Source organism: Podarcis tiliguerta (genome assembly GCF_965153285.1).
Source record: "Podarcis tiliguerta genome assembly, chromosome: 3".
In the NCBI taxonomy this organism is placed as follows: Eukaryota; Metazoa; Chordata; class Lepidosauria; order Squamata; family Lacertidae; genus Podarcis; species Podarcis tiliguerta.
The window spans coordinates 54,380,291-54,488,942 of record NC_139536.1 but is presented as its reverse complement, the minus strand read 5'-3'; the positions used below and the strand labels follow the sequence as shown (position 1 = coordinate 54,488,942).

Here is a 108,652-nt window from a genome sequence, read left to right as displayed (position 1 = left end):
CTTCTTCAGATACATTGTATGTCTTAGTTGGTCTCTAAGGTGCCACTGGACTATTTTTTATTTTTTTATTGTTTAGGATAAGTTTAAGATACACATAACAATCTTGTAAGTCCCCCCCTCCCTTTCTCCTTCTTTTGTCCTATAATTCTTTTTATTTTAAATAGAGAATATATTTTTAAAAACTTGTGTGTCAGAGCTAAAAGCAAAGTGAAATATGAGAAGTACTAAGCACTGCTAGCAGATATTGAAAAAAGAAAAATCTGGCCTAATTCTTCAAAACTCAAAAAATGAAACAAAGTATTGTTCCACGTTGTTATGAGATTGGTGGTTGAACTAGATGACTCCAACATCCCTTCTAAGCCTGTGATCAGGAGCATTTGGTGATGAGAGGTGCTGTTATGCAGCTGGCCTTCCAGCAACAGAGCCACTACTGCTTCCCAGGAGGAAGAGGGGGGAAACAGCAGGGAAGTTGGCACTGCGTGGATGCATTGGTGGGGCCAATTTGGTGTCCCTACCAATGCAGCTGCACCACAAGGCTCTCCCTGCTGCCTTGTCCCTCCACTTCTTCACTCAATAACCAACAGCATCTCTGCTGCCAGGAGTGTGGAGTTCTGCCTCTCTCACCAACCACACCTGTCTATGATACTTGTGGAGTCTAACGGTAGGGTCTGTGAAACCAGTCAAACCAGATTGACTAGCAGGACTGTCAGAGATTGTCTTAGTGGTTTAGCAGACCCACCTAGCACCTTGCCATGCCCTCTAGCTGGAGTCTTCTGAAAGAAGAGACTTTTGGGAAGAGAACTGTCTGTACCCCCTTCCTCCTCCCAGCTGTAGAATGTGCTAAGAGAGAAGTTTGAATAATTGGAGTAGAGAGACAAACTGAGTTGAAACTAATACAAGGACACAGAAGGCCAAGTTGCGCACTGTAAGGATCTGTGCTGCAAGTGGTTCCCTTAAATATCTGACGGGGAGAGTGAATTTGGGACATCTATTTGAGTTAAGCGGCATCTTCACCTATGCTCCACCTGTATAGGTGTGTGTGTATGTGAGTAACAAAACACCAGTAAGCCTCCTGTGATCTGATTCCAAAGAAAATAGACCCTAGTTACACCCCGCCCCTGGAGTTTTCACTTCTTTGGGAAGTGGGCCATGCATAAAAGTATATTAAATTTAGATGTGAAATGCTTTAAGGGACAATCATGTATTCCTTAGCTGCCCAGATAAAAACTGCTCTTGGGGGATGAATGATCTCAATCTGTCTACTTTGCTATGATTCCTATAACTCAGGTTTGGCTTCATTGTTTCTCAAGGTGCAGGTGTGTGGTGGAAAAATTTATAACAGAAAAAAGAATGCTGATATAGTTGTTTATTTAGTACATTCTTCCCTAGCCTAGATATAGAACATCTGGAAGGAGTCATAATGATGGAAACTATTGGGTTGCCCCAAAATCCATCTAAGCCCTTATTTGCAAATATTTTCTATATCAGACAAAGTGCACATAAGATCCTGCCACCATTTCTACCTCTTCTCCATTGCCTTTCTGTTCTGTTGAGAATTCTCTATATGGCACTTGAGACAGTCACCCATTCTGTTTAGGAATTACGTGGAAAACAATGATTGTTCTGAAATGAATGTGAAAACTTTGGTCATGTGATATTGAGCCATGTGATTCTTGAGCTGGTGGCTGCTTCAGGCACAAAGTAGGCATGAGCTATATTCTTAAAGAACTGCAGTCTCAGCCTATAGCTTCCCATTACTAGGCTACTGTGAACATTAAATAGGATGACCTATGTCTATTTCCCCAAGATCTTTTAAGGAAGAACAACATGCAAATATGACACATAAAATGAACTAACATGTTTCATTTTTTTGAGATTGATAGGTTTTGCTTTGTGCAAAGGAGTGGACAAGATAATCTTAAGGAGCCTATCAACTATTTAATTCTAGGCCAACCTCTCTAGGGAGAGCTTTCTACAAATGGGAGCCACTGCAGAAAAGGCCCGTTCTCGTCTTCCCACTCTCTAGACCTTTTCTGAAGGAGACACATGAAGAAGGGCCTCAGATGATGCTCACAGGGTCTGGGTAGGTTCATCTGGAGAGAAGTGACCCCTGATGTATTGCAGTCATGAGCCATTTAAGGCTTTATAGGTAAAAACTAGAACTTTGAATTGTGCCCTGAAACTAATTGGCAGCCAGTGCAGTTGAGCCAGGATCAGAAGAATATGCTCAAACTGCCTTGCCCCAGTGAACAACCTGGCCGCTGAATTCTGCACCAGCTGAAGATGGGAAGAAACATTTTTGGTTGTCTTGGTAGATGACCTATACCATGAATGGAGCAGAGTACCAAATCTACAGACAGCATCTTTTTTGCTGTGGAGCCAGCAGGAGTTAATAGTACAGATAACTGAATTTACTTTGCAAATTTAAGCAGATATGATTATAACACTAGAATGGGCATGTTAAAACAACCATGTAGGTTGGGCAGATCTGTTTGATCCAGAGTCCTGCCAGGGATGGCAAAATTGCAGGTCATGATACATAATTAGTGGCTTGTGTCTGGGCTGATAGGGTACAAGTTGTGCAGACCTGACATAGCATTTTCAAGTCTACAGGGATATTTATAATTCCCTCATCACTTATGTCTGACATCTACTAGAGCTGAAACTCTTAATTCATAAAGGCCAGAAAGAGTCTGCACTGCAGATTGTCTGCTCATCCATAATGCAGGACCACAGCCTAAAAAAAGAACTGTACTCAAGCTCGGCAGAGGTGAAATATTTATTTAACTCCTGTTTGATCTTGCAGCAGAAACTAGATGCTGACAATACAAAGGAAACCCTCTTTATTTTAGAGCAAGGAAATGAACGAACAGGTTAGAAAACTGTGGGTGCACTAACATGTGCCAGTTTATTGCCTTCCCCACCCTCCCTTCTTCTCAAGCATCATCAGTTATATAAATGAGTCATCAGCAGTTTGAGAAATTTCCAAAATAATGATGAAAACTGAAAATGCACTCATGTAGTGCTTCAAGCAAAAGTTACTGATGGGATAAGAGGTCTATCCAAGTGGGGCACAATGGAGCCATAATTCCAGGGACGTAAAAAACTGATAAGTCCATATTGAGGGCCCACATAAAAATTCAGAAAGGCAACTCAGCTAACACAACTCAGGTTCTGATAAACACTGTTAGGTGCAGTAAAAGGTAACCTGATGACCAGCGAGGGGAAAGTTCAATAAATGTGGTGAGAAAAAAAGCAGAGGTCAGGTTTAAGATAATAAAAGCAGGGAAGTGGTTAGTACCACGGAGAGCTCCATGTGATAGTGGGGCTGGAAGCAAGACAAGCTGAATGCAGTATTGTTCCAATGACAAGCAAGCTCTAACTGAGCCTTCGATACAAATGCACATATATTAATTCCCTGATCTTAAGCCAATGTAGCCAACTGGCCAGTTTTGAACTAGCAGCTAGCTTTTCAAGCTTTGGGCCCATTGCTAGATGAGATATATATATTTATTATACCCTACATTAGCTTTGGGTAGTATTCTACTAATACGTTCTCTCAACACAAAAATTTTCAGCTTCTGCAATGGGACTTCTCTCCTCTCTTCCGCCCACATGGCCTGGCACCTTCCCAAATCTGTACCAGAGGGTTGGGGAAACTCCCAGAACAGATTTAGGGGGCATGTGGAGGGAGCAGAGAGGGAGAAGGTTCCACTGTGCAAATCCTTGTGCTGATGGAACTGCCTTAGCGCAATTGAACAGAGTATATTCCATGTGTTCCACCCTATAACCAGAGACACGAGATTCTCCCCCCGTCCCAATGACTGGAATCTGATTTAGTTTGTTTAGTTGAATTCAACTGCAATCCAAATCTGCTTTAAAGCAGGCTGGGAGGGGGGTTGGTGTTCTTCCACTTACTTCTGCCAGCTCAGCAAATCTCCCACAGGTATATCCTCACAAGTAGAACCTGGCACAGCCTGAAATGGGGTATTCTTGAAAGTGAGGTGAGTCTGAGCATTGGCATTGGGCCCAATCAGTTTGTTCTGCCTGCCTCACCATCATTTCCCACTGCTGCCACTGTGAATGGCCAGGCAGCAGATGTCGTGGTGGTGGTCAATGTGGTTTCAGATGGAATAAGATTTGGGGGTTTTTCCGCTATGGTTTTCATTTACTTTTTTACTTTAAATCATCTAACATTTATATTCTATTTTTTGCTTTAATAATAATAATAATTTATTATTTATACCCCACCCATCTGGCTGGGTTTCCCCAGCCACTCTGGGCGGCTTCCAACTTAATATTAAAAACAGTATAGCATCAGACATTAAAAACTTCCCTAAAGAGGGCTGCCTTCTGTTGTCTTTTAAAAGTAAAATAGTTGTATATTGCTTTGACATCTGCTGGGAGGGCGTTCACTACCGAGAAGGCCCTCTGCCTGGTTCCCTGTAACCTTACTTCTCGCAACGAGGGAACTGCCAGAAGGCCCTCGGCGCTGGATCTCAGTGTCCGGGCTGAACGATGGGGGTGGAGACGCTCCTTCAGGTATACAGGACCGAGGCCGTTTAGGGCTTTAAAGGTCAGCACCAACACTTTGAATTGTGCTCGGATATGTACTGGGAGCCAATGCAGATCTCTCAGAACCGTGTTATGTGGTCCTGGTGGCCACTCCCAGTCACCAGTCTAGCTGCCGCATTCTGGATTAATTGCAGTTTCCGGGTCACCTTCAAAGGTAGCCCCACATAGAGCACGTTGCAGTAGTCCAAGCGGGAGATAACTAGAGCATGCACCACTCTGGCAAGACAGTCCGTGGGCAGGTAGGGTCTTAGCCTGCGTACCAGGTGGAGCTGGTAGACAGCTGCCCTGGACACAGAATTAACCTGTGCCTCCATGGACAGCTGTGAGTCCAAAATGACTCCCAGGCTGCGCACCTGGTCCTTCAGGGGCACAGTTATCCCATTCAGGACCAGGCAATCCCCCACATGCGTCCGCCCCCTGTCCCCCAAAAACAGTACTTCTGTCTTGTCAGGATTCAACCTCAACCTATTAGCCACCATCCATCCTCCAACAGCCTCTAGGCACTCACACAGGACCTTCACCGCCTTCACTGGTTCTGATTTAAAGGAGAGGTAGAGCTGGGCGTCATCTGCATACTGATGAACACCCAGCCCAAACCCCCTGATGATCTCTCCCAGCGGCTTCATATAGATATTAAAAAGCATGGGGGAGAGGATGGAACCCTGAAGTACCCCACAAGTGAGAGCCCAGGGGTCTGAACACTCATCCCCCCCCCCCACTTTCTGGACACGGCCCAGGAGAAAGGAGCGGAACCACCGTATAACAGTGCCCCCAGCTCCCAGGCCTTCTAGATGGTCCAGAAGGATGTTATGGTCGATGGTGTCGAAGGCCGCTGAGAGATCCAGCAGAACTAGGAAACAGCTCTCACCTTTGTCCCTAGCCCGCCGGAGATCATCAACCAGCGCGACCAAGGCAGTTTCAGTTCCATGGTGAGGCCTGAATCCCGATTGGAAGGGATCCAAATGGTCTGCATCCTCCAGGCGTGCTTGGAGTTGTTTGGCAACCACCCGCTCAATCACCTTGCCCAAGAATGGTAAATTTGAGACTGGGCAATAGTTGGCCAAATTGGCTGGGTCTAAAAATGTTTTTTTAAGAAGTGGTTTAATGACCGCCTCTTTCAGCGGGTCTGGGAAGGTTCCCTCACAGAGGGAGCATTCACCACCCCGCAGAGCCCATCGCCCAGCCCTTCCCGGCTCGCTTTTATCAGACAGGATGGGCAAGGATCAAGGAGAAAGGTGGTTGGTTTCACTTGTCCAAGCAGCCTGTCCACATCCTCGGAGGTAACAGATTGGAATTGATCCCATATAACAGGACTAGACAGAACTCTAGCACTCTCCCACCCTGGCCCTGCTCCCACGGTGGAGTCTACCTCCTTCTGAATCTGAGTGACTTTATCTGCAAAAAACTTTGCAAAAGCATTGCAGGAGATCTTGGGGTCCCTACCAGGCCCCAGTGGTGCAGGTGGTTCTGATAGATTGCGAACCACATGAAAAAGTCTCCTGCTGCTGTTTTCTGCAGATGCAATGGAGGCGGTGAAGAAGGCCCTCTTCGCCGTCACCATTGCCACTTGGTAGGCTCGACGTTGAGCTCTAGCCCGTGTCCGGTCTGATTCAGAATGAGTTTTCCGTCACCGGCGCTCTAGCCATCTCAATGATTGTTTCATCACCCTCAGCTCCGGGGAAAACCACGGGGCTGTCCGGGCTCCATGCAATCGGAGAGGGCGCTTCGGAGCCAGACAGTCAATAGCCCTGGTTAACTCCGCATTCCAGCGGCCCACCAGGGAATCAGCTGAAAGGCCATCAACTTGAGATAAAACATCCCCTACCACTCTCTGGAAGCCAATTGGATCCATTAAGGGTGGGGGCGGACCATCTGAATCGGTCCCACCTCCTTGCAGAGGGGAAGGGTCGCGGAGAAGTCCAGTTGCACCAGGAAGTGATCTGACCATGGCACTTCTTTGTTTCGCTTTTAGTTAATGTCAGATCACCAACATCTGTAGAGGTAAACACCAAGTCTAAGGCATGTCCACGGCTATGAGTTGGGCCAAACTTATTCAGGGACGGCCCCATGGAGGCCATGCTTTCCACGAAGTCCCGAGCGGCCCCTTGTAAGGTCGTGTCGGCATGGTTGTTAAAATCCCCCAGGACAACCAAGCTAGGTGTCTCCAGGAGCATATCTGCCACGATCTGAAGCAGCTCAGGCAGGGAATCCTTGGTGCAGTGGGGAGGTCGGTACACCAATAGGAATCCTGTACTGCCCCTATTGCCCAACTTCCAGAACATGCACTCAGAGAACTGGGTCTTCCCAATAGGACGCCTGGTGCAGACTAATGACTTCCTAAAAATCACTGCAACCCCCCCTCCTCGCCCACATGGCCTGGGTTGCTGTGCGTAAGAGAAACCTGGTGGACAAGCAGTGGCAAGGACAGGCCCATCTGCTTCATCCAACCAGGTCTCTGTCACACATGCCAGGTCAAATCCTCCATCCACAATCAGGTCGTGGATGGCAGTGGTTTTATTCATCATTGACCTGGCATTGCACAGCAACACTTTCAGGTCATGTGGGTTTCCCTTGCTGGTTCCAGTATCCTTCTGGTCAGGACCAGACCTGGAGGCAGGGATAGTCCTCAAACAATGACTAAACCTGTCTCCTCGGTAATGACATGGGCTGGTCTTAGTGTAACTCCTCCTTCTGCCCGTGATCACTGAGATCGGGTGTCCCAATACATTCCCTCCTGTGGAACCTGCCCTAGCCATTCTATTGGCTGAGGCCCACTTCCCCTTAAAAGGCAAAATACAAACTATATAATAACTTAACAGAATAATAAAAATAGAAGCACAGCAAAAAACAATAGTGCTAAAATTAAACTACTCCCCACCCTTACTAAATACTTAACCAACCGCAAGCAGAAATAAAATTATAAAATTATAAAACATTATAAAAAACCTCCATTTAAGGTGCAGCAAATTAAAAGCAGTTAAAACATTTAAGACCATTTTGTCACTTGCTGCAGGTAGCTGCTCAGGCCTCTAAACTGTGTCCCAGAGGCCTTGATGGAGGCCCTCAAGCTGTGGCAATGAGTGCAGGCTCCGCCCCCTAGGCCAGATGGAGTTAGCAGGAAAGGGAGAGGTCCACCCAGCACTCACCAGAGCAGCAGCAGCAGTAAAAACAAAGCCGCTTACCAAACAGTAATACAGTGGTGCCCCGCAAGACGAATGCCTCGCAAGACGGAAAACCCGCTAGACGAAAGGGTTTTCCGTTTTTCAATGCGCTTCGCAGGACGAATTTCTCTATGGGCTTGCTTCGCAAGACGAAAATGTCTTGCGATTCTTGCGATTTTTTTTCCGCTCCCCACCCCCTTTTTCTAAGGCACTAAGCTGCTAATAGCCTTTTAGCAGCTAATCCGCTAATCCCTTAAGCCTCTAATAGCCGCTAATAGCCACTAAACCGCTAATAGCGCTAATCCGCTAATAGGGTTGCTTCGCAAGACGAAAAAACCGCTAGACAAAGAGACTCGCGGAATTGATTCTTTTCGTCTTGCGAGGCACCACTGTACAAAAGACAATAAAGCCAAACACTAAAATTACACAATTGCATAATTAAAATAACTACAGCTATGAGCAGCAATATAGTAAACAATAGAAGACATTTCAATTAAGCACATCATGCTGCTGTCAAAAATGATAGCTGTTTTCTTCATGAATAAAACAATCACCTTTCCTCTTCTATGAACTAATTAGCATACAGTATGTACAATCTATTTTATTTACCAAAAATATTTTAATGGGTTCTTTTTTAGAGAGTGATCCCAGGGTGGGGTAGATTAAATACTGTAAATTGAAATGAAACGAGTCCCAACTACAGTAGTCAAATAAGCAGATGAAAAGGAGCAGATAAAACCACAGTGAAACCAGTAGCAAAAACAATATCAAGCCCCCCCCCCCAAAGCCCTACTGGAATAAGTCATCTGAAGTTGGCACCAGAAACTCAGCCTTACTGCCAATTATACTTCAAGGGAAAGAGCATTCCATAATTTGGATTCCCCCACCGGGCCCTTTTCTTAGTTGCCACATGCCATATTTCCATTGAATGTGGATCAACTAGGAGAGCTTTAGCTGCTGCTTTTAACACAAAGGTAGATGGATACAGAGGGAGATGATGCTTCAAATATGTAAGTTCCCACATTTTTTTACAATTTTATAAGTTATTACTAGTACCTTGAATCTGGCTTGGTAGCAAATTGGCAGTCTGTACAATCCTCTCAGTATTGGTGTAAGATAATTCTGAGGAGCTGAAGTACTCAGCTATCTAGCTGCTGCATTTTTCACTAGCAACAGCTTCTGAACAATCCTCCACATACATTATGGTATTAAACATGGAAGGTTATCAGTGTATGGGTCACAGTGGCCAAGATGTCCCTATCCAGGAGCAGCCAGAGTTGGTGAACCAGCTGAAGCTTGTGAGAGGCACTACTTGCTGCTAAAGCTATTTGTGCTCCAGGAACAATACAATCCTAGATCAAGGAGTATCCCTAGACTACAAACCTGTTTTTTCAGAGCAAGTCATGTACCTAATTCCAGTATCTGGAAACCACCAACCCACATGATCAGCACCTTGCTGGTATTCAGCTTCATTCTATTGGTTCTCATCTATTCCATCATGTTCAGACATTGGTCCAGGGCCTGCACAGCTTCTCCAGATACAGATGACAAGGAGAAACAGACATTGGTGTTGTCTGCATATTGATAACACCATACACCAAATCCCCTGATGGCTCCTCCCAGCAACTTCATACAGACATAAAGCAACCAGAGAAGACAGGATGAAACCCTGTGGGACTCCACAGCAGAACCACCACAGGGCCAAGCCACAGTCCCCAAATGCCACATTCTGAAACCAGTCCTACAGAAAGCAGCAGAGCCACCACAATACAATGTGTCCAACCCCCAATCCACAGTCAGTCCAATAAGGTACCATGTCCGGTGTTATCAAAAGCCACCACGAGGTCAGCAAAAATAGCACACTCTCACTGGCTACTTCAGCCCAAACCCCAGCCTTTGCCCATACTGAAATGAGCCAAGTTATCTCAGTTCCCCCCCAGTGTTACTTTCCATCTGTATACAAAGATGGCTATTGCCACTTGTACATGAGCAAATTGATGGGTAAAGGGTAGTTTCACAAGAGGTGCATGGAGTGGCTGATTAGAGAGCAGTGTCTGGGTCAATAGACCACTGTATACATTTTCATATGCTTTTAAATACCTTTAGCTATACAGGACCAGAAACATTATTATCATAAGCATTTTGTTGTTAGGAAGTGGCAATAAAAGTAATTTGTTCTGGACATAAATGAATCCAACAGCACATACCCCATACATCTCAACAGGACTTGTCCAAAATTTCCCCGTGGTGTTGCCTTATGCTTTCAAGAGCCTAACACACAGGCACACTGTGTTCCACTAGACTTCAGTAACATCTGAAGAAGTTAATATAGCAAAGCTCAGCTGTTCTCTGTCAAGTTGCTTACCTTGGAGTCTCTGCATCACACCAGCAATATCACGAGGTGTTCTTGCTACTAGTCTTGAGGTGGCCATTGTTACTGTGTAGCAAAAAGTCTGCTGTTTTTCCACTTTAAGATGTAAGATTTTGATTACTTCTTTTTGCAAAACATCATGAGTTGTAGCACGGCATGCCTTACTAAGTCACTGCAGCTCTTCAGTCAATACAAGTGCAGCTCTCAGAAATGGCGGTGCTTTAGGAATGCTCTCTTTCAGGAGACCTGAAGTCTGAAAAGAGAGAAAAATGCAAGAGTGGGCTTCAGAGAACACAGTCTTGGTATAAAAATACTTCACTATACTGTCACTAGCTAATACATTCAAAAATCTGGGTGCCTTAGCTGTCCCAGGTGACTAATGACCTAATTCTATGAGCCACTGCATTGGAAAAGTAGCACAAGGGCTGCTGCACCAGAGGAACACTAAAAATTGTGGGCTGCTGCTGGTTTCCCTTCAACCTTCAGTACAGCAGCATTGCCACATAAAAGACAAGACTATGTGGCTGGGAAATGGCTTAGGTGGCAAAGAAGGAATGGGGAAAACATGAGTTCATGCAGACCATCTTATGGGCATTTCATCTACCATGGATTCAGCTTTGTAAAAATCTACATTCCTGACATGCTGAATTAGCCATTTATAACTGCATTGGAGATGGCAACACACAGTGATTATTCCACAATAATTATGCTGGCTGGCACAAGCCTTTTGTGTACAGTAACAATGTGCATCTTCAGGATTGTGGTATATATCTATACACATATCTTTCAACCTAGTTAATGGACAGTTTCCTTAGAAAGGAGTGAGTGCCATGCTTTGATGATTTCAGAACACAACACTACACACTCTGCAACCATTGTGGGTGCACAGTATTTACTGACAATGCTACCTCTTCTCACAGCCAAGACAGAAAGAAGGACTAGCTGGAGTGTATAAAAACAAATAACTACCTGCTGATGGGGGAAGAAAGTAGTATAGAAGCCTATCTCACAAAAGGCCTCAGTAAGTAAAAAGGATAGGCGGGAGTGAGAGGAGCAAGTATGGGAAGAGATAGCTAAGTTAGCTTATTATAGGCAGCAAAGCAGCATGTGAAACATTGTTCTAGATGCGTTTTGCCCCCAGATTGTCTAGCCAGAGTGGTGCATGCTCTAGCTCTAGTTAGTGGTACCTTGGTTTATGAACTTAATCCGTTCTGGAAGTCTGTTCTTAAACGAAAGCTGTTCTTAAACTGAGGCACGCTTTTCCTAATAATGCCTCCTGCCACTGGTACCCTTCCACCGTTCGGCTTCCATTTGTAGACCGAGGTAAAGTTCGCTAACCGGAACACTTCCAGTTTTGCGGAGTTTGTATACCAAATAGTTTGTAAACAAGGCTGTTGTTAAACTGAGGTACCACTGTATTTCCCACTTGGACTACTGCAGTGCGCTCTACGTGGGGCTACCTTTGAAGGTGACCCAGAATCTGCAACTAATCCAGAATGTGGCAGCTAGACTGGTGACTGGGAATGGCCACCGAGACCACATAACACTGGTCCTGAAAGACTACATTGGCTCCCAGTACGTTTCCGAGCACAATTCAAAGTGTTGGTGCTGACCTTTAAAGCCCTAAATGGCCTTGGCCCAGCGTACCTGAAGGAATGTCTCCACCCACATTGTTTAGCCTGGACACTGAGGTCCAGCGCCAAGGGACTTCGGTGGTTCCCTCACTGTCAGAACTGAGGTTACAGGGAACCAGGCAGAGGGCCTTCTCGGTGGTGGCACCCGCCCTGTGGAATGCCCTCCCATCAGATGTCAAGGAAATAAACAACTATCTGACATCTGAAGGCAGCCCTGTTTAGGGAAGTTTTTAATGTTTGAAGTTTTTTTCTGTTTAAAATTCTGTTGGGAGCTGCCCAGAGTGACTGGGGAAACCCAGCCAGATGGGCAGGGTATAAATAAATTATTAGTATTATAAGTATTAGTATTAATGTGAGCAGTTTCTGAGCTTTTGGAGCAGTACTGCACCTAAGATTTCAGATTAAAACTGCCACTGCTGGAGTGAAAGGAGGACCTTTTTCTACCTCCCCACTTCCAGCCACTCTCTTAGGACTGGAGAAGAGACCTTCATAAAAATATTAGGGGGGCGGGCAGGGGATGGATGGCTTTGGGTTTGTTTGTTTGTTTGTTTTTTTTTTTTGCAATCTTCAGATGAGCACTAGACCATGTGAAAAATGAGTAAGATCTTAGCTGCAGCTCATTCATTTTCAGCTTTGTATTCTTGTTATTTAAAAAGTGCACCTAGACATTCTGTTGCAGCGCTCATAACCTAGGTTTAAGGTGCCATATAGCTCCTAGCTTTCATATCTCAGTTTTGAACACCGCAGCAGAGGACAAGTGAGGCAGAAATACAGAATGTGGCCCTCAGAACACAATGGACCAGAATTGTCAGATCACACAGCTCCATCCCAGATTTCTCTTTCTCCAACACCTCCAAACATTTCCTGCCCTCATATGCCAGAGAACAGCATCCGTCTCTGCATTCTTCTCAAAAAAGGGGGCAAATTTGAAAAACCAAATGAGGCATAAAGTATCTATACACTCAACACATTCTAATGAAACATGTACTCAAACATTTAAAAATAGCAACATACTTGCACTGACAGTACAATTTTATATAGTCTTACTTAAAACTAAATCCACTGAGTTCAATGGATCATACTCACAGGAAACTGCATATACAATTTCAGCCTGAAAAAGGCTTGTCTTCAAATTACATGGCTTTATTAATTGTTTGTGCCACTGCCTAGACTTCTTTCCTCACCAGATTTTGGCACTGTACTTATATTCAGCAGTTTATTCTGTTTTACCTATGACTTGCACACAAAGCTGTTTTTTGCAGCAACAGTGCAGTTGTAACTGCACATGGGGGAAAATATTGTGGTGTGGTAGACAGTGTACTAGTAGTAGGATAATGCCAGAAGTATTTTCCTTGAGTCCCACAGGCAATCATTTATGCCTGAAGGCATAGGTTTTATTTACTCTCTTAATATCATCTTACTTTTCAGTGCGGCAAATTTTAAGTGTTCTTCTGTAGTATTATGCAATATAAAACATTTCTGTCCTCTAACAGCACAGCATTTATTTAAAAATCAGGAAGTACACACACACACCCACCAGCAGCATTGATTAAAGACTGTAAGTGAATCAAGCCAGTCATTTATAATAGCATAGATTATCAACCATGAACGCTAGGTATCATGGGATTCAAAATACATTTAACAAGGTTAGCATAGAGCTGTTTATACTGTTGCTATAACAGGAGCACCTCTTATTGTGGTATATTTATTTATCAATCCTTAAAAAAGGAGAAAATTTGTTCAGTGTTCCCTCTCACTTATAAGAGAGCTGTTATGAAATGAACCTTAACATTCAAAGGTTAAGGTCATGCCCTATGGCCAGATTTCAAACAGATTCCCTGGGGAAAAAATTGCCTTTTCATATTCAGATACACAGCACACACTATATGTAGTCAAGGTTTGATACAACAATCCAGTTTTCTGTTCCATTAAACTTCTTTCTTCATCTCCTCATCACACTGGGGTCCTTTCTGTCATTTGGTTTGTCTCGATAGGTGAAACATTTGCTGGCCAGAGCTTGCATGCCTATCTGTGGCAAACTGATGCACAACAAAATGGCTCTTGTACGGCATCTCTGGTGGAAGGTGAAATGAAATGAAAGATGCAATGGCCCAGTTCAGATGGCCCTGTTCAGATGATCATATCTCAGCTTATTAAATCATTGGTTCTATGGTTACCAGCTTTAGAAGAAGCCAGGATATATATCTTGGCTTGTTCTGAAGGTGGCAACCATAGTTTCCCAATTCAGACAAGACAGAAACTATGGTTAATTAGAGACTTCCCGGTTTAAACGTAAGTTTCACCAAGGGGCTGCATGCAGAGGCAATTGACTTGTGCATATCTGTTTATGATTTTCTAAATGTGGCCAAAGATGGATGAGATGAAGTGGTATTTTATTGAAGACTACTACTCTGTGTGCAGTGTGCACTTCCTTTTACGAAGTGTAGGTTAGCAGAAATTATAATGACTGTCGGGATGCTTATAGATATAAATACATTTAGTCTATTGAACCAGAATGTTCTGAAATAAGGTACATTTAACAGTCATCCATCCCCAAGGAATGGCAGCTTCGCTTCGCTGAAAGAGTCTGGAAGTGCTTTGTTGTAAGTGGAGGCCACTAGGCAGGCTATAGACAAAACAGACAAAGCCATTAGAAAAGGAATATGTGGAAGAGGAAGCCTGTGATAAAAGGGAAATTTCATGAAAATAGGAATGCTTCTCACTATCAGGGAGCTATGCATTCATTCACATCTACCCACTCTTTGCTCTTTTTCCAAACAAGCTCAGCATGCCTTATATATGGTTCATTAAAAAACATTGGAGCGTAAGAAGGGCCTGCTGGATCAGGCCAATGACCATCTAGCCCAGCATCCTTTTCTCACAGCATTCAGCCAGATGCTTGTGGGAAGCCAACAAGCAGGACCAGAGAACAAGAGTCCTCTCCGCTGCTGCACTTTCCATCAACTGGTATTCAGAAACTTTACTGCCCCTGATATCCGACTGGTAATCTTCCATTCAGGCAGTGTATAGAGCTCTGCAAGTATAAAACATGACTTTACACTATTTTCTAGACTGGAAGGATGGATACATCTGTAGAACACATACCCTGACTAGGATCATGTGTACAAGCAACATCTCAAAGGGACAGCTACCTGTATGTGACTCTGTCGCAACAACCATTACAATAATTATTGCAACACCTTAAAGACTAGAGCTTTTATCGGTTAGTGCATGCCTGATATGCATTTTATGTATCAATAAAATGGTCTAAACACCAGATCACTGGATGACAAGATGCAAAGATGACAATACTGATATCATTTGATAAATATGGGATATTAGAATGGTATGCTGCATTTATGCAAGCTATATCCTAATACATAAGAGCTAAGTAGTATATTAATTGTTGAAATACATAAATGTAACTTTCATTATCTGATTAAAATATGAATTAAATTGGTTTTATTTTAATGCATGCAAAATTATTATTTCTTTAAACTCTCAGTGTCAAAGGGATTACCATGTATTAGTTCATTCAAGTTATATGGAGACAATATATTAGAAGTATATATTAGGAAATATATTAGTAATAGTATTAGGAAACACTCTACAGATTTTGAATATAAATTAAAATTCACATCTACCACTTATTTTGTTTACATTAGAATAGCTTGTTTACACAAACTGTTGAATACTGTTTTTTAACAGCTTTATTACTCAAGTGTGGTAAGACTTTAAGCAACAGATAGCCAATTAATTATCTTTCTAAATGTAAAGTGAGACTCCAAGCTATACTGTATTTGTGGTAAATGTTACACTTCTTTGTGTAGGGTGGAAAACTAGACTTGTCCAAACAAAGGGAAATTAAGCTGCAACAGATGGGCAGAGAAAGAGCATTAACAGAAGAGGAGACAACATCAACAGTATGCCCACTTCAGCAATCTTAGACATTCAGCAGAACTACCACAGAATAATAAGACTGCATCCTTGTCTCTTTTTTAAACAACAACAACAACACACCTGTTGGTATGATTCAAAAGATAGTTGTTTTTACACTGAAAAATATACATGCAAGATGGACAGCTGTGAATGAAGTATGAGTATTCAAATGGCTGAGGTTCCCTGAAATAAATACATGACTGGGGTTCCCTTCTTTCAAATTTATTGCAATCTCATCAAACACTTACATGTCATTCATATTGCACCATGTGTGCCTTTTGCCTTTTAAAACTTGCTTTTTGTACCTTCATTAAGAAATAATTAATTGTGCCCCTAAGAATCCAGTTTCAGTTACTTTCCTCCCAAAAATCTGACATATGACTCGAGATCATATTGCCATAAAGTTATTGATACATCTTTCTTTTTTTAACATAAAAGGTCAATGGTATGGAAACCGAAGTGTTTTAGGGCCTGTTCACATCATGTATTCATCCAGGGCCAACCCTGTATTTATAGGGTGAGGGGAGGTGGAAGTATATAGAGGAAGCAATTGTGTGACTTGTGGTTGTCAATGTTGTCACTGATGTTTTATATGCAGTTCCATTTTAAAGTACTGTCATCATCCTGGAAGCTGTTGTTATTGCATGTAGAGTCTTCACACAAATGCCCCTAGATCACACAACCACTTTTACTGCTCATTTATGAGCCCTCCTTACAAAAGACCACAAGGAGATAGAGGAGAGGTCTGCAAGACATGATAACGACAAATGTGGGAAGGTCTTCAAAGATAATGATTCCCAACTAACATCGCATATTTTCCATACAAATGCATCTAATAAATGATATCAATGTGTGATGCTAGGCAACCCATTCCTCTTCATCTGATTTTAACTGCAGGACAAATAAGGACTTGCACCACCACACCTAAAGGCATAATACTATGCCTGACAAGTGGGGTTGAGATAATCTACTTTACTCTCTAAAATTTGAACTCTACTTGGATACCATGCAGTAAGCTCTTACTACAGGAAACCCTAGCTTAGGATTGTACAAGTCTTTTTTTAAATCCCAAAAAACCAAAAAAACACCATGAACGATCTACAATGTGATCTGCCACATTGTACAGTAGATCACTGATGCAATTGCTTCGTCTACAAATGCTGTTGAACTGCTCACACTGTGCAGATGTGTTTACCTGGAATCATGGCCAGAGCCAGTTCTAAGGTCAAATCAGCAACATAAGCATAAACATTGGCATTAGAACTTATCTTGCTTTCCCTTGGGCATACTTTACATTACATACCTTTAGTCATGATAACAGCTTCAACTTCCACATATAAATACAAACAAATACTATATAAGATTCACTCCCTACTGTCATGCAATACTGGAACTTGCCTGCATTCTCAACATGCCTCTAAAACATTAAGACAAATTTCTGAGAACCAGAAATATCTGGTTATAATGGCAATACAAAAAGTCTTGTGACAAACTGACTGAGTAATTAGTTTATTGGGGAATGAGCTTTCATAAGGAGGGGAGGGAGAAGGCTATGCACTAGCTGTATGGAAATGAAAACAAAGAAATTCAGCAGATCGTTAACAACAGGAATAGGGGACTGTGGCCCTCTAGAAGTTGTTGGCTATGTTGACTGGGGATTATAGGAGTCAGAGTCCAACAACTTCTGGAGTGCAGCAGGTTCTCCACATGGGCTTAAAGTTGCAGAAGGTTCAATAGTGCTTTTAATGTTTCGTGATGATTTTATATTGCTATACACAGCTCTGATATTGCATGAGGGGTGTGTGTGTGTATGATGTACTCCTATTCCCCAATCCTAACCATGATAATTCATCAGAAAATCAGATTGAGTTCAGCGTGATTTAACTCTGACTAAGAAAGTGAAGTGATCCTGTACATGTTTACTCAGAAGTAAGCTCAATAAAATTCAATGGCATGTACTCTCAATTAGCATGGGTCTGCAGAGATAAGGCACTCCTGCCATTGGCAGCCTACTTCTGGAAAGGAGTGTAGCATTTGAAAGATGATCAAGGCACAAATATATACTGTAGTCATTAAGTCTGGCAGGTCTTGCAGTGCTATTAAGATAATATAAAGTGACACTTCATTTATTTGTACTACTGAGGGTAGGGGTGTCCTGAGGTATAGATGTACTGCAGAATTATGGTGACATTTCCCTTCCTACCTCTCAAAACAGAAAGAAAATATTTTCTTTTCCTGGATACTTGTGTCCATATCATCAAGTGATGTAATTCACACTGGCTTCATGAAAGTTAGCAGAGCCCAGTCGAACAGGAAGTCTGTTTATGGAATGGGAGGGGGGAGCTTTGGGTCTTTCACATTTATAATTCAGCTTCAATAAGCCAAGCTACGCATTATAATTTTTAAACCTATTGTTTACAAGCCATTAAGTAAACTTTTTGTTTGAAATACAACATATGCTCCCTCTACAGCTTTCTAAATCACATGATACTTGGACAGTCCAAAGATTAAGGTCCATCCTGTTCATAATAAGTAACAAACAGTAGAATCGTTAGTCACTAAATTAAAAAAAAAGTTTATGGAAGTTGAGAATCAGAGTCAGCCTCACCACAAATAAAAAGGAAGGAAGAAAACAAATTCTGCATACTACTTTATACTATTCTACTTGAGGTTAGCTCAGTGAGTCTCAAACCTCATTGAAGGGGTGGATGGGACATTGGGAGAAAATATATGTTAAGCTGCAGGGAAGGTTCTAGAGGTAGATGGCACCAATCAAGCCCTGTGTAGAATAAATCCTCCCACCAATGAGGTGATTTCAGGTGGTCACTTCCCTTTCTGCTCCATTATTCCAAAGTGACTTGAGCATAAAACATTCCTAAAGAGCTGCATTGTTCATATTTTTTTTCCACATGACTTGAGATGGGAGTTAGAGTTAACCTGTCATACTGTTAGTGCAGGTTTACTTCTCCAATTCATTGACCCTTCAACTCAGTAACAGCCCCTGTGCTCACAAGTGTGTGCAGATACCATTGCATACTCAACCACAGACAGAGTTATTGATGGTGGATTGGGGAGCTACAGTAGGTAATGTAAGTTTTAAGAACTGGAGAAAACTAGGTTAGATGCTTCCACTTTTGATCCGAAACAGTGTTGCTAGGTCAAAAATGTATCATGCATCCCTGAAGATAATATGTATCTGCTTTCATAAAATGACTGCCCCAAGACTATTACAAAATTGAAGCTATTGTATATAACAAATAAAAGCTCATAAAGTAAGGAGGAGCAACATTTATAGTGAAATACGTTTCCTTTAAGTTTCTAGTATGCCATTTATGAATTAAGCTAAGCATCCTGATCCTGCATATGCTTTAAGTTCCATGACAGTTGCTTCCTTGTAAAGCCACAATCCTACATGGTAGCTGCACATCTACTGAGTAGTTTCAGTGAAACTATCACTAATTAAACATGTAAACAACCAGACTAGCTGCAAATACGCCCATGACTCCAGCCTTGCCCCTCAATGTCATGCATGTTTACTCATAAGTAAATCACTGTGTTCAAAGGGATTTTCCCACAAAGTAGATGAAGCATTGCGACCTTGATTAATGCTCTTGTTGATTCATGATCAAATCAAACTTCAGAACAGATTTGTTTCCTCTAAAATTGTTTTTTTTTACCCCCCCTCCAGGAAAAACTACAATTATCAACATTTTATTATGCAGTTATTTGTTGGGATCAAATGCTAGAATACACCTGTTCCTCTGTTGGAAATAAAACACATAATTCATTATTTACAAATTGGGCCAGGATTAGTATCACACACACAGCTTTTTAAAAGTGTTTGTGGGAGGGGAGGTTATTGTTTTGACTACTGTGCTTTTATCTTGTGTTTTTATTTTGTGAACTGCCCTGAGATCTTTTGATGAAGCGTGGTATACAAATCAAATGAATGAATAACATAATACAATGCTTTTAGTTCTGCTCAGACAGCAGTCTTGGGGTTTGACCCTTGGTGTCCCTGCCAACACTACATTTCTATGACTTGATGAGTCTATGAATCTCAGCACCCTGTAGGTGTCCGAGGCCATATGGACAAAAAATATAGTCACACAAGCACACACAGGAAGGCTGTTGATTCCTTGGCATTAGCATGAACTGCTTTGTGTGCAAAGCTGGTTACTAGTGTTACAATCAGTAAGTAGCACAACAACAAATTACAAGGTTAGAACAGCCCAGCGGATAAAAAGTACCAACCCACAAAATGTTTCATGAGGTGCCTTGACCAGAAAGAGCTGTAAATCACTGAGTGACTGACTACCTCCCAGGCTGAGCTAATCCACCAACAGAATCTCCAGTGCTGGCATGTTACCGACTAACGGAATGTTCAGTGTGAAATGAACTGGCTGCTAAATGTTTCTGCTTGAAGTTGTACATATAGCACATTAGTCCAGCTGTAGTCATGGGTTATTGGTTGCACTTCTTTTGCACATATGAAGGAAAACTATTCTTCAGCTCTCAAAATGAAAGACAAAATGCAAGAGTAAACAGGCACCAAAAAAAGTGAGTCATCTCTTCCAAGGCAAAAGTTATTTTGCTTTCAGTTACATGAGCTGAATATAAACTATCAGTGTGACAGGTATATCCAGCTTACCGCTTGCAAATATTGCCCACCCTGCCATCCCTCCCCAGTCAGCAGTCCACATTGTATTTTGTTGGAGAAATATTCACAATCAGTTTTGGGGCTGTTTTCCGCCCTAATAATAATAATAATAAATACTTGATTTTAGATCTGGCTCAGTCGCCCACAAAACTGAGAACCCCACAAATCAAGAAAACGATTTTTGCCCCCAATTTGCTTTGGCTGGCCCTAGGCTCCCGCTTCATTGCCTGAGAGTCGCATGATGCGGAGATCTAGATCTCAAGGCGCCCTTCCAGCTGCCCAATCCCCAAGGCGGCAGCAATGCTGTCCCTTGTACCTGCCCTGCCCCAGCCTGCCTCCTCGACGGACATGACAGCGCAGAAAGCAGAAGCATCCCCTCTGCGCCGGCGACGAGGGACGCGAGAGCCCGCCAACGCCGGCTGTGGGTTTTGTACCTCCTTCACGCTCCCCGTCCGGGACTCTTCGCAGCTGCTGCTGCTCCCCCTTGGCCAGCGCTCCCTGCTCGGCCCCTGCGAGCCACCCTCTGCGGACGACACCCGAACCGCTGCCTCTCTCCCGAATCCCAGGGCTCCGGAGCTGCCAGACGCCTCGGGCTGCTGGCTCCCTGGTTACCGCGGGCAACAATCCCACCCCAGCGACAGGCGTATACACACGCACTGCTGCACCTAGCAGCAGCCGCGGCCGAGAAAGCTCCGCCTCTTCTCTCCCCCCCACCCCTCGCTTCTGCAAAGCGCGCGGAGCTTCTCCTCAGTCACAGGCGCGGGGGTTTTCTCTGCGCGTGAGGGATGGGAAGGCAAGCAGGTGCGTGCGCGTCTACTGGGACGACGAGAGAGGGAGGGAGGGGGAGCTGACTCGGGGTGCTGCGTTTTGCTCCCCCCCTCCCACCCCGCAGAAGGATGCTGCGCGAGGCTAGCTGTGCGCGCGCGCGCGCGGCACTACTCCATCTGAGAGAGCCACGCAGCGCGCCCGGCTAGCCCGCCATCCCGAGAACGAGGGCGCGCGCCTGTCCTGCTGCGGCGCCGGAGCAGCAGCTGCGAGGGTGTTTGTTGTCAGTGGCGCGTGTGGCCGCGGGTGTCGCTCTCCCGCTTCCCACCCTGGGCAAAAGGACAGGAGGAAGGGCTCCTTCCAGCGCCCTCTTCGTCTCTTTACACACACACGCCCGCGGGGTTGAGGCACCCAACAGCAACCGGCCGAGCGCCTTCTGCCAAAGCCGAGCTGCCGCTCTCGGAGCGGGTGGCGCGCGCGTGCAGCGGGCAGGCTCTGGTCTTTCCGCCTGGGAGGCCCGCCATTTTTTTCAAGGGCAGATTCCCTCACGTGATGCCCCGACTAGATGCGAGAAAGCGAAGGGGGGAAGGAGCGGCGCCTCGAAGCAGCCCAGCGGCGGCGCTTTTCGCGGAGTTGACGCGCTCTGCCTGCGGCGGTGGGGTCTTTTCGCCTGCAACTGGTATTTCCAGGTCGATACTACGTGCAGAATTAAGGGTACCGTAAGGTCATGCGATGTTCATAAGCAACAACCCTCAGCTATGCGTTGTCCCTTGGTGTGTCCTCTTAACATGGAAGCCTTTGAGGGTCTGCTGCTTGACATTGAAGCCACTTAAGCCATTGCTCGTCAGCTGGAAGTGGACATGGGTCTGTCTCTGTAGAACCACGTGGCACTTGAAATAACGTTATTGGGCTATGGTCACACTCCAGTTTCCTGTGGTTTGCTGGGTTTCCAGTACGGAGTTGACACATGGACATAAGAAGAGCCTGCTGGATCAGGCCCATGGCCAGTCTGTTTCAGCCAGTGGCGTAGCGTGGGGGGTGCAGGGGGGGGCCGGCCGCACCGGGCACAACATCTGGGGGGGGGGGCGTGCTCGCACTCGCAGCTCTCTGCCCCTACCTGGGCTCACTCACTCTAGGGGGCGCAGATTTCTTGCCTTGCCACGGGTGCTGACAACCCACGCTACACCACTGGTTTCAGCACCCTGTTATCACAGTGGCCAACTAGATGCCTGGGAAACCTGCAAGCAGGATTTGAGCAAAAGGGCTCTCTCACTTCCTGTGGTTTCCAACTATTCAGAAGTGTTGCTGCTTCTAATTTTTAATCCGTGTTCACACAACATTATTCAGAATGCATATGTATCCTGCACTTTGTTATCAAATGCTACTGCTCAATGCGTTGCTTCTCAAACCAGCTTCACACCAGATGGAGTTCATTCCTAATTCATCTCTAGCTATAGAGTGAAGACATCGCTGCCCATCAGTGCCCCCTGTGTGTACACAAACAGAAACAAGTCTGACACAAATGAAGCCATGCTGGTATGTACAACTATGGTGGGAAGAGATGAGAAACACACCATACAGAAACAATTTCCCTGTGCTCCAAGGTGGTCATATGAACACACCCATAGGAAGCTTCCATATACCCAGACCACTGGTCCATCGATTACCGTATTTTTCTTCCTACTCTACTTCCTATTCCTTAACCAGCCACTGATTGCCCTGAACCCCTGACCTACCTGGCATTGTCAAGTCCAAAGTCAGGGGTCAGCCCACACAAATAAAGTTCCAAGATCAGGAAACACAGTCCAGGGTCAATCCAAGTAGCCAAGTCTGAAGTCCAGCAGTCAGGATACAGTCCAGAGTCAAACCTAAAGCACAGTGCCATAGAGATCCAGGAGCACACACGTCAAGGTCCCTCAATATGGGCAGCTGAGCAGACACAGCAACTCAGCTCTGCTTCCCTTTTGTACTTTGCATTCTGATTGCAGCATCTGGGCTTGATGAGGCATGTGACCTTCACTGGTTCCAAGTCTACTCCGGATGAGGAATCACAAGCTTCGTCCCACAGCTAGCAAGCTCCACCTGGCCAGTTAGTGAGCTGTCCTGTGGGCCCTTGCCTGCCTCAGCCTCCTAGAGTGCCACTCCTGCTGCTCCCTTTGCCTCGGAGCCTGCCATGTTCGTGGGGACAGGGCCCCTTTGGCCCGGCTGCTCCAGTTCTTGTGCATTGTCCTCTGTCCCCTCGCCATCCTCCGTCACCCTGTGAGTACTTCCTTCTCCAGCCCCTGCTTGCCGCAGTGTGTCCCAGTCCCAGCTACACCCTTTGCTGGGGTCCTCTTCCTCTTCCCTGTCACCCAGCCAGTTTGTGATGGAGGACTTTATTCAAGCATATCTGTTACATAAGAAAAAATACTTCAGATGTCCTAAAAATCAGTGAGTGGTAGTTTTGTTTATTGTTTCTAAGTTCTGTCTTAAAATATCCGTATGTGACAGGTTTTTGATGCTATTTTCACAAATTTATTTAAATTTAATTGATTCAAAGTCAAATTATTAATCAAATAAAATGATCTGAATAAATATGTTTGTTTTATGTCTTTATGTCGTTATTTATTTTTATAATATTTTAAATTACATTTTCTGTTTTATAATTTCAAATAAACATTTTACAAACTTTAAATATCCAATGACTCCCCTTCTTCTCTTTCTGTGGTTTATTTTACATATCATACATCCCTGCATATTTTACTATAACCATTCAAATCAATTTTCCACTTTTATATCCATCAAAAATTATTTGGGGGCAAAAATTATTTACTCTGTTGAATTTATCTTAATGCTGCCGGCGTTTTCAGCTGTACAGTAATTTTCCATATACTCAAAATATGTCTTATATTTATTAGCCAATACTAAAAAAGCAGCTGCTCAAAGTGAACTAATTTACAATATGTTGCAGTAAGATATTGTTACATATATATAGGGCAAAAGTGCAAATCCTTCTAATAACAGAATGTGGAGCAAAAAAATGTACAATTATGCAGTTATTACAAAGCTTGGAAGTTATCTAAGTGTTAAAGAAGGCAGAATCTTAATATATTTAGACAGAATTTGGCAATGTGTATTGTTATAACAAAGTAAGTTCTTCACAAGATAATACAATGTGTATCAAATTATTACTTTTAATTTGTGAACGATAAGACTGATTTAACCAGTTAACAGTCCAGGTGGTGTCCAGTGGGTTTCATCTCAATTTTGTTTCCTTTGCCTGTTCACCATTCCCCTACTACTTAGGGGAGTCCTCAGATTGAACACCAGTCATGAAATGACCTGCTTATGTTAATAATACTGTTTTTTATTTCTTTCTCTCCATAATGTATTACTTGGCAAGTCAAATCTTCAGAACTCAGTAGACACAATATGCATATTTTTTGTATAGTATATGCATTATTTTGATCTGCCTTTTCACGTGTGCACTCTGCTAATTTAATATGATCATTTTCGGCTTCTGCTCACAGTCTAGCAATCAACTGAGCACTGCAGAAAGAAAGCTGCAGTATAAAGAGAGGTAAGTGACAGGAAGACATCTAAGTAAGAGCTAAAAATATAACATTAGCCTATTTTCTCTGACTCCTGTTTATAACTTGGAGCCAAGAAAAATGTTGTGGGTTTTGCATGAACACTAGTTATTGCTTATTGGTATTTGTCATATTTTGCTATTTCTGACATCGAACCCACTTAGTTCAGAGGGGTTTATGCTACAATTAGGGCGCATAGAATTTCAGCCAAAGACTATTTTCTGCATTATGTACAGGTGCATTTGAACTATGGCTCAAGTGAGATGGTGTGCATGCTCACGTCCATGTTTTTAGAGTTTCCCCAACATTTCCCCCACTTTTCACCCTTAAATGAGCAGCTTCTAAGCAGTTTTAGAGGAAAGACAACAGTGATATGGGGATGAAGCAAGATACATTTTTCATATTCCTGTGAACCAGCATGCATTGGAATAAAAAATAAAAATTAAGCTCCTAGATGTCTGCATCAGATTTTTTTGGATCCTGGGTGATTTTGCACTTGTAAATTTTCAGTCTCTCCAATAGAACCTAATGCACAGCTGCTCACCGAGTCTTTTTTAACTTGATGGCATAATATAAATACTAGAACTCCCTCCATCCAACTTATAGATAGCTGAGTTTTTTAGCACACAGAGTACAAGGAATACTGATTACTAAAAATAAAGCCAGAAAATAGGACATTAAAAAAGCAGTGTCTGAATTCTAGTTATGCTATAGAAATGTATTTATCATAAGAAGTGAAGATTAGTTGTGATAGAAGAAGGCAGGTAGAACACAGAGTAGATAGGATGGAGTCATATGGCTGTGTGCAATTTACATATCTGAATTATCCTGGGATTGGGAGGGAAGGGGTATGTTGCATTTCTGTGCTGGGGACAAGCTACATGTGTCTCAGAATGGAGAGATATGGAAGTTTCTCCATCAAATAACTTCCATCCAGCTAGAATGCTGCTTGCAGAATTGAACCACAATTAGGGACAAAGAAAGCTGCCTTATACTGAGTCCATATAGCTTAGTATTCCCTACAGTGATTGGCAGAGGATCTCCAGGATTTCAGTCTCTCCCAACCCTACCTAGAAATGCAAGGGATGGAAGTGGAGACCTTCTGGATGCAAAGAAGATGCTCTACCACTGAGCTACAGGCCTTCCAGAAATGCCATGGGAATTCTGTATTTGCCACAAGCAAGAGAGCGTTAGTTGCTCCTCTGCCTTGTTGAAATTGGTGGGGAAAGGTATTTTTGTCTTAATCAGTGCTGGATTTACATATAAGCTAAATAAACTATAGCTTTGGGTCCCACTCTCTTGCCCCCCCCCCAATATACTTCTTAATTGCGTTTCACTATTAATATATTTCTTCTTAATTGTATTTCAGTTCAACAATTACTTTGATAAAATACTTATTTTGTTATGTGCAAATGGCACATAACAAAATACCTATTAGATACCCATTAGGTCCATAAATCACCATATAGCATATATTCAACACAAAAAACAGTGACAATTTGTTGTTGACAAAGGACAGCTGGACATATAAAAGGCCCCATTACTTTCAGTAGCTTAGGGCCTCATCAAACCTAAATCTGGCCCTGCTTACCAACAAACTTTAGGTATGGAGAGAAATCAGTGAGATGAAAGTTGTAATAAATAGAAACAAATATATAAAATAAATATAGGTAAAGGTAAATAGGTCAATGACCCTGTGGTGGTTAAATCCAGTCAAAGGCGACTGTGGGGTGCAGCACTCATCTCTCTTCAGGCCGAGGGAACCGTCCGCAGACCACTTCCCGGCTAATGTGGCCAGCATGATTAAACCGCTTCTGGCACAACGGAACACCATGACAGAAACCAGAGCACATGGAAATGTTGTTTACCTTCCCGCCACAACGGTACCTATTTATCTACTTGCACTGGTATCCTTTCAAACTGCTAGGTTGGCAGAAGCTGGGAAAGAGCAATGGGAGCTCACCCAGTCACACGGAATCAAACTGCCTATCTTCCGATCAGCAAGCCCAAGAGGCTCAGTGGTTTAGACCACAGCGCCACCCACGTCCCTAGAATAAATATAAGTGGCTGTCATGAAGGTATTGAAAGCTCCCAAGGACAGTGTACATATTTATGCATTAAATCCATTTCAGCCTAGCACTAATCCAAACTAAAGTAGTAATACAGGAAATCTCATACTGTTATCATTATTTAACAAAAAAAAAAAAAAAATAGGACAAGACCCCTATGAAGCATTAGCCACTTAACAATGTTTTTTTAAAAATATATAAGAAAGACCGTATTACCAGTACCTGTTCTTGTGTGTCTTACGTTGTTTGATTGCACTGAGGAAGTTCGCAGAAAAGGAAGTGGTTGGTTTCATAGTTGCCTCTGTTTCCTTTTAAGGACACATTCTCAATCTTACTAGGTAAATATCTCATAACGTTTCTTCTTCAGAAAAAAGAGAGATTCAGAATGGTTATGCAGCAAATTGTTTTGCTTATTAGGGAAACGTTACACGCTAAGGAGGAGAGGTCTCATACCTCAAAAGTAAGGGTTCTTTCTTTATTTAAATTAAGAAATGTTGAGGCTTATGTGTATTTGTAGATTATTCCTTTAGCAATCTAATCTTAATCTTAGGCCTAGTTGTAGTCTAGGTGTGGTTATTCCCTATACCTACTCAAAGGCATTACTTTATTACCTCTTAGCTTTCAGAAGATAAGAGAGAGCATCACCATTACTCCCACAACTGGTTTTCAGTGCTTCATCTGCCTTCTGAGGCACTGAAAGAGAGCCAGTGTGGTGTAGTGGTTAAGAGCGGTAGTCTTTTAATCTGGGGAACCGGGTTCGCGTCTCCGCTCCTCCACATTCAGCTACTGGGTGACCTTGGGCCAGTCACACTTCTTTGAAGTCTCTCAGCCCCACTCACCACACAGAGAGTTTGTTGTGGGGGAGGAAGGGAAAGGAGAATGTTAGCCGCTTTGAGACTCCTTAAAGGGAGTGAAAGGCGGGATATCAAATCCAAACTCTTCTTCTTCTGCTGCTGAAAGTCACTTGTGAGACTGGTGGTGATGCTCTCCCTTACCTCCTATGTGGGAATAAGTATGATAAATAAAAAGAATGCCAAGGATGCTGTGAGATGTCTACAGGAAAAGGGGACCGAATAAAAGTGCACCAGAGGTATGACTCTCATAGAAGATGCTCCAAGAAGTGAGAAAAGTGTGAAATTGAATGCAAGCAGGAGGGCAGAAGCCTGCATTCTCACTGTGCTGTGTTTCTGAAAATACCCCAAGCACTGCATACAAGTACAAGCTGCTAAGTACAAAGGCTGCTTGCAAGATCTTAGATTTCAGTTATGCAGTACGGGTGTAAGTTTTTCTTCTCCGCAAAGTAACCCAGCCACTTCTGTTGCTGTTCATACTGCATCTTCATCTGAACAGTTGCTTCAAAGGAAGCCCTCACATGCTGAGGTATTCAGAAACCTGATCTCCCCCAGGGCCTCAGGCACAGATGTAGGAATGGAACTATACAGTGGTGATGCGGGCAATATATTCAGTACAGGGGCAACCTTAATAAGTCTGCAGATTATTGCAAGTCAAAATGGAATATCTTTTTAAAAATCACAGGGAGAAGCTTTCGTTTCCAGAGTGGGACAATGGCTGGCTCTGGAACGTTCATGAACACTCTAGCCACTCACCCATAGAATGCTGACAAACAGTGCAAATTATGTGAGTGAAGTGAAAGTTCAGTTTGGATGGGAAGAATGTTTGAAGTGGGGGGGGGGGACTTGAACTGGGGAGTCTGGCAGCAAAGCTTAGACACCTTACTCCATTTGCCACTGGGACTGTTCTTGGACTAAGGATCTACCAGCTCAATATCTGTTATGCTGCAGCACCCATCATATAATGGCAGGAGCCAGAACTGTAGCTGTTCAGTCCAGCCAGGATCACGTAACTTTAGATATCAATAGGGGTTTGGTTGGTTATAAACAGTTCCTGTTCCAAGCTGCATGTCTAAATGTGAGCAAATTTGCCTTGCCTTTGACCATTGTCTTCTGGCCAACCTGGTACTAATTCCCAGCCAATCTTCCAACAACATCTCTGGCCTTCCCTACATCTTGTTACCTGCTCTCATGCCTGACCTTCAGCACACCTATGGTTTTTTTTTGGCTCATTTTTGTTTCATTTGACTTGTGCCTACCTTGTCAGAATCATCTGCAGCAGAAGCTGCCAATGCAAACTCCTCCATTGGCACCCTTGGCCAGAGCATGCAGACTCTGAGCTTTCTTTAAAAAAAATAAAATAGTAGCCCTAGAAAGAAAGAAATGAAATAAAATGAGCAGATACCCTTCTAAGTTATTTCTGTGAAAACAGCCAACCTGGCTGTTCCTATCTGTCAGTCTTTTTAGCCAATGAGTGAAGTCAAACCTGTGATTGAGAAGTAAGTTATTTGGAACCAGGCAATTGGAATCTATGGGATTCTAAAGAGCTGCTGTTTTTCCTTACTTTTTCTGCTCCTGTCTAATTTACTGCTCCTTGAAATCTCCATTCTCTGCACTTCTTTTTCACATAGCAACTGGGAAACAGCTTTCCAGTGGCAGGTTTGTCTGAGATCAAGGTGAAAAGTAAGAATGCATTTTGCTTTTTTAAAAAAAAAAATATGTCAGGTGAAAATTCTCCTGTCATTTCAGATGAAGTCTTTAATCCTACACACATGCCCATGCACCAGGTAAATTGAACACCTTGTTGCTTACTTCTGACTAAGTATGTTTTGTGCTTTTATTAATAGACAAATAGCAGGGAAAGTCAGTAGCTAAAAATAAGTTATTGCATAATGGCTAATTTGTTACACTTATATAAAAGGTAGTCACATACCACCACCTTCTGGACAGCAGCATTTCCCCCCTTATATTTCTACAGGAATCATATATAGCAAAGCTGTGAACTGTGGAATCACGCCAATGAGCTTTCCATGACATTTGATTTCAAGAAAATGTACTTCTAAGAACTTCTAGAACCTCAGCAATATTGTTATAGTGCTAGCCAGCCGCTTGCTTTGTTCAATAAATTACTTGCCTGTGGGCTAAATGTTTAACTATGCTTTTGGGAGTTAATTGTTAGATTATCATCTGACAGTCGGAGATCTCTCCCTGTTGTTTTCAAGGAGATAGCTTGTTATTACCATACTGTTAAGTCAGCGATGGGGAATCCCTGGATGCCCTGATGTTTTCAGCTTCAGCCAGTTCGAAAATAAAACTGTTTTTTTAATGGCATTTGGGGGTCTAGTCCCAGTACTGGTTTTGAGTCCTTGATTTGCCCCTGGTATCTGTCATTATTACTATTTACTTATTTTATATACCCCCCTTTCATCTCAGAGAACCCCAGTAATTACTAAAGACAGCAATGCCAGCTCTATCACACCAGCAGGAGGCAGCCTCCTTGTTGCATTGATTAACAGAGTTTGGGGGCTAGACTTTTGAGGGTTGATGCTTAATGGCTGGGCTGACACTGACTCCAGTTGGAGGCTTGTTAATCTACCGTATTTTTTGCCCAACCTGGTTTGGATTCCCCAACCTGGTTTTGGGGGGGGGAAATAAAAGGAATTCCCCCCCTTTATCTCCCCCCCAAAAAAACTAGGTGCGTCCTATGGGCCAGTGCTCCCTATGGGACGAAAAATACGGTATACTGTTAATCTATAGCCCAGTGTCTTTGTGGGTGCCTGTGGCAGGATGAGTGAGGGAGAGCTTTCGGTCCCCCAGTTGCAATCAACAACTTTGGCTCATTCTCCCTCCAAAAAGCTCAACAACTCTGGTCAATCCAGTAGATCACTGGCAGTTTTTTTTTTATAGTGGGAGTAGATCGCAGAATTTGGACGTGCCTGGTCTAGGGGAACACTAAGCATTCTAAGAGATGTACATGCAACCTGCCATTTGCACACATTCAATATGTGCATGGCCGTGCATGTACACATTGGGCCGAACCTGGAAGTGACCAAAAATGCCACAAAAAGGAGCAGAATGGGGCAGGGTGGGGACAGGGTAAGGGGCAGAAGAAGATGTTTGTTTTTTTCCACTGAAAAATCAATGGAATACATGTGATTTCACTGGTGCACATGGTGCCTCGGAACATAACACCCATGTAATTAGGGATATTATTAATAGCCAGAATCTGGCTTGTAAATTTGTGAGAGGATTTGCCAGAGGTCTTATCTGGGATGGGGTAGGAAGTAGTAAGAATACTTTATAACAGAATAATTGTCACTAATCAATAGCTGAGAATAGTGTACTTTTGATGTGTCTGTCATTTTGACATGGGCTTGATGGAGCCTTACAAAGCTTCCTATCCAAACCCAGTCAGGGAAGTCTCCCAAACCAATCCACCTTTTGTTTGTTTTTGTTATTTGTTATTTTCCATAGTTTCCACTGGTAGAGACTCTGTGGAAGGGCATAATGGGTAGAGATACATTTTATGGAGCCTCTGTGATAACATACAATTATATGAGCTCTCCTTCTGCTCCACCAATTATAATGACAGGTTTTTTAAAAATAAATTATTCATTCCCATATCATATGTAAGACTTGGTTTTTCCAGAGAACTCTAAAAGCCAGAAATCTGCCATTGATTTGCTCATTAAAAGTTTGTTACACATTTTTTTTACCTCACCTTTTGATGTTGACAGGTCCTTCTGAGCATACATAAGTATCTCTGTGCTTTTTATCTCTTAGATATCTTAGTGCCTCAGTGGGGCAACATATTTGCCTTTGTTTTGTCAAATGTCAAGAGTATAAGAAGGCAGCATGAGCCCCTGAGAAAGAAATTTGCAAGCCAGATTCAAAATGGGCATGACGACATTTCAAAGACAAAATGCTTATTTACCACAGTACAGCAGTGGCTCATACAGTGGTTTGCTGGATAGCTTCAAGCTTCTGCTGTGAAGCACTGTTGTATGGTAAAAGGAGAACTTACACTCTTACCACCTGAGGTCACGTGATGGTGACAAAGGCTATGGGGCTCTGCACAGACATGTGGCTACTGTGTGTGAGCAGGGCCCAATGCAGGCCATGACACCTGCAGCCTGTGCTGGCTAGTTATGCTTGCATGTGCTGAGGTAGCAGCCCCTATGCCTTTGCTGCCTCTTTGTGATTCCCTGTGAGAGGATTTGCCAGAGGTCTTCATTGTGTGAAACGGTTTGGAATGGCCAGCATTCCTTCCTGGTAATGCTGCTGACAGGTCAAAAGCAGTTTGAGAAGTGCCACTTTTGTCCCAGCGGTACCCCTCCCTATGCGTTCCTGCAGATTATTTCACTGAATGCTGGGAGTAAGATGTCTGGTCTGAACAGCGCCACTCCCAGAACAGTTGCTCAAGAAATGGTGCTGAACAAAACCTTCTCTTACACCTCACGCTGGGAGTCTTGGGATGGGCCAGGCAGAGAATGGATGTGGCACACAGGCTGCAAGTTACCCCAACACGTCTAAAGCATCTGCCAAGAAGGAAGGAAATGATTCATTTGACACTGCCTTTTGGCTTGATTGCATGGTGGGAGAAGCCGAGGGCAGGATGGAAGCCACTAGGTTTTGCTTGGGAAGCAGTGCTACCTCCAGGTCAAAATCAGCACATATGAAGCCCAATAATATTGTGCCTGCGTAAACTGACAGTGTGTCCCAAAGGCTTCTACAATCATATATAGTGGTACCTTGGCTTCAGTTTACATACTCTTCAGGTTATAGACTCCGCTAACCCAGAAATAGTACCTCAGGTTAATAACTTTGCTTCAGGATGAGAACAGAAATCGGGCTCTGGTGGCACGGCAGCAGCGGGAAGCCCCATTAGCTAAAGTGGTGCTTCAGGTTAAGAGCAGTTTCAGGTTAAGAACGGACCTCCGGAACAAATTAAGTACTTAATCTGAGGTACCACTATACAAATATTTGCATCATTAAATTTTATCCTGGGGGAGTGCTCAGGGATTTCTGTTTAAAAAGGTAAAAGGACCCCTGACCATTAGGTCCAGTCATAACCGACTCTGGGGTCGCGGCGCTCATTTCGCTTTATTGGCCGAGGGAGCCGGCGTACAGCTTCCGGGTCACGTGGCCAGCATGACTAAGCCGCTTCTGGTGAACCAGAGCAGCACACGGAAACACAGTTTACCTTCCCATCGGAGCGGTATCTATTTATCTACTTGCACTTTGACGTGCTTTCGAACTGCTAGGTTGGCAGGAGCAGGGACCGAGCAACGGAAGCTCACCCCGTCACGGGGATTCGAACCGCCGACCTTCTGATTGGCAAGCCCTAGGCTCTGTGGTTTACCCCACAGTGCCACCCGCGTTACATAGGCCAAAAATAGTGAGTGGAAGCATTTCTGATTCTGTATGGTTTATTTGACTTCTACCATGCCAAAATGATGGACTCTGTGTTATTGCAGATTGGATTCCTCTTAGCCATGCTACTTCAGAGCTGCAGAAGTAGTTTTGGTGACTGCTGTCCACTACTGTTTTTCTAAACTGCTCTTCTACTAAGTTTCCATTATTATTATACATGTTCATATTTTAATAGCTGCAGAGGAGGCGGCAGTGGGTGGCATTTTTGGTTTTGCCTCTGAATGCAAAACACCCTGGGCTTCCCTTGCTGGCAGGGGATGCAGGGTTGAGGCCAGCAAATATGTGGTGTCTTTCTGCTCAGTTTGGCCTCTAACTAATGTGGAGATCTGCAGTTTTTTTTATTTAAAAAATGCATGGAATGGACAGTCCATATCAATGCTAGCAAAAGGTGGGCTTCACCTCTTTCAGTGAATATACCAGGCTCCCTATTCAGAGAAGTGGGGCAGTGATCAGGAAGAAGGTCTGGGCATCCAGCAGAAACAAAAGTCAACACCTATTCTCCCTTCTTCCCTTTTCCTTAAGAGCTGGGAGACAACAAGAGTCAAGGGTTAGCTTTGTTGCTTCTGGGGAATTGAGGAGGTATGCAGATCAGACCTGAATCTCCCATTCTGTTTTCTTGTTTACAGTAAGAAAGAAGCAAGAATGAGAATGGAAGTCTGGGTATTTCCTTTTCTTTAGGGAACAGTGTCAAAAATGCATCTAAAATAATATTGGAAGTTGTACTCTTCATTTTCAGCATTTGTTATACTGCCTATTAGCAATAAGTTCTGTGGAAGGCGTTTAAATGTTCTTTAAAGCCATTAATATTTATTTAAAGCAACAGCCGCAATAACATGAACATAAAAACCCCAAACATCAATTCAAACAACATTAGATTAAAGCAGAACAAAATTAGTAGTGCCCAAGGTCTAAAAAGGACTGGATGTGTTTTTCAAACAAACAAACAAACAAACAAACAAACAAACAAACAAACAGAACAGAACATACTTAGGCAAAGTGAGCTGCCAAAATGATCAGGGCATAGGCATCAGCTGAACCTCTCTGGGGAGAGCATCCCACAACTGGAACGGCACCACCAAAATGGCACCCACTCACATCACCTCATTTGGTGATGGTGCCCAGAGAAAGGGCCTCTGAAGATTATCTTTGGGTCCAGGATGGAATATATGGGAGGACCCTATCTTTGGAGCTTTAATGGTTAGTACCAGCAGTTTATCCTGGGCTGAGAAACAACAAAACACCTTTCTGAAAAGTGCAACACCACACCAAGTTTAGAGATGTCCAGTCATGAATTCCTAACGTACAAACGAGTCGCCCATGTGTGTGCTTTTGCATAGTTAGGAATGCAGGGTGAGGCTCTCTGTGCAGAGAAATGCTGGAAAAGGAAAAGTAACTCTCCTCTTTATTTTAGGGATGAGCTGGATCCAATAAAAAGCAGAACACAAAGGGATGAAGTATTGTTCTTGAATTATTCACTGCCTAGCCGAGGAAATGACGAGAAGGAAATCGTCCCCCTGTCTCAGGAACCATGTGGCAATCTAAGATAAGGAAAACAGTTGCTAATTTGAGTATAAAAGCAGGAAATGTGATACACTGATTTCCTTTCATGCAAACAGAACAATCTGAGGGAATATGTAAGGGCGTTCTTTTCCAAGTCAAATTTCTAATATACACCAAGTGTTCCACTGTGGATACAATATTTTCATTATTTTGACAATTTTGAATACCATGGATGCCAACAACACCAGTCCTGACAACTTATTGCCGAGTAATTTCTGGGGTAAGTACATATCAGTATGTGACTTATAATTATTTTCATTTTTATATTCTCTCTGAATTCTGTCTCTGTGATACAATTATGTTGTCCGTTAGATGATGTCTTTCTAACGTGTTCATTATACACTTTTGTTATAATATTTTACAGTATATTTTACAACAGGCATAACTGCAAAGATTGTAAACCCTAATATTTTGCTATCCCATTTTCCCAGCCAAGTTTCATTGAATGTGTTCAACATTTTAACAACCATGAGAAAAACTATACGCTATTTATTATTGTTTTGCTTTCTGAGGAAAGAATCAGCCAATTATTAAGAAAACTTCGTTGAGAGGTTTGACTAAGGATTTTTGATCGTTACAACGCTAAGTTCAGAATTACTACCAGCCCTGGTTACATTTTTCAATACTATAAAGAAGTTGTGTGTGTGTGTGTGTGTGTGTGTGTGTGTTTGCTTGGTTTTGTAGACTGGGGCAAGTTTTTCCACATTCCTGGGCTTACTGGCATCCTCATTACTATTATTCTACTAGATCAACATAGAACATCCATTTCTTTTTCAAACCCCAGGATATGGAAAAAGCACAGCCCCTCCCCTGTGGCAATAGCATCAGGCATTCCAGCTACTTTAGCATGAACTGTGAAACGGGAACAGCCTGCCCTGTTTTCTCTTGACATAAGTCTATTTAAGTGTCCAGTGAGATGATGTCAAGAAACATGGGCAGTGTGCTTCCACCATAAACTGTTAAATGATGCTCCCATCCCACAGAGACATTTGTTTGGGGCCCTTATCTTTGTGAATTTCTCACTTCTCTGGTGGCTGCCTCCTTGAGGATAGTGCTTCCCTCACGCAGATTCTCCTTCATTTTGGGAGAGGAGCCCCCCATCCCCAGCATCACATATCCTTCAGGGATCTGGACAGGCCAGATTTAGGTTTGATGAGGCCCTAAGTTACTGAAGTTAATGGGGTCCAGCTGCCCTTTGTCAACTAAGTTACTGAAGTTAATGGGGCCCTTTATATATCCAGCTGTCCTTTGTCAACAACAAATTGCAGCTGGTTTTTTGTGTTAAATATATGCTATATGGCAGTCATGTCCAACCAGTCGATCACGATTTACTGGTCGATCACGGGGTGTCTGTGGTCGATCGCAGTCGATCTGGTGATCCTGATCGATCCCCCCCAAAAAAAAACTCCTCAAAGAAAGCTCAACAACTTTGGTCAATCCAATGGTAGATCACTGCCAGAATTTTTATAGTGGGAGTAGATTGTAGTCTCTTGGGAGTTGGACATGCCTGTTTTATGGAAATTTATGGACCTAATAGGTATCTAAAGCCATTTGCACGCTGTCAGGTGCTGGTGGCGGTTGCTCGTGAGTAACCAGGCAGGACTCCATCCTATTTTTACAGGTTTTATTGGTGCAAACTATTTACAGTGCAGAACCACTGTCCGCCTTAGTCACTTGCAGATTCTGGGAGTGGCCCCTTCCGGCTTCTCCCCCAACATAAGAACTTAGACACCCTAAATCTCCACCTCCCCTCCTTACGTTTCACCCCTCTGCGCAGGCTGGGTGATGGAAACGGCATGTCTGCTTCCTGGATAGCTGGGCTTGGGCTCTCAGTAGCATCTTTGAGCCCTCCCCTTGCTTGGCTGCCCCCCCCCCTGCTCCACTGGAGGTGTGGCTTTCGCCACCATTGGAAGAGGCACTGATCCTCAGAAGTGTCGGAAGCTCTCTGTATCCCCCCTGGCTCCCTCCTCTGTTCTGATGGCAGTTCCCTGACACACATGCAGAATGTAGGCACCCTATACAGTGGTACCTTGGTTTACAACCATAATCTGTTCTGGAGGTCCATTTGTAAACCAAAACAGGTTGTAACCCAAGGCACGCTTTCACCAATGGGGCCTCCGCCCACCAAAAAAGGGTCGTAATCCAAAAAAAGGTTGCAAACTGGGACACACACTTCCGGATTTGACATGTTTGTAATCCAAAATGTATGCAAACTAAGACGTATGCCAACCAAGGTACCACTGTACATAGAAATGAGCAAACCAGTGATATTTTAGGGAGCAAGCTAGCAGGCAGGGATATTTACATAATAGGAGCCTACACAACGCAAAACACTGTTGCTGTATGTAGGTTTTATTTTATTTGTTTTTTATCTTATATTTTAGAAATGTACATCATTTTTTTTCTTTAATTTTTTTGGGGGCCCCCAAGAGAGTGGGGCCCTAAGCTAAAGCTTGCTTAGCTTATACGTAAACCCAGCACTGGATCTGGAGCCGTTTGAGAATTACTGTCCAAAAGGCATGGGGGTTTTGAGATCAGAGGTATCAACAGCAACTGTGATTATCCTAGGTTCGAGGAGGAACATAGATTCAGTCAGTATGATACCCAGAGAGGCATAGAACCCAAACTTTTAGAGAGTTGGACTAGGACCTGGGAGACAAGGGTTCAAATCCTCACCTGGTCATGAAATCCACTGGGTAACTTTGAGCCTGTCTCTGTCCGTCAGCCCAACCTACCTCACGGGGTTGCTGTGCATATAAAATGGAGAGTGGGAAAAATGTGTTTGCAGAGGTGGATTTAGGGGAGCGCAACTAGTTTGCCTGGACTGAGCACTGAGTCAAGAGGGGAATGCCGCACTAAGGAAAGGAAGGTGAGAGGCAGGGGTGGGGAACTAATTTTGGCATTGCACAGGGAATCACTGAAATTTGAAAGCCCCAAGTCCTTCACTGGTGTATGCACTTCTCACTTCTCTCTATTCTGCATTCAAGATATTCTGGACTAGGGTAGAGGCTTGTTGGAAGTAGAGCCACACACCCTTTCTGGAAACACTTTGGAAAATACCATGAGGGACTCTCTGCTGAGGATCTGTAGGGAAGGAGGCAATCTTGCAGATATTTGGGACCTAAATCAGTTTTTGGGCTTGAGCTAACCCTTAATTTCCCTGGGAACAAAACATGCCCCTGGGACCTTTAAAGAGGGATGAACTCAGTAACGGAGTGATAGAGTCCAGAGCAATTTACCCACCTGAACAATTAGGAGTTTTGTCAATTTCTAAAGGGTAAAGTATAGGGACGTGGGTGGCGCTGTGGGTTAAACCACAGAGCCTAGGACTTGCCGATCAGAAGGTTGGCGGTTCAAATCCCCGCGATGGGGTGAGCTCCTGTTGCTTGGTCCCTGCTCCTGCCAACCTAGCAGTTCGAAAGCACGTCAAAGTGCAAGTAGATAAATAGGTACCGCTGTGGCGGGAAGGTAAACGGCGTTTCCGTGCACTGCTCTGGTTCACCAGAAGCGGCTTAGTCATGCTGGCCACATGACCTGGAAGCTGTACGCTGGCTCCCTCGGCCAATAAAGCGAGATGAGCGCCGCAACCCCAGAGTCAGTTATGACTGGACCTAATGGTTAGGGGTCCCTTTACCTTTACCTTTAAAGGGTAAAGTAGTTACCCATTATTTTTATTTTTGGTGACAAAAGTAGCAGTCAAAATGTAGTGGGAGGAATACTGTGCCATATTCATTATACTAATAAAAGAAATCCACCCGTCATTCACATTGCTACTGAAACCAGCATATTGTAAATGTGCTGGAAATATTTGTTCACATATGGCAGGAAAAGGAAGTTGGAGTTCAGTGTATAATGTTAAAATAAACAAATGCACAGCCTTTCTTCTCAGCTACATCTTTCCCAGTCACAAAGCCAAAGTTTTGTTGACCAAATTTTTAATGCATTCTGCAAATGTTACAGGATATTTTGCTGATTGCAATGTCTGCTGAATTTCCGTTTTTTGTAAGGAACACCTGAAGCAACTTGGCTCCACATCAGGCATCAGGCTTGCCAACTTTGCAAAAGCCATGCTGATTGGTGGGTAACCAACAACTACAGGAAACTGAAATGTCCACCTCATATAATTTTGAATATGAACAAAAGTCATAAATCAAGCCCCACCTAGGTCTGTGTGATGTTATTGTCCCCTCTTACTGTCTAATTGCCTTCTGGAATCGTAATTATTATTATTATCTGCTATATTGCATATGGCCACTTATTCTTTATGTGGGGGATAAGAAAGGGTAACATTACAGAAATGGCTTATGACCACTTCAATACTATAGAAACATCGGTAATAAAGGTAGGTAACTACCTCATGACATAATTAGCTTATTTTAAAAATAATTCTGCTGTAATGATTCAGGTTTCAAATGGTTAAGTGCCTTATTTTGAGTATCTACTGAAACTCTAAGAAAGTAGCTTTTCATCTCTGACAATTTCAGTAACAGCTGTTTACTGACAACATTTATCTTAATCTTCTTCCATCATGGAGCTCAATGTGTTTTTTCTTGTACAGTTGTGGTAGAAGTGTTTTCAAGTGCTGTGGATATTCAGTTATGCTTGTGATTTCGCATGTAGCGGGGAAGGAGGGATGCCATGTTTATGGCTGATCCAGACCATATTCCCAGAATGCACTGGGCTAGCTGTAGTGTAGTCCAACCCAGGAATTATAGGAGGAAGACAAGGGGAAAAGCAAGTTCAGGGAACAAGATTACCATTCTGCATCTGCACGTAACTGTTAAGCAGGCAAGTGAGGAACTGTAAAATAAGCCTGCGCATTTAGTCAACAGCCTGAGGAGTTCAGGATCTCAGACATTTCCCTGAATTGTCAGACCTTGACCTGCTTAGCTTCAGCAGGGTGGCTGCACGAGCCCTTAGACCCAGCGGCGGAAGAAGCCGCTTGGGCTCCTATGGGCGGTGCACCCAGGGGCGGGGCAAGCCTCCCATAGGGGCAGTGTGGGCCCTCCAGAGTCTGCCTGCCTCCTCCCACTCAGTTGCCCTATAGCTGGAGGGGAGGCAGCGGGTGGACCGTTTGGGCAGCGTGGAGCCTGCGCGCGCCCAAGCCACCATGTCTCTCCCAGAAGAGACGTGTGGCTTGGGTGTGCTGGAGGCCCTGCAGTGAGTGCTGCCCGGCATTATGTCACCTCCCTCAGTGGTGACACCCAGGTCAGAGCGCATCCACCACACACCCCTTCCTCCGCCGCCCCTGCTTAGGCCATGTCCTGGGACCTAACATGTCTTTCTGTGCCTAACACCATAGCAGAGCAGCAAAATATATAATAGTCAGTTTCTTGTACCTCTAATACTTTTTTAGGACGGGGGAATGTAGCTTGCCATGTTACAGAGCCGCAGCAGCATAAGAAGAAGGAGAGAGTACCTTCTGAAACTTCCCCATGGGAGTTCAAATGATTGGAGCATTGCCATCAACTGTGGACCCAAAACAGGCAGTACTTATCTGGCCAGCCAGTTTTTGTGGCTCTGAGAGCAGCGTGGTGTGCGGGAATCACAGGGCAAGTTTTTAATGGCAACAATTAGCATCAGCTAATATCAAGCTGTTGCTGAAAGGCACAGGAAAGAAACTGGTCACAAAGACTTTTCCTCGTGCAAAGTTGACATTTGGTAGTAATGATTGTGGTGGATTACCATGGGGAAGTATATTTTGGAAATAATACATATCACCTTCCTACAACAGCTGTAAACCGAACTGGCCAAATATTTCTAAAGAAATATATCAACACATACACATCCAAGCCTAGATATGAAAAAGAAATGAGCAGAAATTCAAATATATCCAGAAGAACCAAAGAGAAATTTACAGTCAGAGTCATAAATGCCTTCTTTATTGAGATTGCCAATTTGGTTTCAACAGTTTTTGTAGCTACTTTCACAAGGAAACCTTGTGAAATGAATTGTTATGTAAGAGTGGTCATGTAAGGGTTCAAAATCCTACTAAACGTGTTAAATTTCTGGTGATATCCCCCCCCCCTTATTCTCTTTTTAATGGCTGTGTGGACTGGCAGGGGTGGGGGAGAGTTGGGCTGTGAAACTGATATATTCATTTATGTAGTTTTCCAGCAGAGGGCAATATACTTACACTATATGGATATATTGATCATTCTAAGGAAAAATTGCAGAGTCTGTTGTTGTTGTTATAAAAAGATACAACAATATTATTTTGGTTTTATTTTCTGCAACAGATGGCTAGCTTACTCTCTGACACACTCTCTGATCTAGAGATGTGTGAAATCGCACTCCTGATAAATTTTGCCACACTTATTCACATGATTGAGCTTTCCTGGAAATTATTCACATCAAAGGCAAAATTTATTTACCTCAACTGTTAACTGAAGGCATGTTTTAAATGGCAATATTGTTCTTCTAACTGAAGGGCTTGTTCAGCAGAACAGTCTACTTTCTTACGGAGTACAAACTTGATGTGTGTGGGGAATGCCACTGTGCAATTGGACACATTCTCAAAGGGAGGACCGATTTTTATTTATTTCATATTTTATGTATTTCATACAATTTATTTACCACTTGATTACAGAAAAAACCACAAAGCATTTTTTTAATTGCTTTAAAAAAAGATTAGCCTTTACAAAACAAATGAAGGAAAATTTTCTACTTAAACAAGGACAGAGATACATTCAAAATAATATAGTTTGTGAATACAGAAGTTTGTGAACACACTGACCTTATTTTCTTAATTGAAAAATAATGTGAAAACTGACCACTAAAGTTATGCAAAATTGATGTGATAAATCTTGTACTCTGTTTGGTCTATCTGAGTCAGCAGTCTTGAACACACTTCAAAAGTCCATTTGATTTTGGACTTACAGCTCAGTCAACATGCTTAGGATTGCATTGTATATGAGAAGTACAAGCTCCATCGATGCACAAAATAAAGCTTTTATCCTCCCACACATTTTAGTAGAGTTGTTGTATTTCTTTTCATTGGAATAGATGGCCCTCAGGGTCCGTTCCAACTCTACAATTATATGATTCCCTGAAATATTCACCCCATTTTACTTCTTTTGTTTTAGATCATATGATAATAGCATTTTCCGTTTCTATGGCCATTGGACTTGTGATCGGAGGCGTAATCTGGGCATTGCTGGCTTGCCTGTCTAGTCGCAGAGCCAGTGCCCATATTTCCCAGTGGAGCACCTCATCCTCTAGCCGGCGTCCCAGACCTTCTCGTGGATCTTCTGCCAGCAGGCCAGGATTTTATCGCAACAGCAGCTGCGAACGCCGCAGTAACCTCAGCTTGGCCAGCCTGACCTTCCAAAGGCAAGCTTCCTTGGAGCAGGCCAACTCCTTCCCAAGGAAATCAAGCTTCCGAGCCTCAACGTTTCATCCCTTCCTGCAGAGCCCCCCGCTTCCTGTAGAAACGGAGAGTCAGCTGATTACGCTGGTACCAGCCACCACCACCACACTTACTGGCACCACCACCAACAGCCTATCTCGTCCCGAGTTCCACTGGTCCAATAATAGTCTTCGTGTCTCCAACTCAACACAAACACCACCTCCTGCTTACGACTCTATCATAAAGGCTTTCCCAGATTCTTGACTCCAATTCTTGGGGATGTATGTATATAGAAAGAATCTCAGTTGTATGATTTTCTGTGGGCTCTATGAAGACACCTATGAAGTCTACCATTGCAAGGACCTGCAGTGCGGAGACCCAAGTGATAGTTCTGTGCCCCTCTATGATAGGCATTTGCTGGAGTGAAACCCTGATGTCTCTTTGGGCGACAAAGGCCTTTCTTGAGCTATTATTCACAATGGTATGCAACATCACTGTGTGTTTATATTTGCATTGTAACCACTGCCTTTAGTTTAGATGCAGACTTCATCTAGTCTAACAAATTGACTCATTTCTGAAGACACAGAATGTAAAAATAGTTATCTTTGTGAATATCCTCCAGTTAACCTTAAACACAGTGATGAAACTGCTGTTTTTATTTAGGTTTTCTTTTCTTTTCTTTTCTTTTCTTTTCTTTTCTTTTCTTTTCTTTTCTTTTCTTTTCTTTTCTTTTCTGTCAAAGCATTTTCCTCTGGCCATTTTGATATACAAAGTAAGTAAATAAATCCTACCACTTGTTCATCAGTTGGCCATAAAGGTAAAGGGACTCCTGACCATTAGGTCCAGTCGTGACCGACTCTGGGGTTGTGGCGCTCATCTTGCTTTATTGGCTGCGGGAGCCGGTGTACAGTTTCCGGGTCATGTGGCCAGCAGTTGGCCATAGTGCCATGTGATTACAAGATTTACATGATTTTTAAAAATAGATGTAAATAGCTTAGTATTCGTATTATATTTCTGTGAGCTAAGATCCTTGATTTATGTTTTAAGATCTTTCTAATTGGAACCATTGTCTGATTAAGGCTGCTAGCTTCACATGCTTTCTTAGGAGTAAGTCTCACTGAATTCAGAAAGCTAAACATCAGGGTAGATATAAGAAAAATCTCCTAGAGAAGGGGTTCCCAAACTGTGGTCTGCAAGCTTCATTCAGGTGCTCTGTGGAGTGTCTCTGCAGAACCCTTCCAATTTGAGTTCTATCGAATTCTATGGAATTCAAAATGCGATAGAGTAAAATGCAATATCAGAAATAAAAGAAACAATCAAAACACAATCAAAAATTGTACAGCACATTACATTTGCGACAACAGGCAGGGAAATATAATTCCCAACAACTTCCAAGTGGTCCAGTCACAACAATTTCCAAGTGGTCCATGGGGGTGGGGGTGGGGAATGGGAACCACTGCCCTAAAGCTAAAAAAAAAATGTGTGCAACAATATCAATGTTAACCCCAAGATAAGGGGATTCCTGAGTCAATCCCTCCAATAAGCCTCCTAAGCATGAAATAAAAGAGTTGTGCAAAGGAGAAGTATATGTCAGTCATGCTTCTGCTTTCCCTGTGATGAGTCTTGGTGCTTTTATTGGGATGTTGCCATCAAATCACATAATGTTAAATTTTGAGCTGGTTTCAATGCATTCCAATGCTTGCAGGCTGTCAAAGTTTTCAGTTTGGCAATAATCAAGCCTTGGATTAACCTCATTGTCTATGATACTGCCACTGATATTATTAGTGTACTTACTGTTATTATTAGTGTACCTAGAAATATATCACGGCAATGAAAAATCCCTGAGCCTTTAATTCTGCTTCCATTGCCTGCTGAGATCAATACAATTGCTGTTCAGAAGAGAATAAGATTTCCTCCAGAATACATAGCTAAGTTGTTCAGTCTGTGTTTTCGATGATAATGGAAAAGCTCTTTAAATAAATGGGTTTTTTGTTTTTTTAGTATTTACTTCTGGAAATGTTGCAAATGATCTGTATATAGCTTATATAAGGTATTATCCCATGTATAGCGTTAGTTTTCATAAGGAATTTATGAGACTGCATTATGTACTCTGTTTTCCTGCTATACACAGGATGCACAAAGGAATGTTTTGTGTGTTCAGGTCAGGGAAGCTGAAATATGAATCCTGTGGTTTGTGGTCAGTTGCTTGATGGTATATATTTAAAGACTAGACAAATCTCTTTTTTATCGGCATGTTGGAAATGTTGGGATTTAAATAAAGTCATAAATATTGCTCTATGTTATATTTTTGGTTATTTTAAGAAATATTCCAATTACTGAAATATTCCCTTACTGAATGCCATCAGATTTGTACCCTTGAAAATCTGGCTACAACAAAGCACTGATTCTTTATTTATGCTGTAGTTGAGAACTTGGAGAACGATAAAGAAAATTCCCCAGCAGGACCTCTTTCCTGCTCTTTAGCACCATTGATACTGACAAGCTATTTGTGCAAATTCCCTTGATTAATTCTTCTCCTCCTTGGCAGGAAGGCCCTATGGCAATTGAGCTCCCTATTCCCATCCCTACCTGTCTCTGTTTCTCTTGACTTGTTAGGAGGGAAGAGACTGCTCTTATTTTTTATTATTTAATACATGTTAAGCTGTAGAAAGAACAGACTTGATACCCACAGGGATTCACCAGGGGGCGGGGTGTGCGTGCTCTAAGTAAAGATCCCTCCCTGAGGTTTCTGCATAAAGTACCGTATTTTTCGCTCTATAAGACGCACCAGACCACAAGACACACCTAGTTTTTGGAGGAGGAAAACAAGAAAAAATCTCAGAATCTCAGAAGCCAGAACAGCAAGAGGGATCACTGCGCAGTGAAAGCAGGAATCCCTCTTGCTGTTCTGGCTTCTGGGATAGCTGTGCAGCCTGCATTCGCTCCATAAGACGCACACACACTCCCCCTTACTTTTTAGGAGGGAAAAAGTGAGTCTTATAGAGCAAAAAATACGGTAATTTCTCATTCCCCTCAATTTATGTCCCTAGAAGGTATGCTCTTTGGGCTCGGAAAAAGTTTTCTGTTGTTTTCTACTTTCTGCATGCTTCACTTTTAAAGTACAGTGGTACCTTGGTACTCAAATGACTTGGCTCCCGTGAAAACCGGCTCCTGAATTCCACAAATCCAGAATTGAGTGTTCCGGTTTGTGAACGTTTTTCGGAAGCTGAATGTCCAGCACGGCTTCCGCAGCTTCCGATTGAGTGTAGGAAGCTCCTGCAGCCAATCGGAAGCAGTGCCTTGGTTTTTGAACCATTTTGAAAGTCAAACAGACTCCTGGAACGGATTAAGTTCGAGAACCAAGGTACCACTGTGTCTCTTCCCTCCAAATCTGTACTGCTCCCCTGGCTACTTTATCCCTTCTACTTTCTCCTCCACTTTATAGTATGCCAAGGAGGAATAGGGCCCCCCTCCACAGATGTGAAGCTGCATGGAGATGTGGGTCAGCTGTGTCAAGCCTCTGGCAAGTTCCAATTGCAGCTAGCTGTGTATAATCTTCCCAACTACAAGGAGAGTCATTATAGCCTATTTAAATTACAGCAAGTATAACTAAATTTGCACAAGTATGTATAAATTGAGGGACGTGGGTGGCGCTGTGGGTTAAAACACAGAGCCTAGGACTTGCTGATCGAAAGGTTGGCAGTTCAAATCCCCGCGGCGGGGTGAGCTCCTGTCGTTCGGTCCCAGCTCCTGCCCACCTAGCAGTTTGAAAGCACCCCTAAGTGCAAGTAGATAAATAGGGACCGCTTTCTAGCGGGAAGGTAAATGGCGTTTCTGTGTGCAGCGCTGGTGCTGGCTTGCCAGATGCAGCTTCGTCACGCTGGCCACGTGACCTGGAAGTGTCTTCAGACAGCGCCGGCTCCCGGCCTCTTGAGCGAGATGAGCGCGCAATCCTAGAGTCGGTCACGACTGGCCCTGACGGGCAGGGGTACCTTTACCTTTATGTATAAATTAACATTTGCATATTTCTGGCAAATCCATGTCATATTTTATGGGGGTGTATTTTCCCTTTCTTAGTGAGGGTCTTTCCCACAAAATTATTAGGGCTTCAATAGAAGCAGGTACAGTGGTACCTCGGGTTACATACGCTTCAGGTTACATACGCTTCAGGTTACATATGCTGCAGGTTACAGACTCTGCTAACCCAGAAATAGTGCTTCAGGTTAAGAACTTTGCTTCAGGATGAGAATAGAAATCGTGCTCCGGTAGCGCGGCAGCATCAGGAGGCTCCCATTAGCTAAAGTGGTGCTTCAGGTTAAGAATAGTTTCAAGTACGGACCTCCGGAACAAATTAAGTACTTAACCCGAGGTACCACTGTATAGGGAACTCCCCGGAGGGCCTCTGGAAATGAACTAGATTCAGTCTCTGGGGTGGACCATCCTAATTGTTCCCCCAGGTCTGCAGTGAGGAAACACCTCTCCACATCTAATCCAACCCCTTTTCACACCCTTGGCACAAAGGACTTCTTAACCTATGTACTGAATTCTAACAGCTTATTTTAAAAGCTGGATGGTGTTTTGGGGAGCCCCTTTGGGGCCTGGAAGCAAAGGCAAAGATTTTCTTTTTTAAAAAAAGGAAGGAAAGAGTGATGCAATAATTTTCTTCTGAACTTTGCAATCTAGGGATTTTAAAATAATACAGCACTGATGAAATACAGTACTTAACTTCTAGACATACATACATAATCAGGCACAATGGCTGCTTATATTTCTATTGGTAGCACTTTATTTCGATTACTTTAAAGCCACAATAGCAAAGTGCTTTCTCCATGCATGCATATAGCTTTCTCCATGCATGCATAGACATTGTTCAGGGACATTGTCCTTTATCTCCTTATAGGAGCAGTCAGTGGTACAGCACTCTTCTCCAATGCTCCCAGAAACACCTCCTGCAGGAGAATGGAGATCTATATTTAAAATATAGTATTCTGTACGAAAGCTGAAGTCACTCTCTCGTACATGCATCTTTCAAGCCTTATGTACAATTGGCCAGAACTATGGGGTTTCCTTCAAGTAGAGAAGTAGTCCTTCTCAAGCCTACTAGTCACCGCTAACAGGACTTGATCCTATCATTCCTATTTTCCCTGCCTTACAAGTCAACATACGGGGGGTGCAGAGCAAGTGACCAATAAGCCAGGTTTCGGACATATGCAGGATGCCATCCTTAACCCATTCTGTCTCCCATGGAGGTAACTTTCATAACAGGTGTAAACATGAGTAGGTTCTCCCCTCCTATGAGACAAGATTGACTCAGGGAAGCCATGTTCCTGTGGATTTACGCAAAGCTCAGGCTATGTGAATCAGGGATCTTGGCAAGGTTAGTGAAAAGAGCTGATATTTTGGAAATGTGGTGACATTTAGGGCTGATCCTGCACTTGTTTACTCCAACTGAGTTCAGCGTTGGGCTTCCGTCAAAGTAAGTGTGCCTAGATTGTCAACTTTAGAATCAAGCAGTTTTGTTTGTAGCCATTTGTGAGTTTTATTTGAATTTTAGTGTTTTGCTTATTTTAAATGAGAACTGACCAGCTCTTGGGGGGTTTTATGCATTGATACCTGGCCACTGTTCTGAAATAACTGATGAATGAGTTTGAAGTATAGCTTATTAGCTCCCCAAACTTTCCTATGTAAAGTTTGATGTTGACTATTCTCCAGATATTCTCTGCCTACTGAAAGCTTGCTAGCTAAGTAAATTCTTCTTTACCATGAAGAGCTGAAAGTCACTCAGAGCATATTCAAAATGCAATAAGAAGCTAATCCATGAAATAAAAGCTAATCAGAAATAAAAGGTAATAAAACAAGAAACAAGGAACAAGGAACAAGGAACAAGAAATAAATTTGAGTTTGGTAAAGCAATCATAAGCAAATTATCTGTGGTAGGCAACAGAAAACATACCTTGGCATAGGTTCTTAACCAGCTCAGCATAGTGAGCTCCACATTCCTTGATACACTCATCATCAGGAAAGCCATCAGAAAGAGAAAGGATTAGTAGGAGAGGAAGAATAATGGTCCAGAGCGCCATGGCAAATTTGACCTGTAGGAAAGGAGAGAGAAGTCAGATGTGACTAAAATAAGATTGAGCCTTGATTTCAATTCTTCTGAATCTCATATGCCTTAAGGATAGTCTGTCTGTCATTTGGCTTTGACCATGGAAGGCAAATCTTCATATCTATAAACAAGGCATTTTTAACTCAAAGACAGTGACATGCTCAAGGTCATCTGGTGAGCTTGCCTGTGAGTGAGATTTGCAATATAGTTTCCCATGTTCAGATCCAGTCCTCAGTGCACTACATTATCAATGATCAGTTGACAGCTCATGTGTCTGATCTGGTCTGCCAAGTTTTCTTCTGCGAATCCCCAGCCAGGCCCTCAACCTAATTTGGCAGTAATGGCCTAAAAGGGTAGAGCACACCTGCACAACCAGAGTGATTTTCATCCCCACCATGCAGTTGGGTTGGGCAAGAAGGTCTTGGCCTTTTTGCCTAATCTCAGCACCACAATGGAGACAGAGATCACCCCTCCCCTTTCTCATCAGTTGATTGACCTGATGACTTGGGAGAGGTGTTGTTTATCAACTACACCACAGAATCTGATACACAAGATGAAATCAGACTTCTATCTAAGACATCATGAAGAGAAGGATTCCAAACTGCCCCAAGAAAAGTGATCTGGAAATGTAACCACACTGTCTCCCATCCATATTTAAAACCCAAGGTTGAGTGCAAATGGCACAGATTGGCTTAAAACCACGCGTCCTTGGCACCATCCTGGCCAGCATTTTTGCAGGTCTAGTTCACTAATGGCCTGGTCTGATGTTATCTGGGAGCCACAGGAGGAACTGCAAGACAGCTTCCTCCAGTTTTAATGGGGCAATAGCAGGAACATTCATTCCTGCTAGGGCACGTTGTTCTAAAGGCTTCTGGTCCATGGGGTGACGAAGAGTCGGACACGACTAAACGACTAAACAACAAAGTATACATAAACATACTTGCCTCACATGATTGTTCATTGTGCTAGGGTAAGAATCTCCCCCACCATTGCCTCTCTGTCGCCACTGTTCCTGTCATCAATGCATTGTGGTGGGATGGTCTGATGAGGGGAGTCTATCCTGCATGCATAGGCTCTCCTGTAAATTAGCACCTTGAGGAATCAGACTTAAGCTTGAATACAGTACTTCTGTCCAGAAATGCACCATTATTTTTTTTAAAGGTAAAGGTAAAGGTACCCCTGCCCGTACGGGCCAGTCTTGACAGACTCTAGGGTTGTGCGCTCATCTCACTCAAAGAGGCCGGGAGCCAGCGCTGTCCGCAGACACTTCCGGGTCACGTGGCCAGTGTGACGAAGCTGCTCCGGCGAGCCAGCGCAACACACGGAACGCTGTTTACCTTCCCGCTGGTAAGTGGTCCCTATTTATCTACTTGCACCTGGGGGTGCTTTCGAACTGCTAGGTGGCAGGCGCTGGGACTGAATGACGGGAGCGCACCCCGCCGCAGGGATTCGAACCGCTGACCATGCGATCGGCAAGTCCTAGGCGCTGAGGTTTTACCCACAGCGCCACCCGCGTCCCTCATTATTTTTTTTACAACTCCATAAAACATCCATTAGATCTGCCTTAATTCTATTTTAGCTCCAAGACAATGCATAGAATCATAGAACTGTAGAGCTGCATGTTTTGGACAAATTTTTTACTAATGCTGTGTAGAATTAAGTACCATTTTAATATTGTCTTTCAGGTTCACACCAATAAGCATTTTTGGAATGCTTTCTAATGCTCATGTCCATTCTACTTCGATGATTGTTAACCCAATATTTGCTAAATCCCATTCCCATTTCCTTTTATATGAAGGGTGAAGAGATTCTTTTGCATATATTGAGAGTGTTATTACTTTGCTTTTATCCTTTCACTTGAATGCTGATTCCTGGTGTTATAACAGCACCCTTGCAAGGTTTCTTCAGTAAGGGCCAAGCAGAATCCATATCCTCTGATGCCTGTTTGCACTTTTCACATTTCCCTGTTTCCTAAACAGAAGCCTAGTGACCTATCTCATAATGATCATTTGCATTCTGTGAAAGAAGATGAATGATTCCAGCCATATCTGTTGGAATGTTGACCTTTCATTGGTAAAGACTTTCAACCCTGCTGTTCAGACACAGACAACTGCTCCTACTTCATGAAATCAAATTTTTAAAGTTCACAAGCAAATCACCACATGTTTTGAGTCATCTCAGTATCTGTTTTTAAGTGTAAAACGAAAACTGTATTTACTGGAAATGTCTGCTCAGACTTGTAATGACACATGCCAGACCCCTGGCCTATAGATTACTTTATGAGATTAGAAGATGCTAGTGATGCAAATCAGTTTCTAGAGAAATGAAAGAAACAGGAATGGGAAACGTATCTCTGGCATAGCATGTCCAAAGGAAACAAAATTAATACAGCTGATGCATCTCATACAAAAGGCAGCCCCCCCCCCCAAACATTGACTTGATAACACCATTTTTAACCAATGGCTGATAACTGAACTGCTATCAAATTTTGAACTGCAAGCCCTGATATGACTAGAAATTTTGTAAGCTTGCAACTAAAGTGTCAACTGGTTGCTGATTAAGGATCTTGCCTTTTCGATGGTGGTAGGTTGATTCTTCCATTGTTATTTGCAAAAATCTGAAACCTATTTGAAAAGAGGGAGCCAACTCAACCATTTTTTTTCTTTCAAAAATGGATGACTTAGGGTCAATTTGTACATTGCTTTTTTGAAGTGTCTAGATGTGGGTGCAAACATGATTATACAAGGAATAATTCCAGCTAACATTTCATCCAGTCCTGCTTAGTAATGGCAGAAAGTGAGTTGAGGCAGTGTCTGACAAACAATATTTGTGATTATTCCAAAGTTTTGAAGGGAAACTCATACCACCATGTGCACGGCACATGCACACACAGAGTTTTTAAACAGGGCCATTGAACAGTTAGTAAATATAGTTAAAGTTCAATTGGTTGAAAGCAAAACAAAACCCCATTGTAAGACTAGCTGGGATTCCGAAGCAAAATGACTATGTAAAATGCCATTTGGTTCAAGAGCAAATGAACTGTCCTTAAATGCATGCAGGAATGTATTTATGTGACATTAAAAGGAACCCTGAACAGAGAATACTTTGACAACTATAGTCCTTTACATTGTTTCCACATGCCTTGAAAAAGTATCATTTCTAGCAAAAGAATTGATCTGAAAAATTTATTGGTTTGCTTTATTTGAATAGCTCTCAGACAATCGTTTGCTAATATAGAGACACTATTTTTCCTTTCCGTAATCCCATGCTGCATACCACCCAGAGACACAAGCAGCTATTTTACAAATCATTCAGGTTTCCATGCAAAATCTAGTTAATCCATGCTATATGAAACAGCAGCCAGAAAACATCAAGGCCCTTGTGTAACATCAGCCTGTCCTCCATTCTAATTCTGCTCATGGCTAAATGTTATTGTGCCTTTGAGTATATTGCTGCTGGCCACCCCAATCTCTGCCAAGAGATGTCCGAAATTCCAGGAGTCTTGGCACTTAACCAGGATTTGTATTGCTTTGGAACAGAATAGCTATATATAATGCAATGGATTAAGTCATAGCTGATATCTCTGTCTTGAAATGCTACTGCAAGAAGTGAAGCTACAGAGAACCAGGCAGAGGGCCTTCTCAATAGTGGCACCCACCCTATGGAATGCCCTTCCCTTCAGATGGCAAGGAAATAAACAACTGTCTGACTTCTAGAAGCCATCTGAAAGCAACGCTGTTTAGGGAAGTTTTTAATGTTTGATGTTGTTGCTTTTTTATTATTGTTATTGGTGTTCTGTTGGGGGCCGCCCAGATTATTATTATTATTATTATTATTATTATTATTATTATTATTACTTAGTATGCTGTTAAAAGTTCTAATGTCTTACTAGGGTGACTGCTTAAGAGTTGCCATGTGTCCCCTAAAAAAGATGTGCAAAACCTCTGCAAATTTAGAATTACTGTTACTTACATAGAAATACAGGACATCTGACCACAGTGAGGTAGGATGTGACTTACCAAACTGAAGTGGATTGGCTTGGTGGCCTGTGTGTCACTACTCAAGTGTGCTGTCCAGATATTACCTGTTGATGAACAAATTCAATGCCTCTGCTGTACCCTCATTTTTTTGTCTTTAAACTGGACTTTTAATGGAGAGTCCTTCAAATATAGGACTACCAAGTAGAAGAAATGACCCTCCCGCCTCTTACTTTCCATGATGCTGTAATAAATAAGGAATGTTCATAAGGCAAGTCACTTCTTGAATGACATGCAGTTACCATCCTCCCATTCCTTTGTTTATGCAGGTGTCAAGAACCTTTGGCCTGCCAGATGTTGCTGAGCTACAACTGCCACCATCCAAGGCCACTGGTTCATAGCTGTCAACTTTTCCCTTTTCTTGTGAGGAATCCTATTCAGAATAAGGGAATTTCCCTTAAAAAGGGGAAATGTTGACAGCTATGCGCTGGTCAGGCTTGCTGGGGCTGATGGGAGTTTTTGTTCAGCATCATCTGGCAGGCCAAAGGTTCCCTACACCAGTGTAATTGTTTCAGAGCTCAGGTGAAAGCCTTACTCCATTGGTTTTCTTACTTCTGCTTCATTGACTTCAATAAACCAGAACATTCTCATTTGACACGGTGATTATCATTCAGTAGCATGACACGTCATTTATTGCAAGATGGTTAAGGAAGAAAAAGGTCACTACAGGGAAATCTTGAACCGTACATTAACTCCAGGAAATAACTGAAGCCAGTGAGTAAAGCATAGTTCATGGATGTGCTGTATGGTGAATTGTGCTGCCCTCCACAGTGCTCTTATAGCTCCATCCCTGGATGGACTGGGACATAGTTCTGGGGAAAAGAGGCATGTATCAAAAAGTTCACAAGCAGAAGGAGTGCTTTGGGTAAATACAGCGGAGCAAGCAACATAAGCCTTCCTAGCTCACTTGCTATTATTTCTTTCTTTTATGCTGTTTTGTGTGTGACATCTCAGGTATTAGAGAAATTTTCCCTGACAGGGACTTGGGGGACTTAGAGCAAGAAAGTCTTCACCTGCTCCTGGAAGGATAAGAAAGAGGGAGTCAGTCTAACTTCTCCAGGGAAGGAGTTCCAAAGACTGGGAGCAGCCATCAAAAAGGCCCTTTTTTCCACATCCCTATCAAGCGTCCCTGAGGGTGGTGGGAACAAGAGAAGGGCCTCCTCCAAAGATCTTAAACCCTGGGCAGGTTCATATGAGGGAACATGTTCTTTCATATAGCTTGGACCTAGCAAAAGAACATAAGTAGAGTGGCCAAGCAGATTCCATTGGGAAGGCCACAAGCGGGATATGAGGGCCACAGCCAGAATACTGCTTCCAATTCTGGAGGTAGTATAGTTATCATTTACTAGCAGCAATGGATAACCCTTATCTTCCATAAATTGATTTAGCTTCCTTTTAAAACCATGTAGCTTAATGGCCATCACCATATATTGTAGAGGTTTTTTAATAATATTTTTTATTAATTTTTCATTAATAACAATTCAATATAGACCACATTAATACAATACCAAATCATAATTCAATTAAAAAAGCCAATTGTCAGATTACAAATTAAATATTTTGGTTGACTTCCCATGTTCTGATTTTAGGAGATTTTTAGGAGATGTTGATTCCTTGTTCCCACTCCAATCTGCTTATTTAATCCAAAAAATACAGTTCCGATGTTGATCCTTTATTTTAACAGCCACTGATGTGTTGACTTTTGTTCGTATTTAATTGTTCCATATCCTTTAATTTGCAAGTGGAGTTAATATCTGGTAACTTTCTGTGTGCATTTTTTTTTATTTTATGTTTGACCTTCCTTTCTTGTTGCAATCAATCATTTTTGGCATTTCCCCCCTACTCCAAATACTCAATTTTACTGCATAGTGACCTTTCACCATCATGCTTTTCTTAAAACCGAAAGTGGTCTGATGTCTGACCATTACTCCAGGCAGACTTCCAGCGTTTTCTTTGAATACTTTCCCATCCGATAAAGACTCTCCTCCCTGAAAGAGAGGGGAGTGGTTGTGGGCGGGAGCCCGAGCTCCGCCCCTAGCAGGGGGCAACCGCCCCCTGCTTACCTAGCTCACCTGGCTAGCGCCCCCGCCCACCAGCTGGCACCCAATCGGGTGCCACTGGGGGGCGTGTCCAGCGAGCTTTAAATCAGAGCGCCAGCCCTCCTCCCGGCCTCTTTCCTCCTCGTCTCGCCGAGAGTCATCAGCTAGGAGTCATCACAGTCATCACAGGGAAGAGCCACGAGGTTTGGAGTTGGGGGGTCTGTGTGTCTGCCTGGTTCCTGGCTTGCCTTTTAACTTTAGGAGGCTTGCGTGCGCTCATTGCTTTACTGCTTTTAAAAATCCAGGTTTGCCTTGCTGTGTCCTCTTTTTTCCATGTAAAAACCTACATTTAACCCTCCATTTCCCCCCTCTCCTGGTGCTTGATTTGTTTGTGCGGTCTAAGTGCGAATTACCTTTCTTAAGCTGCAGCTTGTTCCCTTGCCCAGCACATGCCCCCGGTGAGGTCTGAGTGTGAGTGTGGCTCCATCTTTCTTTCTCCCTTGTCTCCTTGCTTGTCTTCCCTGCCTCTGCTTGGTAGCTGTGCGTTTTATTTTAATTTTTGGCCAGGGTGCTTGTACATTTCCCCTCTATTGCCCTTGCCTGTCCAATTGCGTGGCTGGTCTGGGTGACTGCATGGTGCTGATAATGCCAAGGTTGCAAGTTTGATCCCTGTATGGGACAGCTGAATATTTCTGCATTGCCTGGGTTGGACTAGATGATCCTCAGGGTTCCTTTTCCTGTTCCTCTCTAATTTTAAGTTGTGTGTGTGTGAGTGTGCTTGCAGCGTGTGTTTGTGCCTGCCGTTTATTGATTTATTACTCTTCTAGCGTGGGGTTAATTTACCCTGCCATCCCTTCCATTGGTACCACTTAAATCGGGAGCCCCCTGTAAATTTTAAAGGCTGCCGGGGCTTGGGAAAGACTGTGCGCTTAAACCTCACCCCTCTTGGATTCTCTAAGACACCCCCCCCCTTCGCTTGATGTTTGGGGGATAGAAATAAGGCAGGGCTTGGGGTGGACAATTCAGGGTTAGGCATTGGATTATTGCGTGATGGTGTGTTGGAAGGCTAGGTGTGGCCATCGCCTAAGCCTTCAATTTTTGGGTATTCCGTTAAAGGAATTCGGGGGTCGTGTATTCTGTCCGATGCCTGCTTGGCGGGAGGCCATGGCACGACCCCCGGTGACGTCAGGGGAGAGCTTTAGTTGTATTATCATCAACAGGCTCCGCCCACTGGTGATTCAACCCCTGTGGTGGACATCCAATGCCTAAGCCAATACCTTTTTTCACTGCTGTAACCAATAAAGTTGTGGCCTTTTCCATGCCCATAAACCATACATCACGTGTCCTTGTCTATTCATTTCCACGGCGCGGGGGTCGGGTCCTCGAACCACAAAGACTCTCCTCCCTGAAAGAGAGGGGAGTGGTTGTGGGCGGGAGCCCGAGCTCCGCCCCTAGCAGGGGGCAACCGCCCCCTGCTTACCTAGCTCACCTGGCTGGCGCCCCCGCCCACCAGCTGGCACCCAATCGGGTGCCACTGGGGGGCGTGTCCAGCGAGCTTTAAATCAGAGCGCCAGCCCTCCTCCCGGCCTCTTTCCTCCTCGTCTCGCCGAGAGTCACCCACCCGCCACTCCCTTTAGCTTAGGGTCTCAGCCTTGCTATGGACCTTAGGTTGGTCGCCCTGGTTAGTCGGGGGGCCTGGTAGGAGTTTTTCCGCATGGCAGTAGGCCATGGGGTTTTTTCGCCTACCTCGTAGCAATCGTCACAACTTTTGTGGTATTGGTGGGTAGGTTAGGCATTGGATTATTGCGTGATGGTGTGTTGGAAGGCTAGGTGTGGCCATCGCCTAAGCCTTCAATTTTTGGGTATTCCGTTAAAGGAATTCGGGGGTCGTGTATTCTGTCCGATGCCTGCTTGGCGGGAGGCCATGGCACGACCCCCCGGGGAGAGCTTTAGTTGTATTATCATCAACAGGCTCCACCCACTGGTGATTCAACCCCTGTGGTGGACATCCAATGCCTAAGCCAATACCTTTTTTCACTGCTGTAACCAATAAAGTTGTGGCCTTTTCCATGCCCATAAACCATACATCACGTGTCCTTGTCTATTCATTTCCATGGCGCGGGGGTCGGGTCCTCGAACCACAACAAGCTGATATCTCACCAACACCATAATAAATCAAAGTTAGAGTCCTCCGTAGGAGGGTATTACCACAGAACATCCCAATATTTTCCACACAGTTCCATTCTTTCAATTAATCCATAAGCATTATAAAGTTCTTGTTGATTCCCTCCATTAATAATTGCTATCCATTAATAATTACAATCCATTAGTAGCTAACTTTTTTTTCTTCTGTGAAGAGCTGCCAAATCATAAAACAGCATAGTGAATATATAAAGACAAAACAAAGGCTTCTCTCCACCACATACCAATCCAATTACGACGAAAATCTTTTCCTTTTTTTTATATGATATTTTTTTTTATTTTAACAATCAATAAACAAACAATACAAACAGACAAATACACACACAAAAAAGTATAAAAACAACACAAACAAACATTATAAAATACAAAATACAAGAAAAAATAATAATAAAAGTTAAAAACATTCATTGTATCTTTACATTATTTAACATTACCCTGGGTCTGCGACTTCCCCAAGCCTTCCCACTCTATATTCTAGATCTTATGATCTGACAGTAAATTCTTTCCCTCTGACATATCTTCTGTTCAAACTGACTTAGTATCTTAACATAGTTACATTTCCATATGTCTTAAAACATTAATCTTTCTTAATCATTAAATTTTTATGCTAATATTCTTTTAAATTCAATCTGATGTCCTCACATGTTCTTTATCTTATGATGTTTCTGTAGATAGTCTTTAAACTTCCTCCAATCTTCCTCCACCGTCTCTTCTCCCTGGTCTCTGATTCTGCCAGTCATTTCTGCTTGTTCCATGTAGTCAATAACCTTCATCTGCCATTCTTCCAGCGTGGGTAATTCTTGCATCTTCCAATACTGTGCAATGAGCATTCTTGCTGCTGTTGTAGCATACATAAAAAATGTCCTATCCTTCACCTGAACCTGTTGGTTGACCATACCCAGGAGAAAGGCTTCTGGGTTCTTTCTAAATGTGTATTTAAACACCTTTTTCAATTCATTATATATCATCTCCCAGAAGGACTTAATCCTTGGGCATGTCCACCAAAGGTGGAAAAAGGTACCTTCAGATTCTTTACATTTCCAACATTTATTATCAGGCATATGGTAAATTTTTGCTAGTTTGACTGGTGTCATGTACCATCTGTAAATCATTTTCATTATGTTTTCTCTTAAGGCATTACATGCCGTAAACTTTATTCCAGTGGTCCATAACCGTTCCCAGTCAGCAAACATTATATTATGACCAACATCTTGTGCCCACTTAATCATTACTGATTTCACTTCCTCATCCTGTGTATTCCATTTCAGCAGCAAATTATACATTCTTGACAGTATCTTAGTTTTGGTGGGTTCTAGCAATTCTGTTTCCAATTTTGATTTTTCCACCTGGAAGCCAATTTTTCTATCCATTTTAAATGCCTCCATTATTTGATGATAATGAAGCCAATCTCGGACTTTGCTTTTTAATTTATCAAAACTCTGTAGTTTCAATTTATCTCCGTCTTGTTCTAAAATCTCCCAATACTTTGGCCAGTTGGCCTCCATATTGAGTTTCTTTAAAGCTTTTGCTTCCATTGGAGACAACCACCTTGGAGTTTTGTTTTCCAAAAGATCTTTATATCTAGTCCATACATTAAACAGTGCTTTCCTGACAATGTGAATTTTGAACATTCTGTGCACTTTAACCTTGTCATACCATGACGAAAATCTTTTCCAGATCAAGACCTTGGCACTCGGTGGCTGATTCATTTAGCAGGTTAACTTGTCTCCTTTTTCCAGAACATGCCAGTTTCTTAAGTCCAAATTCTGATATATCTTAAAAAACAGAAGAATCTCCACTCACGGTGACCATGTTGGAGAGTTTCCGATGTGTGCAGACGCTATGCACTCAGCGTCCCCTCCCCCCCGCATTCTGTAGGAGTGGGGGCAGGTACCAGACAATCTGTGAGTGAAAGCTCTCCCCCCCGACTGGGGGGGGGGCTTACAAGGATAATTACTCTCAAATTATCCTTAATTGGCTGTATGCCTGGGATCTGCTATCGTGGGAACCGTGGTTCACCATGGCGGCAAAAACTGGAAGCCCTATTGTGGAGGTTTTAACTATCTAGTATGTTAAGAAATATTTTCTGAATTTTCCAATATTCAACTTCATTGGGAGGTCCCAAGTTCTAGTATTTTGAAAGAAGAAGGGTAAAACCAATGCTTTCTGTGCACGTGCTCCACACTATCAATGATTTTATATACTTCTTTCATTGCCCTCTTACTAAAAGGTCCTATACATTATAACCTCCCCAGAATTACTCTGAATCTCATCCAGGTACAAACCTGTCACTTTTGGTCATTTCACAGGGAACACATCACACACACACACACAATATTTATATCCTTCAACTCCTAATCCTTCATGTCATAACGTGCATTTAAACATATTTACTAGGATCACAAGAAGAGATATAAATAGCTGCTGTCTTTCCTGCTAGAGTCTGGATATAACATTGATCTGCAGATTGATTTAAATGGCACTCTCAACGTAACAGGTGCAAAAAAGGGGAGATTTGGAAACAACAGCTCTACAGGATGGGTGGAAGCTTGACGCAAATTCAACAACTCATATATCACTGATGTAAGACCTTTCAAGGTTAACGACTTTGGCATGGATCACTCAAGTCTGGGCAGACAAATACATTTCAAGCCCAGGAAAGCAATAGCAAGAATCATAAAACTATAGTATCAGAGGATAACCCACTGATAACTTTTTCTCAAGCAGTGAGACGGCTTAATAGTGAACCCCATGATTTTATTTACATTTCATTGCTGATTGGTGTTTTACTGGGCGCTCAGCCAAGGGGGTCGCCAGGAGGCATGAGGCCCTGACAGGGTCCTCGAGTCCTCCTTCCCAAAGCCTAGTTAGCACTTTCCCAGCTTTGAGAATGAGATGGGAGGGCTCTAGGACCCTGCCAGAGCCTCACACCTCCTTCCCAAAGCACTGTGCCTTCCTTAACCACCTTTGGGAAGGCAGCACGAGGGCTGTGGGGAGGCATAATTTTTTGGCCTTGCGCAGGGCACTGTATTACCCAAGTCCACCACTGTTTAACTTAAACATGACATGAGATTCTCCACCTTGAACCTTGCTTGACTTTGGTAGGAGCCTGATACTGGCCTCATCTCAGGAAATACTTCATACCTTGGAAAAGACAACACATGCAATTCAAGTTGCTAGCAAAGTCTATTCAAACTCCTGAATGGATGCCTTCAAGCTAATGATGGTACAGGAGGCAGGCAAAGAGATGGCCACTTCAGTTAACTGCTCACTGTCCCAAGTCATTCACCCTTTTGTTAAGCAGAACACACACAGAGTGAGAAACTAATGAGATGACCAAGTTTTAGCCATTTCTCACTAGGATGGTCGAGGTGAGAAAGGGGTAGGCCACTGTTCATTTTAAATCCCCTCCCTTTCCTACTAGAAAGAATGTTATTTTTAAAACCCCAGATTCCCAGTAGGCAGTTGGCTCTGCTAATAGGCAGCTATCTCTGCCAGCCCCAACAGGACAAAACTTACACAGTGCTCCCCAAGACTCAGCACACTTCCACTTCACTTTAAGAACAGGTATACTTTCCTTCCTCCCCCTTTCCACTTCTAGCTAGGGTTTATGGCAAAATTGTCATGTCTACATTCCTGTAGGGAATCCATCACTCTTCAGATGCTGCAGGAGTTGTTGCCTGCTTAAACTGCAGTTTTTGCAATTTAAATAGTCACTTTTATTTCATGTAATCATAGAATCATAAAGCTGTAATGTTGGAAGGGATCCTGAGGATCATCTAGTCCAACTCCCTGCAATGCAGGAATATGCAGCTGTCCCATATGGGGATCAAACCTGCAACCTTGGTGTTATGAGCACCGTGCTCTAACCAACTGAGCTATCCAGGCTCAGCCAAGCTTTCTTTATTCCTCTGTGTGAGAGCTTCTTGGGGACATAGGGTTAACAGTAAAACACATACTCATAAACAAGTGTGCATTATAACTTCAGCAGAAGATCCTAAACCTCTCAGCAGTGTGTATATACACATACATGAGTGCTGGTTGTGCACATGTGAATCCAGGTACACTCTTGTAAGGAGACCATGGGCTACAAATCAAGGGTTAGTTTCAGGAATCAGTGTTTCCTCCCTTTTTATTTCTTCATATAAAGCTGTTACACTACACTTCTATTCACTCTCCCACTCCATTCTATCCTGTGAATAACCCTGTGAAGTTTTTTGGGTTGAGAATGAGGGACTGAGCCAAGGTCACATGCTGTAGTCAGCTGTATGACTGAGTGGGTTTTCCTGTTGCATGTACAGTGAGGCAGACTATTAGTGCTTCTAGATAGGGGTTTATTTAATATTGCAGGTGAGTATTTGGGTATCTCAAACAGGTTAAAAATAATAATCTTAAATACATTAGATTTTCCTGTAAAGGATAAATCCAGATTAAACGGGGAAGTGGGAATATAAAGTGCTGGCATTTTGATGCAGACAACACCATGTGGACAATAAAAAAACCCTGCATGAATGAGCAGCAAGCATCTCAGCACAGGGTTTGCAAGCACGCTATATTTAATTCAAAACATGTTTCCTTCATAAACTGTGGTCTGGTGGGCTTATGAAAGGATCTGTTTTGTGTTGGTGTTGATGTTAGTAGGGCAAGACAAAAAATTGTTTCAGATAAGGGGAGGAAGTAGTCAGCTGATAGATATCACCTTGTGATAAGTAAGATTTCACAAGGGAACAGGAACATAGCATATTGCCAGATTTGAGAAAATGGATCAAGAGTCTTTCGCATTTAAAATAGAAATGTTTTAATGGCCATCAACCCTAATAAAAAGTGTTATGGGAAGCCAAAATTAGATTAGGAAGTTATTTCTTTTCACCGCAAGGTGGTGCTCTCATGCCATGTTGAACCACCATGTTCTCAAGCCATAAAACTCTGAACTCCGTTTTATGGTTGCTATAGTAGGCCTGTGACTTTTCTCAGAATAGAGAATTGAATTGTATGGTGTCTACATAAAGCAGAACATGTGACTATCACTTTTAAATATATGTTCCCTGAGCCACCTCCAAATAGCCAGTGCTATTCAGATTGATGCTCTCTTACAACCTTTCCTTCTCTTTCCTGTTTCATGTCTTCTTTCCCAGTGAGCAGGAAGTGCAGATTTACTAAGAAGAATCTAGTTATTTTTTCTTTATATTTATTCTAAAACAACAAACAAACAAACAAATTCAAGCCCATTCCAGACACTTGGAAGTTTCTCACTAAAATGAATGGGAGGTACCTGGAGGGCTAAGCTGAACTTTCATACTGATGTACACCATGTTTAGATGTTTGCCACCACTCAATAGAAAGAGTGTTTTAATCTACCAGTGGATGTCATTAAACCATAACGCTAGATCAGTAGCCCTCTTCCCATTCAAAGCAGTGTGCACCAACCAGAGGATCAGATACCCCCCAAAACCAGCTGCTGGGCACACAGAATCATACAAGAGTTGATCCTTCCATGCCCTGTTTTCAGCCTTCTAGGCCACTGTGGGAAACAGCATGCCGGATTGGATGTTTTGAGCCAGCAGGCCTCATCTCATGTTCTCACAAGAACTGCAGAAGAGCACTGCTTTGCTCTTACACTGTTTCCATTCACTTCAGTAGGTGGCAGAACTTTGAAGCCGCAAAAGGTGCAGAATTCAGTGGCCAAATGGCTGACGGGGACAAGATGGGTCTGAACACCTAACAGGACACCTGACGTCACTGCATTGGCTACCAGTTAGTTTCCAGGCCCAGTTCGAAGTGCTGGTTTTGACCGGCAAAGCCTTTTGTGGCTCAAGACCTCAATACTTCAAGGCCTGATTCTTCCCACATACCCACCAAGTGTCCAGGAAAAAATGGGACAGCCCATTTTTTCTCACAAGATCATGATGGCCATTGTCAGTGCTGCAATCTCATGCACTCTTGCCCCACACACTTGCCCCCCCCAAGCGTTTTTTCCAGGGTCACAATATTGTGTGGTGCCTCAAAATGCACCCCCCAAAAAGAGCTCTTGGGAGGGTGAGATTGTGGCATGGGTCATGTGACTAGGGAGTGCATCCCAGAAGACACACACTTCGGTTTTTTATCTGAAAAAGTTGGATGAAATGACAAGAGCCAACCTGGACCCTGAATTCTTCATCCAAGGCCCTGTGATTCCCCCACTGAGGGAGGTGGAGAGGGAGGAGGCACAAGTATGGGCCTTCTCGGTGGTGGCTCCTCATTTATGGAATGCTCTCCCCAGGGAGGCTTACCTGGAACCATCACCATCTATTTTTAGACAACAGGCAAAAACATTCACCCAAACTTTATTTGTGTGCTTATTTTTAATGGGGTTGGGTTGGTTCTGCTCTTTTATATATATTAATGGTGCATTTTAGATTGTTTTTATGCTTGTTTTTAATATTCATTTTTGTAAGTTGCTTTGAGTTCAGCTTTCTAAAAAAAAAGAGAGACTAGTGTTTATAATAAATAACAGAACTTTGCTATGGACTAAGTACTTTGAGACCTCCTATTTCAGCACCCTTTCCTCCTGCTCACTTTCTATATCCTACTTGTAAAGTTTAATATTAGGAAACTTAATGAAGAACAGGGTGACCACAAGAAACCGATGGCCTGTCCTGCCATCCCATGGCATGACTGTTTGTTTCCCAGCCAGTTACAGAGGAAGAAGGGGAACAAACTTCCTGGAATCAGTCCTTTCCAGGAACTCTGGTTTAAGTCACCCTGCTGTCATCCAGAAAACAAATCCAGACAATTTCTTTTTGGGTTTAATTCATTTAATTTTTATGTAAGTGAATTAGAAAATGTGATTAAGGATTACTGAATATTCACCATCAGGTTTGCCTAAACTCGCAAATACATGAAACAGGGGAGAGATGGGAAGTTTATTAGAAGGAAGAGGAAATGGTAATATCTTCCACATTTATTGGGTTTGGGGGCTATGAGTCTTATGTGATTTACTTTTGAGCAAGTCATCTTAAATTTCAGTGGCATTTGCTCATGAGCAGATGGGTTATGATTTGGAAATCTCTGGATAAAGATCAGGAGAAATTAGCTTGGTTTAAGAGTGAGAAGAAACAGCTTCATTCAGTGGAAATTAAACACTATTTCTATTAATGCTCAAATGTTCTATGGAACCAATGGAACTTTAATTTTGGCTGGATCATGCCTCGTACATAATCCACAACTGACCAAGTGATGGCTGTTTGCTGCAATCTTTCCACTTTCCTGCCCTTTGGATGGGTGTTACATAAGAAACATTAAAAGAAAAATGCCTGCGGACAAACTCTTAGGATTATCCAACCCTTGGCACAGCCTTAAACCTACAAAACAGCTAACAGAGCCTCATTTGAATGTCTTCTACCTCCTCCCACATCCGCTCCTTCCATTGTATACCATCTAGCCAGATTAAAATTACTGGGAAGTTTAACACGCAGATAGTGATATTTTGGTTGGCCCAATAAAGTTATTGCCCTAATATGAATTTTGGATTATTTCTTACAGGTCAACATGGCTATCTTTACTTTCTGAAACTTTATGCTATTTATATACCTCTCATTGTCTCCACTGAGCAGGAGTGGGAGACTTTGGAGGACAAGGACTCAGATGGAGAGATGAGACAATGCAGCCAAGCCCATTTGGCTAACATCCCCTCTAGATGCACCTAATCATGGACTCTTGAGCCTTGGTTGTTTCTCTTGGGCTGGAATTATAGTTGCTACTCCTCTGCCTTGTTAAAGCACCTAGTCTGGTAGTTGCTCTTCCCTAGCCACTTGGTCTGTGCTATTAGACTGCTATAATGAAAATTTGTAAAAAACTGTTTAAAGGCACATGTCTGCAGCTGTTTAAAAATGCCTGGATTGCCAAGGCACACAAAGTGCTTTGGAAGTCTGTGCTTTGAGTTCATCCTACCATCGAACCTTGCCCTGCCGGAGCCCTCCAATACACCCCGCCTCTCTAATTGGGATTAGTACAAATCTTTGTACAAAATATTCTTTGCAGAAGCAACCTATGTAGCCACATCCTTTGCAGAAGAAACCTGTTGCCTATGCTTAATGCATAAATCATGTGTAAGCCTACAAAATGTGGTGGGAATATAAAGACAGAGAATGCAGCAGGAGTGGTCAATGCAGTGGTTTGGGGTTCCAGAGGCATCCACCTGACAGTGGCATCGCTGCCGCTTACCAAGACTGTGGGGGAGGGTGGCCCTGGCAAGGCTGGGGCTGCATGGGTGCTCCTGCTGGTGTGCCTTCAGAGCCCCAGCCTTGCTGCTTATGAATTGGAAACTTCAATCCCCTGCCCCACTGCACTGACGGCTCCTGGAATGTAAATATCAGTTTTGGCCCTTGAATACTTTTCCTGCATATCTCCTAATATTGCATTTTCAAGTGACGTAAGATCTGTGCGTCACAGCTTAATAAACATTTCAACCTAAAATTGGGTTATTGTTTTAATTTTAATTTTATATACTGTGATCTTTTTATGTGAACTGCCCTGAGACTTCTGAATATAGGGAGGTATATAAATTCAAGCAGCAGCAGCAACAGCAGCAGCAGCCAGATGTTATTGGACTCCAACTCCCTTTAGCTTAAGCAGTCAAGAAAGATGGGTTTAAGGCATTACAGGATGAAAGCCATTCCCTCTGATCCCATAGTCCTGATCCTTAAACTGTTGTGTATCATCACCTATTTACCAATTTCCCATTTCAAGACCACCCATCAACTGAAGTCCTCTGGATGGTTTACCAAACGTGATAAAATATGCAAATGCAATGCATAAAACTCAGAGCCTAGTGTAACCTCTTCCAAAAACAACATATAAAGTGGCCAACATAAAATGAACATATTGATATGAAATTATATACATAATATTATAAAATGAAAATATATTAATACAAAGCTAATATATTATTGGGGATGACCGTGGCTACTGAATGGTTGGGAAAAAGCACTTTGTACTTGGTCAGAGTCCTGTGATGCCTGGCCAGCTTGCATACTGAGAGAAATAAAATTAAAACAACAGTTCCACCAAAGTAATGAAAGCAAACCTGGGGGGTGAGTATACACCTGGCTTCTAAAAATCGCTATTACAGAAACTGTTTCTTTCACTGTGCAAATGGTATCAACCTGGAAGGCATAAACCTAGCTGTAGGAAATGTTAAAAATTTATGGGTGGGGGCTACAGGTGCCAACTCCCTGGGGCCCTGGGTGCCTGAGCACCTACAAATTCCCCATGAAGGGGCTGAGCATCCACAAATTTTGATGCCAGGGCCATGCATGCTGCATGGCACCCACAGCCCCAGGCACTCACAGTAGCGGGGCCAAGTTGGCACCCCTGGTGAGGATAAACCTCTAGGACAGATAGTCTGTTCTCTACATGCCTGCTGGGAAATTGTCCTGCTGAACATATATCTTTCAATTATGCTTATATTTCATATGTTACAAGCCACAGCCTTTGGAAGAGGATCTGAGGTGTGGCTCTGTTGAGCCCTCACTCAGATGAAGAAACATTTTTTGAGTCCAAGGCTGGGAATTTCATTGAAACCTAATAGGTCTATCTGGGGGGAATTTTTCACTTTACGAGTCATTTCTCTTTTTCAGCACCAAGAATTGGCCTCATGTTCTATGTGTCTTTCCCTTTACAATAAATAATGTTTAACCAGCTAATTCTGGGGAATCAGTGATACAAACAAACTAGAGAGTTAAATGTCAGCCATTATTTGGTTTAGTTTATGGGTACAAGTTTTGACTAATGCTTTATTAGCTGGGATTGCTGGAATGGGCAAACACGTTGGGTAAAATGAGAGAGAGAGCAGCGGATGGCAAGTAGTCCTGTCTTTGAAAAGAAAGGGTATTGAAAAGAAAGGATATCTGGCAGAGTGAAGAAATGGGAATATATGAAAAGTAAAATATTAAAAAGGAACATCCTAGGTATTATCTGCTCCAGTGTAGAAATGTAGAAAATTCTATTAAGCAAAGCACTTAGGTTTGCTTTCTGTGTAATATGAAAAGAACTTCCGTATACTTGGATTCAGCCTGATGTCAGTATGTTAAAATCAAACATACACAGTACTGAAACTTAGTTGTTCTTTGATCTGAGAATTTAGAAGTCAAAGACATAGTCGTATGTCTTGAAATTGATATCAGGATCTTCTGATATTTCTTGCTCATCTTCCAAAGACAATTCAGGGAGCTCTGGCTGGGCAATTACCCTGAAATTAAAAGAATTGGGGAGAGAAGAGACCCACTATGGGTAACTATGACTTAATGCTCTGGGTTTCTGTTTTATAAGTCCCATCTTCCTGAAAGCAGGATTTGTGTCTTAAAAGCTGCATTCTTTGCCCAGTCCAGTGTTACTCATGTTAAGTCATTCATCAATATAGCAATAAATCAATTTAAACAGAGAGGAGGCGGGGGGGGGGGGGCTTCCCATGAATTAAATATGAACTTCCTTTGTCTCACAGCATCCTGGACAAAACAATCACAGACATTTCCATTCATCCCCTTGGGAGTGTGACGTCTCCAACGTAACGTGATTGCTCTTTTTGAAGCGGAAAAGTGGTCCTGTGTATATAAACCCTATAAGATGAGGCTGCTTGAAAGGCTGCACAGAGTGCACTGAAGGGGGAGAGAGGCATTCGCCCAGGAAGGAGAGCTGCTGAAACTTCAGACCGGCAGTTCGAGGGAGCAGAAACGGACAGGCACTTTCCTTGGCACATTCCTGCTCAGCACCTGAGGAAGAAACTTGTGGAACGGCCAAGGAGCTGCCGAGGGAATTCAGCACTTCGGAAAGCTCCTCGTGTCACCTGCCTTTGAGGTTCCTCTTCCGGCTTTGTAAGTAAAAGTTTTAGGAGTTTCCCTTTGTGGTGCTGGTAGATTTCAGTTCAGAGAAATACCAGACTAATGTTTGTTTGTGGCAAAAGAAATACGGCTAAAAAGTTTCTGTGCACAGACTGGAACCAAATCTGAGCGAGAGATAATTCTTCTTTTGATGCCTTTACTGATTAATCTCCCAGATAACTGAAGTTCTTTCCTTTGGCCTCAGGAAAAATAATCAGTATTTCAGATCCGTTCCTGCTTTTGATCTTACTTCCGGCTGTTATGCTTATGGGAGTCCCTGCTCACTACTCTTTTTCTATTTTATTATCATAATTTTGTTTCTCTTTCTGCTTCTTCTTCTCCCTTATCCAGATTTCTAGAGTGTGAATTGTGTTGCACATGACCTTTCCTCTGAAATTGTCCCCTTCAATTTCGCTGGCATTTCACATGGATTTTATTCTTAGCAACATTCTTGGTATCTGATAGAGGGAATGCAGCTCCCCCTTCCACAAGGGGGGGGGGGCTTTTGTGTGCAGTTGCTACTGTAAAAGAATGAAAAGAGATGCCTTTGCATGAGAATGAATGAATTATCGTTACAGCCATGTGAAATCCCTTTCCAGCTCATTAGTGCCTTGTCTCTAGTTCCAAAGCCCTTAAAGTGGAAGTTCTGGACCTGTTCCCAGTGAATTTCAATGGTATCGCCGAATAACTGCTCCTGGGTTGCAAACAGCATTTATTTACTATCATGATTCAAAGCTGTAAAGAGGAGCTGCACTTTTTGTCTTCAGCTGCGGTCCTGCGCACAGTTATCTGGCAGTGAGCAAAGTGGGACTTACTTCTGAGTAAACATGTCTGCTCTGTACATTTCATAAATAGTATGATTTTATATGCTGAATTATGTACATGGTGTATTTTCATTTGTTAAAGCAGTAAAATACATTTAGGCTCAATAAGAAAGTAAGTCAGGTGGCAGAAATATCAAAGTTATATGGTCATATTTTAATACCAGACACAGGGAAATCACTATGAAAATCAAAGTGATTTAAATTAACATTTTGACCCCAATATACGATTAACAAGATGATTTCTTCTGTCAGTCTGTGTACCTATCTCCTTCTCTCTCTGCCGGCTTGCATGTCAACCCCATGACTTTTTTTAAAGTTAAGCTTTGCCTAAAGCTTCTAGGTAACTTATACTATGTATCGCACCAAAATAAGCACTTTTAATGCATGAAGAAGTTGATCTGTCAAGGCAGCAAAGAATCATAGAACTAGATGTGTCTGCAAGGGTCATTTAGTCCAACCCCCTGCAATGAATGGTTGTTGTGATTCATCTTCTCATCCATACCAGAATCATCCATGCCTTTGCTACCAACTGCACAACATTAATAATATTTTAAATTAATATCATTTTTTAATATTTTGAAATGTGCCCTATAGTGGTCTTCCTTTGCCTATTCAGAATTACCAATTTCATGTTTATTAGGCCACCCTTTACCATGTCTTTTTGTTTATGCAAAATTTGGGCATTGACAACAAGAGGTTAACATTTTTTTAAATTATCTTTGTCCAGGCAGGTCCAAAGAGATGGAACATGGAAGTGGCCCCCAGCTTCTCCTCTCCTTTGCTCTCCTCTATGTCCTCTGCACTCAAGCACTCGCTTTACCTCCTCTGGGAACATACTCCGCTATGAGGTAAGGGTTGCTCCAGCTAAGCCTACCTAGAGAACAGCATGATTTGCAAATCCAACAGGAGATGCAGATGTCACAAACTGTAACGAGAAAAACCAACCCTCCAGTTTGAAATGCTCTAATGCTGCCTGCCTTGCAATGGCCAAGCTGAATGTGCTTAGGAAAATTTGCAAAATCATTTTACTTGGACTAGCCAAAAGGGAACTGAGCACTTTTTTGAAAACTTAACTTTGGGCATAGCTTGACTGGATATTTCATGTATGCTTTTACGCCTTTTGTTACTGACTCTCACTGTTTCATGCGTAAGAGGCTAGAAATAGCTAACTAGTTCAATACGAATGGACAGGAAGAAATGAGGACATATTTACTTGGCAGTAACTTTGATAGATGTTAGTCCAAAATGTTCATCAAATCATTCAGTTCAGTGCCCTTGAAAAATCATTGAGATTCCTTGCATGCAATGGAAGTGCATCTGCAACCTTGCAATACCTAGCCAAAGAGTGAAAATACGATGGCTCTCTTTACCGTTTGCTTTATCTGTTTTACTTCCATGCCATCCTTTTATCACAGCCTTCTCCAACACAGAGCTCTCCAGATGTTCTTTGACTACAGCTCCCATCCTCCCTGACCACTGGCCATGCCGGCTGGGGAGTCTGATGGAGTCTGAAACATCTGGAAAGCCCCAGGTTAGGGAAGGTTGTTTCATCAGAATTTCAGCATTAGTTATTACTGTGTTGAAATTGCTGTTGTAAGCTTGGTGTGTTCTAGGATCCATGCCCAGAGCGGCTGGGGTACAATAAATCATCATCATAACCATCACCATCCTCCTCCTCCTCAAGGGCCTGACTTTTAGCTTCCAAAGGTCCTTTCCTTATGAAAGGATGCAGGTATACAAAAACACAGCAAGAAGTGGGGGCAGAGGAAAAACAGTCAGCTGTATTTCAAAGCAATCTGTCCCAGGGATAAAAGATAGCTCTTTAATAAGCATTTGACATAGACGTGGATATTCTTAAAACCACACATGTTTACTGCCCGGTTACATATTAAAACTCAGAGGAAAATGTTTAGTAAATAAAACCAAGAGGCATGTTGCCTGAACATTATCTACATATTCCAGCCACAACAGGAGAATCTTTAGAAACTAACTAGAAGATTCATCCATTCCATCTTCGTTCAAAAGCACTCAAGAGTCCTATTCATACAATATAATAAACTCACCTATAAGTAAGGTGGGATCACACTGGCAGATCCAGCACCCCAACCTACATACGCTCAACTGAATATCTAAAAGTAAAACAGAGAGCCAAAATAAAACTTTGTTTTATAACAGACAACAAGACCTTGTGTATATCAAACAAAGTCCGTGCTAAGCCTCCTGACTGCTCTTCTGCCAGGAAACATAAAACCTCTAGCTTTAGTTCAGCTTCCATTACTACAAATGTTTAATATGGTCTATTATATGGAAGAAGAATATAAATCCAGATCAACATGTCCACAATTATTGGTTGCATTCATACTCTTAATGGCGGTTATCATGAGCTGCTTGAGTATTAGCACTCAACAGTCTAGGTGCTAGTCTAGTTTAGCGGTCATTAGCAGTGAATGCCAGCCAACTAAATGTCCAGCTTCAGAAGCACATTTATGCTCTAATAGCTTGTTAATAGGCACAGAAGGGGCACGGCAAGATGAAAGGCGTTCTTGTTGAATTGTGCTTTTGAGAACGGCACTAGTCTGTCAGAGACAATTTGGGTCATTCAACTGAGGATCCAGATATTCTTGTGTTTACCATTAGATCATGATTAGGACTGACAGAAAGGAATTCCATACAAAGAGACAGCCAGGTTGAAGTGAAACATAGGTAATATTCATCAAGTGATTTTCCATCACAACTACCTTGGTATGTAGTCTGTGATAAGAGGAACATATTACTCAGGGGTGAGGAACCTGTTGCTCCCAAGATGGTATTCAACTATCTGGTTTTCAACCTCTGCCTATGCTGACCTGGGCTGATAAATTTTTTGAGTCCAATAACTTATGAAAGGCCATCGGTCTCTCATATATGACTTAAAATATTTTTCACAACCCTGTGCTTGAAACAGACATCTTATAGAACATAATCGTAAACTCAGATGTCCAATCAATGCAAAACCATCATTACAAATGACTTTATAGCATGTCTATGTATATACACACTGGAAAATTCAGAACTGAAGCAGTTCTAGTATCAAAGGGCTGGAAGAATCTTAAAGTGGGCATCATAGATTATATGTTTGCTATAAGTAGCACTCAGTATTGTCCACGGATCTTACCTCAAAAAGAATTTTATGTCGAAGAATCCTTAGGAGAAAATTAGCTTTTATCAAAGCCTTTTCTGAGAAAATTTGGGAAAACAAGTGCTGGGGATTATTCCCACCTCTTACCAACCCCCAGGAGATTCAAGATCCCATTGTATATTTTAAGTGAACATTAAATGTCCCCCAACTCAAGTTTATTTTAGCAGAAACATGACTTTCAACATCATATCAGAACTAGGACGCTCTCTTCCTTTAGTCACATCACATATTAGTTTTAGAATTTACACAGCTTATTTGGAAGGGTGATTGTTGAGAGTGAGGGAGGGTGAAAATGTGCAGGTGGTGGTTGACTGAGGAATTTTGGTGGGGACTGAGTTGAATGGGTCTTGATTTATCTGCTTTATATACAGTATTATTTAATTTTGGTGTTTAATTTCCTTTGTAAACTGCTTTATGGTTGATTCTGATAAAAAGTGGTGTACAAAGACTTGAAATGAAAAGATAGAAGCAGGAAGGAATATGGAACTAGTCATCTCAAGCCAGAGATGGTTGTCAGTTTCACAGAAAAAAGTTAGCAGATATTCAAACAACAATCTTTCTGATCTTAGTTTTTTCTTACTTCCTGTATATATCCGATTGGGTCACATATTCAGTCCTGAATAGTTCCGTGTCATTACCCTGTGGTTAATAGTTGGCATGCTATGAATCACTTTGTCCAACCATTGTTTCAAAACATCTATTACAATTAAATTGTTTTATTGATTTGTAGTTTGAGATTATCATTCATTTGAGATTATCTATTGACTAGAGTCGTCAAATCAGCCCTGGGAAGCCAAATGTTTGGCCAATTCAGACACAATTCAGTGATGTTTGAAGGTTCCCCAAACTTGTCAGGTAAATTATCCAAAGAGACTGCTGGCTGGGGGTTTGATTTTATGAAGAACAGCATCAGCAAACTGAGGAGGCTTCTCGTTTACATTTGTGTATTCGTACAAGGAAAAATTCTTTTACTTACAGAAAGCCTTTGGGGGCTCTGTAAGATCCTTTGAAGAAATGGAGTTTCTTCAATTGTATAAGATTGTTGGAGCTTGATAACAGGGTGGTTAGGTGAAATGGAGGACAGAACTTCAACACTTTTAACAGCTTATTATACTAGCTACATGTGCTAGAATTCCCTCCTCTACGCAACTGTTAATGGTGTAGGAATCCTGTCCTCTTTTTTACCTGGTCACCATACTTAAACCATGGCATTTGACTTTTGCATAGTGTTCTAATTTTTCCTTGTCCTGCTCCCATCATCATGTTTGAGGTTTATCAATATAACACCACAGGGACTGCCATGTGCACGCATTTATACAATAAGTTAAATTACAGACTGAAGCTGCAATGCTATAAACATGCACCTGGGAGTTGGTCCATTTATGGTCAATAGGACTTACTTCTCAGCAGACATGAATAGGATTGCATTACAAAAATCTCCTTTTTGCACTGAAACTCCCTTAGGTCATTTACTATGGTTGTGATCAACTGAAGTTAACTACTTTGAAGTCCCCTTGATTTGAATGGGAGAGCTTAGTGTACCTAAATCTCTCCCATTGGCAAGACCACGTTTTCTGTATTATCTTATCAGCACATAATGAAATCATTCTGCATGTATAACTGTTCATTGTGAAGTCTGTACTGAAATAATTGAAAGAGTAGGGACATCTGCATGATATGGACACAGTTTTAAAATATCTGCAGTTGTGACTAATATTCTTCATTGTCATAATGAATGAGAATAATGATTTCATTTATGAATTGCTTACTATAGGTATCTTATAGTAATAGTCAATCTTAACCTGGGAGGCGATTGTAAGAATTCTCTAGCATCTTCAAACATTGTTTTCTTTTTCTCTTCTTCACTAGATTAGGAAACAGAATGCCATTTGATGGGGCAAGTGAATCTGATCATTCTCAAGGCTCATTAAAATCTGAGGCTGACATTTTGCAAACTACATTACCTGAGAATGACAAGTTCTATTATGATGTGTACAGAGCTATGGATAGGTAAGGCATTTTTTTAAAAAATAAATCTAATAAGCATTGCAAATCTGAATACTGAACTGCTTGTAATTTCACTGAAGCTTTCTGACCATTCCTCTCTCCCTCTTTCATGGCCTTTAAGCTATGTTTTCATTACTAGAATTATGTGTTTGGAACTGTAAGGATCCACATATCTTTAGCTGCAGTAACTATATGGTTGCCTGTACATTAGCTGTAAATATGAAACTATATATAATCTTGAGAATGTAGGTCACAGCTTTTTACTGTAGGACTTTCAATTGCAGGAATACAAGACATGCCGATGGACTCTTCACAAGCGGCTACAGCAAACTTTTGGGTCAAATTTCGGCAAGAAAATATTTGGAATCGCTTATAGGAAAAAGAGTTGGGTTAGTAACTATTCCTCCTGTTTCTCAGACTCAGCTGGTTTCCCCTACATTCCTCTTAAATACCCACATTCCACTATGTTTGAATTCAAACACTGATCATACGATCATCATGTGTTTGTATTTTGTTGGCATCTATCTTGGGAGACAATGGAGGAGTGCAACTTTTGGGGTGAAGCTGAACGGCTGGAGAGTTACAGTGCCTGCTGTGGCTGTAGAGACCGATGTGGGAGAGACATGTTTTGTTGCATCTGGGCAGATGAAGTCATCTGGTTGTGCTGCTGCAGGTGCACCATAATGCTTCTTCTCTCTGCACTCCTTCCAGCGTTCACTTCTCCTCTGGTCACTGCTAGCAGGCCACCCCCAGGGTCTCTACTGTTCTGAAAGTGAAATCTGAAAGCCAAGTTTTTAAAGTTGGATATCCCTAATTGGTACAAGCTTATCCATAACTGGTACAAGCAGTATGCCAAAGATGGTGGGAGGGATGTAGTCTTAGCTTTGCTTGCATAAAATCCCTGTTCAGTTCCTGATATCTCCTGTTGAAGAGTCAAAGAATCATAGAGTTGTAGAGTTGGAAGGGATCCCAAGGGTCATCTAGTCCAATGCAGGAATCTCAGCTAAAGCATCCTTGACAGATAGCAAAGAGACTGCTAGCTGGGAGAGCTACTGACAGTCAAAAGTTTAAAGGCAACTCCATTTCATATTATGCTGTATTTTATCCACCAAGCATTTGTCACTGCTTGTTTTGCTTGAAATCAATGAGAGATCCATGCTTATTTTGCACTGATTTCAGTGGGGTTTCCAAACATGCTTAACAGTGCAGGACAGAACTCAAAAGTGTCTTTTCAATATTTATTATCACCAGATTTGAATTCTTTTCAGAGTAAATTTGGTTTAGTCAACTAAGTTTTACTCAGAGTAATCCATTATAATTAATGGCCATGGCTAACTTTGGCCCATGGATTTCAGTTGGTCTATTCTGAGCAAACAATAGATGAAAACAACTGTAAGAGACAGTTCCAATAAAATTCTATATATGCCTACTCAGAAGTAAAACCCATTGAGTCCAGTGGGGCTTGCTCCCAGGTAAGTGCATATAGAATAGCAATCTTCCACAGACATTTTAAGACCAGTGAAGGGAACCTTTGGCCCTCTAAATATTAACCATGGGGCTGGTGGGATTTGTAGTTCGGCAAAAGTTCCCCACACCTGTGTTAAGACGATGGTCAAGAAATGAGGTCATTGTATTAATGTAGTAAAAGAAAAGTGAGAATAGACTTTCCATCAGTTACTTAGCTTTCAAGAAATACAGCCTGTGGGTTTTGAAATTCTTGCATTTTGATTGGCTCGTGTATTAATTGCAAGTCTCTTTTATGTTCAAGAAATAACACTCCCCTTGATGAACAGACACCGCCAGTCAAACGCCATTCAGATGCTGTCTTTACTGACAACTACAGTCGCTTTCGAAAGCAGATGGCTGTGAAGAAATATTTGAACTCTGTTTTAACTGGGAAAAGAAGGTAGGAAGAAAGAGTGCACAAAAGACAGGTGGTTTTTTTTTAGAAGTCTCCAGCAGTGACGAGCTATTAACGCAATCTTCCTTTTAACATATAGAAAAGTGCAAGCGACGTTGTATCACAGCGGCTTTCTTCTGAGGACAATTTATAACAAAAATAGCTTGAAAGAACAAAGATTGTGTACAGAAAGAAAGGGCATCACGATCCAGCCATATTTTTCCATGCTTTCTATAGAAGGCATGATTTAACTAAGAATGTGAGAACTAACCCGCTTGTTCTCAAGCAGCAATTACATAATTATTAACTAAAATGTTCAGCATTATGCCTTGAGGTAAACTGATTTCTATAAAAGTGCTATACATTGTTTTGTATAATAAAGCTAGACAGGTTGAATCATTTTAATAAAGGCTAATGATGCAATAAAATGCAACAAAGGAGAAAGTTTCTAAGATAAATTCCAAGAAGTAAATTAAACTAAATCTAAGCTTCTGCTCTGCCACAGTCAGGAAGAGCTAAACCCAGCCAGCCTTCGGGATGAAACGGAATTGCTTGACCCTGCCTTCTCCGAAAACTATGATGATGTCACTGTAGATGACCTTGAGCTTCTGAATCACCTCCCATTGGTAAGTCTGAACATCTTCTCAACCAGAGTAACCATCTTACGTTTATTATGTGCATAGTTCATATGTGCCACCAGGGTTTTCCAGAAAATTGCTCTTAATGACATGACTCCCATATGACATTTCTGTGGGAATCACATCACAGGAAGATAATTGCATGGATTAAATAACGATATTATCTGTGAAGTATTTCTAATGAAAATGAGTGGTTTGATAGTGTTAATTCACCAGGCTCACTTGGGTTTTCTCAGATTGTGTGTGCTAAGGCATGAAACCCAAACTGACTTGTTTAATTAGGGTGAATAGTACTGTGTCTCTGAGGATAACTACACTGGCATTTCTTTTAATTAAAACAAAAATAAGTCCACCCACACCTTTCCTCATACCTTTCATGGCCTTCTGATTAGTTGAAATCTAAGTTGCTTCTGAACCTGACCATCTAGTTAGTGGGTAAGCATAAAAAGATTCTTGGCCAGAAGTCTGGTTCATATTCATATTAGTGTCACGTTGTGGGTTGCTATTTACTAAGGCTGCAGTACGAACACAAGTTACCTGGGAGAAAGCCCCGTTGAATTCAAAGGAAGTTATTTCTGTGTAGACATGGGTAGGATTGCAGCCTAAATGGGTCAAAAGAGGCACTGTGGGAAGGACGTTGACTTCTTATATCAGTGAGTACCGAGGATAATATGGGTAGATGGCATGCAATCAGTGTCAAACATAAAATGATTTTTACACTTATTAGAGTTTGAATTTATTGAAGTGAAGTTTTTTTCTGAAGGAGTCCTGTGAAACATAACTTGAGAGAAATTATGCATTTATTTAAACCATGCATCCCCATCCATCAACAGGAGTGGTCCATTTCAGGATGCCACTAAGTGTGCTCAGTCTCACTAGGCTGTACTTTGGGGTTTTGCCCCCTTTGTTTTTTTGTTTAAAAGAAATAACCCCCACCCCTTTGTTCTTCTGCATAACTCTAAGCATCCTGCTACTTCTCTCTTGTTTCTACTTTGGCTCCAATCCTATGGGGCACTCAACCATCTGGGTCTGCTATTAGAGGAAATGATGCGTCTTATCATTCTTATCTTATTTTGCCATTGAGATGCTTAAAGACAAGTCCCTATATCTTATTGCAGCTCATATTTGGGCAGTTAAATGACATTATTGGCCATGCCACGAAGATGATTTGATTTACCATGACATTTTCCCAAGGAGGACTGCATTTGTACAAGTTTATTGTTGTCTACTGGCTAACAGCCCAACAACATGAGCGACTGTTGAACAACCAGGGATGGGAAAGCTGTGGCCCACCAGATAATGTCAGACTACAAGCCCTTTCATCCCTGACCATTGGTGCTGGTGGGAGTTGGAATTAGCAACATCTGGAGGTGCCACAGGTTTATCACCTCTTATACAAAGCCCACAGCATTGGAAGAGAGAGCCTTGTCTCTGGCTCCAGATCTTTCCTGAAAGCAAGTGCAACCATTAGTGATGCTGGTAAAGAATATGAGGCCCCTGGATTGAATAGCCCTGATAGAAATACTAGAGGTTTGGAGTTCTGTCCTTAACCAGGCAATGGACAAGCAATTTCAATAAGTTGCTTTCCAAGACTTAGCCCAAGCCCTTGCCCTGGCTTCACTTCCATCTCCAGATCATACAACCAATTCAGTAGGCCAGCAGTAGGGAACATTTAGCCCACCTGATGTTGCGGAACTACAACTCCCATCAGCCCCAGCAAGCATGGTCAATGGCCTGGGATGATGGGAGTTGTAGTTCAGCAATATCTAGAGCATCAAAGGCTGTCCACAGCTGCCACAGACAGTAGGAGAATATCCACTGATTAAGGTCCAGTTCCAGCTACAGTCTTGGCGCTGACAAGACGGAAGTCACATTTAAAAGGTTTTTATCCTATACACTGACCTAACTGGGTACAGTGCCTGTGTTTGCATATGGCTGCCACCTGAGCCACACCAGCCCCAAACATTTTGCTGCCTGAAATGATAAACAAAACTGCCTTCCTGTTCCCACCCATTCCACCAGTTGACTTGTACTTCAACAATGATGATGCGATAGCTTTTTGCTACACCTGAGGGTGGCCTGCTAGCTTGAGGAGCATAGAGCACACACAGCTCTATTCTTCAAAAGAAGGGAATGCCCTGAGGGCTCAGCATAAGTGTCACGAAGTGGGAGACTGTTACATCAATTGTATACCATCAGAAGCATTGCAATAGCAACCATGGTTCATTTGATTTCTTTACCTATGGTGCAACCCTATACATCTACTCAAAAGTAAGTCCCAAAGAATTCAATGGGACTTACTCCCAGGTAAGTAGGCAAAAGACTGAGTGAGTCACTCAGACCCATTTCTAGCATATGCATTGAGAACTTTTTTTAAAATTCAGGATTACTGTACAATCTTTTAATAAGTGTTACCACCATTTTCTAAATTAATGTTTCTAAAGTACGTGTTATTTCTCTCTCTCCGTAGAATGTCTGAAGACAACTCCGTAAAAAGAAAAAATCCTGCAAAAAATCCTAAAGATGAGATCAAACTATTTTTTTGAGTTTCTCATAGTATTTCAAAGAGATGATTTCCGTATTTAAACCAAAACAGATATATTGTGAAGTGAAAATTGTGATATTTTTGTTTCTTATATAATAAAAATGGATGTTTACACTGTAAATATTACTTTAGAGTGATCTACCTAAAGCTGTACATATGTATGCTAGTTTTAACTCACAACAAATCCTATGATCTCTTATGCTGTAAATCTGTTATTTTGATAACTGCATTTCAAAGAAAGACAAGCAACGCACAGGACAGAAAGTACATTAAACTGCTGCTTATGGCTGCATATACAAAATCACTGTATGCTGATTAATTGCTCCTTAGCACTTAAACTACAGTCTTGAACTCATGAACTGGATGGGCAGAGAGTGAGCTTTCTCACTTTTTCAGTGCAGTGATGGGGATACGGCATGACTCCAAATGAATTAACTATATTCAAATTGCTGCTTCACTATACTTAGAATTGCCTAAGATGAAACTGGAGAGGGATATGTTGAAGAACTCTTCTAAAGCAAAATGCTGGTAGGAATTTAGGAGTGGTGGTGGTGAAATATTTTTCAGTACAATTCATAACACTTATCAGGTGCGTTTCATGTACCCCTAAGGTGCCATTGAACCCTCTTCTCCCTGCCAGCAAGATTCCAGACCATCTGGAGGGGTCTCCTAAGGCAAAATACCTAGAGGAATTTTGAGGACACTGAGAAGAATCTCAGTCAGATGAGAGACATTTTTAAAACTCCCCACCCCCAGGTTTAGTAAATGTTCCCCCACCTCCAAATGTAGATAAACCTTTGTGAAAGACTACCAATTAAAGTAAAAGGGCACAACACTGGATGGATTTTTTCATAGGCAACTGCATCATTGGTGCAAATTCAGATTATTTTCATAGCCAAGCAAACTAAAGTCAGATATATATCCTGTATATTTATAGGTATCTTTTTCCATTTAATGATATAGCTACTGGGCTATCAGAATCAATGTAATCCCACAATTGCCAAAGGTGAAACGCTTCCCCTTGATTTGTTAAAATCATTGATTTGTGCTAAAATCATGGATGCTAGGATTAAAGTGCATTTGACATTGTATATGTTTACCAATGAAAGTATTCCATATATATATATATATATATATATATATATATATATGCAGGTTTTGGTGTCCTCGGGTGTCTTCCCGTGTAAAAGTTGGGGTGTCTAGGCGACGTTTCGACGAGGTCTCACTCGTCATCTTCAGGCTGGTGCTTTCGGCTTCTTGTTACTGGAACAGAGCAGGATCTCAGTGTTTGAGTTCCTATAAATACTGTTGAGGAGGTGTGGTGTATAGCCTCCAATGTTCTGGGCAGAGAGGAGGTTCCCAGGCTAGTGTGCCTTTTCTTCTTTTGTTCCTTAATTACTTGAGGGATATCTTGAGTGATTTCTTGAGTGATTTCCTGAATCCCACTTAGGTGGGTCATTAGGTGTGGATTAGTTGCTAAAGCCTTCGTGTCTTGAACTCTTGAACTTTGTGAAGAGTTTTTCTGAGAAGATGGCTGTACTGCACTTGGTTGTGCTCTGGCTTGGCTTCGTGTATAGGGGCGAGCTGTGGTTTTGTGGCCTGTGCCAGCCAGATCTGTGTAGGGATTGCAGGGGGGTGCAGCATCCGGAGGTGCCACCCTGGTTTGGCTACTGGATGGTGTCTGTAATTTATCTGTGGAGAGGGTCTGGGTTTGGGTCTGGTGTGGTTGATTGGTGATGGCGTTCTGTGTGCCTCTGGATCTGGTGTCAGATTTTGTGGGGAGGGCTAATTTCCAGATGTCTGGCAAGCGGGATGTGTCGTCACGCTTGTTCATGTTGTGAGGGTGTTTCTCTATCTCGATGGCTTCCATGATTATTCTCTTGTGGTGATGTTCCATGTTAAAGAGCAATTTGGAATCTGCAAAATTAATTTCGTGTCCTGTTTCTTTCATGTGTTGGAAAAGAGAGGAAGTTTTTTCTTCTTTTTTGACGGCATTCTTGTGTTCTGCGATCCGTGCATTTATTCGTCTGTTTGTTTGTCCAATGTACGTGGCTGGGCAGACTTTGCAGGGTATTTCATAGACCCCTTGGTTTTCCAACTGAATTTTATCCTTGGGGTTTCTGAGGATATTGGCTATTTTTTGGTTGGTGCAAAAGGCTGTTTTAATATTGTGTTTATGGAGGATTTTGCTAATTTTATCTGTAGTGCCCTTGATATAAGGAAGGAGGGCTATGCCATTGTTTTCTTCTGTGTCTTGGTTTTTGGGGGGTGTTTCTTTTTGGATTAGCTTCGTAACCCTGTTTTGCTGGTATCCATTGGTAATTAACACATTTGAGAGATTCTGTAACTCAGTTGTCAAGTGGTCTTCGTCAGCCAGGCGTTTGGTTCTGGAGATGAGAGTCTTGGCTACGGAGTTTATTTGTGCAGGGTGGTGGTGTGATTGTGCATGTAAGTAGCGGTTGGTGTGTGTTTTTTTCCGGTAGATAGTGTGTCCTAGGGAGCCATCAGGTTTTTTGTAGATTAGGACGTCAAGGAAGGGAAGTTGGTTGTTGGCTTCTATTTCCATAGTGAATTGTATTTTGGGGTGTAGGCTGTTGAGATGTGTGAGGAAGCTATCCAGTTTTTCCTTCCCGTGTGGCCAAATTACAAAGGTGTCGTCAACATATCTGAGCCAAAGTTTGGGTTTGTGTTCTGACTTGTCTAAAGCATTGGTTTCAAAGTGTTCCATGTACAGGTTAGCGATGACCGGTGAGAGGGGTGATCCCATAGGTGCTCCTTCTATCTGTTTGTATCTTTGTCCATTGTGGATGAAGTACGTGTTGGTTAGGCAGTGGTTGGTCAGGTCCAAGATGTATTCGGGGGGATTGTATTTGTTTTGAATGGCTGTCAAGGCTTCATTAATGGGCACTTGTGTGAAGAGAGATACAACATCGAAGCTCACAAGTAGGTCATTGGGTTGTAGGTTTTGCTTCTTTATTGTTTCTATGAACTGGAAGGAGTTTGGAACGTGTGAAGAGATGGATTCTGCGTAGGGCTGAAGTTGCTTGGCGAGAAATTTAGCGAGATTTTGTAGAGGTGAGCCTATGGAGCTGACTATTGGTCTGAGTGGTGTTCCTTCTTTGTGTATCTTGGGGAGGCCGTAGAGTTTGGGGCATCTGGATGATTTTTCTCTGGGGATGATTCTTAGCTGGATTTCTTCACTGATAGGAGAGGCTTTTATTTTGGATTTGGTGGTTTTTTCCAGATAGGTGGTGGGATCTGTTTTTATAGGTTGGTAGGTAGGGTCTTGGAGTAGATTTGATAGTTTTGCTTGGTAGTCCGATGTGTTCATCACAACAGTGGCATTACCTTTGTCTGCTGGGAGAATGATTATGTTGTTGTCTTTCCTCAGGTTGGTGAGTGCTTTCTGTTCTTCTTTGTGTAAATTGCTTCTGGGTGGTTTGCTGGAGCAGAGGATGTTGGTGACTTCAAGTCTGATTTTATTGGCTTCATCTGGATTGATTTTGGTTAGGCTAGCTTCGACTCCGCATATGATGTTTTCGCCTGGCTGACGAAGACCACTTGACAACTGAGTTACAGAATCTCTCAAATGTGTTAATTACCAATGGATACCAGCAAAACAGGGTTACGAAGCTAATCCAAAAAGAAACACCCCCCAAAAACCAAGACACAGAAGAAAACAATGGCATAGCCCTCCTTCCTTATATCAAGGGCACTACAGATAAAATTAGCAAAATCCTCCATAAACACAATATTAAAACAGCCTTTTGCACCAACCAAAAAATAGCCAATATCCTCAGAAACCCCAAGGATAAAATTCAGTTGGAAAACCAAGGGGTCTATGAAATACCCTGCAAAGTCTGCCCAGCCACGTACATTGGACAAACAAACAGACGAATAAATGCACGGATCGCAGAACACAAGAATGCCGTCAAAAAAGAAGAAAAAACTTCCTCTCTTTTCCAACACATGAAAGAAACAGGACACGAAATTAATTTTGCAGATTCCAAATTGCTCTTTAACATGGAACATCACCACAAGAGAATAATCATGGAAGCCATCGAGATAGAGAAACACCCTCACAACATGAACAAGCGTGACGACACATCCCGCTTGCCAGACATCTGGAAATTAGCCCTCCCCACAAAATCTGACACCAGATCCAGAGGCACACAGAACGCCATCACCAATCAACCACACCAGACCCAAACCCAGACCCTCTCCACAGATAAATTACAGACACCATCCAGTAGCCAAACCAGGGTGGCACCTCCGGATGCTGCACCCCCCTGCAATCCCTACACAGATCTGGCTGGCACAGGCCACAAAACCACAGCTCGCCCCTATACACGAAGCCAAGCCAGAGCACAACCAAGTGCAGTACAGCCATCTTCTCAGAAAAACTCTTCACAAAGTTCAAGAGTTCAAGACACGAAGGCTTTAGCAACTAATCCACACCTAATGACCCACCTAAGTGGGATTCAGGAAATCACTCAAGAAATCACTCAAGATATCCCTCAAGTAATTAAGGAACAAAAGAAGAAAAGGCACACTAGCCTGGGAACCTCCTCTCTGCCCAGAACATTGGAGGCTATACACCACACCTCCTCAACAGTATTTATAGGAACTCAAACACTGAGATCCTGCTCTGTTCCAGTAACAAGAAGCCGAAAGCACCAGCCTGAAGATGACGAGTGAGACCTCGTCGAAACGTCGCCTAGACACCCCAACTTTTACACGGGAAGACACCCGAGGACACCAAAACCTGCATTCCTGTACCCGTGAAAATCTACGAAAGCAAATATATATATATATATATATATGTAGGATTGGAGACACTTTACTATTTCCCCCCAAAATGAATGTAACCGATGAAATATGCAGACAATAAAGACATTTTATCATCACTGCAAATATCATTGGTTTGATTCAGTGCTGCAATAAACTGGGGAGTTGTCAGGTGATAGACATCACCCTAACTCTGTTATTTCAGGAAGCAAGAGAACAGGGGTCAATACAAAGTACAAGGAGTAGCACTGTTCAAAGCAAGCTCACACCTTGCATTAACTGACCTTCTGCAATGCCTGAAATAGTTCCAGTACAACAGAATGGTCTAGACAAGAGCTGCTCCTACCATTAGGCAATGTGAGGCAGTGGCCTCAGGTGGTGTATTGCTTTGTCTTTATCATCAGTTTTTTAAGCTCCCTTGTACACATTCACTCTGCAGCTGTGGATGGGGGGCAGCACTACAAATGCAAGCCCCACCCGCAAGGTCCCTGTGTGTGTCACCCTGTGTGCTGAGCCCCACCCGCAAGGTCCCGGTGTGTGTCACCCTGTGTGCTGAGCCCCCAATCATTTGCATGTTAAGTGAGGAAGGTGTGCAAGTGGGCATCTCAAGCAACGATCTCTGCTATAACAACTGTAGGAGTGTTACAGGAGTGTTCCTATTTTGCTCTGTGAAATTATGGCGTGTATATGGCCATCACGAAAGAGGGGTGCCACAAAAAGCAGAGGTGGAATAAATGGCACTCAATAGAATATTTGGTTCTCCAAAACAGTATGAGAAACTCATAGGTACCCAGCAGCTGCCTTGGCATACTCCAAAGAAAATCACTTGATTTGATTGAATACGTGAAAGCTGCTTTTCCAACAACCAAGCTGATGTGAAAGAAGCTCACAGCATTAACAAATATGAACAACACTTCCTAATTCAAAATAAATGTACAATAAAACTATAATTAAAACAATGTATGCAGCAAAAAAAAAGAAAAAAAAAAAAAGAAGGAAAATAGCACAAAACACCAGTCGTAAGAACATAAGAAGAGCCTGCTGGATCAGATCTATGGCCCCTCTTGTCCAGCATCCTGTTGCCACAGTGGCCAACCAGAGGCCTGTGGGAAACCCGGAAGCTCAAGAACTCTCTCCCCTCCTGTGGTTTCCACCAACTGGTATTTGGAAGCATTACTGACACCAACTGTGGAGGCAGAGCACAGCCATCATGGCTAGTAGCTTTCAACATTTTGTTGTTGTTTAGTCATTTCGTCGTGTCCGACTCTTCATGATCCCATGGACCAGAGCACGCCAGGTACTCCTGTCTTCCACTGCCTCTCGCAGTTTGGTCAAACTCATGTTTGTAGCTTCGAGAACACTGTCCAACCATCTCGTCCTCTGTCGTCCCCTTCTCCTTGTGCCCTCCATCTTTCCCAACATCAGGGTCTTTTCCAGGGAGTCTTCTCTTCTCATGAGGTGGCCAAAGTATTGGAGCCACTGTCCTCAATGAATTTTTCTAACCTTTTAAAGCCATCACTGCTCCCTGTAGGAAATTAATCAATCCCGCTGGATATAGCTTAGGAATGCCAATTAGCTATGTGCTAAGAAATGGGGGGTGAATCCAGTAAGACATCCCTATCTCTCACCTAAGGTGTACACACTTCCCTCCCCTCTCTCATCCAGAAGAGGAGGCAGGCTCCACCAACAGGCTCTTACCCGTGGGTAGAATATGTTGTGGGGAGGGGGGAGAGGTGGAAGCTTTGTTTTTATAAATTTGGCCATGAGGGAGATCCATTTTTTCTCTGCCATAGCATTCCTCACATTTCCTCAGGGTCAAAGGGTGTGCAAGTTTGAGAGTGTTACAAACAGAACATCCCAGAGACTAGAATGCAAATACACAACTGAAGTAAATAGATTGCAACGCCCATCATCGCTGACCGTATTAGCTACCCAAACCTGAAGGGATGCTAGAACATCTGCTTCTGAGAGAGAAATTCAGCATCAAACTGCATGTTGCACATGAAACGCGTGTAAGGAAATCCCAGTTGCCCAGCTCCCATTTGAAGCAGCATCTACAGGTTGCCGTTTGAAACAGAGAACCAGAAAAGCATAGGAAATGCTTAACCCTTACCCACCAGCTCTTTTCTGCTGCAACTCCCACAACCCCCTTTGTCCCTCTATCTACAGAGTTTGGAAAAATAATGTGTAGAGGAAAGGCCAGTACTCTTGACTTATTGGAGAGAGTAAGAAAGCTGGGGTTTAACTGCATGTGATTTGTTTGTACTATGCATATGGTGTAACCATCACATGTATCTCTGTAACCACCACCCAGAAGTTCTTTCAAGCAACTGATGCTGAATATGAAATTGAATAGATCTGCACCTAAGAACATAAGAAGTCCTATATTCTGTTCTCAGAGCTGTCAACCAGATGTCTTTGGGGCCCAAGTGCAACAGCGCTGTCCCCACTTGTGATTCCAGCAATTGGTATTCAGTAGCAACCTGGCCACTGAAGAGAAGCTAGCATTGCACACCTTCTCCAGTCATTTCCAGCATGCATCTAAGGCACCCTGCACTGCAGCATGAGCCTAGCCATCTCTACAGGATGATTTAGTGATGGATTTCTTGCAAGAAGCAATGGGTTGGGCTAGGCAGCCTACAAGTCCCCTTCCAACTGTGTCCTTCTGACGTCAACCGTGCTCACTCAAAGACAAGTGTGTGCAGGCAGCACTCCAAACCACACTTATTGAGAAGTCAGTGTCACTCATACCAGTGGGCCCTGCTTCCAAATAAACATGGCTAAGATTGAGATGCGCATTTTGTGACCGTCCATTGTTATGAAAAGGGAATCTCGTGCTCATCACTTGTAGCATTTGTTATCTATGGCAAAGCTCACATTTGGGTGTGAAGAACACATTTCACAAGGTCAACCAGCTGACATTTTCTTAATGTCACCAGACTGATTGGTGTTCCTACAGCTTAGGGCAGGACCCTAGAGGTTCAGACATAAAGGGAATCTCAGATATTTAGAGCAGGAATTGGCTTAACGTAAGTTGAAGTGCAATATGGCTAACACAGGCAAATGAATTATGGTTAGAAGCTGGGAAGCAATAAGATAGATGCAGTAGATGTTAGAATATTTTGTAAGAATGGGGGAAACTAGATCTGCACTGGATGGTGGAGTTGTTTTTCCAGAAACCTGGCACAAGCACACTGCAGGAAGTGGCGTTCTCATTTACAAACATTCTCTGCCTTGTTTCCAAGCAATTCCCCAGCTTGAATTAGTTTGGTTTACTGACTTCTGCAGCACACTGACCTTTTCATGGGATAAGCCCAGCTTCTGTGGAGCCAGCATGTGTGGTCTCTGGAGACATGACTTACTCAAATAGCCACAGATTACATTCAACTGGAAAAAGCCCAGAACCCAGTTTCCTATTGGAACCTCAAAAAATAAATCACTTGCCTATCTGAAAAGCCTGTTCAAGGTTGAAGCAGAGAAGCCGAAATATTGTTTTCACCTAAATCATCTTTAAAGTCTGAGTCACTCTATCTTTGAATTCTAAATGCAACAACAGCTACCGATCCAGGCTTTATACCATATTCTACCACTCTGATGGCTGATTCCCATAGCCTTTTTATGCATGCATTGATTGATACAACTCACTTTTCAATTTCCCCCCCCAGGACATTCTGAGTCACAGGCAGGACACATTTCATCATTCCCAGGACTGATAGTAGAACTTATATTTGGGCATACTTCTATAAGTCAATAAAGGCCTTCAGAGTCTTTACATTTGACTCTGAGGCATTGATCAGCCCAGCCTAAAAAAATTAACAAGATCCCATAACTAGCAGTATGAAACCAATACATTGACACTACCAGCAACCTTAATAAAAATAATCTTAGCCAGAAGCCAATTGAAACAGATGGGTCCCCAATGCCTTTCTGAATGCCGGCACTGATACAGCCAGTTACACATCTCTTAGGAGGATGTTCCAAAGGCTAGGGAGTTGACATGTGGAGTTTCTGCATCATTTGGGGTGTGGCTCCTTCTAGGTCAGATACTTTTGCTGCATCTCTTGTATTGGAGCAACTGGGTAGTCTAACTGCACCCATGAAAAAGATAGCACAGACTTATGTGCCTTCGGCAGAGGCTTTCTGGGTGTGAGAAGCTGTCTTACACTGAGTCAGATTATTTGCCTGTATTGTCTAAGATGGCTGGCAATGCTTTCAGACAGGCAAGGTGTTTTCCAGTCCCAACTGAAGGTGTTGGGGATTGAACCTGGGATCATCTGCAGGCAAACTGGGTGCTCTACTAGGGTTGCCATATTTCAAAAAGTAAAAACCAGAACCACCAAATTTGTTGAGCTTTTTAAAGACAAACACCAAAGTTGTAGAGATTTTTTTTTTTTTTTTACAAAAATGCCAAAAAACCCCAAACAAACCCACATGTGATTTTTTTATCGACTTACCTAAGATCCAGGACAAAACGCCGCCTTTTGGAAATTTCCCCCAGAAATTCCCCCGGGATGTCAATTCTACCTTTGCAATCCAGACGTATGGCAGCCCTATGCTCTACAAACTGTGTGCTATGGGCAAAGGGTAAATAAAAGAATAATGACTCAATCCTCTGTAGATGGCTTGGTTGGGCTCACAGGAGCCCAATTCTTTAATTACATTACATTCATCACAATAATTAATCACCGAAGGCATTTTAGAGCACTTTTCCTGTGACACACTACTGTGCCTTGCTGTTACACTTAGGAGAATATAGCGGGGTTTTTTATTTGCAAGGCCCAATACCACCAGAATCTACTTCTAAATGGATGATGAAATTAATTATTATATAAAGTGCCTAATTTTTTCTAGATACAATGACATGGCTATCACCACTTTCTCTTCTTTCTAGACACTTCTTAACCAGATACAGTGGTACCTCTGGTTATGTACTTAATTCGTTCTGGAGGTCCGTTCTTAACCTGAAACTGTTCTTAACCTGAAACACCACTTTAGCTAATGGGGCCTCCCGCGGTCGCCGTGCCGCTGTTGCACGATTTCTGTTCTCATCCTTAAGCAAAGTTCTTAACCCAAGGTAATATTTCTGGGTTAGCGGGGTCTGTAACCTGAAGTGTATGTAACCTGAAGCGTATGTAACCTGAAGCGTATGTAACCCGAGATACCACTGTACTGACAAAGTAGATTGAGAGAGAGGAAGCCAGAATATAATGCTTCTGAATACATTACATAGATAGATAGATAGATAGATAGATAGATATAGATATAGAGACTGCAGTTGAAATCTAGCCAAAGCATAGTGCTGGTCACCATTAGTGGGAGGGTGACGGTAGAGCCAAAGGATTTTCAAAAGGATTACCTACTGGATTATTAGCTTGCAGCTGTGCAGGCATAAAGAAATCCAACTGAAAGCACAGCTTGGAAGATTACTCTGTGATTCATTCTGCACTTGAAAGAGGTGAGGGGGCCACAAGTACTTACCCTAATTCTTTCTACCTTAGAAATGGAGCCAACTTTTGAAAGAGCCTGGGGTCAAGACAGTGGAATTACCCATAGCAGGCACTACAATGCTAGTCTTTAAATATATTTTCTTCCAAGTGTAATCAATTCAAAGAGCTCATTTTTCTAGGCTTTAATATGGCAGAACAGTGTTTACACGTTACTTATATTTCAAAGAGTGCTCCTCACACGAGATAATTAGGCTGCCTTCCGAGAGCAGAACATACAGAACATCACGTAAGAAGGTCAGAGCAGCTTTTCCTTTTGTATGGGGGTTGTTTGTATTTTTTAAACCCACTCTTTTTCTTTCAGAAGGACCTCATTAAGAACAGCCTATGGGCACTTAAAAATATGAAAGAACAATACTGAATGTTTCTCTGTCTGTGGAATTGCTCAAGACCTACATTAGCTCCCAGTATGTTTCCATATGGCGGCTGTTGTTTCCGTGACTTGTGAGTGAAGGATGGCTGAGGTAGTTTCCCCCATTCTTCTTTCCTGTCCTTTTAAAATACTTTGACAAAGAACAGCCTTTACTATGTGCCTTCTCTGCCCCATTGCTTTGATAGGGGGAGAGAGGGGGTGGTGCAGTGCTTCTCCCCCTGTGTGTGTTTTAATACCTGAGTAGCACTGTTCCCTTTTCTCGCCCCTCAGCTGTGTGTATGTATTTCCCTCTTCTTTTATAGGCCAGCTTCCAATGTGGGGCTTTGATATATTCCATCCCCCTCTCCCCATACCACAGTTGTCTCTGGGAAGGTCCAATGGCTGCTATTATTATTCCTATGACTGTTAAATACCGCCTTTCTTCCAAAGAGCTCTCAAGGTGGTGCGTTTATTCCTCCCTCCCCCGCTTCCCATTTTACCTTCACAACAGCCCTGTGAGGTTGGTTAGGCTAGAAGATAGTGAGTAGGCCAAGGTCACCTAGTGAGGGTGATTGCTGAGTGGTGATTTGAACTCTGGTCTCCTGAGTCTAGTCATATATATCTTTAATTTGGGAAGCCATGCTGCATTATAGGAGCACTGCAAACTCAGACTAATAGCTTATCCATAGAAAGGCTCCTTTACAATCCTTCATACAGAGCTCCATATGAATGGTACTAATAGCATTAAATCTCCGCTAGTGCTGTGGAATTATTCTGCACTACGCATCAACGGTGACTCCTGTTATTTGAGATTTTTAATCAGGGTTTCTGATGGGCTGCATATTGTGTTCTGTCTGTGTTTACTTGGATCAAACAGTATGTGGCAATTTTATTTCATCTTCATGGAAGCACTGTGGTGTGGGAGTATTCACTGGCATTTTTGAGCACTATATATACATCTGCTTAATACATAAATGAATTGCAGCTGAATTACTGTAAGTGCCTTTTTTTGGGAGAAATTGAATTTTAACTGTTTTAAAAGAGTATTTGTTTAAGAGGGCAGCCTTTTGTCTACTGCTCTGTCCTTTCTGATCATAAAACTGTTTTGTATAGATGAGTTGTTCTCTTTTTTTTTGTTTGATGTGTTGGGATGGAAATGTTCGGGATGGAAATGTTTATCTGGAATGATTCCCTGCCCCTCCCCAAGACATTTGCAAATTACAGGAAACGATTGATTATACCCCAGCCCCTGACTTGTTTGTATGTATGAAAACATTTTAGAGAAGCAAACAGAAACCGCCAAAACTGAAAATTATATAATAATATCTTTATTGTCAATGTACAACCTGTGTACATTGAAATTAACCAAGCCTCCCCCCAAACACTCAATCTCATTGCGCTCTGCGTGCTTGTCGCACAACACACCAACCCCAAAAGTCAGTTGCACTATATTTCTGTTCAGCAGCCTACAGCCCATGGATAGAAACTGTTTTTTAGCCTGTTTGTACGACTGATTATACTTCTATATCTCCTGCCCGAGGGTAGAAGATTAAAGAGTTGCTGGCCAGGGTGTGAATCGTCCCTGAGAATTTTTCTTGCTCTCCTAAGGCAACGATCCCTTGCAATGTCATCTAGCGGGCTCAGGGGACAGCCCATGATATCACGTGTTGTGTTCACCACCCTCTGTAAAGACTTTCTGTCCATGGTTGTACCACACTGTGATACAATATAAGAGGACACTTTCTATTGTGGACCGGTAGAAGGAGGTCATCAATTGTTGTTTAACACTGTTCTTTTGCAAGACCCTGAGAAAATTGAGTCTCTGTTGGGCCTTCCTAACCACCTGTGTTATACTGTTTTTCCAAGTGAGGTCTTCACTAAGGTAAACTCCCAGGAATTTAAAGGAAGAGACTCTCTCCACACTTTCTCAGTATTTTGTACTCTGTGTGGAAGATACTAGGTCCTGACACTATTCATAAAATCTGCCTATCATTGGCATGGTCATTGCCCCCTGGGTACTCAAGGGTATGCAGTACCGGCACCTTTTTGTTGTTGTTAAAAAGTGTGGCACTTACTGTAACAACTTCATGGTGAGTTCCGGCACCACTTTTACTAGAAAAAAAGCACTGGGCATTGTAAACCATAATGAAGCAATTGGAGCTGAGGCAAACAAAATAGGTAAATTTACTCCTACAAAAAATTTTAAGGGGCCAGAAGGGAGGAGAAATATAGTTTGAAGAAGGAAACAAAGGGCACAGATACCCTATTCCTAATGGGCCTCAGAAACCTGGCCCTGAAAACACCATTTACGGCTGGCTCTGTATTGCATGCATTTTGCACCTAGCTATCAGTCACTTGCAACCAAGTGAAGGTGCCCAGGTTCAGGATGGTGCCTGATATCTCCACCATCTGGAGGTGCATGCCTGGGGACAGTGTTAGAAGCTAAGATATGAAAGCTAGGAGCTAAATGGCACCTTAAGCCTAGGTTATGGGTGCAACAACGGAACGTCTAGCTGCACTTTTTATAACAAGAATACAAATCTGAAGATGAATGAACTGCAGCTAAAATATTATGTTCATTTTTCACATGGTCTAGTTTTTCCTCTGCCCACCCCTCTAATATTCTTAAGAAGGTCTCTTCTCCAGTCTTCAGAGAGTAGCTGGAAGTTGGGAGGCAAAAGAAGGTCCTCTTTTCCTTCCACTCTGCAGTTTTAATCTGAAATCTTAGATGCCCAGAGCTCAGAAACTGCACACGCTAATGAAATTCCCTGTCGCAGAATGTGCTTAAAACAATGGGAGTTTCAAACACTGCCTGGGGATCCTTGGATCATTACTGTTTCCACACACCAACAACACACCCTGTACAATTCTATTCATTATCTTTTATCTGTGCAATCAGAATGAATTTCAGGAATCAAAAAAGTCGTATTGAAAAATAAGACTTTTGAGCTGCCTGGTCCCAAAATGGCAACTAGGCATTCTATTTTGGTGACTGTAACCCTGGTTTAAGGAGCCATTTGACACCTTCCTTATATATCTGAGTTTCTAACACTGATAGCGTGTGGGTTCCATCCTTCCTTCCTCTTAAGCTAACAGAAACCTTTGCAGGATTTATGAGGTTCCTTTGCTAGCTTGCAGCATTTGGAATGCAATGTATCTGTGTGTTTTCTTTGTGATCTTTCATCAGCCCCAGTTGCTTATCTTCTTTGATGTAATTAGTAAGTTTTTCAAGGCTTGATTTTCCTTTCCTCCCACTTGGGAAAATATAGGAGTCCCCAGAGTGTGACCTTTGGCTTTTTGTGTGACGGCAAAACAAGAATTTATTCAAGCTAAGAGCTATACCAGCATTATCATTCACAAACTTCACACATTCAGCGTATTCCCCAGGATCCTCACGGACTCTTTCCCCCTTGCAGGTTTTTTTAAGAGGATGCAAGTGAAGTTTGTTTCTAGTATAGCATAGTTTAATTTAGCTTTTTTCTTTGCTCTGCATTAGTAACTTTACTTTTATCAAGAGAGAGTATTTCAGTTATATTGTTCAGCGAGCCCTAAACAAGTAATCCACTCCTTTTTTCCATAGTATTTGCAAAATTAGCTTAAAATATGTCATATACTTTCAACTTTTAGCAGCACCATTTGGCCTCCTGGTAGATTTATAGCATCTTCTCTGTCTGGCCCCAGGATACACCCCTCTTGACTGCTTTTGTCTGGCAGAAATGTGTCATTGAAATGTCCTTGTGCTTGTTTGAATCGAGACAGGTGTGTAGAAACCTCTGGCTTTTGTGTGGTTGGAATGTAGTCTAGTGTGCAATACAAATGCCACATCCATTTCTCTGCCCATTTTTGCTCCTTCAATGCTCCGCTATTCTGTACCTCTTAGAAATATGAGAACGTCTGCACCATAAACAATTTATTGCCCATACTTCAGTTTCTCTGTGTCAAGAACTGCCACCCTAGTTTGGGGACAAGTTGGAATATATTATGCTTCCATGTGGCCTGGGGTTTGCAACATTACTTGAAGTGTCATTCTTTCCTATGCTGCTAATAGCTCCCATGCCGGCAGAGAAACATAAGAGTCAGATTTCGTTTCCAAATGGCAGCTTTTGTCCAAATTAATTTGCCATAGTAGCCCTTTAATATGTCCCCAGGTCTCTAATTGTGGATGCAGAGCTTACACTACACTTGTACATGTACCACTTTTTTACAATGATGGATGAAAATGGTTGGTAACCATATGACAACAATTTACAATCACTATGCACTGAGTGATGGTCAGGTCAGTGCAAATGAAATGTTCAAACTGTTCTCCTCAATTGTCTTTCTCAAGCTATCTCACCTGTGTAGCCTTCCTGAGCTCGGGTGAGAACTATTAGTTTGACCAGGATTCTTTCTTTTTCTTTCTTTTTTGAAATGGGTACACAATACTTTCCCAACAGTTAAGAGGAGCATGAAAAATAAACCATTCTTGATTCTGATCAGGAATTGGTCTCGCTCATTTGCCAGTTCTGAAAACATCGTGCGTTCTGTTCTGTGAAGACATACTACGCAAGAAATCAAACATAATAAGAAAAGAGTAAGTATGTTGTTTATAGTCTACATTTCAATGGGCTGAAAATACTCTTGAACATGCTTTTTCAAATCTTCTCATTAAGTCTGTATTTCACAATCCATTTACCTGAGAATAGTCATGTTAAAATAAATTGGAAAGCTGCTGCTATTGCTGAGCCACCAAGCAGATGCACATGCAGAGGGATGTTGAATTGAAGGGGGTAAAATGATGCTTGGGCCCATATTATCATTCTCTCTAAAACCTACACCTTTTCTGGTCTACTAAAGTCAAACAAGTTTTGCTATCAAAAATCTCATTGCTAGGATTACAAGGGGGTTCATTCACTATTGGTAGGAAATACAAGAAATGGATTGATTTCACAGGTGTAATCCTCTCTATCTACCTCTAGTCTCCTGCAGACACTCTCTTCATACCCATTTTGACATGACATTATATTATTGTCTCTCAGTTGGAAGTGTGGCACTGCTGTTAAGAGTCAAGCTTCACTGTATCCACACTATTCCTCCTGATTCATCCATTCGGCTACTTTGGCTTATCTTAAAGTGTCATCAATGCAGCAGGTGGTACAGCAAACATAGCATGAAAGTAATCAAAGTGAAAGCAATAAATATTTTTTACTGCCACCTCTTCAGTGTTTTCCAGTGTGTTTGGGATCAGAAACAACTCTTCATCAGTTATAACTGATTTAGATGTGACATTTTCCCTGCTGCGATAGAGGCAATTTGTTTCCCCAAAAGAAGCTGTATACACATTTTCTTCAGGAATAGAGACAATTTCTTATGGGTAATTGGTGTGCGTCTTTCTTTCTTTCTTTCTTTCTTTCTTTCTTTCTTTCTTTCTTTCTTTCTTTCTTTTATGTGTATACACCTATCTATCTAAAGATTGGTCAGTCTTGGGTCAAATAAGGGGATATTCATTTGTTTAAAAACATTTGTGAACTGCTTACATTTTGAAAAGCCCAAAGCAGTTCACAGCAATGCATTAGAACGTATCAGTACAATAAGATTTGTGGTAAAGCATCAGTACAGCCATTTTTTCCCCCAACCACGTCCAATGACATATATATACCGGTATTATCCCATCCACATTGGAGTTTTTTTATCAATGAGCAGATACATCTCTTACAGCATTGAGCTGTGTCTCACTAACTGAACAGTTTGGATGGCAGGATGAACATGGATTGTTTCTGTGGAATTAGCAAACTGCTGGTAGGGGTTGCCAGTTCAGAAGGGAAGATCCTTGCATACAACCCTGCTCATGTTGTTGGGTCATTTAGATGTTCTCCCAGCATAGCAGTAGTCAGTACTTTTTTTTCTGGGGATACGCAGGGGTACGCATATCCCAAAACATTTTGTGACTCTAAGTTTGGCATCATTGGGGGACATTATTTCAATATGATTAGGAAAATGAGAGTACCCCTAAACATTTTTTTAGGAAAAAAAGCACTGGTAGTAGTACCTCTTATAAAGAGCTCTTACAACTTGTAACACTTTGGAGTTTAAAAAGGAAACCAAGTTACTCTGATGTGATTCTTTTAACAAATCATTTCTGATTATTTGTAAATATATATTTGCCAATGACTCATCTGTTGATTGTCTTATGATGTCACCATGCATCATGCTTCCTTTTAAATACACAGTGAAATTTCAAAAAAATCCCTTGATTCCATCAAAGCTATAACCTCAGGACTCAACCTCTTTCAAGTCTACTCTTGTTTGGCACTTACAAAGATGACCTTATGTTGTGTTTGACAAACATGCAAAAGGTTCTTTTATGAATTAGCATTGTGTGACCAGCATATCAGGATATCTGGTCTTTACCTCCATTTTTACTGTCACAATTGGTTGCAACAGGTGCAGAGGCATTGACCTTGGCAACTAAAGAGACTGTCAAGGCTTGCTTGAACTGAGGCTTAGACGATTTAAAGGTGACAGATAATATCATCCCTGTCAGAGGAGCATGGCTCTGGGGATTTCCAAAAGGACAGAAACTTTGATTTGTTGGTGAGCTTAAGATGTCGGTGAGAGGGCATTTTAACCTGCAGTGTTCTTACCATGGCCTTTACTGGCCTAGCTACAAAGCTCTGTTCTGTAAATCTTTAGCCTCAGGAACCTGGAAACATGATGATTACATTCCGATGTGCTTAAAAAATAATTGTCCCAGAAGTCAAGAAAATGTTAGACGCAAATGTGAATGCTCAGCTTCAAACTGGAACTGTTTTAATAAACATACTAGGGTCTTTCATATTGTTGGTGGCATAGCAAGGTAAAGTTGCCAACAAGGCAGGGCAAAAATTCAGTTCGAACTATTGCATTTTAAGATGTGGACAAGATAAGAGCAGTTGGAATGCAAATGTACAGTTAGGAAGAACAGTCTGATATCTAGCTCAATTTTTCAGGATTTAACATTACTTCTTGTACTACTTTCTGGGCAATTGATAGTAAATATTTCCCTCCCCCTTTTCTTTGTGTTATTGTATCACTTCAGGTCTTCATTATACTCAGGCCTCATTAAGGCCTAACTATGGTCACCAAAAACTGCTTCCCTGTCTATCTGTGTCATGATCTATGGATGGTCGCCAGGTTGTGGCCACAGGAGCATCACCCTTCCATAAGTACTGCCGAAATTACCATTGAAAGTCACTGCAATATCCTAGCATCAGTTGTGCTTCCAGTGCTATGTGAAATCAGACCACTGGAGAGCTGCTTTCCTGTGGCCACCACACTGAAATGACAAAGTATTATTGTCATAGGCAGAAGGGAAGCCTAAAGTTCACATGCTACTTCTCCCATAACTGCATTCACTCCTGGACAGAACACGTGCGGACTCCTGCCCAAAACAGTGGGAGAGGATCTTAACTTGCATGTAAGACATTGCTAGCCACATGACCTGGAAGCTGTACGCCGGCTCCCTTGGCCAATAAAACGAGATGAGCACCCCAACCCCAGAGTTGGCCACGACTGGACCTAATGGTCAGGGGTCCCTTTACCTTTACCTTTAAGACACGGGACACGGGTGGCGCTGTGGGTTAAACCACAGAGCCTAGGACTTGCCGATCAGAAGGTCGGCTGTTCGAATCCCCGCAACGGGGTGAGCTCCTGTTGCTCGGTCCCTGCTCCTGCCAACCTAGCAGTTCAAAAGCACGTTAAAGTGCAAGTAGATAAATAGTTACTGCTCCGGCGGGAAGGTAAACGGCATTTCCATGTGCTGCTCTGGTTCACCAGAAGCGGCTTAGTCATGCTGGCCACATGACCTGGAAGCTGTATGCCGGCTCCCTTGGCCAATAAAACAAGATGAGCGCCGCAACCCCAGAGTCAGCCACAACTGGACCTAATGATCAGGGGTCCCTTTACCTTTACCTTTAAGACAGAGTTCTTTATTCAAGCAATTAAAGTGCTGGGCTTAGCATTAGGAGCCAAGAGTTCAGGAGCCAGACAAGAAGTTCAGAACTGAGCAGAAGCAACGAGTATGTCCCAAACTCCTGCCAAGCTTTTAAATATGAGGCATGGCAAGAAGGCCACATTTGTAAATGTACACTGGGTGTGGGTGAGTCTGTACCCATCTACAGAGGCAGCACGTGATAGTTCCCCTTCTGACTCCTGTTCGTTCTCCATCGCCTCTACCTCAGCCATCCCAGTGGGTGGTCAATGCCCTCCTCAGCTCCCAGTGAGGCTCCCTGCTGCATAGGAGAGGTGGAAGGGAGAGAACCTATATGATTTCCTCCTCCCTTCTACTTCCTCCTCATCAGTATGACCCCAGTCCTTATGGGCCACACAGCTTATGAGACTAAGTTGCAAGCAAGCACAATTGGTGACAGAATAAGAAGAGTTTGGATTTGATATCCCACTTTATCACTACCCTAAGAAGTTTCAAAGCAGCTAACAATCTCCTTTCCCTTCCTCCCCTACAACAAACACTCTGTGAGGTGAGTGAGGCTGAGAGACCTCAGAGAAGTGTGACTAGCCCAAGGTCACCCAGCAGCTGCATGTGGAGAAGCGGGGACGCAAACCCTGATCACCAGATTATGAGTCCACTGCTCTTAACCACTACACCACACTGGCTCTCAACATCATCATTGCTGATCATGGGACACCAGAAGAGGCTTGCCCAGTAGAGTGGAGCTACAACACTAACTTCCCAGCAGGAAGTACCACTGCTACTTACTGTCAGGGAGAGGGGTGTGGCGGTGGGGAGGTTAGCATGGTACAGGGGCACTGGCAGAGCCAATCCAGTGTTCCCATCAGGAAGCATCAGCTCAGCCGTTTCAGCAGGCCTGCCTGTTAATACAACAGTCTTAGCTTCCAGTTTCCCAGCTTTGTGGTGCTTGAAATAAGAGAGGTTTTAGTACCTGATTCTGCAACTTTGGCACATGTGATTAAACCAGAGCGGACAGCATGGGATGTGTATGCGAGCCGTCCTGCGCCATCATGCCAACATCTGCCTCACAGGATGGAGTGCCTTTGCTTGCGGTTGGGTGCAGCAGTCCTCATAACTTTCAGAGTGAGCTGCGCAAGTCGATATGCTTTTTTGATCAGGAAGCATGACAAGTACACTTGTAACAAATTGGAAAATGAAATAACACTGACATTCTCCATTTGGTAGAGCAATGAACTGACTCATGCAGTTGAATAAAGCCAGTGTATTACTCTTGAAGCCTTCATATCTTTTTCCAGCTCGAGCACTTACGCAGCATAGAAGTCTGTGACTTGATGACTTTATTCTTGCCATAGTAATTTAAAAAGTAAGTACTGGCATCATGGTTTCATGCATTATTGTAGATTATGGTGATCTGACAATAATTGTATAATGTGTGGAAATGGAAAACGTTGTGGTCCAGAATTTCCAAGATGAACAATCTTAGAGAGGTACAGAAAGTAGAGGCTGCTGACATGTCTAAGAAAACCAAACTCTCTGTTAAACACAATGTAAAATTCCTGTGCCTCACACATGAAGAATATACACCATTCACACAACGGCAAATCTTGCTCACGGCATATCAGATTTCAGCATGAATTTCATGTGCCTCTGGTAGATGGTATAGCAGTATATACTGTATATCGTCCAGAACTTGCATTGGCTCATGTTGAACCAACACATGGCCTTAAAATGTCAATATTCCAAATTTTGCCCTGATCAGATGTTAGCTAAACACATGGAGGGGAATGTGGGTTCATGTATGCTCAACCTCATATTTTAATGTCTAAAAAGCCTCTATATGGGCTTTCTCCATGAAGCTAGGAGCTCTGATTGTACTTCTCTTTCAAAGACATATGCACAGGTTTTTTTTATATCTCTTTTCAGAGTAGTAAGATTCATTTTTTAAAAAATTGAAAAAAGTAATAGTAAGATGCCATTACAACAGGAAACCAGTTAATATTTGGAAAGAAATTGAAGCTGATTTTAGATAATTTTTTAAAAATGCCTCCTTTCTAGTGTCCTTCAAAATATGTATTGTTCTTATAATATTATAACACTTTTTCATACTTAATTTCAGTCTGTATATTTTGCTGTTGGCCCCAGCAAACCTAAGATGTACAAAGGTGATTCCTGCACTTTAATACCAAGAATAGTGTTAACAAAATGAATCTTGTAAACTAAGGGGAAGATCGGCCAAAGGAAAGTGCAATAAAAATGCTATGAGCATCTCTCTTCTATAAGGCTATTCTAATAGGTAGCACATTTGAAACACTGCTACAATATGGACATAAAATTTATTTTGCCGAAAGGAAGTTTTGAATTGATTAAATTCCCCCACTAAAACCATAGTTCACTGGGTCTTAAAAGTGAAACAGAACAAGCCATTTTCAATAACAATTTTCAATAGATAAGCAAATACAATAGAACATTAATTTGAAAGAGGAGAAATGCATATACTCAGTGATGTTAAATCTATGGGATAATCACATGAAAGATTTCTGAGCTAAAGGATGTGATTTGGATGTTGGCTATGGTCAGACTCTCCATAGCTCAGTAATAGAGCCACCACTCCTCAGTGTTCAGCCAGCCTCTGACAATATGCTTCACCCCCTAAAAGAAGATCAAGATGGAAACATCTAATCTTGTTATAGTCCTCTCAACCATTCAGTATGGAAACAGGAAAGCTGCAATGGATGGAATCTTATGCTTCTTTCAAAGTTCAGTTGATCAACCCTGAGCAAGGGCTACAGCTTGGTGGCAGAATGGCTGCTTTGCATGCAGACGATCCCAGGTCCAATCACCAGGATCTTCAGGAACGGCTAGGAGAGATCCCAGCCTGAAGTTAGCTTCCTATGTTCCCAACCCTAGTTTCACCCCATTGCTGATTTTTCTAATTCCATGTTGCATGTGGATTGATTGACGCTTTTGTGATTTTCTTCGGGTGGCACAATTCCTGCATGGTCCTCTGAAAACAGTCTCTTTCTCTTGACATCTATAGGTAAGTTCAGTGCTTTTTTTCCTAGAAAAGTGGTGCTGGTACTCACCATGAAGTTGTTACAGTAAGTGCTACACTTTTTAACAACAAAAAGAGGTGCCGGTACTGTGTACCGTTGAATACTCCCTGGAAAAAAGCACTGGATAAGTTCCACCATGCAATTAAGTTCTTAATAAGTACCTGAAGGAAGAAAAGCTACCACATCTGGTTTCCAGAGGGCATATTGAATATTGACTGTAATCTGGATCTCATTTGGAGTGCTCCTTTTGGGTTTCAAGGAGCCAGGTGAAGACTTATTAAACTGCTGTCAAATAATCTCTTTGTCCAGCAAGACAGGACAAAGTTTGCTAAGACTATGTGGTTTGCAGCAGATGGGGAATGTTTGGGATTCATAAAGTAGAACAGTGCCTAGCTAAATATTGAACTTGTATGCAGGCTGAAGTGGTCAAGTGAAAACAAAAGGTCTGTCTGTGACATTTGCTGATACTAAAGCATGATGCCAAATATAGGAAAGAACCCTATGAAGCAGGGGAAGAAGTATCAACACCAAGCTTAAAAGCATTTCACTTAGTATTTATTTCTGGGCTCTGCTGATGGACTACATGATGACTGTTTTGAAAGAGCATCAGGAACATAGCTGAGTGGTAGAGCACATGCTTGGATGCAACCATATTCTCTCTTGTTGAAAAGATCAGATAGCAGGTTTCTTCTTGAAACCTTGGAGAGCTACTGCCTATAGGCTAGATTGACGGTCTGATCTGGTGTAAGGCTAGAGATGGAGGAAGAACCCATTTTAAATAGATTTATAGTTGGAACCTGCCAGTACCAACCCAATCAAGCTTTGCTTGCATTGGACTGGCTCTCACTGAGTGCCCGTTCATGACTGAACTGTCCATGTATTATTCTTCAGGTGTGTTTTTTTTAAGCCCTACTAACTGTATGCCAAAAATACATATTAGAGACTCTGGATTATGCTGTACAATATTTCTGTAGCATAATTTTATAATATCAAAATATATTTTTACACAGTTATATATGCATTGTTGTATGCATCAGTTCATGTGCTTGTTACTGGGCACCACAGTTCAACAAGGACACTGACAAACTGGAACGTGTCCAGAGGAGGGCAACCAAAATGGTCAAAGGCCTGGAAACGATGCCTTATGAGGAACGGCTAAGGGAGCTGGGCATGTTTAGCCTGGAGAAGAGGAGGTTAAGGGGTGATATGATAGCCATGTTCAAATATATAAAAGGATGTCACATAGAGGAGGGAGAAAGGTTGTTTTCTGCTGCTCCAGAGAAGCAGACACGGAGCAATGGATCCAAACTACAAGAATGAAGATTCCACCTAAACATTAGGAAGAACTTCCTGACAGTAAGAGCTGTTCGACAGTGGAATTTGCTGCCAAGGAGTGTGGTGGAGTCTCCTTCTTTGGAGGTCTTTAAGCAGAGGCTTGACAACCATATGTCAGGAGTGCTCTGATGGTGTTTCCTGCTTGGCAGGGGGTTGGACTCGATGGCCCTTGTGGTCTCTTCCAACTCTATGATTCTATGATTCTACTTTAGGAAACCTGGAGGGCATATGTGTATAACATGCATATATTATACATCTAATTAATATATATATATATATATATATGCAGGTTTTGGTGTCCTCGGGTGTCTTCCCGTGTAAAAGTTGGGGTGTCTAGGCGACGTTTCGACGAGGTCTCACTCGTCATCTTCAGGCTGGTGCTTTCGGCTTCTTGTTACTGGAACAGAGCAGGATCTCAGTGTTTGAGTTCCTATAAATACTGTTGAGGAGGTGTGGTGTATAGCCTCCAATGTTCTGGGCAGAGAGGAGGTTCCCAGGCTAGTGTGCCTTTTCTTCTTTTGTTCCTTAATTACTTGAGGGATATCTTGAGTGATTTCTTGAGTGATTTCCTGAATCCCACTTAGGTGGGTCATTAGGTGTGGATTAGTTGCTAAAGCCTTCGTGTCTTGAACTCTTGAACTTTGTGAAGAGTTTTTCTGAGAAGATGGCTGTACTGCACTTGGTTGTGCTCTGGCTTGGCTTCGTGTATAGGGGCGAGCTGTGGTTTTGTGGCCTGTGCCAGCCAGATCTGTGTAGGGATTGCAGGGGGGTGCAGCATCCGGAGGTGCCACCCTGGTTTGGCTACTGGATGGTGTCTGTAATTTATCTGTGGAGAGGGTCTGGGTTTGGGTCTGGTGTGGTTGATTGGTGATGGCGTTCTGTGTGCCTCTGGATCTGGTGTCAGATTTTGTGGGGAGGGCTAATTTCCAGATGTCTGGCAAGCGGGATGTGTCGTCACGCTTGTTCATGTTGTGAGGGTGTTTCTCTATCTCGATGGCTTCCATGATTATTCTCTTGTGGTGATGTTCCATGTTAAAGAGCAATTTGGAATCTGCAAAATTAATTTCGTGTCCTGTTTCTTTCATGTGTTGGAAAAGAGAAAGAAACAGGACACGAAATTAATTTTGCAGATTCCAAATTGCTCTTTAACATGGAACATCACCACAAGAGAATAATCATGGAAGCCATCGAGATAGAGAAACACCCTCACAACATGAACAAGCGTGACGACACATCCCGCTTGCCAGACATCTGGAAATTAGCCCTCCCCACAAAATCTGACACCAGATCCAGAGGCACACAGAACGCCATCACCAATCAACCACACCAGACCCAAACCCAGACCCTCTCCACAGATAAATTACAGACACCATCCAGTAGCCAAACCAGGGTGGCACCTCCGGATGCTGCACCCCCCTGCAATCCCTACACAGATCTGGCTGGCACAGGCCACAAAACCACAGCTCGCCCCTATACACGAAGCCAAGCCAGAGCACAACCAAGTGCAGTACAGCCATCTTCTCAGAAAAACTCTTCACAAAGTTCAAGAGTTCAAGACACGAAGGCTTTAGCAACTAATCCACACCTAATGACCCACCTAAGTGGGATTCAGGAAATCACTCAAGAAATCACTCAAGATATCCCTCAAGTAATTAAGGAACAAAAGAAGAAAAGGCACACTAGCCTGGGAACCTCCTCTCTGCCCAGAACATTGGAGGCTATACACCACACCTCCTCAACAGTATTTATAGGAACTCAAACACTGAGATCCTGCTCTGTTCCAGTAACAAGAAGCCGAAAGCACCAGCCTGAAGATGACGAGTGAGACCTCGTCGAAACGTCGCCTAGACACCCCAACTTTTACACGGGAAGACACCCGAGGACACCAAAACCTGCATTCCTGTACCCGTGAAAATCTACGAAAGCAAATATATATATATATATATATATATATATATATATATATATATATGATGTTACATGTATAATAATGTACATATGCATATAATAATGCATATAATATGGTAAAAAAATACTATTGTTAGCGTAACAGAATTGCTTCTTATGAGATGGAATTAGAAAAATATTTGGTGAGGTTTTCTGAAAGTCCCATCCCTCTATAAGGCCACTTCCTTTGCTTTAGCTTGGAAACATAAACACATGACTGTTGCCCCAATGATGTGCCTTCTCAGCCTTGAGCTCACTGCCATCCTTCCCCAGCCCCTGTCTCAACAGCATTGTTGAGAAGGTGGCTGCATGACACCACCATTCTGTGCTGGCTGCTCCTGGACAGGGAGTTAAAAAGAAAGAGAAGAGAAGTTAAAGAGAGTGGGAGTGAGAAAAGGGGTGGCAGAAAGAGAGAAAAGGAGGCGGCAGAAGGATAAATATCCCATGAAGGAACGCGGCCCATGGCAAGGGGAAAGGTTCCTCACCTCATCTTTAGAGACAAAGAGTTGTATCCAATGAAGTCTTCCCATTCGCACAAGGACTTCTGTTTGAGTATGGGAGGTTCCCCACCCTCACATCTTCCTGCATGCCCCCAAATTTGCACCAAAGGGCTTAGAGTAACCCCAGAAAAGATTTGGGGTATATGCAGGGAGAGCAGAGGAAAGTTCCTCAGCACATGCATAAATCATTGCATGGACAAGACAACTTTGCTGGATGCAGCCTTACGTATGTGCATTGATTTTGAAAAGAAATGAAACAATTTTAGTTGTAGAAATAAATGAGAATTCAAATGAATGAATTTTGAAGGAAGAAATCCATTCATATCTCGTTCATTTCAACTGGAGATGTGTACTCCCTGTACACATCACCAAAAGGTTAGAGGAAAGTGGGGGGACGAGAGTTGATAAGCTCTGTTTTCTCTCTTCACCTTTTAAAATTGACCATAATATGAGAACCCTGGCTCTTCTCAATCTGAAATTTGTCAGAGATGATCCTTTGGAGAGGCAATAGAAGGTCTGAAAATGGCATAACAATTGGATGGAAAACCTCAAAGTTGTCACCAGAAGAAATGCAGCTGGAATAAATGGGGGATTATATAGGATGTGCCTCTAAAATGGAACCTCTTTTAAACAATCTGACGATTGGCATGTCTAATGCTTTGAGGGAGCCATAGAATACCTTAAAGATATCATTCCATTTGAATCAAAGACACCCAAAGGTACAGGCAGCAGAAGACAGACAGGATCTCCCTTTGATAGTAACAGGAGACAAAACTGAAGGGGAATAATAATTAACATAATTCAAACAAACAAAGCAAATTAATCTGGCTAGCTTAACTGGTAAACTAGGAGAGCAGGAAAGGGGAAATTTTAAGGATGATTGGAAAATGTTTGTTGATTATTTGAAAGATTACTCTAAACATCTTAAAACATTAGCAGGATTAGAATAATAAATCTAGCAGTAAAAATATAATCAAGAGAAGAATTGGATGAACTAAAATAGATAGTAATCAGAGTATGCAGCAACGAAGAAATGTAATGAACCATTGAAGTGGGGAGAAGGGAAGTTGATGTTTAATGTATGAATTGTTCGATGTGTGTTGATTTATAATTTTTTTAAAAAAATAATAAGTAAAGTTTTTAAAAAACATAATAATCTTTTAATAACACAAGCAAATTGGTAACTGAATGACACCCCTGCTTGCACACCCCTATTAAAGATGCTACTGGGCCCAGCAGGACACTTGTTCCAACAATATTTTAATGATTATTTCAGGCTATATAGCCTTATGAGTTTGGTTTTTTTGCATTCCCCCCCCCCCAATTGCTTTATAGCCATGCAGTCCACAGCCATAAATATCAAAGGGAGTTTGCTGTTGGCTTTAATGCAGTATTGATTTTTTGTGTTATTGCTTTTATTAGATAAAAAAGGAAGAAAAATCTGAGTATGTGTACAGAAACTAGTATAGACACAATGAGAGTTTGTTTAGCATGGAATATTTGACACACCATCTTTTCTCCCCGCCCCCTTTTTTTACCACTATAGACCCTTTTAGAGTATTACTTTTCACAGCAGCAGATCGATGCACAGCCAAAAACACAAGACAAATGATAGTTCACTAATATTTTCCCATGAATGCTTATGTGCCCTCCCCACCCTCCTTTCCTGCCATCATTACAAGAGCCAGAACTTGGTAAGTAGCCTAAGAATGAGGAAGGAGTAGCTGTTCACTTGTTGGCCCATTTCTTTTCCTGCTCAGATTGTAAACTCAGTCAGATAAGAAGTATGGCAGGGCATGGACCCAGTTCAGGAGATTTCAAAACATTTATATACAGCTTGACTATCATAAAACCTCAATGCAGGTTTACAAAAAGGACAAAAGCATAGAATTACCAGTAAAAAAAAAAAACCCCAACCAGTTAAAAACAACACCCCAAAAATTATGAAAATCAGCAATAAGCTAAAATCACATGGCAGCATCTACAGGTCCCCATAGGCTTTTCAGACAATCTAAATTTGTTTTTATCTGTTGTTGAAAAGGCTACAGTGAGTGTGCCTGCCTGATTGCAATAGGCAATGAGTTCTGAAGTTTGGGTGTTGCAGCACTGAAAGATTGATACATACACATTACATGCACACCAAAATTATATTTCAAAACTAGATTATTGTTCAGTGACATAATTGCTTTTGATTCAGAAAACGATGGGCGTCTGGAAGCCTAGTCTCATCCATGGATCACCTTATTTGGATCATTCTGTGGAATTTCAAACAGCATGAAGGAGACTTGCTATTGTAAATTGGTATGGTGAACGAAACAAGAGAGATTAAAAAGGGAGTAAGTGTGGAGGAAAGGAGAAATCTTAAAGGGCTTTGATAATCTAGAGATAAGCCTTGCAAATCCTAGATGCTTATCCATATCAAACTTCCAACATCTTAAAACTACTTCCATTCTCCACTTATAATTCCTGTCCTTGGGCTACTTTAGCAATCAGTGGAATAAGGTTGCCCTGTGGCTCTCACAGATAAGTACTGATGCAAATTTGGAGATGGGGGGAAAATGGTGAGCCAAATATGATTTGTAAAGCAAGATGTGATCAATCAGGGTAGCCTGCAGAACATGAAGATGCCCCTGTGTAATAATAGATCTGAAGGCCAGAAAGGACAGGCAGTGTAACCTCAAATGCAAAATATCACTTTTTGATTTCCTGCATCAATCCAACAATTTTGTTTGTGTTCTGTAACTCAGAGGCAATCAAATCTGACTGTCGCTAATTTCTGTGCATTCTACACAAATTAGAGGGTGTGTTTTCTAATCAGTCTTAAATATAGGCAGAGGCCAAGTAAAACTGCAATCCTTGTTGCATGCTGGTGGACTGGCAGTCCAAATTCTTGATTTGGCTGATTAGTTGTAAACAGTAACTATGCCAACAGGTCTGTGCGGTTGTTTATTATTATTGAGTAGCCGGTCAAGTTAAGGATTGTTCTGTACTGCTTTTTACTATTTTTATGCTTCCATGTTGCTGCCCACTACCCTGATATTTTATGAGAGGGCAGTATGTAAATATTCAAAATTCATACACCACCATCACAGCTGTAGTTTGCTTCTTCGGATTTCCTTGTTCAATATTGGGGCTTGACTGTGGAATATGTGAGGGAAAGCTCGTTTGAGCATGTGCAGATACGTTTTCTTCTCCAGCTACTGATCAACTACAACTTACTCATGTATGTACATCCACTCCTTCACACACAAAAGGACTTACAAGGCTTGTGGTATGACTCTCATATAAGTCTGAAACCAAGAAACCTGAGCACAGCCACCAGCTCATTCAACAGTTTTGAAAGAATCTGGTCCTTCTTCACTCATCCGTTGTTGTTTTCTCCTGAATATCTTTTAGTAGCTCTGTACTGATGTGGCTTGTCTGTCTGTCTGTCTTTCTGTCTTTCACATATGCCTACACACACTTTGTGACTGTCCAGGCACATTCTCTATTTCCCACCCACCCAGGGCTACCTTTTCCTACCTCACCCAGGGCTGAGCCCAAGAACCCATTTTCAGTACCAAGGTTGAGTACCAAGGTCTATATTTTAATTCTATGGGGCGGGGGGAGTCCACTTTGTGTTTCTGCCACCACCTCCCTTCTTCCCAGTCATTTTTGTCCATAAAAAGTCAGACTTCTGAGGAAAGACACAGGGCCAGTTTGGTAGGAACTTCAGTTGTGTTAAGGAAGGTTGCCAGCTGTATCTGTGGGCTGCGAAAGGAAGCAATTTTGTGGAATAGGGTGATTTAAAAATGCAGCCTCCTGTCACTCATACATGTCTCTTCCCTCTCCTACCAGCTCACCAATCAAAGAACTGTAGGCTCCCCTCTTTCCTTTCTCCCCATGAAATGGCAACTCCACCATAGCCACAATGCAAACAATTGCTTATTTCAGCCGAGGCCTGTGAAAATGCATATGGAATGAAGGGGAGAGCTTACATTTTAAAGTGTTCTTTGGGGAAAGGCGGAGGGAATGCCACATATACATTTGCCGGGCTGCAACTTTTATTCCTGCTTCCATCCGTTTGTGGAAGTGCTGGATGTGGTCTGGCTGATAATTAGCTGGTAGCAAATCTAATTACGCAGTATTCCCATTGTTTAATTGGCTTTTTCTGATTTCAGCCAAACTGGTCAGTTAAGTACTAATCAGATTTTCCATTCTGAATGAAGGCATGTGGGCTCAGCGAAAGGAACAGGGAAAACGCTGAGCACACAGGGAGGTGTACAGCTATCACTGAAATGCCCACTTTGGAAGAAATTGAAACAAGGTTAGCTTTCCCATCCTCTTCAATGTCCGTGCAATGAAAATAGGTGAACTTGTTTTATGCTGACAGTGTGACCACTGGGCAGAGGGAGGCAACTGCCTCAGGTGACTGAGGGGCAGCACCACTACCACTACCTCATTGGGTGTTCCCCTCTTGGAGAGCAGAAGTGGGTGTGGTGGGTGCCATGCCCCGCACCCCCTAAACTAGCCAGCAGCCCTCAGGTGTGCTGGGAGATGCTACTGTCCTGTTGACAGCTCTGGGGTTTGAGCCAGATCTTAGTCTAGTCACCTTCTGAACATGGAACAGGGGCATCATCTTGTCCTTTGCCTCGGGCAGCAAAATGTCTTGAGCCAGCTATGTTAACAGATGTGACAGTCATGATCAAATAGGATGTAATGGCCATGCCCAAGAGATCCAATGTCTGAGAGATATTTTAAATCCTAAATTCTTTGTCTGAAATATACCAGTGAAGTAGGTTGATTGGGAGGATATACCAAAATCCCAGCAGAAAGTGTCCCACTCAATCCAGAACATGTATTATAGTCTGGAATTTCATGCATGTGGAGCTTGTGCATATTCTTATCTCTGAGCTCTTCCTTTAAAATTTGCCACAGTTGGAAATGTTGGGAGAAAGTTGAAATTAGAGAGAATTTTT

At 42.3% G+C, this 108,652-nt stretch overlaps 2 protein-coding genes across 3 annotated transcripts in view; one reads left to right on the top strand and one right to left on the bottom strand.

The window, feature by feature from the left end:
* Positions 1-21,006, bottom strand: part of SYNE1 (spectrin repeat containing nuclear envelope protein 1) — a 286,933-nt gene extending 265,927 nt beyond the window's left edge. The window contains exons 1-2 of the mRNA XM_083434682.1: positions 20,775-21,006; positions 10,102-10,360 (exon numbers count right to left, since the gene is read on the bottom strand). Coding sequence (XP_083290808.1) covers positions 10,102-10,168 — 67 coding nt within the window. The 5' untranslated portion in view covers positions 10,169-10,360; positions 20,775-21,006. The remainder of the gene's footprint in view (positions 1-10,101; positions 10,361-20,774) is intronic.
* A 13,613-nt stretch (positions 21,007-34,619) lies between these two features.
* On the top strand, positions 34,620-78,568 carry MYCT1 (MYC target 1). Of its 2 annotated transcripts, XM_083434311.1 has the most exons (8): positions 34,633-34,807; positions 66,800-67,169; positions 68,727-68,847; positions 73,047-73,187; positions 73,469-73,573; positions 74,953-75,090; positions 75,590-75,710; positions 78,193-78,568. In XM_083434311.1, exons 3-8 carry the CDS (start codon positions 68,741-68,743, stop codon positions 78,199-78,201), a joined length of 621 nt encoding a protein of 206 aa, XP_083290437.1. In that variant the 5' UTR covers positions 34,633-34,807; positions 66,800-67,169; positions 68,727-68,740; the 3' UTR covers positions 78,202-78,568. The 2 variants fall into 2 exon arrangements, with proteins under 2 accessions (XP_083290436.1, XP_083290437.1); XM_083434310.1 differs by lacking the exons at positions 66,800-67,169; positions 68,727-68,847; positions 73,047-73,187; ... (2 more) ...; positions 75,590-75,710; positions 78,193-78,568 and adding an exon at positions 41,673-44,233 and having other exon boundaries at positions 34,620-34,807.
* Positions 78,569-108,652: the final 30,084 nt, after the last annotated feature.

Bases quoted from the DNA above. Each gene is read 5' to 3' on its own strand.
- MYCT1 (XM_083434311.1), top strand. From the start codon at position 68,741: ATGGAACATGGAAGTGGCCCCCAGCTTCTCCTCTCCTTTGCTCTCCTC. The intron at 73,188-73,468 runs GTAAGGCATTTT...TTTCAATTGCAG, and splicing joins GTGTACAGAGCTATGGATAG to GAATACAAGACATGCCGATG. The intron at 75,091-75,589 runs GTAGGAAGAAAG...GCTCTGCCACAG, and splicing joins GTTTTAACTGGGAAAAGAAG to TCAGGAAGAGCTAAACCCAG.